This window comes from Larus michahellis, chromosome 5, assembly GCF_964199755.1.
Source record: "Larus michahellis chromosome 5, bLarMic1.1, whole genome shotgun sequence".
In the NCBI taxonomy this organism is placed as follows: Eukaryota; Metazoa; Chordata; class Aves; order Charadriiformes; family Laridae; genus Larus; species Larus michahellis.
In genome coordinates this window covers 27,581,890-27,726,068 of record NC_133900.1, presented here as the reverse complement: position 1 = coordinate 27,726,068, position 144,179 = coordinate 27,581,890, and the positions used below count along the sequence as shown (strand labels likewise).

Here is a 144,179-nt window from a genome sequence, read left to right as displayed (position 1 = left end):
ATAACGATTTTACATTATAGCTATTAACCTTGGCATATTTCAAACTAAATGCTGGTGCGTTGGGGAGGATTTTGTGTATGTTGCGTTGTGAAATAATGAATTATGTTTTTGCATATTTTATATACTGATTTTCTTTAGTAATCATGAGACTAAGGTTGGGGAAAAGAGGCCTGCACTAGTGTATTGGCTGCTTCAGTGGTTAGGGCATTTTGGAGCCACAGGTTCAGTTTCTTGCTGTGCATTGGCTTATTGCAGGTCTTTTAACCTCATGTATGCAATGGAGATAGAAGTGCTTCCACCCTCTTAGGTATGGATTTGTAGTCCTCAAAGAAGGTAACCCTCCTTTTCTGTGCCCAAATGTCCCTTTTCCCCAGATTTTCTAAGAAAAACTCCTTGATTCCCAGCTCACTTGGGTGTCCATCTGCAGTGATCTGATTCCTGGATCAAGATTATGAACCGTATATCATCTAAGTTTGGATCATAATGAGTTTTTAAGTGAAATTTTTTAGGATTTAATTAATTTGTCCCTAATAATAGACCAGAATTGATTACCTGGAGTAACACTGTTGAAAGCCTGGTCTGGTGGGGTTTGTCCAAGGGGCCCAGTTCTGAGGGGGACATCTGGTTCAGGCTGAGGACAAGGAGACTTGGAGGCTAAATGCCACTACTAGCTGTTGGGCACCAGTGCTAATGATGGTTTAAGCTGTTTGCATCTGCAGTTCTCCGCCCTATCACCCTCCTGGGGCTGTTAGGAGAGAGAGTATCCCATTGCCTCTCCTGCCAAAAAAACAATTAGACTTGTGTTCAAAGCACCCTGCAAACCCTTTTCCTTTCCAACCTGCATTTGCTGTGAGGAGGAGAATGTTCAAGGGTTTTCCAGTCTTTTCCACCTCACCCATCTTCCTATACTTGGTCCTTGAATGATGTTTAAATGCATAATATCCCAAAGTGCTGACCTATGAGGAAACCTGGCCCTCATTTACCCTGCAGTTGCCATGATGTGTAATGGAAAAAGGATGCTTATAAGGCCACTTTCTTTCAGAAGAATTTTGTTTCTGATCCAACTGGCAATAACTCTAACTCTGTGTAAACTATTTTATGGATCTGTATAGTCAACAGATCAATTTTATTATACTTGGCCACTGCAGAAAAACTGTAAACTCCTGCTGTTAGCTGGTGTCTGGGAAATATGTTTACAACTTTATTCCTTTCCTTTGGTGGCATCAATGTATTTTTTTTTTATTTAATAAAAATTGTGCTGTGCTCTCTCCCATGCTATTTTATCATGCTGTACTTTTTTACGTGTCCAGCTCCAGCACAATGTATTGTGCTAATGAGAAAGCATTCGCACTTCTAAGTAATGACAGGTCTCTTGATTTTCCTGGGCTGGTAAAAGTTCAATTCTCCTTTGTCTTTTGACTATTAGATTTTACTGATTTTAAAAGTATTGTATACAGAGTGCTTGCAAATACTAGTTTCCAGTGAAGCCCTCAGAGTGACTGAGAAAGCAAGATTTGCTTCCAAATGAGTTAACACCTTTTAAAATGATGTAGAAAGTATTAAAAGGTGTAGGGGAGTGAGTTGTTGGTATTTACAGCCATGGTGGCCGGTGTGCTGGAGTGGCTTTCTTCAGTGGCCTTGCTCCACCCCATGATGGAGTTAGGGCTGGTAGCTGCCCTGAGCGCATCCCTCCTGCTATTTAATTGGTTTAGCGACAATTTTGGTTTATGCAGGGAACTGGGCTGTGGCAATGAGCTACCCAGGGACCTGAGTGCTGCTTGGCTGAGGGCGAGGGCTTCTCTATGGGACATCAAACTGTTACCTTTTTGCAAGCTGGCACTGCTTCTCTGGAAGGATATATTTGAAGGGAATGTTGGATTGGTAACTTTAAAAGCCCCTTTAAAAATAATCAAGTTTGGGAACATATTTTCATGTGATCTAAGCTTCATCTAACTCAGTTTCCCATCTGTGACAAGCATCAGTGCCAGATGTTACTAAATAAGATATGAAACTCCCGCAGCAATTGATGTGGGATGGTTTGCCCTAAACAAAAGTCTCACCCCGGCCTTGCATAGTTACAGATCAATCCTGGAGCAGGTGTTTTACTATGAATACCTGGTGGACAGGGAAAGCTTATGATACCCACTCATTATTTACAGAATTATACTGAATAAAAATATACAGCTCCCTGACCCATCTTAGCTGTGCCATTTTTTGAGGTACACTAAACTGGCATTTTCCTTTTCAAAAGAACTGACCGCAGAGTCACAGGGTAGACAAAGTGGGAAAGGACCTATGAAGTGAGCTTCAGACATGGGCTGCATTTGAGAGCCTTCTAATTAACAACAGGGAAAACAAATTACAGATCTCTTTTACTTGAATGGGAATCAGTGAAAATCTGGTGAGCCTTGCATTTGCAAAGTCACTTTTTGGAGTGGATTCATACCTCGGCTATTGCTATGATATCGTGGTAACTCTATTATTTCATATTTTCATTTGGTTCCTATGCAATTTGCACATTCAGGGTCAAGCTTTTGCTAATGACAGCTCCTTGCATTTCAAGGTGGCCGAATCAGCAGGACGTATGGCACGTATCCACAGAGCTTTAAAAATATCTCTCTACATGACATATGCTGTTTGTCCCTGAACACCGGATAGGTTAATTGTTAAAGAAACATTAATAACATTAACTGATGGTATGGCTTCCCACTGCCTCTGCCCTGGCAATCTCACACTGGCAAATGGATTAATAATCCTATTGGAAATGAATGTCGTTGCTATGCAAGTAACAGAAAACTAGATAATTTAAGAATAGTTTGGATGATTACTAATTAGATACACCGACACAGGGGAATTTGAATTATTCATGACTGGCTGAAAACAGCGGGTAATTCATTTGTGCACTTCTCTGCAACTAATGTGAAAGTTGTTTATTTTACCCTCCACACACACCCAGATGATCTGCTAAAAATGATCCCTTGTTTCAGTGCTGATCATTTCACTGCGGAGGAACGTCAGGGCTACAAGGCTAGGATAAAAAGCCTTGAAAAGTTAGTTGGAGAAACATGTGGACAAGCCAAACTTTGAGACACGAGCTTTATTCTTTATTCATTGAGTTTCAATCGGCCAAGCCAACATCTGAACTTCTTAATAAATATCCAAATGAAGATGCTAGTGGCACCTGCATCCCCACATGCATGCTTTTTTGGGCGCTGGGGTGAATGGGGCTATCTGGGAAGACATGAGGGCACCCTTTGCAATCTCCCCTGCTCCCTCTGCTCTTCCAGAACTGATCCAGTACAACCCTGTCTCCCTGCAGCAGAGGCATCAAGCACACCCCAGAGCCCCCATCTCATCTGGGGGAACACCCTGAGGAGCTTCTCCCTCTGAGGATCCTGTGCATGTACAGATGCATGTGCTGTTCAAATCTCGCACCCCCAAATCACCATTTTTCATGAGAAAAGGCATCCTTAGCAGCTCTGCAAACAGGTACTGCTGGACACAATTTGCTAAGGTGAGCTGTATAATTCAAGTTGAGGACATGTAGGAGGTAGTGAAAGGTGTCCTCCAGCTGTGCTCTGTTTATCCTTAATGGCATGCAAACGATTTCAAAATAGAGTGCAAAAGCTTTCTGGACTTTCTGATAGCTCCTTCTGTCCTGGTACTGAGCTGAGAGCCCCAGCCAGCAAAGGTGCCTGAGCAAACCAATTTTAGGACTCCTCCTTTTTACCTTATCCCTTCCCTGAAATGAAATGGCTCCGATTAGTTTAAATACAAGGAGGAAAAAAAAAAAATACTCTGTAACTAGAGGATAAATAACCTCACACATGAAATTACCTGGCTCATTCAATACCAGGCTCTGCAGATCCTCTTGCCTTTATTAATTATGAGCTTTATTATCTTGATTTTTCATTAAAATACAATAAGTTGATCTAACTCATAAAATAGATAAAGTGAAGCACAATAGTTCATTTACCATTGATCCATATTTGTAACTCACAGAAGATGACAGCTACGGCTGTCATACACTAAGCCATACCCAATTCAGAAGCGCTACACAACTATGAATAGTTAAAGCAGAGAACAGCACCTCGTCTTTTCTCCCTGGCTCACCAGCGCACTTCTTGCTCTTATTTTTACCAGTTTCCAGCACAGCAGCACTAGCTTATGTCAGTGTCTTAGATGTGTCTAACCCTTTGCCAGGTGGGAGGCAGAGAAACCTAACTTGCCTGAGACCACAGACAGGGGCAGTTACTGAACTTGGTCTTGTGGTTTAGGAAAAGAAGGGTGAAAAAAGGGTGTGAAAGCTGCTGCAGAGGGGATTAGTATGCAATAGAAGACACACAAAGCGCACCATGTGTCAGTGAACACATTTTAAGCCTGAGATGCTTACATCTTTTTTTTTTTTTGGTGAAATACTGGATTCGGGCCTTCCTTCCATCTTAAACCATCCACCACTTGAATACAGGGGATCTGCGTTTCTCCACATGAGTGTACGGGTGTGTGCACGCCACATATATCCGTTACTGGATAGAAGTGAGAAAAATGCCAAGGGCTCAGGTGTGTTTGCACACTAATTCCCGTATATATGAATTTCTCAGAATTTTCCTCTTACAAAGTCAAAGATGCAGAGACGGTTCAATAGCGTGTAGCCCCCTCCCAGCTCCACCTGTGTTGAGCCACAGCTTAACCCTGGCAGCCACCTCCTCATCTGGGTCTTCCTCAGTATGATCAGCACTGACACTGTGGGACCACAGACAGCATGAAAACACAAGAAAAAAAATCACTATGTGGCTTTTGCTTAATGTGTGTTTCTATTACCTCCTCCTGGCAAGCAGGGGAAGCTTAATTGGCTATTTCATACTGCCGTCCCTTTCTCCTTGACCCCAGACCTCGGTTGCTGGCACCTTCAGCATCACTCCATAAATGACTGTAAAAACACCTGATGTGGCAAGTGGGTGCTTTATGAAGAGTGATATGGCATCAATCATAATTAACCCGCATGTCCCTGTCACAGGCTGGGGCAGGCCCCATCACATCTGGTTTCCTGTTTGAAAATACTTTGGTTTATGTAGGTTTAGCTGAAAACAACCAACAGACTGATCTCTAGGCAATGGGAGCTGGTAAAAGATGAATTATCTGTCAGTCAGAAAGATGCCCTGGCAGTGGAAACCATCAAGCGCATTCATAGGGTTTCATTAGTCCTTCTTTTTCCCTCCCTCCCCATGCTTGGCGTTGTTTGCTTTTCGGATCGGTTAGCAGCCCAGCATCTGCTCTCTGAGCCTTTTGGAAAACATTTCTGAGGATGCGAAGCACCTGAGTCCCACAACAGCATGATTTTACAGTCATTTGTAAAAGCAGGGCATTCCCTTTGCTTCTTGAATTAAATGCCACACCATAAGTGTTTCAGACCTGGCATCTTTGCATGCACAAATAAATATTAGCCAAATCAGTGCAAAGCCTGTTGTCACTCTGCATTAGCGTAAGAGGTGCTGTGGCCTGTAAAGCGCTGAAGACTTTTGATGCTTTTTATGTGATTTTTGGTCAGCTCCTCTTGGTATCAGAGAGCAGAGTCCGTAGTCTTTGCCTTGTACAAGCCACACCATTAAACACAACTCTTGTTAACTGTTTTTGTGATTGGCTGGTGGGAGAAGGGAAACATGGGCTTGCTGGTGTTGTATTTTCCTCCTTTTGGTCCCTTGAGCATTAAATCGGCCTCTCCACCTCCTAATCTTCAGCTACAGCCTGTTCTTTAATTCTTTCTTGAACTAGCCTTGTCCCTTACAGTATCCCAGCATTACTATGGTGATGCAAGGACTTGCCACAGCACTCACTGATGCTATAAGGGATACTAAAAGTGTATTACGGGACACTGTACTTCAGAATGTGCAAGGCAGCGTGTTATTATAGAAAACTTTTTTTTTTTCTTCCCTTGCTCTTCAGATGGATGAGGAGGCAAGCTGTGGTGGTCAGCAGAGTATGCTTTTGGGTATTAGATATTACACCATAAATGATTACAGTGAAATTCATAGAAATTGTGGAGTGAGGTGCTGCTCAGCAAGAGTTATGGATATTGGACTCTGCATTTGAAGCATTTAAAACATAACCCATCCTAGCATAGCTAAGGAAATGCAGTGCACTTGGGGACTTAAATCCTATTAAATCCAGGGCCCAAGCAACCTTTGCCAATACCACGTGCAACTCCAAATCACATAGGGCCCCAGACAGTTTTGCTTGCTTTTAGGTACGAAGTGGGAGCTGCAGCATTATTCTCTTCTCTGTATATTAACCTTCCTACACTTAACTATATGCAGATTTCTAAACGGGAATGATATTTTCTAATCATCTTGTATCTCCCTCTGAACTATCAAGACGATTGCATTCTCTTAATGTACCCTACTGGCTCAACTCAGTCGAAGTTGTTCCTTCGAATTGTTCGAAGACAATTCCTGCCCGCTTCAAATGTGTGCACTGCTCCCACTCCTTCCAAATAGCGCTTTGACTGCGTTGAGAGTTAAACTGGTAGCTCTCTTGGACTTGACATGGTAATAAGTCTAATAATGTCCTGCTAACAGAGCTAAATACCTCATTTGAGGAAAAATGAAGCAACATTTTTCCCTGAGCTGTAAAATATGTTGAGTGATTTCATTTCCTTCGTATGGAACATTAGGGCTTGGCATAATCCTCATTCACTCCAAAAGAGCATAAAAGTTGTCTCCTGTGTGATAGCTCCAGAAGCCTCGCTGCCAGATACCTGCTGCACACTCTGCGCTGCCTGGCCTGCTTCTAGCAATAGCATGTGTGATTTTCCTTCTTACTAAAGAGAAAAGAAGACAGGTCCGTTCTGGCATTCGGTTGCAGGCTGTAAAATTGAAATTAGCAGTCAAGACACAGCCGTCTCTACCTACAAAGGCCACCTGCACTAATGATTCTTTGCTTTCAGGCATGTCCCTCAGTCTGCCAAGGTCCAAATGCGAGACATGTTACCTGGCCAAGTCCTAACATGAAGGGTGAATGAAAGTTGAGTAGGGACACTGAGGTGCCAAAAGATCAATTTTTAAAAATCTAAATGGCTTTCCTTATGTCTCTGTCTGGGAGTCTTTACTTTCGATGTAGATATCTTTCAGTAGGGAAGTGTGGGGAAGAGAGACCTTCTTTGGGAAGATTCTCAGTTATTGTGGCTGAATTCCCATAAAATGAAAGTTTTGTTTTCATGAGATGAAGGGGAAGGATACAAGAAGAATTTCGCATGCCTCAAATATTTTTGTCACCTCTGCTGTTTAATTTGTCATCTTCTGAAAACAGAGCAGTTAGTTAGGAATCTTTTAGAATCCAGCTTTTTTGGGTTCACAGCATAGAATACCCTAAATGAAGTTTGGCTCTCATTTCTGCTCCATGCAACTCATTGGCTACATTGGGCAAACAACTGACCATGAATTTTCTACGTTGTTTATATAAATATACAGATATAAAATATAGAATATAATATTATCTATGTTAGATTATTGATAAATTATAGACCTATATTATTTCACCATTTTGTTAACAATTTGCAGTCTTTTGAGTCTCAAACCGAATCTTCTTTGTCTGTTGGATGTTTTGCAGTCTTAAATGGATAGCTATGTATGTTTTCTAGTCCGTAGATTGGTAGCTTTTCATCTAATTCCTGCAAAATCAGTTCCAGCTTCATGGGCTGGACTGCATTCTTTTATTTCCATTAAAGGCAACTACTGCAAATAAATACAAACAGAAACATTTTCAGCCCCAGACATCTGTATATACACATGCATCTGTCATGGTTCTCCTAATCTGCCTTTTTCAGTTCAGCCTTCATACTCCAAATACAACTAAATCTTTGAGTCAAACAACTTTTATTCCTACTGGATGTAATTTATTCGGTCATCATTTCCTATATGCCATGAGCTTCCTTTTCATATCACCTAGATGAAATCAAATGCATAGCTCTTCGCGTATCTCTGAGTCTTTTATATCGATTATACATGCATCACTTCAATTTGTTAGGTGTGAAGAGACCTAAAATAACAATGTTTTAAGCACTGCTTAGCTTTAGCACAGAGTACCTTTTACATGTCCATGAGCAGGTCAGCATTAAGACATTGTGCCAAAGGCAATAACAGATTGCATTTGTTGTTAACGTTGCTGCATGAAATGCTGTGCGTTGCATGTTTCCTTAACAAAGCTGTGGCTGAGTAGCAGGAAGGAAAACTTCCGATTTGTGTTGATTATAGCAATTCATAATAATAATAAATTGATTCTAATTATCATAGATGCAATCATTTCCCATCTGTAATGACAGAAGATGCTTAGAAACTTGGAAAAAAATACTAGAAACCAAGTGGAAGAGCTGTTTGATTTGGTTGTTCACGTCGTGCTGCCTGAAGCAAGGAGAGCTGGAAAGTGCCAGCTAGTGGCCAGGTACGCTAGGAGTATTTTGTGCTCACTCTTTACTCAAATGTCTATGGAAAAATACATCCCTTTAAAAAAAACGGTATTTGAAATTCATGGCTCCCTTACAAAGAAAAATTAATAACATTTTGCTGGTTTTTATTTGAATAGTTTCCATAATTGGGGAAGAAATCTACTACATTTTTCCTTATCTCTTAGCGTTATGTACAGCTCTGTGATGCCATTTTGATCACTTTACCATGATCAAACCATCAGCTGCAGCAAATATAAAAGCATAGAGATTTTATATTTTTTTTAAGAAAAAGGGTGTGCAAGTCAAACAGCTTTTATGTATTTTCAATTCTCCCAAAGCATAGGATAAATAAATATGGTGATTTTTTAACCTTTGCAACAGCAGTTACTAGTTATAAGGAATTTATATGTTGATACAGTTATTCCAAATGCTCTGAATGCATCATTTTCAACATGGATTAAATAAGAGAAATATGGAAATCTTAGAGTTTGTATGAGGCTTCTGTCTATAACAGCTCCCCAACTTCCTACTTCCCCTGATGATCCTGTTTAGAGAACAGGTCCTGTCCTGTCCCATCACAGACACTGTGTCTTCTCTTCCCCCGCTGCCTTCTTGCCTTGCATGCCTAGCACAGAGCTGAAAAAATAAGGATTAATTGCTGGGCCTATTAGCACTTCTCAGCATTGAGGCTATCCCTTGTGCAGCTTATGCAGATGGAGGAGCCAACACGGAACTTGCAGCAAAGGTGCCTGCTTTTCTCTGTGATGTGAGTTAAACTTTTGGGCTGGCCTGGGCTACCCAGGGCTGAGTGGCAAAAGATGCAGGAGGGACTGATCTGCTGTAAGGTATTGATACAGTTCCCTGTTCCACTTGTATTTGAGCCTCTCACCCTGCCAAAATGACAGGAACCTGTTTTACAGAGGTGGGAAAGCACTAACCACAAAACATCTTTGGGTCTCTTAATTCCTGATTCCCGTGACTGGGATGTAGGGATAGACGGATACAAGCTCTTTAGGAAGGACAGGCAGGGTAGGAGGGGAGGAGGTGTTGCCCTCTATATCAGTGACCAGCTAGAATCAATGGAGCTCCATATGGAGAAGGATGATGAGCTGGTTGAGGGTGTATGGGTTAAGATTAAAGGGAAGACGGGGAAGGTGATGTTACAGTAGGGGTCTGCTACAGGCCATCTGACCAGCAGAACCAAGCAGATGAGGCCCTCCATAGGCACATAGAAGTGGCTTTACATTCACAGGCCCTGGTCCTCATGGGGGATTTCAACCACCCTGACATCTGCTGGAGGGACAGCACAGCAAGGCACCAGCAATCCAGGATGTTCCTGGAATGCGTTGATGACAACTTCCTCCTCCAAATGGTAGAGGAACCAACAAGAAAAGGTGCTATGCTGGACCTTGTTCCAACGTGAGGCTCAGGGATAACCTTGGCTGCAGTGACCATGAAGCGATAGAATTTAAGATCCTCAGGGCAACTAGGAGGATATATTCCAAGCTTACGACCCTGGACTTTAGGCATGCAGACTTTGATTGCTTCAGGGATCTGCTGGCCAAAGTGCCATGGGACAAAGCTCTAGAGGGAAGGGGGGCCCAGGACAGCTGGTCAGTATTCAAGGATCACCTTCTCTGTGTCCAGGAGCAAAGTATACCAACAAAGAGGAAGGCAGCGAAAGAATGCTAGGAGACCTGCCTGGATGAACAAGGAGCTCCTGGACACACTGTCACACAAAAAGAAACTTTATAAGGAGTGGAAGAAAGGACAGCTGGAATGGGGTGCATATAAGGAAGCTGTCTGAGCAGCAAGAGACCTGGTGAGAAAAGCTAAAGCTCAGTTAGAGTTAAATCTAGCCAAGGAGATCAAGGGAAACAGCAAAAATTTCTATACGTACATTAATGGTAAGAAGCAGACTAGGGAAGGTGTGGGACCCCTCAGAAAGGAAACGGGGGAGCTGGCAACAAGTGATATGGAGAAGGACGAGGTTCTCAACGACTTCTTTTCCTCAGTCTTCACTGGCAAGGGCTCCAGCCATACTCCCAGAGTCACAGAAGATAATGGCAGGGGTTGGAAAGAACTGCCCATTGTAAGTGAAGATCAGGTTTGTGACCATTTGATGAACCTGAAAGTGCACAACTCCATGGGACCCGATAGGATACACGCACGGGTACTGAAGGAACTGGCAGATGAGGTTGCTAAACCGCTCTCTATTATATTCCAAAAGTCATGGCAGTCTGGTGAAGTCCCCACTGACTGGAAAAGGGGAAACATAATCCCCATTTTCAGAAAGATGAAGGAAGAACCAGGGAACTATAGGCCAGTCAGTCTCACCTCCATGCCTGGTAAGATTATGGAGCAGATCCTCCTGGATGCACTGCTGAGGCAGAAGAATAACGAAGAGGTGATTGGGTACAATCAACATGACTTCACCAAGGGCAAATCGTGCCTGACAAACCTGGTGGCCTTCTATGAGAAGGTCACAACATCAGTAGACAAGGGGAGAGCAACTGACATGATTTACCTGGACCTGAGCAAAGCCTTTGACACTGTCCCGCATGACATGCTGGTCTCCAAGCTGATACAATATGGAGTTTGATGGGTTTGATGGACTGACAATTCAGTGAATAAAGCACCCAAAAGAGTGGCTGTCAATGGGTCCATGTCCAAGTGGAAGCCAGTAACAAGTGGAGTCCCTCAAGGATCAGTACTTGGACTGGTCTTGTTTAACATCTTCATCAGCGACATGGACAGTGGCATAGAGTGCACCCTCAGCAAGTTTGCCAATGACACCAAGCTGTGTGGGGCGGCTGACATGCTGGAGGGAAGAGATGCCATCCAGAGGGACCTTGACAGGCTGGACAGGTGGGCCCATGCCAACCTCATGAAGTTCAACAAGACGAAGTGCGAGGTCCTCCATCTGGGTCAGGGCAATCCCAAGCACCGATATAGGCTGGGCAGCGACTGGCTTGAGAGCAGCACTGAAGAAAAGGATTTGGGGGTGCTGGTGGACGAGAGGCTCAACATGAGCCGTCAGTGTGCACTAGCAGCCCAGAAAGCCAATCGTATCCTGGGCTGCATCAGGAGAAGCGTGGCCAGCAGATCGAGGGAGGTGATTCTCCCACTCTACCCCACTCTCGTGAGACCCCACCTGGAGTACTGCATCCAATTCTGGAGCCCCTACTACAAGAGGGATATGGATGTGCTGGAACGTGTCCAGAGAAGGGCCACGAGGATGATCAGAGGGTTGGAGCACCTCTCCTATGAGGACAGGCTGAGAGAGTTGGGGTTGTTCAGTCTGGAGAAAGGAAGGCTCCGAGGAGACCTTATAGTGGCCTACCAGTATCTAAAGGGGGCCTACAAGAAAGCTGGTGAGAGACTTTTTAGGATGTCGGGTAATGGTAGGACGAGAGGGAATGGATTAAAACTAGAGATGGGTCAATTCAGATTGGGTGTTAGGAAGTTCTTCACCATGGTGAGACACTGGAACAGGTTGCCCAGAGAGGTGGTGGAAGCCCCATCCCGGGAAGTGTTCAAGGCCAGGCTGGATGGGGCTTTGAGCAGCCTGATCTGGTGGGAGGTGTCCCTGCCCATGGCAGGGGGTTGGAACTAGATGATCTTTAAGGTCCCTTCCAACCCTAACAATTCTATGATTCTGTGATTCTAAGTTACTTGGGAGTTAGTTCAGATGAAGGCAAAAGCTATTTTCCCCCAAAATGTGTGGCAAAACAGGAAACAATAAATTCCCTTAATTCCATTAAATGGGGCTATGACCTTGCAAGAATATCACTGCTTGCTCCTCAGTTGTAGTTCTGCAGATCTAAAGGGCTGGGATGTTACACAGTTTTGCAGAGAATGAGTTCTGCTCCAATTTACACTGGTTTCACATTGAGCAGAAAAATACTGAGTTTTTTCCCTCAAAAGGAGGAGATGAAAAAGCATGGAAAAACCCAACAACTGCCAAATCCAAATCTCTGGGGTTTTAAAAACATTTCTTCCTGTTTCTAAACTCTCAGGTGTCATTCATTTAACATTTTCAAATATTACTTTGCCATAATGAGAACTGGCAATTTAAAAGCAAACTGGCTCTCTGCTGAGAGTTAGTATTTTTAAATAATTGCATATCTCTGTGAGCAAAGAGTTTAGGGCTTGTCTCATGGCCTTGCACAATCCTTTTCCCCTTGTATCCTCTGCAAGGGCTGCAAAGCTCTGCTGGACTAAGTGTGTGGAGGACCTGCTGTGATGTTAGCAGCATTCATTAGAAACCGCAGTGCTGATATGCGTTACCATTTATGCTGCTTTATGGGCAGATCACTAAACTTCAGGCCCATTGATTTCGACTAGAAGGGTGCAGCGCACCACCTACATTCCCGTATTAAACCATTTTGGCTACATACCACTGCCGTAGGTTGCAACAGTGTCTTTTCCTGTCTTAGGGCTTTTGCTTCTGTTGACAGGCTGTAATTTAGGTTGGCATGCGATAATTCTGTTGCTGAGTCCTTTGGTGAAAAAAGTTATTTTTAAAAGTAGTAAGAATCTTTACAAAATAACAGAAAAAAAGGATTTATTACCATTTCATTGCTGTGTTCTCAAAACCTTGCCCCTTCTCATCCATTCTGTTAAAGTTGTTTGGACTTTGTCTTCTTGAACAAGTGATGAACTTGGAAGGCACTGGGTTTCCTTTATAATGATGTTCTCACCCTGTAGATCTCAAGTGCTCAGAAACTGACTGAAAAATCATATCTTTGGCATAGCAATCTTGGTTTGTTTTTCAGAATAATCGTTCTCTGCCTGTGGATCTTCTTTTACTTTATTTTATTTTTTCTTATTTTTTTGTACTTGGATTTGAATTTTGATGATATCTTTTTATCTTTTTTTTTCCCCAGAATCCTAAGAATTTTCTCTCTCTCTCTCTCTTTTTTTTTTTTTTTTTTCTTTTAAACAAAAGGTGAGATTCTGGTGTTTGGAGCTGGGCCATTGAAGAAACCCCTAACATTCACTTTTAGGAAAATCAAAGATTGACAGCTTTTCATAGCTTGTATTCCTATTTTACCTGCACCCTTCTTTAATGTAGTCCATGGATGATACAGTGCATTAAATTATTTATATTGCAGACTTCATTCCCCCCCACTTGTTAGTTCACTTTGAGGTAGAGCCCAGTGAAAGGTCTGGAGAGCCTTTCTGAAAAATCAATACCTCCATGATCCAGACTGTAATAATTAAACAAGGGCAATTAAATGATCAAGTGGCCAACTTAGTCTGTCTTGACAAAGTGCCCTTTTGTCTCGTAAAGGTGAGGTTGTTAATGCATGCAGTGATTAAAAGTCACAGCAAGGTGGCTCTTACTGCAAAGTGTCCTTTCCAGCTGCTGGGTGGTGTGGTAGCAGCAGACATCTCCGTGCAACATGTGGTCTTGCTTAATCTGGATTTGAGCCATTTGGCTCGTGTAGCTCTCACCTGCTGAGCTGCTGCAAATTTGTCTGATTTAAATTAAAATTATTTTTGATGTATCCACAGTTGCATATAACCACTTACCGTAAGCAGACTCTGGAGCGCGTAGGTCTGTGACCCTTCTCCATAGTCTCTTCTTGCTCCATGCAACATTGAGGGCACATCCTTCCCACCCACTGCCGTGGCATGGGACACATCTCTGTCAAAGCGGGACACATGGGCAGGCAGGTAGGTTTGGAGGGGATGCATTACCAGGAGGGACAGTAATGGTACAGGGAAGTGTGTTTGCAGGCTGTGGTGCAGGATCTGACCCTCGCTGAGGGCCTTGTCGCCAGCTTCAACTGCTCTCTCTAATTGGGATCACACTGATCAGTTGCTAAAATGATGCTCCCAATAGGCCAGAGTGAGTTTTCCTAAGAAAAGCCTGAATCACGTCTCTCAGCATGGTAGTCTGGCTGATGTGAAATAAAAGGTATGTTTGTCAGTTTTGTGTCACGCTTCCTCCCTCGCCTCCTGCTGGGAAGCAGGGCTGATATGATTAGAAGCAGCTCAGACATGCCTTTTGGATTGCCTGCAGCAATACTAGCAGGGACTTTGTTTTTAGGTTTCCATTTTTAAAACTGGGCTTGGTTCCTTCCAGTTCTCCATTTCCGTCGCTCTTCTGAAGATTGCTCAGCTTGCTGAATACATACAGCTATTAGAGAAATGCTTAAAATAACCCCAGATTTCTGGTTTAGGTCACAAACTGGGGAATGAAAATATTTAGTCAGAAGTACCTTGGGTGTTTAAGCAGCAGACAGGAGTGTTTGCAAATAATCCTAAAAAATAAACAGGGACCTCTCTGGAAAGTCAGAAATTAAGGTTTCTGTACCAACTGGGAGCCTGCAGAAGTCAATTAATGGTTGTGATTGCACTGACAGCCAGAAAGGGTGTAAGTCGGGGGGTAAAATTCACAATGATGTTTGCAAGTATGAGGCAGGGCTTTGTGTCAGTACACACCTTTCAAACGTGTGTGGGGGAAAAATGATTCAACGCTTTCCATACAGGTGATGTTGTGGCCTATGTGAAACATAGAAACTACTTAGAAAATACTAAGGCAGGCAAAAGCCTAATTATCTCAGTCTTGAAGCACCGCCTCAGGGCCTAGTGGAAGTGGTACTTGAGGCCTCTGCCTTTCTGATTTCCTGTTGGGAACATGTTTTCTATGAAATATTGTGCGCGTCTTCATTTGCTGAGTTTCTAAGATGAGAAATAAAGAGTTTTCCACTGAAAACAGACCTCTGTATGTGAGCTTGTGATTAGCTGAAAGTTCAATTTTTCTCAAGTAGTAGCTTGTAAGGAAATTTTCAATCACCTTTCTGCAGCCTAATGCGGGAAACCCAGGCTCTCAGCTCTAATATTTTTCTGACACTGAGTACTAGTGTTATTCATTATGGAAGCCTGGCGTGCGAAAAACATTCCAGATCCAACTTAATCCAAGCATGTGTGATCGCCAGTCCTGCCATGTGTACTGGATTGTGCCACAGGCACTTTGCTTGGTGGGAAACTGACCCTTTGCAGTACCATCTCCTTTTGCCACTGAGGCTGCATCCCATCTTACACTGCATTTCTTAAAAGTCATCTGGATTTATAAGGGCTTGTGTCTGTAGCTTGTGGACCTCCATTAGCTTTCTTTAGCAGGGTCCATGGCACAGAGGGAAATTTTGGTTTCCCTATTTCACTTCATAAGTTTTTATTCCTGCCAGTGAAGCCCCCGTCTAGACAGTGTGCCACTTCTCTTTGGCCTGCAATAAACTGCTGCCAGCTCACGGTGCAGTGGGCATCTACTTTAATGTTACTGGTATTATGATAAATGTAGTGTGATACTAAATTAGGTCTGCCAAGGATTGATATGACTTTTATCCCGTTTTTTAAACACATATAAAAGTGTCTCTGCTGTAGAGCTGCCTCCTTTGGCAGATTTATGGGTGCATTTGGGAATAACGGTGCCGTATGATGATTATAAAACTATATAAAGCATTCTTTATTGTTCATTACCATTGCTCTATATTAACTCACAATTATCTCCTGATGCATTGCAGTTGCAAAACTCAGGCCCCGCCATATGAGAGTCTGAAAAATCTGATCTTGTTTGGACACTAGATGGTTTGGGGAGGAATACACTCTCACTTGTTTTCATGCAGAGGCAATGGCCTGTATTCTTCCAGCAGCTTGCAGAGATTCCCACAAGCACTAGAAATGAGTGACGGGAGATTCTTCTATGGGCTGCAGGCAACCCATATGCAATCCATGTTGCAGATATGCTTATGTGCCCCTAGGCCAGTTAGCAGGGCAATGGGATTCCTCAGCAGAGCAGCCTGGTCAGCTCAAAACCCCCTCAGGGGGTTTGAACAGATGTAGCTGAAGAAAACGCCGGTCCTGCAAGGAAGCAGTAATGGTGACACTTTTAAACCCGACAGGCTTCAACAGCAAACACAATTGCCAAATCTTCAGCGTCTCTTATTGTGTTGCATACCAATAAAAAGGCACTTGAAAAAAATCTGTCAGAATTGCATTAGTGCAGCTGAGCTCTTTTGGATACCTGGCCTCACAGGTGAGAATTAAGCAGCCAAAAAATCCAGCCCTGAGCACCTCAAAACCTTCGGGTTTTGACATGAGGCAAATCCCAGAGATGTGCCTGAAAATAACTTTCATTGCGCTCAGAAGGCTTGGGATAATGCCATTAGCACCCCAGCTGCTCTTCCTCCTGTTGGTGAACACATATACATGGGAATTGCCCGCTCATTTTTTGAACATCAAACTTGCATCAATTAAATATCACAGTGTACTGGGATCACTCTTTTGCTGCTCGTGACTTTTGTTTGCGTATAAGACATCTGGCTCTGTGAATGCAGCATCAGTTTGATTTTTTTAGTTGCTTCTTTCTCTTTGAGTGAAAAAAAGGCCATCCTGAATGCCTCCCCCCGAAGCCAGGAGTGCACGTCTATGTCTCGTAGCCATGCGTGCAATGGCACTCTGATTGCATTTCGCGTGGCCAGCCGTTGATAACATTTTGTTGAATTGGTGCATAGATTAAATCCCTTCAGCCATGACAATTAAATAGGAAAAAATGTGTATGCCATTTACAGGGATAATATTTAATCAGAAATAGACAAGAACATGAGTCACCCGCTCAGAAACAAACCCAGTCTTTATATAAATTCAATTGAACTTGTTCCAGCTGTTCACAGCAACAAAAGTAGCATTTTTCATAGATGCAACAACTGCAAGTGAGCCCAGTTGAATTTGTCCAAAAGCAGAACCTTCAGGGCATTTTGAGGACCCCACATCCCCATTTATTGATGGGAGCTGGGGAAAATAACTAGTCAGCGGCAAAGGCTGGGTCACTGGCAAGGAAGCTGCTGAGCAATGTGGGGCTTGGGAATATGGCACACAAAGTTGCATCTCAGTATGACTTCAGTTCACAGGTGTGCATGAAGGACAGCAATATCTGCCATGCTCTGGTCCTGTGGTCCTGGATGCAGCCCCGCTGCCCACCCCATGGGGCTGAGACTTCTGTGAGAGACTGATGTTTTAGGTGGAGGCAAGGCTCATTGAAAGGAACTGTTTTTCTTATAGCACGTTCCCATTAGCAACAGCAGAGAGAGCACTGGGCACTTGTCTGCATTTTTGACAGTCAATTAGTATTAATCAAAACCAAGACGATAGAGATCAATTATTAAGAATAGTCAGAATTGAATAGCGGAGGGAGGTCTGCTGCGACAAGCATCAGTCTGGAGACATTCCAGTTGTTTTCAAGTTTACCATAACCTCTTTGGCAGAGAAAACAAGCTGGACGTTTCACACTGACAGGTTTAGATGCACAATGTGACACTCCAGCGTGGTTGGAGACAAAAGCAGGAGGAAGTTTCTCATTGAAACTTTGCTCCTGTCTTCAGGGTACCTAAGAATTGCAAGTGAGGATGCGTTAGGACCCCACTAGGAGCATCTGCCAGTCTGCAAGATTTCCCTCAAAATGAAGGCTCGTCAATTAATTCCTTTTAAAACCACTCAATCTGTTCTGCTGCTTCCAGACTTCAGTGATTAAAGTGCCTCGTGGTCCCAAGCACAAAAGTCTAAGTAGGATGCAATCTTTGTGGCAGTGACCTTAACAGTTTTCCTAAATTAGTATTACGTTAACTTGACAGGGTCTTTTGCCCTCATAAACCCATGTTAAGTGAGGTTAATTATCCCATCCTTTCATTCTTTACTAACCCATTTCCTCTCACCTGCCCAAACTGATTTTGGCTGACAGGCCTGTACATGCTATTACCTTTAACCATTTTAAGGCTTGGGTCCTGTATTTGTTTTATTCTGGCCGCATGAGACCTGGCTGTGTTCCAGGCAGTGTCGAAAAATCAATGCTGATTTTGCTGAATGCCCCTTGGCCACCCCTTTTTAAAATTCTTGGCTATGAAGTAAGTAGGCTACTGCTCTTAATATGTCCAGCTTGAGTAAATGAACTGGTTCATCCTAGCTGGGAAAGAAACATTAGTTTCACCTGCCTAGACATTTACCTCAATGAATGGCTCAAGGAAGTTCCAGTGCAGATCAGCTAATGACACCAAAATCAGCCACTCTGCTAAAAAGACAGGAAAATGAATTTACGTCCTCAAGGAGACCTTGTGCGTCTGTGTATGCCTCAGTAAAGAAGATATACACACATTTACTCAGAGGAAATGTTCAATCACCTTGTTATACAAGCAAGAGCATGAATGACAACGTACAAACAAGTGACGCGTGTGAGCGTATTGAATACAGCAGCACCGTTCCTGGCGTATTGGCAATGTACTATTATTTACCAATCCCTTTCAGTCTTTTACTTAGCAGAGACGCATTTTCAAAAAGTGCAAGAGGTAAAATCCAGGGCAATTTAATTTGGCGTTGAATCAAAGATCGGGGGGAGTGGGAGGAGAAAAAACCCTAAGCATTCTTCTAGGAGAAGAAACTAAAAATTCAACATCCAGCAAGTGGAGAGGGACATCAGCTGATTCTGTCTCTGAGGGTGTATCTGCACCCCAAGGTGGGAATGCAATTTGGGTAGATGTGCTCGAGGATCTCGCTGCACGCACAGTTCAGGAACTCACGGTCACAGAGCTAGAGCTGCAGCTGCAGAGGGCAGTGCTAAGTAACCTGTTAGATAATAGTATTTAAAACCATGGGATTTCTTAGCCTTGCTGCAAATGTTGTATTTTGAAAGAATAAAACCTGAACTTTTGATTTATTTCCGATACTTAGTGTGTGCATCAAAACAGTGGGCATCAAAATAGAAATGGTCCTTTTTTGGCTTTGGCTATTTACATGCCAGCTAGACTTGTCTCCTGACCTGGAAACCCAAAGAAAACGCATTTCTGTTGTCATCAATCATTCTTCTGCAAATGAACAGGCCCTCCTGAGTGCTAGGACAGCAGCAGGACAGGCAATATTCTCCAGGCTATAAGAATGGCTTGCCTTGCTTGGCAAGCTGGCACATTCAGTATGTGAGGGCGAAATAAAAGGCAGATCAGCAGCTGAATGATGCCCACAGTAAGCGATATAAAATAGGGAAGTACTTTGGTAGTGTTGGCTCTGGTAAGGATGGAGCTACAAAGTCCCCTTGTAACCTGCTGCACAGCAGCGAGCTGCCAGTGCTGTTCTTGCAGGGACGTGAGGCTCATTAAGTAGGGAGCTATGTCTCTCTCTCAATCTCAGCCTCAGTGGTTGCAGCAAGAGGTGGTTTTTTTAAGTGATGAGATCTGCTCAGTGTCACCTTGCCTCCTCTGCATCCTCACCATTGGAGTCTCCTTGGGCCACCGGGTGCTCACAGTGACAATAGGCTGAAGGGAGGTGACGCACAGGGGAAAGCAAATTGCACTAATTTTTTTTTGGCCAAGGCCGTTACCATGTGCCTTTTTTTAATGACTTTTCTTGATGACTGGCACACTTTGTTGTTATCCCAAAAGCCAATGGAGTCTTAGCTTAAAGCTGGGGCAAAAATATGGCAAATCAGATCCCTTCTACAGAAGAAGTAATGTTTCAAGCTCAGTCGTAGCCTAGCTATAGCTTTTCTCAAAATGGTATAGGTGTAGCTGTTGTAAAAGCACATCTCTGACATCAGGCCTTGACAGAGGGTGAACAATACAGTATTTTCTTCCCTAATACGAGTAGCAGATTTCAGATAGTGGAGCTGCTTTCTGGAGAAAAAAGGAAAAAAGAGACACAAAGCAAAGTAGCAGACAGAGCAACGTAGGTTCCCGACTGAGGGCAAACAGGTCGCGTTTAAGACGTCAAGGGAGACTCGGGAGATTTATGTTCAAGCTTCTCCACAAACAACTTTTTGCATGTCCGTGAGCGGGTCCTTTAACCTTCCTGTGTTGCAGTGACCTGTTTGTAAACCGCAGATATTTTTTGCTTAATATGGGCTTGCTGATGTCTGTGTATTTCTTTGATGTGACCTCAGCAGGCATTGCTTATATCCTCAGGCTGTGGAGTCCTCAGGAAGCATTAGATATGTATAATTGACTTATGTATATCCTATATGTTTGTACAGCATCTTGCACAGTGTGATCCCAATGCTACCATGTGGGCTCTTTATATGCTGCCACAACACACATCATGGTCAGTAAAATACAATGCTATCACCTTTCCTGTTACCCCCTACCTCAGATTTATTTTTGCTGGAAAGATGAAGTATGAATTGATTAGTAGCATGTCTCTGCATATGTATGCATGCACATGTAGCGTCATTGTGAGTACGTAGGAAGCTGTTAGCTTCCCAGGAAGCTAGGAAGTGGGAAGCTGTTAACAGGACAGCCATTATAAGACATGGAAATCTTTGTGCTGGGAAGTGCCCAAGCATTTCCTGATAGGCTGTCCTAAATTCTCAGAGAGAGGAGTGAAAACATGTACTTGCTTGAAAAGTTGATGCATGCCTATGCAATGAACTGCTAGAATATATTTTATCCCTATCTAGAAGATAAAAGCTTTGCTTTTGTTGTTGGAGAAGGCCTGGTAGAAAATCAGGTAGAAGCTTTTCTTTTTCCTCTTTTTCTGCCTCTGTGTGTGCGTGTGTGTGAGAGAGAGTTGCTATGGTGAACAAAGGGTAGGAAGGACTCTGATTTTTCCCCACAAAACTGTAATCTTATTCCTCCTGATACTGACTATTTTCTGAGATATATATATACACACATATGTGTATATATTTATATGAATTATATATATGCGTGTAGTCACTCATGCACACACACAAAGCTACTTTGGAAAAGGGATATGTGACTTGTCACTGTGTAAAGCGACAGTCTTCTAAAGCCACAGAGCTAATTTTTTGTGAATGGCTCAGCTGGTGACATTACTTGGCTGTGTTTCCAATTTAAGCAAAGCAATATTGGAAGGACTGGATGAATCAGAAAAAGACTTCCAGATTGTTAGCATTTTAATAGCAAAGTGAGGGTGATTTTCCCCCTCCACCACCAAGGTTCATGTGGAGGTGCAGCAGAAATGTGTATGAAGAACTGAAAGCTATTATATTAAACACAGCATCTTCAGCCACTGCAAACATAAAAATGAACAGGGATGGCTTTTCTATTTAATAACCTACATATTTTCGCTTACTGTTAAAACAGATACAGTGAGAACAGTATGATCTCACTGCAGGAGATTTTAGTAAGGACAGAGCAGGTTTCAGCCTTGTGTTAACTTTGCCATAGCCAAATTTCTTTTAGGGCTTAAGCCTGTTGACTGCAGCACATTCCAGCCTTTGCAGTAAGCTTGGGGAATTGTTTCACCCCAGCTTCACATCAGGGCTGGGGAAATGCTCTTCAAACTAAACTCATAAATGGAGCTTCTGAGAAGTTTTTGCAACTGCCTGTTGTCTTCCACTGGGGACTGACAGCAAGCTGAAAGAAGGGAAGCATTTCAGTGGCATTTCAAAATTTCATTTTGAAATAAAGGTGACTTCAGAATATTCTGACTCTAGTTTTTTAGGCTGGAGTGTTTCAGTGTACCGTTTCAAAATGACTTTTTGGTTCAATCTGTATCTTTCAAACAGTATAATTTGACTGCATAAAGTCATAACTGACACAACTCAGTTTTCATAGAATAAATTGTCACCAGATAAATAAGGTTAAAGTAAGAAATCCTTCACACATGTCTCTCCCATGCCTCGGTTATTCTCTTTACTCCTAGAATACATACCCAATTTCTTTTCTTGCCTGACATCTAGACTCCAGGAGACATATAAGAAAAGGTTGGAGTGCCTGGCCCCTTTTGACCAAAATATTCAAATATGGCTATATCTGGTTCAGAATACAGCAGATGCTTGCTAAAAAACTAACGTTCTCCAGCACTTTTAGACACAGGTAACACAACTCTGCGTAGAGAGCCTGGTTGGCAAATCTCTTTGTCCATATTATCTTAGTATATCTTGCTTGTGAAATACAACAGGGGGAAGCACTCTCAGTGGTAGTTAAATGTTACTGCTATGATCTTTGTTCTGTGGTTTTGTGGCTTTATTATTTTACAAAGGTCAGCATTAATTCAGCAATTTTCTTGCCTTTATTCCAGTAAAAACCTTACCATATCTGCTTGTTCTTACGGTTTATTATTCCTAGTCTGGTGTCTGCTGTTCAAAGCTTAATGGAAATCCTGTGAAATATGATATCCCACCTGTCTGTGTGAGTTTAGTACTTACAGCAGTTTTGAGTAATTTCTTTCCTGCTCCATCCATAATCACAGCTGTACCTAAATGCAATGTGTAGTCAAGCTAAAGCCAAAGGAGCTCTGCTGATACCCTGCTTCCTTTTACTTTTAAAGGACAACAGGAGTATGAGTCTCTCTTACTGTCACAAGCATTTCAAATTATATTTTCTCAAATTGTATTTTGTTAGCTGGGACTAACTCTGGGCTCAATCACAGCCTGAGCATCCTGGAGCAAATAAGTGATGCTGAGGTCTCCACCTGGTGAGGACACCACCCTTTTTTAAGGTCTGCAGTGGGATAAATGCCACTGAGGAGTGCAGCACACTGAAAACCGTGGTGTGAGAGTCCAACAAAAGTGCTCAAGTGATGAGGCGTCTCTCTCTTTCTCTCTTTGCCATGCCAGGTTCACCCTGCTTTGCCGCTCTGAGTCCTGAGGACTTTCAAAATTAGCTTTGACCTTTTAGGTGGCTTCCTTCCATCTAATGAGCATGGCAGCTTCTTTAACGAACATCAGAGCTGGGTGCCGACTCAGCTAATTTGATTGCATTTTATGCACTAATCAAAACCCTCATAGTAACTGACCTTGACTAGGATATAACGATGTTGAACACTGGTCTGCACTTCCCTTTCAATGCTGTGGTGGGATGCTGCAGTGAATAAGGTCCTCTGGGCCACAGTCCAATCTTCCCTCTGGCCCTGCCTATAACCTATGTTCCCTGGGAGTAGAATAATGCCCTCTGCCGCACAGTGGCTCTTTTTTTTACACCTACAGGGATCAGGCCCTGTTAATTTATTTCCCATACCTTCTTTCAGGTCATCATGTTGTGAAACTTAAAAAAAACCCTGTGGAAAACAAACTTCTGTAGGAAACTATGAGAGTACATTTATTCAAAGGGAGGGCTGCTTCCTCATTTGTGAAATTAAAAATGGAGAAAATTGCCTACAGGCTTCTAGCAAGGCAGCTAGATAACTTTCATAACATACCAACTCCAGAAAGTACTTTGGAAGATGATGACAGACAGTAATTAATTTAACAATTAGTAAGTTATCGATTCATGATATCATAAAAATTTTTGTTGCCATTGAACTAACCAATAACTTATCTTGACAGAAGTAATGTTTGGTTCAACGTTTCCATTAAGCATACAGCCTCTCCTCAATCTATCAATCTCCCAGGCTTGTCCCCCAACCCTCTCCCGCCTGACAAAAAGTGCACAAGTGCTGTCCTTCGGCCTTCCCACATCTGTCCCTCTGCTGTACAGGGCTTCGGTGGCTTTATTACAGTAGCAGTCAACATGGACAGAGGTGGAAAGCACAGCACCTTTTTACAAGACCTCGTCAAGGGCAGAGACCACCAGAGGTGTAAGGATGTGCTGTGGACAGCTATGTGTTATCCACATAAAGAAATCCATCACGAAAAATGTTATTGGGGTGAAGTCACATATCCAGGTCTGTATCCATCCATCCATCCATCAGTCTAGAAAATACTTTTCTAACCTCCCCTGCTGTTTATCCCCAGATAATCTTGCCTTAAATTAGGTGCCTTAATAGTTCAGATTAATTGCATCCTAAAAGCAGATGGTTTTGCTTCCTTCCTAAGTTTACCTTAGCCCATCTGTGGCTGTTGGCATTGTGGGTGTCTGAAGTTAGTTGCAATTCTGTCTGTGTCTGTCCATCTGTCTCATGCGTTTCCACTCGCAACAGTCAACACTGCATTTTGGGCTCCCAATGTTCCCGTAATCATCTATTTTGGAATTCCTACCCATGAGGGCAAGGACGAGGGTAAGTTTAGTGGCCTGCCTAAAACTGCATAGTGGCTGAAACCTGATCTGTACCCACCTTCCCATTCTGAATAAATAATTTAAGGCTGGGCTCAGAAAAGGCTGAGGGCTTGGTGGACTTGGAGAAAGCTTTGACCTTGGGGAAAGTTTTGATCTTGGGCAGCTGGGTTTGGAGTCCTGAAAGCTCCGTGTCAGAGCCGAGGACCCCAGCTTTATTCCCAGCTTTGCCTCTGAGCTGATGAATCACCTTGTGTAAATAATTTCTGTAACCTGTTTGTATTTCCCTCTCCTCAGTCTTCGTCTTTCTTGTCTCACTAGAACAGCTCCCTTTCACTCCAACACTATAGGGCCTTCAGTGTCTGTTGGAGCTGCTACTGAAATGTAAATATTAATTATGTAGAGATACATTAAAAATGCTATTAAAGCTGCAGATGGGGCAGTCTAAAGGACAAACAGTTCAGCTTTGGAATGACTCTGGGATGAAGAAAAAACTTTTGAATGCCTTTGAGAAAAGCGATTGTGTTAAAATGTCCATTTTCCTTTTAAACAAAACAGATGCTTTCTGGTTTAATTCCCTTTGCTTTTTGTTTCTATTTCTGGAGAAGGCAGATGACCCTGCCCCCAGAAAAAATCACCAAAAGGAATTGCTGTTTGTTACACTTCCTTACGTTGAAAATTTCTGATGCGTTTGCAACTTTAACACTCTTTCTAACGTAGTATATTGGGCAGGTTGTGTTGTTCAAAGCCAAGTGAACCCTGCTGGCTTTGCCCAATCCCCTCCAATGTGAAAACTGTAGAAGCAGTCCCAGCTCACAGATCCCACCTTCAGACAGCCCTGTCGTATGTCGTATGGTATATTCAAGCTATTGTAGCATGTCCTGCTGCGGCCATCCCACTGGCTCATCTGCCATTTCTGTCCATCCTAGCTTCTGTCAAACACTCCAGCCTAGCCAGATGCCCCTCTCCCTGCTGCCCCCATTTGTCCTTCCCTATGCCCTAGATTTCCCAGATGTTTGGGGCTTAACAGCTGTCTTGTCCAGCACATAATATTGTAGGGTCATGTTGCCTGGCTCCTTGTATACAGTCAAGGTCCCTATAATTTGTCTCTGGCCTTTGCTCTTAATTTTCTTCTCATCATACAGGGAGAAGTCCTTGCTCCTGTCTCCACCACAAAGGGGTCCTAGCAACTTTGATACTACAACTGCAAAGAAGAATAAGGGCAGCAGTAATTCCATATCGTGCAATGGCACAGCTGGCTTGATAGACTGAGGCTGGCTATTGATCTTCGAGCGCTCACTGCATAGTGCCACCCAGATCGTCAGCACTTCTGCAGTTAGGTGCTGATCAGGGTGAGCAAAGATTGGCAGAGTGAAACCCATGACTACTGTGCAGATAAGCCACAGGTTTTTTTTTTTTCTTTCAGTGCCGCAATCTCCTTTCCATCAGTATAATTCTCCATTACCTTTGAAGGTCTGCATGTTTTTCAGTCAGTTTTTTCTTTCCAGTTCCTGGTTGGCACTTTGCAGTTGAGCAATATTCCCAGGGGACAAATTTTAAGAGGGTTCGTGAGAGGAGAAATAGAGATGTCTGAAAACTGACAGGATCCTGGCACACATGAAATTAAAATATTTCCCTTTCAGTGATGGTGCTCTTGTCAATGCACGACTGACATCCAAGCATAACCTGGAAATTGAGACCTCATTAGGACTTCTCTGAATAGGTGTGTTGGGGTATATCTCTTTCAAGCGTAGGCACATGTTTATTGGTGTGGCTGTAGGTAGTTTCTTTTTGTCAATGACTGGTTCATCTGTGGGTCTCTCTGTACCTATACACCTGGACGACATGTACTGTTGTACTGTCATTGCTGCTTCACCAAGGAGCATTTTCTGTACTGTTTTACACTTTACTGCTTGAATTCCATCTCAAAATTAATTTATATTTTTTGTCCTGCACCTCTTCAAGAAAGAAGTGAGATTTCTGCACTATATTGAGAGCAAAAGACTCCAGCCTGTTTGTCATGGGATAATTTTTTAAAAGTGCCTCCTTTCACAACTTGTACTTGTTTATTTTTCTGACAATTCTTTATTCTTCTCTGGTTTAAATAAAAAATGATTCACAGGCTTGAGAGATCCTTAAAACATCTGGACTTAGGCTGGGATGGGGGAAAGGCAAGCTGCAGGACTGGGAAGAGAGAGTGGTCAGTGACACTTCTCAAGGTAATAAGAAAAAATAAGCCGGGTATCTTATGGACAGTCAAGGAGTAGAAAATTAACTAAGGTTCCTCCTATGAAAAGTGTCAGCACGCTGAGGGAGTCACACATGCCATGTAAGAGACAAGATTCTTACTGTAGCCCATACTTTGCAGGTGGTTTGTGCCTTTCTCTGCGCTTGTTGGCTCACCTCTACCTTGAGCTTCCTCCACCGTTGGCCATCTTGTCACACCGTTGGGCACAAAGCGGTTCCATCATGTGCCCTTCAGCAAAAAGCGTTTCCTGTTTTGGGGGATTTACCATCTTAAATTGGCAAAAGCTTAGAGGAGAAAGAGGTACAGGGATGCACTGTTGTGTCAGCCAGCAGGTCAGCAATGCAGCCGGGCACCCGGTTCAGGTCTCATCTCCCCTCCTGTGCTGTCTTCACAGGGCAACAGGGTCACAGATAAAACCAATTTGGAAAATTAAGCTGTTAAATATAAATGTGATTTGGCTTTAACGGCCATGGAAAGCTGGGGAACAGGTCAGGTCCGAGAGGGCTGTGTACAGCTATGTTTGGAAATAAATTGTTTCTCTGGAATGGAAATGATGGGAGATTGCAAATATTGGAAAAAAACATTAAACCTACCAAAAATATTACAGCAAAATCCTGTATAAGCACACACAAAGCCTGCTGGCTTGTCTTTTCATGCAGGCTGTGCTTTATGCAAATAAAACTAAAAAAAAAAGCAAATCACCTCAGAGAGAATGAGCAACTAATGCACATTGAATATAAAAATCCATATGAGTTCTTTTCTTTTTTGGAAGTTAGCAAAGGTCATTGAATCCTTTGAAGATTAATTCCCTTTTTAAAAATCCCAATTCTCCCAGATGCCATCAAATTGTTTCTTCCAATGACCACAGATATAATCTCAGAGCCAAATGCTGTATTGTGCATCTGTCAGAGCTGCAAATCACTGGCCTAGCACCGTGTTTCGGAAGCATGGATGCATCCTTGTGGCATGGTCTTGATAGTTCTCTGCACTCACTGCTTGTGTTTAATGGTGTTGGCTCCTTCCCTGTTGTCTTTGCTAAGAATGGCTTTGAGAGAATAGCACAGTTACTAGTGGCAACCCCCAAATCAACTTCTGAGCCAAATGTACCTTTTTCAAGTCTGGGTGGAAACTAGGGGATACTTTTTGTTCCCCCTCCAGATAAACCAGTGTAAATCCCACCCCTCTTCCCCCTGCACCTTTTTTGGACTAAGTCGTTCATTTGGCTGTAGTTTTCTTTGTATTGCAGAAGGAGTCCTTTTCTGTGTAAGGCAAAGCAACAGTCTCTAGATGCCAGGTAGCAATGCAAACTGCCCTCCAGTCACCTGTTTCCCTTCCCTGGCTAGGCAAACTGCCCCACACTATTTCGCGTAACTTGGATGAATGGTGATTGCGAAGAGAGAGTATATCTGAGGGTTAAAAAGCATAAACCTCCTAAATCAGGTGGGTTTCTTTTTCTGCTGACTTTTGTTCCCTTTGAGTGCGCTGATTTGCAAGCTTTTTTGCATAGCCCAGAGTGCTGATTGCATTTGAGATTCTTGTGTGATCACATTAGTCCAGGAGCCGGTGTTTTAAGAAAGACCACAAATACTGTGAGTCACGAGAGCTGGGGAATGGTGTTGTCTTAAATAGCTTCCCAGTGAAATTGATATAAATTTCCATATGAACAGAGATAACTGCTAAGAGCTTTGTGGGGTGTACAAGATACTGGATTATGTATCTTGTTTCATCCAGCATTGTCATTTACAGGATAAGTAAATTCTGGTCCTGGTCTGGTCTTGATAATGCTAAATTTCTACAGTTAGTCTTTCCCTCACTCAATGACAAGAAAGGATTCCTGTGGAGCAAAATCAAACGCCATAAGAATAGAAAGGTCTGTAAGTCAAAAACCCCCACCATCCACTCAAGAGGTTGAAGCTACTATCTCCATCCGCAGGTGTGCTCCAAGGGAATGCCACCTCTCTGTTAAATGCTGCATCTCTTATTTTATCCTGAACGTGTCCAGCTTCAGCTATCTCAGCCTCAATTTGGAGCACTTTACAAAGGCTTGGCCTATTTATAAGTCCCTCAAGTTCAGCCCACAAAGATGAAAAGACCTAAACATGCCAATCACTTTGAAATATTAGACCAATTTATATAGTCAGGAACTTAACAGTAAAACGAGGGACTGTTTGCTCACTTTGTTTCTCTTCTTGCCAAATTTTATTTCTACTTGGCTGTGACTTTTAAAAATAATTCCATCACCCCTGTAAATTTTATTCATTCTGTGTCCTTAACCGTGTTCTCTAGCTTTTTCTCACTCTTAGATAGCAGGCTGATGATGTGACCTGCATATTTGACATAACATCAATGAAGAAATAATGAATTGAGACCTTCTTTGGTGATAAAGCCCATTTTTTAGGATGGACAATTGGAATGTGTTGGCTCTGATTGCTACATCAGGCAATAGCAGGTGCTTTGTCATCTCTAACTTTTATTTTCAGTAACATTCTCTTCTGCCTTACGGGATCGTTTGTCTTCTGTTGGTAAATTCTCATCTGCACCCAAAATGAGTTTTCAGTGCTGTATCGATGGATGGATGTAGTCAGTCTCTGTCCATTTAGTCTTCATCTATGTCTGTTCCCATGTTTTTTTGTGTCACAAATTAAAGAAGGTGTCTGTTTACAAAAACGCCTCTATCGTCATTTTTATGCATGTTGATTTATCAATATTTTTTTGCTTCTAGAGTGATGGTGCATTTGCAGAAAGAGAAAGCTTTTTCATTGGAATAAGGAAGGTGTGCATAAGAAAGAAACCTCTGGATTGATAGAGAGTTGTGGGACCAAATTGATTGTGTTAGTCTGCTCAGCACATTTTAAGTACTTTAAGAAAGAAAATATTAGTGAGAACGTTGTGATGCAAAATCAGTTGGAATTCCCTGAAAGTCAGAAGTCAATATTTTAAAATTTAAAATTTAAAAATTTCTAAATTTAAATTTTAAAATTTAAAAATTAAAACGTAGTCGTATCATTGGGTCTTTTCAGGAAGGAAGAGCCCATAGGAATATTTAGCAGGGAACAGCCCTTGCGTGCTCAAATGACTATGCAAGGATGCAAGTGCCGGAGGATTACTGGCTCAGCTCCCAGGGTTGCACATGATTACACAGCTGTCCGTCGTGAAGACTGAGTGATCCCTGCATGATGGTGGGGTTGTTCCAGTCCTGCTGAGTTTTGCCCATGTAACCTCTTCCACTTCCAAGCTTTCACCTTAAAGGCACTGCATAGCCGGGCTGAAATGCAAGTGACAAAAGAAAATACATAATCTATATTTCCCCCGGTAAAGCACAGTAGTTTCACTTTTAGTCTAAAGCACATGCCACAAGAAAATGCCATTTCTGTGTCTCACAGGCAGATTTTCCTTTTACTCAGTTTTATCACTTTTGGAAAAGTTTGCTCTCTGTTAGCCTTTTAAATGTCGTGTTTTAACAGCATTACTGTAGACAGCACTACTAGTTGCAGAACTTTAGAGCCGTGAGTGTATATACCTCTTATCTCTGTGCTGCAAGTCCAGACCCTACATCCACAGGCTAATTTCAGCCACTGTCAGAACTAACTCCCCAAAACGTTTTCAATTGCTTTGATTTTACTGTGGGTAAGTATCCTCCATGAACTCTGCTCTCCTAACACCATTCATTTCCATGCAACTCCTGTTTGCGAGGGTCCAATCCAGGCTATGATTCCCATTCGCCTACCTTTTAAACATACGAAACTTTGGAGTTATTTTTTTCTAATTATTTGATAGTAAACCATAGAAAGAGTAATTTCTTCCCTCTGGTATCTGGTTACTAACTCTCTAGTAACTACGAAGTGCTGTGATATTAAGTGACTGTTCTTTAGGATGTTTAATTATCTCCCGAAAGGCCCCAAAGTGCTTCTAATGGATCCTCTGGCTCATGACACACATTACTATTAGCCCCCTTTGCTCCTGGTTCTTATTCCAGTAACACCAGAAAATGGCACAGGTCCTGCAAACAGAGGAATTTTTTGCAACATGATCTCAGCCGACTTCTGTTCCCAATTCAGAAGGTTTTTTGTAATTCACTGATTTGAGTGATTCTAAATAGATCTCTTTTGGGGCTTGCTTTGCAGCCCAATGAAACCGTGGGTACCTTCTGTTCTCTTGTGTCATGGGAAATTGGGTTATTGTTTCCCCTGTGGCTGTTTTAGGTAGCTTGACTATTTATCCCAGTCCCTACACACTGCTGTCTCCCTCTGCAGGGAGGGACCAAATCCCCACCAGTGACATGCGGCTGATAAAGACTTCTACTTGGAGTAGCCCAGCCTCTTGGACAGGCGTGTCCTTTGGTCTCATAGAGAAATACATTGAAAAGTCTGATTTAAATGGCAGCAGAACGGTGTCAGGGAAAGCCAGTAACGAAGACCAAGTACCTTTTCTGAATGACCTTGGCAAAGACAGTCAGTTGTCTTGAAGCTGTTTAATTTTTATTTCATTTTTACATCTGTATGGATTTTAATTGCTGTAGCTTGAAATACATCTATTCTGATTCCCAGTTACACAGTGCGTCTGGTGAAAAATGGGGATGATAACTTCCCAGGGAGCGGCCAGTGTTTCAGACCAACTGCTCTGTTAATGTCTTGGCTGCCAGATGTATTTCAGAGCTGCACTGCTGCTTTTTATAAGCCGTGGAATACAGTTTGTAAGAGCAATCATCTTCCCAAATTGGTCATTACCAAAGTTAATGACCTGTTTATTAGAACATCAACCTTGGCTTTGCCTCATGCTGTTAATTAACAAATCTGTCATTAACTGCTGGTAGCCATGAATTTGTGCATGTGTGTGTTTGGGGGGAAGAGGATAGGGATATTTCATTAGGTATGGCATATTTAAGGCGGTATCCCTGCATATTGGTAAGACCCCGTTCTTACATGGTTCTCACAGACTGCACCATCGTTTTCCATAAATTTGTCTAATTCCTTTTGGGATCTGCTTTGTTTTCTGTTTTAATCAGATTCTGTACCAGTTTCTGCAGGTGCTCCCTAGTTCTCATATACTGATATATCCTCAATGAATGGCAATTTTGCACTGACTTTATCCCCACCGTAGGTGTGATTTGTGATTGTTGTGCTTTGGGAAGTGCACTCAGAGGGATGAAGGGCTAACCTCAGAGCAAAGAAATAGTTTATGATCAAAACTTCTCCCTGCGATAAAATTGTCTGTTTTGCAAAAGGTACCCGTCACTAATTAGCTATTTGTTATTTTCAAGAAAACTGCAATTTATAATAGCAAGGTCTGGCATAACATCTGTCTCCTTAGAGAGGGTTTTGAAAACCATAATTCAGGTGAGAATTACAGGTTTTATCCACCTTTGTTGAGATAAATGTATTTTGCCACTCCTCTTAGCCTCTGGTGCTAATTACACTGTCATAAAATGCCCTGGATTAATGAGGTTTCAAAACACATGCACCGGGTTTGGGCCTTTCCTTGGTTCTGCCATGAGCTGTTCCTCCTCCCTGCAAATGAGTCCCGTTTGTATCACTGCGCAGGTGGAGATCCCAGCCAAGAGTGACTTACATACCAAGAGGCCCTTTGGGTAATGCCCAGCATGAACAGGTACGAGAACAAAACTGTTCAAAGGCATTTACTGTCCAAGGGTAACCCTCTGTGAGGTGACTGAGTTTGTCTCATGACCATTGGCCAACAGGGAGATCTCTGTAGCCCGCTTCCTATCCATGCATTTCTCTGCCTGTCTTGGTACCTGTCACACACGGCGCTGATCCAGTTCACCTCACTGACCCACCACGAAAATAGCTGTATTTTCCACTGTTCTTTTACTAAGCAGCACCGACTTGAGGAGAGTCTGGCAAACACCAGCCTGGGTGGAGACGATGGACCAAGTGTGGGTAGGCACACGGCAGAGGAAGGACAAATAGAGGTGAAGGGGACCAGGTGGTGGTGGTGAAGCACTGGGGTAGCTTGATCCAGCCTGTAGCAGAGCTCTCTATAGCAATGAACTCTCAGACAAAATAACGAACTCAGAAAAAGTAGCTCCTTGGACAGATACCTGATTTCACATCTGAGGGGAATCTGTTGAACAGGGCTACTTACGTATCTCAGAATTGGTTTTCTGTAACTGCTAAGGCAGTTTGGTATCCAAATCCCTCTCAATTCACATGAAAATTAAGTGCCCCTGTGTACAATTAAAAAACTCCACCTTAGAGCTGTGTTGGCTGAGGGTGCAGATAACCTTTTCAAGGTCACAGAGAAAGGCAGGCGTTAAACCCTTCCCAGTGTCGCTCTGAGCTGGGCATCCCACCACTTGGGCACAAATGAAGGGAGGTGACACTGAGGTTACCATACAGGTTGCTGCTATTTACAGACTGGCTGTTAGGATTGTCAGCGCCTGGAGCATAAAGTTTTCTACGGAGAATCACTGAGCAGTCCTTTTCCTTCATTAGGTGTTTTCACCTTGCGCACTGGATTAGCCAGGAGTTAAACTGTTTGCAAGTAGCAGCTCCCTCACACCAGCCCTCTCCTTAGGATCTGCAGACTCCCCTTTTCTTCTTTTTTCCTGGGTCTTTGCTGTTTTAAAATAATATGTCTATATTTCATCAGTGGGCAAAGAAGGGAGAAGAGGAATGAACTGTTGAGACCAGGGTGTTTCATCCTACATGGACAGATATAAAGCAAAATAAAATGTAAAGTTTAAGAGTCACTCAGATGAAACCTTGATCCCAGAGCTCACTCAGCTGGCAAAAGACAAGCCCTTTGCTCTCTATCAACTTGGATCCAGTCTTAGTTCACATCTAGAAAAGCAAAAGAAATGAGGTATTTCAGAACAGGTGCTTCAAAGCTATTTTTACCTTTGAAATGTACTAGTGAAAAAAAATCTTCTAAATAAAAAAAAAACCAAAATAAAAAATACCTTCTTCACCAAGTCATCAAGGAAGGAATGTAATGAAAGACTCAAATCTTGGAAGGCAAGTCCAGTTTTAGGGTAAAAAATTTTGGATTGCATTTTTTTGTGACTTTGGGTGGCATATGTCTTAGCAAGTGTGAACTCAGAGGTACTTTGTAGGCTCCAGGCTGCTCTATCACCTAATCAGAGCCGTGGTCCCCTTAGAGGTCTAGTGTGATACCTCTAATAATAGATTGTGTGATACGTTTAATAGCTAAATTAGAGAAGCCATCAAAACGTCCTGCAGTTTTGACTGGCCACTGGAACCTTTTGTATAAACAGGAGGAATATAAATGACAAATAAGCAAATGATTCTTCCATTTGTAGCAAAATCCTACCCTTCACATTCAGTGTTTGATGTGTTGATTATAATTAGGCTGCTTACTGAATGTGCTCAGAGCAAGAAGGGGGGCAGAATGGAGCTGGAAACATCATGTTTTCAGTAAATCATTTCTTTAAAACAGCAGTTTCCTTACCAGCTAAAGACCTTCTCATCTTAAGTGCATCTGGCATTGTCAACAAATCCTGTGTCTTTTCACTTGATTGATCATGGACTTTAAAGAACTGGTTATTTCCCTGATAAATGAGATATCATATGCATTTATCTATTACAGAACTGCTGTAGATAATTAATCACTGCCATCAGCTCATTACAGCTCTTAAAGGTACATGTGAATATTCTCTAAGTTAACAGAACAAAAACTCCAGGTGGAAGGTTAATAGTACTTTTAAAACCAAAGTGACATTGCAGAATAGGTCAGCCACTGCCTTTTTAAATTTGGTAGTTGCACCACAGTATTTCTCATGAGACCCCTTGGCCGATAATGACGGGCCAAAGTCACGCTCAGCGGGAAGCGGAGCAGTTCTGCTGAAATCTGGGGAACTATTCCCACTGGAGATGCAAAGCTCTGTGGGTACTGCCAGCTGAGAAAGTGCCTAGCTTTGTCAATGCAAAGCATAACCCAAGGCTAAAAGCAGATCCCCAGATGTGTCAAACACACACGGGATCCCAGGGGCAAACTGCCACTGGACCTCAGAAGTCAACAGCACAAGTGATCATTTTATGCCTTCCTTCACCACTCCTAGCAGTGGATAAGAGTGGACCTGTTCGACAATGGTGATAAACGTTCACTTTAGGAGAGGTGAATGTCACACTACTAGTTTGCTAGCCCAAGCCCATGTGTCTGCATTGTTTTCTTTCAAAGGGTCATCTTTAAAAGCGACAGCGTAAGATCAGCTCTGGCTTGCTGAGCTGTTGGGAAAGATTATCATGAAATTTTTTATTTCTGCCATCAGTGGCCACACCAGATAGGCTGAAATCTCTCACCTGCACATGTACAGCTCCCTGGGAACTCACAGACCTCACACCTCACTAACTGATATTGTTCATCTTGATATATTACCTCCTACGGAATCTATCTCTCTTTCAAAGCCTTTGGGGAAAAGGACAGAAAAACGGTGAGAGACTTGTTTTCTTTACCCATGCAGTTCACTCATTGGTTTGTACAAATACCTGCAGGGTGTCTTGAGTCAGGTTAGGCTCTGTTCACCCAGATAACAGTCTTGGAGGGACCAGAAGAAATGAGCAAACGTGTTTCTTAGGAGATTTTTTTTTGTAATCAACTTAGAGGCTTCACTTGCAGGGTCTGTTCAAGATATGGTAGTAATAAGTGCAATAGAAAGAGAAGCTACAACATAAAACATTAAAGAAAGCATTCAAAGAGAAAAACTTCCAAAAGGAAAGACTCTTGTTTTGCCTGCTTCTCTGCATTTCTGAGTAGGATTAGCATAGTATGTGTGGATAGCAAGGCTTTCTGGAGGGTAACAGTTTTGGAGGGGACATTTCATTTTTGCAGTGTATTGCCGAGTCGTATCAAAGATGAAAACCATCTGATTCTGAAACTTGTGTGTCCAAGTTTTTGACTGGGGATTGTCTCAGCAGACGGAATAAAAAGGTCCCAATCTGGGGGAAAAAAAGCAATGACACACCTCCCCTTCACCCCCCCGGTATGTTCAACATAGGCTGTTGAAATTTATGGGTTTAGGCAAAGTAAGTGTCTGCAGAGGGCAGAATGTTATGGAAACAACAAGATGGTGATACTGGGACAAACGTGACATTTGAGACAAGTTCTCCTTTAAATTACCGGAGGTTTTTTACATACTGTTTTCCCTGTCAACTGTAGAAATCCTTCTACTAGTGAAATATGGAAGAGCTCTGGCAGGGACTTCAGGTTGTAGCTGCTTCTCAGGAGAGCAATTCAGGCCTTTATCAAGTGAGGGATCTCAGCTCATCTTTAATTTGTCATTAATGAATAATCACATCTTCAAATAAGAGAAGTTTGTTTAAGTCTGCCCTGCAAGATGGTCTTAAAGCACCAAATGTCCTTTCTTTGACCTTGCTAAAAAATTCAGACACATATGTTTTCGTAGGGAGACCATTCATAGAGCAGAAGGGGCACCTGGAAATCATGAGAGAACAAATAACATTTTGGTTTCACTGCAGGTGAAGCCAGTGGAGCAATGTGCAGGGCTACAAGGAAGAAGAAACAACGCAGGCAGCTCTGCCGGCCGATGATGTACTGAAAGCCCCAAAGATTTGGATTTGTTTGAAGGCTGCTAAGGGATATGAACCCGTACAGTTAAAAGGAGCTGCCTTTCAAACACAAAGCAAAAACAAGCCAGCCCTGTGAAAAGAAGGAATAAAAGCAGCTTGATGTATTCTGACGGTGAAATTAGAAAGCAGACATATATAAAAGCCAATGAGCAAACTGTGCAATTCAAGAAATATGATGTACCCTGTATTCTTTTAATAGTTTATTACTTAGCAGATTACACAATATTTGACACTGATGCTTGAAAAGCCTCCTGCCGTTTAACAGTACTCCGCAATAAAATGCTATAATCTCTTAGTGCACCACACTGCCATATAACCCAGAATTTGTAGGGGAGTATTTCCCTTCCCTTCAGTGTGTCTGTCATTTTGCTTAAAGAAAGAGAAGAAGCTGCGACTTCTCTCCACCCTCTTTTCCCTGATTACATACCCCCAGCCCTGATTGCTGCTCCCTGAGAGCTTTCCTCCTGCCTGGGTTTTCCTCGCAGTTAGCCTTTCCCGGTGTTGCTCAGAAACTGCAGAGAGAATGTCAAGAATTCACAGAAAATTGCAGCAGAGGCAGTAAGGCAGCAGTAGGTGGAGGGAAAGTTACTATTTTCCACAGTCAGGGAAAGAGGCCAGGCCGCAGCAGAGGATGGAATGCCTTATAGGCAGCGGGAAAGGTTCTTGTGCATAAGATTAGGGGTCCAGCTGAAGGGTGCCGAGGGGAAGCAATGTTACTTCAAGCAACAGGCTGGAAAGATGGTCCCTTGGCAGCATTTGGATTTGGCATAAGGGATACCGAATAGCTCCAGCAAAAGATGAACTCGCTAGGCAGACAGGAGAAGCCAGATCTTAGAAATATTACCTAGTAAATGTCCAAGATCTGGATGTGGCTTAGGCTGGGGAGAAGGGCACATTAAAAAACAAGAGTGAAATGAAAATAAAGTTCAGTGTCCTTTGCTAAATACCTGGATGCAGAACCGATGGGAAACCTGGAGCAGCGCACTTGTTTTTCCACCATAGCAGTGCTGTAAGCAATCCCTGACAATGCATTTCTTTAATATTTCTCTTGTTCAATAGTTATAGCAGTAGCTGTTGGAATTAATTATGATTAATTTAATTATAGGTATAAACCAGGTCTTTTTCAAAGTGAATTATAGTTTCCTTCAATAGTATGTGGTGGTTAAGCGCTGGTAATTAAGGGTTTGAATGAGGGCTTGACAGTGCATTTTCCCATAATTGAAATTCCACTGCAAAGCCCATAGTGTTTGCAATCCAGCACACAGCCATAAGCTTTCTCTGGTTTTTTTTGGTGGCTATATATATATATATATATATATAAAAAAATATATGATAGGTTACCATGAAGGGCTGCCTTTTGTCAGCTCACTGCTGAATACCTGAGATGTCTAATAATTCATTTAATGTGTTTATCTGTGTAGTTCAGTCTTAAAAGGGCAGGTAGGGAGAGGATGGTGCTGTGGGTTTGAAACTCAAGGGCCAGTCCCATTCATGTGGGAAGGGGAGAGGATTTCATTTAGCCTGAAGTCTCTGGCTCTGACCCTCCAGGGGGAAGAGCCTCTTGAAGGCTGCAGGGAGGATTTTTGTTAGAAAAACCCAGTTCTTTCACAGAAGATATGCTTGTGGATTGTGCACTTCTGTGAGCTTGGGTGCCAATAACCTGGTCTCAGGCATATCTTCAGAGCAGGAGTGGAGAGCCCTGGGTGCTGCTGCTTTGGGGTGAGTGCTTCTGCCAGCCAGGCTACTCCGACACTTTGACCTGGCTGCACAGTGGCTTTAATGAAGTGTTAGCTATTTAATCCCACTGAAAAAAAAAAAAAAAAGCTGTATTCGCTTTCTAGCACTCCCTGTGGTTTCCATTTGGAGAAATACTAACTTGTTGGAATGACTTTAGAGTAAACAGAAATAACTTGTCCTGCACTGTGATAATTCAAAAACACAAACTCACCTCAGCACACAGTGATGGAGGACTGTTAAGGGTTGGTGGTCTCAGGCAGCGCCTGATTCTTGGGAGTACCCGTCCTTCTGGGACTGGCTGTAGGTACGCCCAGCCATCCAGATGGGTTTCTGTGACTTTTAAATCCAATGAGAAAGTGAGCAGATTAAGCAGCTGTTTAAGGAGAGGTTTAAGGAGCGTGAAGCTACGTACAATTTCCATGTGTCTCCTGTTGCAGGTTTAAGGGTAACCCTCCATGCTAGATTCAGGCTCTATTCACAGTAAAATTTGGCACAGGGTGCAACAAGGAGAAAAAGGCCATTTCTGGGGTTGCAACAGGAGCTGGGTGTTAGTGGGAGCTTCAAGCCCAGCAGGGAATGGCTGGGGGCTTTGGTCTCTCCTGCTTCCGCACAACAGCCGGATAAACACACCACAGCTCCATAATCTGCAAAACTAGGGGAGGTTTACACACCACACTGTATTGTCTACGTACCAGGCCAAGAAGCAATCTATCTGTTGTGTAGAAGTATACATCTATTCCCTGGTATGGGATAAAATGACACCACTGCAAATAAATGAACAAGGAGGAGGGCTGCAGTTCAGCTCAACACAAGAGTGATGTTGCTCGCAGCCCAGAAGGCCAACCGCATCCTGGGCTGCATCAAAAGAAGCGTAGCCAGCAGGTTGAGGGAGGTGATTCTGCCCCTCTACTCAGCTCTCTTGAGACCCCACCTGGAGTACTGCGTCCAGCTCTGTGGCCCCCAACATAAGAAGGACATGGACCGTTGGAGGAGGTCCAGAGGATGGCCACAGAAATGATCAGAGGGATGGAACACCTCTCCTGCGAGGACAGGCTGAGAGAGTCGGGATTGTTCAGCCTGGAGAAGAGAAGGCTCTGGGGGACCCTATTGTGGCCTTTCAGTACTTAAGGAGGGCCTACAGGAAAGATGGGGACAAACTTTTCAGCAGGGCCTGTTGTGATATGACGAGATAATGGCTTTAAACTAAAAGAGGGAAGATTTAGACTAGATATAAGGAAGAAATTTTTTACAATGAGGGTGGTGAAACACTGGAACAAGTTGCCCAGAGAGGTGGTAGAATGCCCCATCCCTGGAAACATTCAAGGTCAGTTTGGATGGGGCTCTGAGCAACCTGATCTAGTTGAAGTTATCCCTGCTCTTTGCAGGGCGGAGGTGGACTAGATGATCTTTAAAGGTCCTTTCCACCCCAAACTATTCTATGATTCTGTGTCACCTAGCTATGAACCCAAAGGTGTTGCATAATCATGGGGGAGGCAGAAAATGCCAGTCCCTTCTCATGTCTTCTCCAGGCTTTCCCCTCAGCCACAGAGGGAGGAAAAGTTTTCACATTGAATTTGCAGTCTTTTGTCAGGTTGTCACAACCTTAACATTATTTAAATGTAATTTTTTAGTCTATGAATTTGAATTATCCGTGGATTCGATTCATTACCAACACATGCCTAGTAGCCAGTTTCTAAATTATGTTGCTGCTGACTTGAATTATTATAAATAAGACTGTGCCAAATGTCAATTGATTATTCAGGAGTAATCAATAGAGAGAGAGAAAAGACAGCTTTGGTTGACTAACAGCAAATGATTTTTATTCTACAGTCCTGGAATTTAGAGTAAGGTGGTAAGTCAAGCTGCACTCCTGTCCCCCAACAACACATGCAAAAGAAAAGTGATGCTGGCCTCCTTACAAATAAGAACCAGAGAGCAAGTCTGCAGTTAGCTCTCCGCCAGTGGGGCCACAAGTGCAAATGTCCCTGCAACTGGTAAACCGCCAGATTTTGTCACTGACTTGTTCTTAGACTAGTTTTTTTTGTCCACACGTGGGAGCTCCTTCTGAATCCTCTCTCTGTGGTGTTGTGGTTGTGATGCCGGTGTGGCATGTTGGTGGTGGCTGGCTGCCAGGTGCCCGCCCAGCCGCTCACTCACTTCACTCCCCAACAGGATGAGGAGGGAACTGAGGCGAAAAAAAAGCTCACGAGTTGAGATAAAGACAGGGAGATTGCTTACCAGTTACAGTCACTGGCAAAACAGTCTTGGGAAAAAATTAAATTTATATGTTTTCCCAGAGGTGCCACCACATTGGCTGAAGGGCTCAGGAATAAAAGGCAAGAAGTATGTTGGCATAATTCAAAGGGAAGCTTTGCTGACAGACTTTGCTCTTCTTTGCAAAAGGCTTTCCCGTTGCCCACAGACAGGAGGACGTCCTCTTGAAACATGTCCTTTTTTCACCCTTCTCAGCATGAAAATCTGAATTCAAAGGGGAAAGCAAACATATATGTATTTTGTGTGATTGGAAGGAAGGCTGCGTTAGTTGTCATGCCTTTTTCTACTTGCATGCAGTTGCCAAGGAGGACACATACCCGTGTCCCAGGTGCCCCAGGTCACAGTCCTGTGTCTCGGTGTAGAGATGCATTTGCCAGTGCTTGAAACAAAGATGGAGGGTTTATACTCAAGGACTGAGGTCTCGGAGCAGGTTTCTTTCTGCTCCTGGAGGTACAGGCCCCTACGGGTGAAAGTATTTTGAACTGCAACATCAAAGCTGCATCCATCCATCAGGATCCTCAGAAATGTTGAGGCAATAACCAAAAACAGGGCAGATTAAGGAGCACAGTCCTATGACTTGCTCTCTAGTGGAAAGAGCTGTGCTGAGCTCAACAGGCCTCCTTGGCTGTGCAGCATTGATGAAAAGAACAGCAATCCTGTCCTAGCTCCTGTATCTGCCTACAGCTGAATTTCCAGGCTTATTTCTAATGAACAAATTAAAAAACAACAAGTAAAATTAATCCTTTATGTAACTGCATGAATTGTATTACAATCACAGAGGAAAAACCTGTCATTGCTGTGACAGATCTGCAGTCTTGCCAGCTCTCACACTCTCATGGTATTTGCTGCTTTTCTGAAAGCCTGCTGGAGCCCTGCAACTGCAGGGTTCCCTGTAATTGGAGAGGAATCCAGCACTCAAAATAAGCAAATAAATAAAATACATGTTTCTAGATACTGTAGCTGCAAAGAAAAGCTTTAAAAATATGAACATAAAAGGCAAATTTAAGAGAATCTTTGATGAACTCTTAAATAAAGAAGATATTCAGCCAGGGTAGCCTTTGAAAAAAAGCCTCCGTACTGGGAAAACACTAGAGGTTTTTTAGCTATTTAGCAGGGAAACATGAAAATCATGGTCTGAAGAACCACTGCCCGGCCTGAGATTTTTAACATGTCTCAAATCATGACATTGCCATGTAGTCACTGTCAAAAAAGTAAGCTTTGTGGGTTTTATCGTGGGGTCTGATTTGGAAGTTTTCGGCCTAAGTTTCGTTTGGGTTTCCAGGTGCAGTGATGTCAGTGGGGGCTGTAAAATCACAGCCACAGGTGTCAGAGATGCTGGTGCCGTCAGCTCCATAAGCTGCAGCTGTGCAATGCAGAGCTTGTTACACCTGGGGAAGATGGGAGCTGTGGGGCTGGGGCAGCAGCTGTGAGGAGCTGGATAGGACGAAAAGATATTCGATGAGTGCTTTGGCTGCAGAGGGATAATTTGGATATTCCTGGAGTTCCTTGAAGTGAAGCAGGTATGTGCTTCTTGGGCTTGCTGGCTGTATTAGAAAGGAATTTGACCTTCTTTATTACTGTATCTTAATTGGAAAGACTGTATCTTGCTGTGTTTGATATGAAATGGGGGAGCAGCAGCTGCCACGGCAGCCTGTCTTGCCTTTGCTTTGCCCTGCAGCAGGACTTTTGAGGGTGGTCCTGCAAATGAGTCTGGAGCTGGGTCTCAGTGCTGTGAGAGCTGCCCATGGCGTGGAGGATATAGGGAAATGCTTAGCTGGGGTGGGGGTGAGGAGGCTGCTGAGCTTTTGTGTTGTTTTTCCTTTCGTACTCACAGTCCCTGTGCAGTGGGAGTGTGGAGCTGTTCCCCTCCCTGTGCCCCGAGTGCCACCTTTATCCAGGGGGGCTAGGTTAGTAGACCCCTCCTCTTTTCTGGCAGCATCCATGTTCCTTAGGCTTTACCTCAAAGCACACGCACGCATAGCTCCAGCATCCAGAGCTAACCTGCAGCATGTGACATGGCATGGCTGGGCTGAAACCTCATCAGCAAAATGCTGTTTTCTTTGTGTCAGGCTGATCTGGGCTGTCCCCTGACCTTGGTCACCTTCGTATTTTCATGAGCTTTTGGTTTTTTTGGTGGGGTTTTGTTTGGTGGGTTTCTTTGCATAACAATCACATAATGAAGTTCCAATAACTTTGATTGTGGAGTGGGTCCTGTGTAAGTGCTAATGAGTGCATTAATAGTTAGCCTGGCACTAACCCATTATACATGCAGCCATCCCACAGAAGTGAGATGTTTGTATTGATGAAACCAGGCTGGATGGAGGGAGATTTGGTTTCTTTATATGCTGTTGTTTGTTAGGCATGTGGAGGATGGTAAACGTCCTTAGGAAAAGACTGACTGCTACAGTATGTCTTTGGGTGGCTGATATGCCGTGTCCTGAGTGGTTGTGGATTCGCTTTTGGATGTGCCATAGGCGCTTACCCCAATGCAGCTGTTGTCCTTGGCTCAGGGAGCCAATTAATGCTGAAAATGACTCTGCATTTCATATCTTGTTGTAAGCATTGGGAAAAGATGATGGCTTATGCAACTATACTTGTGGCTGCTCTCTGAACTCTCCGTAGTTTGAAACTCAGGGCTAAGGATGATGCTGCCTCCATGTTCCATGCAGCTTATAGCCAGCTCCTTGTACCTGACCACTCATGAAGAACGTGCCTGGCAAAAAAAAAAGCTAAGGGAGCACTTTTGACCAAGGTGAGCGTACATGTGCTTTATGCTTCCGTGCTTAAGCCCAGATTTGAAGTGGTGGAAAAAGCTCCCTTTAGCATTTAAATAAATATATAAGATGGGATGTTTAACACGGAAAACTCTTGCAGATGGTGATGGTGAGAATGGCAGACAAACTATTGCAGGGAGCTGCAGGTTCCCTCCCCGCTAACAGCACATGCAGGTATTGGTATTTCAGCTGCTAGAGTATATTGCCTTTAATTCTTTTTTCCTATCAAGTTTTAACTGAAAGGGAGAGAATAATGTTCCTGTATCCATGTGGTCAAACAATTAACCCCTTCTTATCTGGGTTACCTCTGCACGTAAAGTGCTTATGTGACAGGTGACAAGGATGTGCTTTCAGACTGACTGTCAACAAGTTTCTTGCGCTACCCGTCTAAATGCCACCAAAGTGACACAATGTTCCAGATGTGTCGTATGCATGCGTGCATGTGCTACAAAGGCTGCTAATATCGGAGCAGTTCAATCTGTGAAATATGTTGGCATAGGAATGCTCAGCATCTTTCTAAGAGACTCATTTCTATAGTGCTGTGTGTCGCTCCAGAAACTTTCTATGCACTAGATAGTTTTTTAAAAAAACAAGAATTAATTGCTTGGCTTGAAATGTAGTGGAATAACTCAAGAGAACTACACTTTTAAATGTGACATAAATCAATGGGAGCCCTAACTCGGGATTTTCTGCAAGCAAGAAACAATCAATGCACTTGGAAGAGCTGTTTTCAAAAAGTACCTTACTTAAAACTCTTACAGCAGCAGCCATGGCAAAACTAGTGTTTGGGGTTTTTTAAAATTTATTTTTTGTCTTGCTCTTTGTACCATGCTTTCACTGAAGATCTATGGTGTGGGTATTTCCAGAATGACTACCTAGTGATTATTCTGTTTCGATGCTCTGGATTGTGGAGGGTGTGTTTAAAGCAGCAAATGCTTACAAAATTAATTCTGGCTTTCAGGGGGAAAAACTGCAGGTCTTTGTCCTGTGCTTGCCAGTCCTGCTGTATAAAGGCTCGGTTTCATTTCACATGCTTTAGCTGGCTGGGAATATGGTATTGAAGCCTTTGTGGCCAGGGTGCAAGACCTTCCCTGCTAGTCCCAGGATGCCCCACCGCTAGCAATGCAAGTTTGCGTCTCTGCAGCACAGTCTAGCCGCAGCATGAGGTGGCTTGGGGCAAAGTTTCCCCTGACGGTTGTCTGAATGTTAACTGGCCTTTGTGCTGCCGCGTGGTGCTGCTCCCCAGGCTGTGCAGCCGACAGCGGCTGTTGCTGCTTGGGCAGGGTAGGTAGGATGACCTAAGCATGTTTGCCCCAAAGTGATGCAGGGGTGGGTGCCTCTCTTGCAGATGCTGTGGAAGGAAGTGTTGGGGAATCCAGTGATTTCATTCAGTGGCTCATGGAAGGAGGTATTTTGAGATGTATTGATCAATTTGACTTTTGAGGCATGAAAGGCATGAACATTTTCTTGCATCTTGATGGCTGCTTGGAGAAGTCTGCGTTGATCGAGGCCTCCAGTTCTGTGCCAGATCTTACAGGGAGGCTGCAAAATAGTGTTTTTTCTCTGCCTACTCTGCTTTCTGGTTACAAGGTGATACCTTTTATCCTGAGTTGTGCTTTTACCCTCAGAGGCATCTTGATGTTGTAGGGGAGCATTGTTTGTAAGCAAGACTGGTAAAACCGCAGTTTCTGTGCTTAAGAACAGATAGGCTAAATGCTTTCTCCAAGGAAGTGAAGCTTTCCAATTCCATGATGCTTTTTTCCCATTCCGTTGGTTTGTAGCGAATGCAGGGAGCACTGGCAATCCAAGCACTCATTCTCTGCTTTGAGCAGCATGGACAAATCCTATATGCATGAGATAAAATTAAATCCATGCCCTCCTGGCTGGACAGTAACAATGGCGAATTCAGCACATCATCCCTCCTGTGCACTCTGATGATGTTTACATGTAGTCATTACCCGTATTGAGGAGCTGGGCTGCTCGGCATTACTGCAATTTGTAAATGGCTTCATTTAGATGTCACCAATGAACTAATTTATGGAAGCTGTAATTAGTGGTGATGGGACTGCAGGTGGAAAGCAGTAAGTGGTGACATTACTTAGTGACTTCATGAGGGATTTTGAGTGTCCAGCAGCCGGCTGCTGTGCGCGAGGGAAGAATGAGAGCAAATGAGGGAAAACAAAACAAAAAACCTCCAACCCCAAACAATACCAAAACACACACACACACCAAAAAAAAAAGAGGAAATACATCTGGGAAGATGGATGGAAAATTAAAATCTTCTGAGCGATGGGTAACGCAATTTTATTTTCCAAGCAGAGAGGCATGATGTAGCTGTGCACATGCTGTCACAAATGTACTGAGTCAAATAACTTCCCAGTGGTGCCCGTGTTTGTTATTCCCTTGAGGATGCTGGTTGATCTGTAGGAAAATGTGCTCTGTGGGAAGGCGTGTGCCCTAAGGACACTTTGTCAGACTGATCTCAAATGTCCCAGTGGTTATGGCCTGTCCTGAACACCCCCAGTAAAGAAATGATGTGCGTGAAGCAAGGGACAGAGATTAGCCTGGCCTTAAAAGCAGGGCTTAAAATGATTGCTTGCTCCACAGGTTGTAGTTTCCATTCCCTCAGGTACCTGCCCCCTTGTACCTGTAGCTCTGTGTGCTGTGGCCAGTTTCATTGCTGCATGATGCTCCCTGGGAGAGTACAGAAAATGCTCAACTATGATTTAAAATGGGAAGGTGGGGAAAGTACACCACTGTGTTAGCTGATCCTCACCGGAGCACCGATTCAAAGGGATGTATTTACTCACACGTGGGTGCCGAGTTAGATCCCTGTGGAGACATCATATCATGGTTGTTGCACAGTTCCTGTTGCAAGCTGTTGGTCCTTGCTTGTGCTGCTGCACAGTGAGGGGAAAAAAACCAAAGAAAGGAACAAAATAGAGCATGAATTGCAACCATTGGCTGCCAGTGATGAGCTTTTTCAGCTACCTAAGGTTGTATAAACTGAGTTTCTGCCTTGTGAGTTGAGGTTCCTGTGACCTCCATAGAAATATATAAGAAATAGCTCTGTGTAGTGAGATAAGCCAACCTAAGAGCATGAGGTGGAAACTGCCCAAAGGCAGTGTTCTGGGCTGCTTGTGTGACGTGGCTCCTTGTGCCTGCTGCTGGAGTAATGTGGTGAGTACCAAGACTATGCACACAGGAGTGGTGGGAAGGGGCAGTCTATTAAAAGTAATTGTGCATTTGCTGTGACTTTATATTTTTATTTATTTAAAATTTTCTGTGATCTCTCATCCTAGTGGCCTCTAATGAACTCTTGCAATAGCCACAGTGGGGGCGGACATGACGGTTTGAACTAATGATCACTAATAACATGTTCTTTGCGCTAAGAGAAATAAAAGGAGCGCTTATAGGAGAGTAAGTGAAGTACCTTGAGGGGTTTGAGGCAGAGGTGTTTTTTTTTACATGAAGGCCATCCACCACAAACCATCCAATGCAAGCAGCTGTTGGCTGGTTTCATAAGCTGTTTTTTCTCTCTGAAAAGGGAAGGTATTGCAACAGAAGTCTGTGATGGAAAACTTGCAAGGGATGGACCTGATGGAGAGAGGGAACCGAGCACAACAAGTATTCTTTTATCTGTGAGGATGGAACTACCTTAGCTGCAAAGGTCTGCTTTCTGGACATATTTTCTCCTCTTTGGGTCCATGCTGTTTGGCGTTGCTGGTGACTTCTGCTGTGCCAGCTGGAGTCAATAGCTCACCTGTGCTTACCCCATTCCTCACCCCTACTAGCAGGGTGGTGCATCTGTGGATTGGCCTGTGTTACATCACTCTTCTAGCATAATGGGGCTGAAAAAGCAAAATGCACACCTAGAAGTATTTATTTTTTTTTTTTTTTTTTTTTGCAACTCCAAAGCTTGAGAAGTGCATCTGTAGCCTCCCAACTGCTGAGTTTGTGTGGAGGAAGGTGATTCCTAAGCTGGCCCTGCAGTCACAAGCTTGGTAACTTCCCCTTTTCTTGCTTGTTATATCAGCAATTTCTTTTTCATAATGCTCCACTCCGTGGACTGATGTGATTAAGACTGAAATTGCTTTTCTGTTCAATTAAGGAAATACCTTTTAAGTAAAAATGGTAGAAAGACCAGAATGAAATAATTGTATCAGTCTTTTCAGGTTAATTAGGGGAAATTTCTGAGCTACCCTCAATGTTTAAAATCATGTGAATATGGGAAATACTTTTTCAGCATCTCTTTTGTCATAATTGCAAAATGAAAATAATTAACTATTTTTTAAATTAAATATTGAAATGCAACTCTCTGATTCTTTAAATTGAATTTCATACTTAGTTTTCCTACACAAATATGAAATGTTATGTCTTTGATCAGTTAAAAATTAAATCAGCATCTGTCTAAAATGGTGCTTTGCCACACAAGTCAAACAAGAAAACACATTTTGCTTCAGATTTTCCTGTGCAAAAGTCTTTTTACTTGTACTTTGCAGAAATAATTAAATAACTTTAAGAGAACGTCAACCAGTTCTTCTATTAGTAGCTGTGATTCAAGGCTAGGTGTGGGACTCTTAACGCTGTAAAGTGACCCAAAACCTGATTTAAATTGTGACAATCATCTGTAATAAGGAGTGGATATGATTTAATCATGTGTTGACTAATAACAAATCAGTATTTGTGCTGCCTAGGCTGTCTGAGAGCTGCAAATTCTTAAATATGAAGCTATGCATGGAGTAGCCACAAAATGGAGCAAAACCTGATGTGTTTAGCAAAGGAGCAATGCTGATCTCTCACGAAAACCCGTCCTTGGAGAAAAGCGAGCAGCAGTGGCAGTTTGCAAGCTGGCATTGCCATGTCTGCGTCCTGTCAGAGAGCGAGAGAGAGCCCAGCACAGGCATAATAGCTTTAGTATTCCCCTTGGGTTGTTATAAACAAAATCAATATGTACTAATGACTGCAGCAATAAATTTCATCATGCTTCATATGGTAACGTTCTGCACTTACCCAGTTGTTGCTTTGACAGAGAGCAATAGAGTTTACCCTTTTAAAGTTGTAAATTACTATGAAAATGCTGAGCCTCATGGTAAAATACATTCATGGATGATTTTAAGCTTAGGAAATATTGGTAATACTTTCACTAAGCATACTATTAAAACAAATAAATAGTATTTATTGCTTGGCTTCCCAGCTGCAGCTGGGTGAAGAAACATGGCATGTATGTTTATCATGCTACTTGTGGTTTCATAGTGTTTATCTAAAATTGATTCTCAAAGAAGCCCTCTGAGAAGCATATTTTTTCGCATATCTGTCCAAAAAAGTCTTCCTTCAGCACAGATTTCCAGCAAGTAAAAATCTTGATTTTATTTTTTTTTTTCAGTGCTGTTCAGTTTAGGAGACCCTTCTCTATTTTGTATGCTGGCAGATAAACATTTGGAAGTTGGATTAAATGTTTCAGCCCCAAATGAAACATTTGAGACTTTTTGCTCATATTATATTCCAAACTTCAACACTTTCTTCTGAATAGAAAAGGAATGCTGAAATTACTGGAGTCTACCACAAAGTAGAAATACAGATTTTTATTTTTTTTTCCCCCTACACGTCTGCTACCACATCTTTTTCTCTCTTATACTTTGGAGCCCATAAGGTGACAGAAAATCCAGGTGCTTTGAATTATACACTTATTATTAAAGTCCATCCACCTGAGATAACCCCCAAGAGTCAGTTTTGGATAGCCCTTAATTGTTTTGCAGTCACCTTTACAAACTTCAATGAGCTCTGCACCTTGTTGGCTCTTGAAAGGGATTCTTATGCCACAGGTGTATGCAATGGGTCCAGAAAGGATCTAGATAAAGCACAGGAGAAAAGAAAGATAGCTGCTGCTTTTCTGTATTTAAGTTAAATTTTTCAGATGTATAACCGGCTGTAATCTGGTTGCCTCTGTATAGACGTAGCACTGTTTGAGATGCCTGGTGCTATCTGAGCTGTCCTCATGGAGGGGCAGATCCATCTGAGTGACCCCCTGCAACAGGCTCAGCTCCAGGCCCGGCATCAGTTTTAGAAGTTTTCCTAAAACTCAGCCATTACGCTCCTAAGACAACTCAGAGAGAGTTGTCTACTTGTGAATAATCCGGGGCTTCTGTGCCCGAGGGTGAATGAGATCCACTCCCCAAGTCTGTTTCTCCACAATAATAACTTCTCATTGATCTGGAAATAAAGCAAGCTGCCAGAAGCCACAGTCCGAGTGTGTATTATAGCTGAGAATAAATCAAACCTGCCATAGCATTGGCAAAGATCAAACCTGCCCTGCTGACTTGAAATCTGTGCAGTATGGCAGCACAGCATTTGGTCAAAGAAGGCAAAACCAAGTGCGGATTAATTCTTTGGCAGCTGCATCTTTGTGTATGGAAGGGGGGAAGTCCTGACTTCTTGTGGTGCTTCACAGCCAGCTGTGTGCTAGAGTTTGGCTCTGCAAAGCCAGATTTGCGCTAGCCAAATGCAGCAGGTTTGCTCTTTAGGGGAATCCTTTCTGCATTTCCTCACTGCACATGATAAAAACAGGTATCAGTCTGTTACCTTACACTGCATGGCCACTGTCCCATACTGTGAGGACCTCTGTGGTGCTCAGCAGTGAACCTTTTGGATTTGAGTCCATCTACCCTGGAGAAGAGCAGTCATGAGGCTGCAGTAGAACAGAGTTAGCAGCATCGCGTTTAAAGGGATACTTAGTGTGAACACTGCAAACAGCCGAAGGCTGACATCTGAGTTGCAATATATTGCTCTGAGTTTTTTCAACTTAAGTTCACTGGTATATACAAACATGTAGACACAAAAACATAAATCCATTTTTTTTTGAATGAAATAATCCCTAATTTAGGGGTTGTACTATGCTCCAGTATCCAGGAAGAGCAGTTCATAGATACCACCCATTCTGCCCTTTTCCTCATCCTTGTTTCTTTTGGGTGCTCTACACATGGTACTGCTTGAGAGGTGCTGCTGCCCCTGGTTTATTTCTGGGTACTAGTTAGTGGCATTTCTGGGAAGGCTGTGGGATTTTTCCCCTAATAAGTGCATTGCTGCATTAGTCAGGAGGTGCTGTGGTGGATCTGCATTCTCCAGGATGATCTCAATATTTTCCAAAGAAAACAAGTTCATGCGCCCATTTACACAAAAGCTTTTCTTTCCTTTCTGGGTTGTCTCAACCTAAAGTGAACAATGTTTGCAATTGAAAGAGCTACACCTCCAAAGGGGGAAAAAAAACCATCTTGAAAGTACTGCTATTGTGAAGGGAAACATTACGGTGGCCCTGCACCATACATTTGTCTTAAGGGCAGATCTCTCCAATGCTGCAACTCCTGAACTTGGGAACCTAAGGGCAGAAGGGGTGCATGCATGCAACTGGACAAACATTAGATTTGCACAAATCCAGGCTCTGCTCTGAGCCTTAACCCCTGTCTGGGGCTGCTCTGCAGTGAGATGCTTTGTCCCCGGGACCGGGGGGGGACCAGCGCAAAGAGGGTGGTGCCTACCTTTGCCGTAGCTTGCCCTGCCATCCCTTCCTAGGGACGTGAGCACGGCCTAAAATGAGCCTCAGGGAGGCAAATGGGCAGCATGAGTGCAGCTGCCTTCTGCTTAGGGCAGAGCCTGCTTCCTCCCAAAATACGTTCCCTGCATCCGTCACCGGACTGATGAGCCCCTATCGGCAAATGAGCCTAAATGTGCTATTAACAGTTGGATGGGTCTTTTCTTTGAGCTAGAGATGGAGGTCTGTTGATTCTTTTTTGGGGATGGTAGCATTCTCAGTGCTGTGATTTATACCACATAGTATGTGCTGACTTCTCAGCGCTGCCCTTGAGAGGGCTTTGCTGTTCCACGTGCAAATGGATCACACATAGCAGGATGGTGACTTATTACAGCTCTATAGACAAGCTGTCCATTTTCCATATGAGCTGAGGCTCAGACATGCATAGAGAGTCAAATATTGTTCAGTGTGGTGGCAGAGAAGCATCCCTCGTCAGATTGCAATGGCAGTCTGGGTCAGACATGCAGCCACATTCCTCAGGGTGCTTGGGCAGGTCATGAAGCTCCTCCACTTCTGCTGGTCTGTAGCTGAGGGATTTTCTGAGCCACAGGTAGCATCTCTGTCTTTCGATACCTGAGAAGGAATTTTCTTCTGTTAATTTTTCAAATTCCAAGAAAGGTTTTGGCATCTGTAGTATCCTGTGGCTTAGCTCCACAGCTCGACCATACATCTTGTGAAGAAGTACCTCTTTTGGTCTGCTCTTGAACTTAATCGGTTTTTACTTCATTTGATGGCCTTGAGTTTTTGCATCCAAAAATGCTGAGCAGTCACTCCCTATACCCTTCTCCATGCTGCTCACGATTTTATAGACATCTACCATATTGTATTTTCCAGGCTGAAGCCCTATTCTTTTCAAGTCCCTCTCTACATAGAAGCCGTTTCACTCTTTTACTCATTTTTGCTATCCTCCTTTATACCTTGTCTAGACCTACTGTAATTTTTTGGCATGTGAGTCAAGTTCTACTTGCAGTATTCAAGGCGCCATGGATTTGTATGGTAACACCAGGATGTTTCCTGTTTCATTGTCTGGCACTGTCAAACTAGGAGGGCTGTGGGATTAAATAAAATGCTGCTGCTGGGTGTTAGTGGGTTGACCCCATCCCCAGGCTGTAACTTTCAGTGTTCCCTGCTCCAAGGTAGGTTTTCTTGTATCAGAGTTCAGCCGTTCTGGAGCACCCAACCATGGAGAAGACCTGCCCAGGAGCCCAGCAGTTTTCTTGGCATCATGTTTTGGAATCAGCAAAAGCATTTCTCTACTTTTTAAGTGTAAAATTAGGATGAGCAGCAGTTTCCTACTACACCAGTGGATTGAGCAGAGAAAAGAGCTGCTGTGTGAGAGCCTAAAACAGAAACGTGATCTGTCCTGCAACTTTCTGTCTGTCCCTGCTGTAAGGGTCTGAGTGGTGTTCTCCCAAGAGGCAGCGAGCAGCTTGTGACTGAGCACTTGTGCTCTGCCACCCACACTTGCCACCCTGCAGCTGCATCAACACAAAGGCAAATTGCCATCTTCCACCCTGCTGCTTCAGCTAAAAATGTCTTTTGCTGGTCCTGCGTCAGCCCTGCTATACTTCATGCTGAAGAGCTGCATTGAGAAGGGACGGGATCAGACAGCACATTACGTTTGTAGTTTGTCAACTGTCTCAAGGCTGTCTGCAAAAATTAGTGTAATATCATAACTTGTCTGTATATGTGTATAGCATTACATCCCACAAAACAATAAAATGCATTTACGTTAGGATATGAGCCTTCTAGCAATGCCTATCTTAATTTTCCATGGTTTATTAAGAAAATCATAACAATGCACACCATTTTTGCAGGATGTATTCAGAGATTTGTCTCCCTAGTAATGTATTAAATTAGAATGGTGACATTAGAGACCTAGATTAATGTATTAGCATTTCTGCTGTAGTTTAGAGTCCGGATTATATCACAAAAGGAATTAATTTTGTGGTCTCTTCATATATCCATTTACAGGGCTGTCCTTCACCAGCTTATTGTCAGTCACAGTCACCTGGGTAGATTAATGTTTATGTCATTTCTTCTTGTTATGCTCTTTGCTATAAACAATGGGACACTTGGAATTTGAATGCTTAGCAGAGCCTGTGAAAATAACTTGTTCTACTACTTTAATCCTTGCTTTTGGGAGTTACTTGGCCAATCACATTTCTTCCACGTCTATTGCAATAATCCCAATAGTGACATCATAGGACATTGCAAAGGCTGCATCTTCCCACTATGACTATCATTCACTAAATACATGTGGGAAAACAAAAACCTTATTTTTTGCACAAAGGTTGGAGTAATTGGCCTCTCATATTTGAATACTTACATTAACCGTGATCTCAATAAATAAATTGAACTTTTAAAGTGTGTCCTCTGATGATGTAGAATGATGTCGAGAGGAACTTTGCCTGTGTGCCTTTTGCACTATCTGTAAGACAGGCTGCAATGTAAGCACTTCGATGTTACCTCTTGTCTGTTTTGTTGCTAGAAAGCCAGGAGACGCTTCCCACAGCATTGGTCCTGATACAGTTTTGCAGTTCTGATGTAGGGAGTAATGTATTGACAAGGCGCTTTGGAGCGTGCTGCATATTTCTGGGTTTACATTTCAGTTTTCACACCATAAGCTAGGAATGCAAGTGAAATTCGGTCCTTCGATGAGAAACAGTGAGGGAAATACATACATGCTGTCCCTTTCCAGTCTCTCCTCCAAAAATTAGTCTGAGATCAGGGAAACTTCTACAGCTGCTGCTTGGTTACTACATGGGTAAAAAATTTTGTTTATTCTTGTTGCAAGACAAACTCAAGTTGCTCATTTCGATCACTCAAGTGCTGGTCCTCAGAAAATTGGCTTTTCTTTAGTTGAACTTTTTCAGTGCCCTTCTGCTTTCCTCTGTGGTCTTCCTGGGCTGAAGTCTGGTGGGCTGAACTGAGAGTCCAAAAAATTTCCTGGGCTTTTCTGCATATGTATTTGCCACCTTTCCTGTTATTTTCTGGATGCCTTAGCTGTCCTGAATATAAAGATGTTGAGGCAATGACTGTCCTTTGTGATGTTTGCCCGGCGCTGATAGCAATGATGCCCAGCTGCTATCCACAGAGCCCCCCATAGCAATAATAATACGAATTTAAATTAGATTGCTTCTTTCTCTGTTTTGGTGTTGTTTTTTTTTTCTTCACACAATAAAATGCCTCCAGTGTGAAAGGATCTGATGGAAGGAGTAGAGGAATGATTTGACTTTAAAGCTCTGTGGCATTTTTTGGATTCTGTAATTTCAATGCAATTTTTAATGTTTAAATTACAAGAGAAATGACTGAGTATCTTAGACATCACTAGGACTTTTCTTTCCTCCATCTATTTTCCAACCAAGTCAAATAAATTGTATGGAAAAATTCAGAATCCCTTCTTTGAAATGGAAATATCTATTAAGAAAATGTTCTTAATCGTCTAGTATATTCTGTCCTAAGTCACTTAATATTCCAGCGGTGCTTCACCCACAAAAACTTCTGCTTTGCAGTGGAATTCTAGAGGAATGTGAAAAACTAGTAAGTAATTAGCAAATACTATTGCGTGTGCTGGAAAGATTAGTATGTGCCTTAGATTTAAAGACAGTTGGAGCTCCTCTCTTTTTAAGACGGAAAATGATGTTTTAAAAATGTTAATCCCCAGTTGACATTCTTCAGATGCAAATGTACACGTACGGATTGTTCATGTGTGTTAATGCTGTCTGGATGCCAGGTGCCCACCAAAGTTGCTCTGTCACTCCCCTCGTCAGCTGGACAGGGGAGAGAAAATATAACGAAAGGCTCGTGGGTTGAGATAAGGACAGGGAGACATCATTCAGCAATTAATGTCACAGGCAAAACAGGCTCGACTCAGGGAAATTAATTTAATGTATTACCAATCAAATCAGAGTAGGGTAATGAGAAATAAAAACTAAATCTTAAAGCACCTTCCCTCCCACCCCTCCCTTCTTCCTGGGCTCAACTTCACTCCCCATTTCTCTCCCTCCTCCTCACAAGTGGCACAGGGGGAAGGGGAATGGGGGTTGCGGTCAGTTCGTCACAGATTGTCTCTGATGCTCCTTCCTCCTCAGGGGGAGGACTTTTCACACTCTTCCCCTGCTCCAGTGGGGGGTCCTTCCCACAGGAGGCAGTTCTCCATGAACTTCTCCAACGTGAGTCCTTCCCACAGGCTGCAGTTCTTCATGAACTGCTCCATCGTGGGTCCTTTCCATGGGGTGCAGTCCTTCAGGAACAGACTGCTACAGCTTGGGTACCCACGGGATCACAAGTCCTGACAGCAAATCTGCGCCAGCATGGGCCTCTCTCTCCATAGGTTCACAGGTCCTCCCAGGAGCCCAATCCACAGGGGGTCACAGCCTCCTTCGGGCATCCACCTGCTCTGGCGTGTGGTCCTCCATGGGCTGCAGGTGGATATCTGCTCCACTGTTAACCTCCATGGGCTGCAGGGGGATAGCCTGCTTCACCATGGTCTTTACTATGGGCTGCAGGGTAATCTCTGCTCTGGTGCATGGAGCACCTCCTCCCCTCCTTTTTCACTGATATAGAACATGGGAGAAGCTTCTTCAGCTTCTCACAGGAGCCACCCCTGTAGTTCCCTCCCACTCCCGCCCGCCTGCAAATCTGACCACACAAACCCAATACGATGTAATTTCAGTATCTGTCATTTCTAAACCAGCCGTTTTTAAAGAAGTCAACATAAATTCTCCCAACAACTCTCAATTTCCTGCAATTTTTCAGTCTTGCAGAGATGCCCGTCTCATTTCCATAGTAATGCAATTTAGAGATTGCAAGATAACAATGCAAAGAGCAAGTTGTGTGTTCGCTCACGCTAGCTCTTGTGTCCAGGTTTTGATGAAGCCAGTCACTGCACCACTGCCTGCCTCTGCTACAACGAATACACGAACTTCTTGCTGGTGAGGCTGTTGAGTGTGTTCAGGTACTGTGCCTGAGGAGCCTCCAGCACCTCAATGTTCTTCTTGTAGTGAGGGGCCCAGAACTGGACACAGTACTTGAGGTGGGGCCTCACCAGTGCCACGTACAGGGGGATGATCACTGCCCTAGTCCTGCTCCTCACACTGTGCCTGATACAGGCCAGGATGCTGTTGGCCGCCTTAGTCACCTGGGCACACTGCTGGCTCATATTCAGTTGGCGGTTGACCAACACCCCCAGGTCCTTTTCTGCCAAGCAGCTCTCCAGCCACTCTTCCTCAAGCCTGTAGTGCTGTTGAGAAGTGCCAGGTTTCTGGATGTGGGTGGGTACCAGCAGCACTTGAAGAGGTGGAGAAAAGGAAACGCACCCTTCAGAGTGCTTCCCCCAGGTACTAGATCTTGCTGAGGAAGGGTACGCATCGTTGCTTTGGCAGTAACTTTGGCAATGCTATGCGGTGGTCTTTATGATAGTGTTCGTCATTGCAGGAGACTTCAAAATGAGAGCAGATATTTAGAGTTTACCCGTGGTCCTGTGATTTTCAGCCTTTGCTCTCTGCCTAAAGCTGATTCGTTGGAAAAGTTAGAGATTAAAATTATTCAACCGTTTCTAGAAATATGGCTAAGGAAAACAGGAAATCTATTTTTCTCCCCCTTCTTGGTGAACCCAATATATCATGGGAATTTTCATTTTTTTTTAAATAATCAGAGGAAACCTCTAACTGTCATTTACCTACTTGTAATTTCATCTCTCTTTGGCGAGATGAGATGGCCTTAAGGTGAGAGTAAATGTTTCTTACAGTCATCACCAAGTTTCTTTTCACAGTATGCAGTGCCAGTCTCTGTGTAACAGGGTTTTGGGCTCAGGCCTGCAGTTCTGAATTAAGATGCTGAAAATGAGCAACTGGCAATGTGAAAGGGCCCTTTTGTGTTAAATATCCTCTGTACAGTAAGGAACAGTGGACAGCAGTGTGTGCCCAAAGCATGGCAGCTTGGTGTAAGCCATGTTCTTCTCCTCCACAGCATTGTGGGACCATATCACACCTGGTCACCATCATTTGACATCACTCACAGTCATCTCCAAGCTCTGTGATGTTTTTCTGAACACACAGGGATTATTCAGGTGCTTTCTCCAGCCTCAGTAAGCTATGAAGCTGCAGTTGGCAATACATGCAAAGCCACATGCTCCATCACCCAGAGCAAGCCTAGTACCTTGCCAACTGCAAGAGCTATTAGGCTTCTTCATAGGTTAATTCATGGCGTTGCAGGATCGTTTCTTCTGATGTTTGTCTGTAATCACACAACTTGCAAAGGAGGTGACTACTGTTGACCTGCAAACTTGAATGTGCTGGAGGTGATCAGGCTGCATCCTGCCATCTCATGACACCACTGAGTGACAGCCTGGGATAGCGCAAGCATCCTGCCTAGCCTGCACCCTTTTGTGTAGTCAGACGAGATGACAGACGTGAGCCAAGAAACACATGTTGATGATCCTCTTTTTTCTTTTTTTTTTTTTTTTTTCCCATTCTGTGCATTTTCGCTTTGCCTTGAAAAAAACATGGCTCTGTTCCCATATGCCTCAAAGTGTTCAAACATGATCGAGACATTCTTTTGGAAGACTTGTCAACCTTACATCTCCATAAATTACTTCTGATTTCATCGCTTATCTCTTTTGGCTAAATTTATCAGAATTTTTCAAGGGTACATGCTTGGCTAGAGTCGGTTTGCAATTTAAATGGTACTTACTTTAATTTAAATATTAGCAGACTCATGTGGGTTTATTTAGTGTGTATGAAAAGATGATCAAGCCAACACGTCAAGGAGTTCATCACAGTCAGTGCTCCCCGCTGAGGGTTTATCTGATCTGCATTGGTTCAAGTTTGTGTTTTACTTCTTTTGTGTCAGAGAAATTTGTTATCAAAAACATTGATTTGTCTTTGTATTTATTTTTCCTTATGTTCCAGGAGAATTCTGGTTCAATGTAAATGGGAAATTTAGTTTAGCTCAAGAGAACCAGGGAAAATTATGGGTTGATTTATCGCTGCATTGGATAGTGCTGGTAAAACGAGCCTGAGTTTTCAGTGTTAAGTCATGACTTTTTGATGCCTGACACCAAAGAGAGGCCTGATCCTTTCTATAGGTGCCCCTAAGTTTGGGCCTCCTGAGTTGGCATTCATATTTGAGAATGCTATAATTCCTAATTCCTGTATGAATTCTGAATTTGCTTTTGAAATTGGGCATCAACCAGAAGTGACAATTTGTTACTTTGAGCAGATGCCGCTTGCAGACCAAGGACCCCAGTAGTGCTGGTGAAGGTAGCTCAGAAAGAGGATCAAGAATGACAGGATCATAACAGGCTAAACTGTAACCTAGTTTAGGGAGAAATCTTTGGGATTTTGTCTATCCAGAAGTAGACTGAGCTTCCTATAAAGTTTATATCTTTATTTACATCTCTTCAGGCAAAAAATGCTGACCTACAATGCCACATAGTCTAAGGGATAGAGCATGAAGTCTTGCTCGTGAGGCAGGGCAAGGAAGCAAAGTAAATTGATTGACTCTGTTGGCTCTGTGTGTGATCTTCTGAATGGGAAGTTGTTGTCTATTTGAACCCTTGGATGGTGTAAGAGCATAAAAACCTCAGACTCAGAGTTTATTTAGGATGGGTTTCTGATACAGGCATAAACAACCTACAGATCACACAAGTCAAATACATGCTCCTGAAGAGACTTAGAATGAGCCCAAATAGTGTCAGGGCTGTCATGTGTCATGTGCACAAGGTGTGTGATTAAAACTAAAGACAAGGCTGGTAAAACTTAAATCTAAAGTGGTATATGTATAGCAGCAAGTGGATGACTCTGTGAAATTATCCTGGTTGGCAGCTGCAAGATAGATGGAGAGTTTACCATGCTTAAGGAACCTATGAGCATAATGTTTATTTTTTGAGGTTTCAGCAGTGCCTGATGCTCGTCAGCAGGAAAACCTCATTGTTAGAATGAGGAAACTATTGCAGGCTACTGATTCTGACCTTTCAAGTTGTCATGAATAAAAGCCAGGTTAATGAAATGCGTTGCTCCACTAGTGAATCGGGGGAAAAAAACTTGTCTGCTCCTTGGAAAAACAGTAAATGCCACAGAGATTTATGCAGAGCCCTCTTGTGACTCCAGAGTCACGTGAGCCCTCTATACTTAAGACACTGAATATCTGTAGGGAAAAGAAGTCACCACTTGGCTCTAGTGAAGCCCACAGCCCCTGATGTCTCAGGGCGACAGATAACAATAGTCATAATGATTGTGACTTCCTTGCTAAGGGACATGGTCCGTTTGGTGTTCTTGCCCTTATCGCCTGCTGGCTTCAAAGCCACAATCCTGAAGTGCAATCAGGAAAACTGCATTTGACACCGCATGTTGAAGAACGGCATAAATCCTCCAGGTTGAAGCACTAATGTGTGTTAGGCTGGCCACTAGTCATCCAGCTGCTGAGGAGCACCCAGAACAGTTGGCCATTAATGAAGACACCTTGGAGCTGGCACTGAACCGATAAGATGCTTGGGTCCCTGTTTGTGTTTCTTAGGATCATGAAAGCATTTGTACTTTTAACATCCCAAATTCTTATAAGCAGCAATTTTTAAGCTCAAAATATTCACGTAAAGTGTGTATAAAATTGATTAGGCACTTCAAAGTTAGTGCTCAACAAATCATTTTTAAGAATGATTGTGTTTTGTTGGATTACTTGCTCTGTGGTAGTGCTGAGGTGTTGGCTCAGCATCCAAGCAAACAGCTGGATGTTGCTCTAAAAGGCAACAGGAGTTGCCTTCCCGTGTCCATAAGGGAGCAGCGTGTGCTTTGCAACCTGTGTGCATCAATGGCATTGTGCAAATTGTGTGCAAATTATGCTCAATGAGCCATTTATGACCAATGTGCAAGCTTAGGTCTTTGTTGCTGTTGCAAGCATCTCTATCCAAGCGGCTGCAGCCTTCTGCTGGTCTGGGGACTTAGCAGAGCTTTTTTCACCACTATACCTCTTTGCTCTTCCTATTGCTTGTAGGAATAAAATTCCCTTGGAGGAATTAATACTCCCAGCAGACTGTAACGCTGGGGTGCAACACCAGCTATCTCCAAGGCGACATGGTGGGCTCCTGCTTTTAGTGCATAGCAAGGTGTGCTAATACTTTAGGATTGCGTGGTTAGTGGCTGAGACCTGGAATTGAAGAGATCTGCTTTGTCAGGCTTTAGCTCCGAAGAGGTTCTCTCCAGCCCGGAAACTAAAACTGGCTTTGTAGTTACTAAATGTGCCACTATATGAGGTGAAAGGAAGAATTCAGGGGGGAATTTCAGGCTTCTTTCCCTGTGTGACTCCTCATTGCCCTCCTAAACATGGAGAAAAGAAATGCTATGGCAACACCCCTTTTAAATGTGAATCTGGTTGTTTTCTTTCTAACCTCACTTTCCCTGGAAAAAAGCTGGTCTAAAATAGGCATCTAGTGTTGTTAAAGATGCCCTGGGGCATTGCTTCTGGCCTCCAGCTGCTGACCAGAAAAGCAAAGTTCTCCCATAGCTTGTCTGTTGCCTCTGTTGGCCCCACATGTCTCGGCTCCACTACAGCATCTTGAATGGCACTGGGTGCCCAGGCAGCGGCACTGAATCTAACCCTGTGTCTCTCTCCAGCCCCAGCTTCTCGGAAGAATCATGGCAATGAATATAAGCCTGTAGATAAAATTTCAGAGTGGATGACTCCTTCTCGGGGCCATTAGCAAGACTGAAAAATCAGACTTTATAATACAAAGCAATCTTCCACCTGAACTATGGGACAGCTACTCTAGCTCCACAATATGTTATTTAAAGCCTGTTTTATAATAGAATTTGGTATTGCAGTATGTATAATTTATAATATATTAAAACCCATTTCATAATATATTTTAATCTCTGATGATGAATAGCTGGGACAGTTTTGCAGGTTCTGTAATATCACTATGGCAACATCCTTTAAAAAAAAAAAAAAAAGTAGGCCAATCGAGAGATACCAAGAACTGGTCAAGGAAAGAATAATGACACTTGTCAATTTGCATTCTTACCTATAGTTTATTTTCTTCTTGGAAATGGCATCTATTCTGATATTTTTGCAAGTATTTTCAAGAAATGGCTTGTGACATTACTGGAACGTTGCATCTCCTTTAGCCTTTGAGGTCTCAACTTTGAAAAGATTTGTTTTCTGTTGCAGTGCTAAATGACTTAGCCCATCTACAAAGATGATTAGAACTCAGCAGCTATTGGTGGACTGGAAATATAGCTTCCATCAGATTTCCAATATTTCTCCAAAATCAAAATAGTGCTTTATGAGCACTTTATGCTTTATGCTTAATTTAGAAAAATGGGACTTGTCTGTCATACTAAATGGTTGACTGTTTTTAAAAATCAGGCTGCTTGTTTTGAAGCCTACATTTTGACTAAGCCTCTAAATGGCAATTATTCTTTTCCTGAGCAGTAGTCAGCAAAGCATATTCGTCATTCATTACCAAAGAAAGAAAGAAGAAATCTCATACTTTGCCCTCCTTTCTGAGTGGTGGTGGTGCATCTCTAAAATGTCAGTGCAATATCTCAAAGAACTGGGATCAAAAAGCCTGAAGGTCTGTGGATCACCATTTGCTTAGCAGGTGATATTCAGCTCGTCCATGGAAGACTAATTTTTGGCATATTCTCAAACTTGGACAGTCTCTTCCGGAAGAGCAAAATTTTGAAGGCCCCAGGTCTGAGGACCAAACACCAACAGTGCACCAGTTAGGCTTTTGAAATATATTTCTGTTGCTGGGTGTTATTCCTAGTCTTGTACTTTCAAGTACTGGAAAAATATATTTTGAGGATAAATGTTTATGGCTGTAATGGTTTGTTTTCTGATTTATATTGTCTAGCCACTTGAGGGGTTGTTCTGTCAAATATGTAAGAGCTCGAGGCATGAGTTCCTGGTCAACATGGAAGAAGACAGTGCTAGAAATTGAGCTACGTAGGAGCTCACTTGCCCTCTGTGCTTCCTGCTTGGTTTTATTCAAGACTTCAGGCCTCTGCTATTCTGATCAATTCCACAGATAATTATTCTCTCTCTTTTTGCACAGCTTCTTTTTTGTGATCCTCAGCACAACTGATTTCCTTTAGCCTCCAAATTCTTCCTTTCTGGCTAGGCCTACCCCTTGCCATCACTGGTTTTAACACTCCCTGCCCTTCTCTGCCTTTTACAGAGCAGACTTTCTGTTTGACTGCTCCTGCTCCTTTGTGAGCTAAAGCTTCTCCAGTGCCTTTCGGCACCCAGACATGTTTTGGCTGGTGGCAGGTCATGCAAACCAAGAGAAGGTATTTGCTAGCCCTAGTCATGGCAGCTGATATGAGACTGAAGGTAAGAATATACCTAAAATGTCTGGGAACATCCGGGCATTTATTTTTTCCCATTTGTCCCAAAGCAGAACACAGATGTTGACCTTTACCTTACTAATCCATCTGCTTACTCAGGCTTTTGCTTGAGGGGTGATGGCAAATGAATTTCTACCTATAGGGCAAGTTGCAGGATGTATCCATTACGGTGCCATTGACATTTGCCAGCTGATTCTTGCATTTTCAAAGTAATTTTGTTCATGTGCCCAGGGAAATTAACGGTGAACTGTTACCAGCATTTAAAAAGCATTTCTAGAATAAAATTTCTTTTAATTCTTCCTATTTGAGTCATTGCTTGCATAAAGCTACTGATTACAGAAGAGCAGGAATCCTCCTGAGAAATAGGAGTAGTGAACTTGATAAGTTCCTATTTTGACTTTTTTTATGTTCTTCAGTTATAGAAAGCTTTGTGCCATGGGAAACTCATCCATGACATGGGATCACAGGCTACTAATAATGTTAGGATTTCATTTTTTCCAGTTACATTGCTCTTGCAACATAGCTTTTAAATGTGCAGCCCAAATCCTGAAACTAGATACGTAAACAGCAAGGAGACAGACTTAGTCATTTTCCAGTGAAGGAAAAAACTTCCGTAGCAATGGGAGTGGTGACATAAATATCCCACTTTGCATTGGGTCTGGTACTCGGACTGCAGCTATAGGCCATAAGAAAAGACAACTTTATTATGAAAGTGTATGAAAATGGACACATCAGGTCTCTTAGCAAGCAAGCTGATGCAGGCAAGCGTCTCTCCATTTTGGATGGCAGAGTGCTGCGGCTGGTGGGGTTTCTTGAACAGGTTTCCTCACACATACCTACATTTGAGAATTAAAACCGGCTGTCAGCAGCATCAAATAAACCTATTTTCTTGTTCTATATGGAAGACAAGTACTTTCTTATCCCAGGACCACTGGGCCTGTTCATAACTGAAACCTTTAAAGTTTATGAACTGTGAAATTAGGTGACTAATAGACAGGTGAATCATTAGGCAGAATGCCACAAAGACTGTATTCAGAGACCTCCTTGTTTCCGTTTCTTGCATCTCCCTGTAGACAAACACATTTATTTCAGCACAGGGTAAGAAAAATAGCATCAAAACCTCTGCATGACACTGAGATCCCACCTAATTGCAGGGGGATGGGATTTTTTTTGTGTGTGTGTGTTTGTGTGTGAGAAAACCTTTGCAGCCTGTTTCTATCTGCTGGAGATCTTCTTTGCTATTCAAGACTGTGTCCTGTGCAAAAGGGTCAAAACAAGCAGAGACCAAGGATGACATCATTTTATTCTGATAATAAAATCCTCCCAGCTGTTTTGAAAAGCTTCAGCATTCCCTTTGAGGAAGACAAGTCTGACACAGTCCCAGGAACAAAACAAAACTCAAACCAGCCCAATCAATAGCACTTAATTTGCTTACTGGAATGAAGACTCCACAAGTGATTTTGGAGTGAAGGCTCGGGGGACTTCACATTGCAGTTTTGCACGTGTCCTTGCTTTTAGATTTTACATAGGATGTGAACCAGGAGCACTGAAGTAGTCCTCATCTTTATCAGAACTCCCCTCCAACTTACAGTTTCACCAGTTAGTTATTGTCACATGTGGAACAGGAACTATGGCCAAGCTGTATATCTTAATTAAAAGGAACATCTGCTTAATATAACGCATAGTATAAATGGTATTTCCTTTGTATACCAGGCTGAATGAAATAACATATTGTCTATTGACCCAAATTCCTGCGTGCCTATTGAATAACCATCAAAGAGCAGACTTCTTGACATCGTGCACGTCCCCTTGGGGCAACGTAAAAAATAAATATTGTAGGCTTACATAGAAGCAGGTGAGTCCAAAAGAGCAGAATGGGATCTGCACGTTCCCAGAGTACAACCTCTAAGTGGTAACAGATGAATCCAGACACTGATTATAAAGCCCAAAGCTGGTTCATAAACTACCCAGGCTGCAATCTGTAGGGTCTGAGCACAAAACTGTCTGTGATAGGCTTGTTTTCCTGTCTTTATAGCAAGAATAACTTCAGTTCTTTGTATACTTAGGGAGGATGGATGAACAGATACTGATGTTGTCAAGTTGTCTAAATGCCTAATAGAAGTGAAATCAAAATAACACACTTGAATGGTGAAACCGTAAATGGATTAGGTAAATTTTTCTAGCTTCATGCAGCCAGAGCATTCTCGTCAGACCTGTCATATTCTCTCTTAATCTTGTTTGCATAACAAATATTTTAGTACTTGTTTTTTCTTTACGAAGCCTGAATTTCACGTGGGACTTTGCAGGAGGAAAAGCTGGATCCACAGTCAATAACCCAGGGGATTCTTAGCTGTTAACTTGCCTGTTCCTTGCTGGAGGTTACTGCTGGAGATGTTGTATCCTTTGGTGGACATCAGGGGCAAGAGTTCTCTTGGATGCTTTCTGTTGTACTTTGGGACTTTGATGCATGGCTTGTATGCTGAGAAAAGGGTGCTCTGCAGTGCTCTGGCATTTTGATACCTGACTCCTGTTGGTTAGTAATGGAAATGGGGGGGATCTCACTGTGCTGATTCCTAATCCAACTTCATCATATCCCTTCTCTGTCTTTTCCCTGTGCTTTGTCTGCCAAAATGGAGAAGTGCTAGGGCTAGGCATGGCTAGCAGCAGGACCTCGAGCAAGCCATACTGGCAGCGTGAAAACTTTTGGAGTGAACAAGAGAGGTCAGGACTATAGAGGCATTTATTTACAAGCCTCTCTGTCTAGAAGGTTCATATAATTATTTTCTGTGCTTATCCCGCTTTACTCAACACGCAGTTGAGAAGAGTAGCTGAGCCATTTTAGATGATTTGTTGCTTCAGACATAGGAGTGCAGGGTGCTACCTCAATAGGCTGTGCTGTGTTTGCCCTTCTGATGCTGGAAACAATCATCTTTGCTCTCAAAACAAAACATTTCCAACTTCCTGGCTGTGGGGTTCCACTTTAATCCTATGTGCTAATGTGCTGGTTTACTGTATTAACGCAGATTAGCTGAAAATAACTTGGCACATCAGGATTTTCTGCTCTTCTTACGCATTATAATCTCTTTGCTTTGGATGATGTTTATTACATACTGAGATAATAGGTTTAGTGCTTTTATGACCTCTGTAACGTGTTCTTTTTGTGCTTCCACTCAGAACTACTCTTGCTTAGCTAACCTTTCAGCCAGTAATCAGTACGGCACAATTACCCTGGGCACACTGGCAGCCATTTCAAGGACTCTCTTGGGTTGAGTCCCACTGCAAATCTGCTGCAAACAAAACAGGCATTTGAGCTTATTAATTTTGACTTATTAATTTCTTTTATTGCAGCTGCAACCAACTCAAGAGCCTTCTCCAGCCCTTACCACTGGGCTACTTCCCAGCTGCTTTGTTTTGCATGCAGCGTATGACATTTGGGCGAGCCTTACTAGGTGAGGCTGATAGAGACCCTTCTTGGCTGCCAAAGCATTTAAACCCACCTTAGAGGGCTGTTGAAGGGATTCTACCAGCATGGGCCATGTGGGGAGGATGGCCTGTATTTATGTTGATTGCTAACAGACTAGTTCTACTGCATCCATACGTGTTGCTGCTGAGTTTTGCGTAGTTCAGTAATCTCTCTAATCTTCTGGCCAGACGTCCAATGGATTGGGAGGCTGGAGATGTTAAACTTCAGAGGTCCACACAGAGTCGACTTGTTTAAATGCTACATGTTCACAGATTCCTGGGACATTTCTTCTGGTCACCATCTGTAGCCTTTCCAGCTCTTTGCGCCCTTTAATGCTGCTGTTTCCTTCCGTCTTTGTTTTTCCTCCCTTGACTCCCTCCTTTCTGTATCTTCCCAAGGACGTTTCTCACAGCCTGCCTTACTCCTCCTCTTCTGTATAGGGGATCTGAAATTATGCTGTCACAGCCAACACCACCATTAATTTTTGGCAGAACTTTACCTGCCCTATGTTTTGGGTGGCAGATGCTCAACAGGAGCCTTGCTAGGCAGCTGGGCCCTGCATTGTGCCTGGTTGTGGTTTAGGCCCCATTTCCCTAAAGACCCGCCACTCATGCTAGCCTAGCTAAGAGCAATTCCCTCATGTCTTTGCAAAAGTGGTTTCAGAGGGGAAAACTTGACATGAGTCTTTGATACAAAGCAGGAGCGAAGAGGGAGGGAGTCAGTCTTACTAAGGGCAATTAATTCTGCTGCTGACAGTGCGCCCGTGTGCTCCTTGTTCTAACTTTCTCTCCTCTGAAGACGACTTTTGCAAACGGATGGAGATTGTCAAAGCCTGTAGCTTCAGATACTGTGCCACCTGTAACATCGCAGTGAGAGGAGTCTCCACCATCTGTCATCGCTGGGAAAATGGCAACATTACCATCGCCTCCGCCTTCACAGGATTAAAACATGACATCAGAGGCAGTCTACATCTTCTCTCTGGTTTTTGTGCAGGGATTTTTTTCCCCCCTTTTTGCTTCTGTTTGGGAGATAATGAGAGCAACTGTCTTCCACGTGCCTTTTATCAGAGAACAGTGCTCTTCAGCAGACTCATTAAAATAATGGATGGCCTCAGATGGTTAATTATGTCTGAAACTTTCTGCTGTCCAGCAGCAGGAAAGCTTTCTGACATGGGACGTGGATAGAGGTATAGTCTTACAATGACAGTCCTTCTACCATATCTTTTAAGACATCAGACAGAAAAATGGTGTGCTGATACCGCCAAACCCAGATGAGCGATCTGCTTCGTTTAGGTGGGTGGTATAATCAGTTTGGCCATTGGAAGTGGATGTATTTCAGACTGGGAGGACAACAGCAATTCATTGGGTGCACGGGAGTTGCAGTGGAGTTTGCGAGTCACGTTGTAAATGTGGTTGAAGGAAGAAAAAAGAAATCTCTCATGGAGGCCATCATGATTGAGGGGAAAAGAACTTGGGCTCACCAAGCCCTTCAAGCTATGCTGTCAAAGAAATGCATGTTCTGGTTCATCCATCACTTCTGATGACAGGTTGCATATGGTGAACTGCTTGAAATGTGCTTCCTTTGTCCAAATTCTCATTCCTTAAAAGCTGGCTTTGAAAAGTGTATTAGTAATAGAAGAAGCTTCTTCCGCTATTGAAAAAAATGTATAAAGCACAAGTCTATGAAATACATGTGTTTCGCTTAATGGCCTTCAGCTTTCCTCATGCAGTCTGGGTCAGAATTCAAGATAAATTTGGTGGTCCTGACAGAGTCTGGCCATTCGGGAGCTCAGCTCTTATTTAGGCACAGACCAAGTATTAGGGGCTGCTGCACTTTCGGTCCTTTGGACCTCCCTGGCGGTAGCAGTACTGCTGACCAATTGCAAAAACTCAGCTATTTTGTTACCTTACTAAATGAGTACTCATGCAGTCGTGAAGTATACAGTGGCTGGCACCCAGATACGTTACGTGATATCCAGTTTAATTAAAACCAGAACTTGTTTTCAAATAGGCATTAATAATAGAGAACCACAGCCAGATGACACAGTAGGATGTGTATGAACCAGGTTCTTTGGGAAATCCTATGCAGGGTCTTGAAGGTGGTTTTAAGGCCTTTCAGTTTACTTGACCATTTCAAGTAGCATTGGAGATGAGGTCCTCTGAACCTGTTTAGGGTGGGTGAACCTGTGACATATAAGTCCACTTTGCTATGGGAATTGACAGGAAAAAGCCTGTAGCTCACAGATCTTGGAAGTCAGTCCATTTTTTCTGTGTGTGTGCAGGTGCCTTATACATACCTTAGTAGAGTTGAGCATCAGTCCCAACCTGGAATCTGTATGTGCTGCTCTAATTCAAATAACAACAGGTGCCTGTTTATAGTTTGTATTATAAGTAACTGAAATTACTCACATGGGTAACATTAGAGATCAAAGCTGTAAGGAATTGTGTGTATGACCAGGGACCTAGTGTTTGATGGGTGCTTATGAACTGTAAGGAACATCTGCTCTTGGTGGGTAGCAATTTCTTTTCTATATTGAATATTGAAGTGGGTTATCATACCGTGGAATGGGTTTCCTTCTTCCTTTCATCTCTGTGGCATTTTTTCCTTCCTGTTCCGATTTCATACGGCTTGAACAGTCATGATGAAAGAGTGGTAGGCAAATGTGTACAGAAACAATTTAGCTTTGTATAGTGTCAGATGCTGTTATAAGAAATAAAGTTTTGCAGGTTTCTACTTAAAATCATAACTAAAGAACACTAACGTGCCAAGTCTGGGCAGCTGCATAAGGTCCTCTGTCAGAAATGTCAATCTCCTGTCCTCCCAGATGCACATGGCCCGCTTGATGTGATGATGTAGTCAGCGTGAAAAATTCATATCTTTCAGAAACGAGCCTTTGACGTTTGTTTATTCTTAAGAAGAATAAGTTCCTGGGCCTTATGGCTGCAAGGAGTGCCTTTCAGATGTGGACCAAGAGTAAAGGATGTCTTTCAAAACAAGCCCTGTCCTGTGCTCTTTGGAGGGCCCAAAGCTGATGATTATACTTTAAACTGTATTTTAAAAATCAGCAAGATTTGTATGTCTGTCTCATTGCAGCATTAGTGCTAATTCTGTATTTGTTGGTTAACGAGCTTAGGAAGGCTGTGTTTGTTGGGGGTGGGGCTGTTGTTGGGGCTTGCAGCCATGCACATGTAGCAGAGAGAGTTTATTGTGTCCTGTTCTTCTCTTTAATTTCTATATAGCTTCTTTGATTGAGCTGGTGTTATTCTTAGTGCACCATCGTGGGGTGGTGAGGGGATCTGAGTCCATCGTCAGCCATGCATTTGGTAGCTGAAGGCAGCAATCCCCCATGAGGCTTCTTGGCTTCAGGCTGCATAAAACCTACTCTCCAGGTCCTCAGTGGCCTTGGCGGCCCTGTGACAGGCTTGCACTCTCACCCCTGTGCAATAGCCCTGGAGAAGTCAGGTCCTCTCCTCCTCCCTCCCCTGGGACTCCATGCAGAAGAGACACCGCCTCTGGAGGTGCCAGGGCTAGGGAGGGGGACAGTGCAGGACTGGGAAGAAGGACTCAAGCAACACTTGAAACTCCACAGTTCTTTTATTGATGGCTGGGAGACATGTGCAGGCCTGCTGTGCTAATACTCCCTTGTGTGCCCTGACACCTTTGTTGAAGGTCGGTCAAGCTTCATAGATTCAAACTCATCTTCTGGAGGGCCCCCCTCCATCGGCTTCCTGTCATCTTTCACATGACAACTGCCACATCATTTAGCCCATTCTTCAGGCTTTGTGGCAGACCACCTGATGTTTGAGCACACCTGATGCACCATCCCTGCCTATGTTTCCCTGCACCAGGCCTCGTCCAGGTCTTCTTGGCACTCCAGGGGCAAGAGTCTTGGTGAGCTGCAGGCCAGCCCACAAAAAATTTGCGAGAGAGTGAAGCAGAAAACATTGCTTTGGATCAGTAGATGACATGCTCCTGTGTTTTGTGCAACTAATTATTTGTCTAGTAAATAAGAATTGAGTATAGGCAGAGCCTGCTGCTGTTGCCCTGATGTTCCCCCTGACAGCAAGACAGTAAGGGATCTAGGTAGCTGCTGGAAGGATTTGGTGGGAAATACCCAACTCTTTTTCCAGAAGAGAGGGTGCATGGGGGGCTGAGTAAAGCAAGGGGAATGAAGCACTTAGCTTGACAACTGCATTTAGTTCCCATCCTGCACAGTCCCAAGTGCAAAGATAAGAAACCACTGTTTTTCAAGACATTGCTGACAGCTCTTGCCAGGAAGGGCTGGATTGACTTTTTAGTGGCACCTTAGCATTTTTGATCAATAACTTCACAAACTGGGAGGGAGTTAGTACTCTGCCATCTTGTTCTTTTTTTTTTTTTTTTTTCAAGTGCTTTATTTTAATCAATTTTTTTTGGTCTTATTAAAAAAAAAAAGGTAGTATAAATGCTCGAGGATTAAAATAACTTTCTCAGCCCAACAATTTGGATTTATGTCACTTCAAAAGGAGTTTCCTTTGAGGAACATGAACACTGGATTAAAGCTTTATTCCAGACTGGTAATTAAAAGGCTAAATCCCATATAGAGCATTACAACTCTAATGTGACTGGAGGAGGATTGCTCATTAGAGCACATAGGGATTTCTGTTATGGCTTTGGGGACTGATAGCCACCCATCTCATCATGAATCCTATTACGGCAGACACCAAACTGCACAGCATCATGTTACGGCTCTCCATTGGTGTGATTTTGAGCAGCCGCCACCTTGCGCAGAGGAACTGTGGATTCACATTTTTCCCCTGCCAGACAAATGCTCATAGGGCTGCACCTGCGTAAGCCCAAAAGACATCCCCATCTGCCACAGAGCCATTATTCCTGCTTGTAGATCAGGTTCACCACATGCATTTAGTGGAGGAAAACCACACCGCAGTTCATGACAGCCCCTGGAGTGGGGTTGAATTACCCGGCTCCTCATTTCCAAGCACAGGCCACCAAGGAAAGCTAACTACTAACAGGCTCTTGCTGGTGGCTAGTGCCTAGGAAGCAAGGAAAAGCCGCTCCTCTCCCATTTGCTTGCTTAAATATCTTAGGAGTTGGGTATGATTTATGATGCTAGGTCTCCTGCAGTTTGCAGAAATGTGGTACCAGAGCCTCATCCATCTCTAATTTGTAATATTCACATTAAAGGAATAGAAGCCTTAAGTATGTATTGTGCTTGTCCAAATATCGATAACAGTCTACCAGTCACCGCTCCTATGTTGCACAAGGTCCCGTTTTAGGACACAAATGCAACTTGGCCCTGAGAGTTGGGACCAGCTGGTATGTTTACTGCATCTTCACCTAAAGTGTCAAGGCACTTTCATATGAAAGTAAATAATAATAATAATAAATTGGCAAACCAGAAAAAACTGACAACAAAAACATTGCAAGCCCTGGGTAAATGCCTTCTGCCACCACATCACCATCCCTTTGAGAACAACAAGACATTTTAACCTATTCTCTTCTCAGTGGACTCAGGCCCCAACCCTTCCTACCTTGTCCTGTTGCAATAATTACAGCTGTTCCCTGACTGCCTCCGTGTGCTAATTGTCAGTAAAGGCTGGCTGACATCCCCCGCAAGGGCAACAGAGGCAGGCTTTGTCTAAACTGGATTTTTATTTACTAGACATGGAAATAACACAAAAACCAGGAGCATGTCATCAACTGATCCAAAGCAATTTTTTTAAAATCAAGATGTGTGTTTTGACCTGTGATGTTGGTGCCATGCATCGCTGTAGTATGTGAGTGCGGTTGTTCTTAGATGGATTTTTCTGGTTTAAGTTTGGTTTTGTCAGCTCCAGTGCTGAGAATTTTATGGTTTTGATCTGTGTGTAGGCATTGGATTTTCAAGGCAGCTTGACTTCAATGATTATAGTTGACCAAATTTTCAAAGGATGTAAATAATCTTTTTTACAGCAAGTACAGTTAACCTTGCTGGAAAAGATGATTTGGATAAAATAAAAATGATAATTTGAGAAACTTTCACCAGTTTCCCTATTTTCCAAATTACTTAGAGCAATTAGGTACCCAGACAATTTCTGTAAGAGCTTTAGTCCCTCTCAAGCCAGGGTTTATCTACACGAAAGCTGCTCTGCGTCAATTTGAACTGATTCAGATTAGACTCTGCCTTGCGAAAGAAGACAGGACTCCAGTCAGATGAGGCTGGGACAGGCTGGCTGTTGGGATGGCACTCTGAAATATATCTGAAATATCTGAAATATATCTGTGCATGTTTTGAGTAGCATGGGAATGTAGCTATTTGGGGCTATTGCTGCCCTTTGCTTTTTGTGTTTTTAACGTGGCTAGTTGGTGAGCTTGTAAAAAAAAAAAAAAAAAAAAAAAGCCAAATCTGAGCACTCTCAAGCTCTCTTCTCAAATATAGGAACGTATTGTATTAAAAAAAGGCCCAAACCCCTCTCTGTTTCTGTGTTATTTATTGCTCCTTGTACCCTCAATTCCCCGAGATACCGAACATATCTCATACACAAAACGATAGCCTTCTGTGAGCTTACGGAAATGGAAAAATATTGCGTAGCAAGCGAGGACGTTGCTGTGGCAGGTGAAAAGAAAGCTTACGGAATGTCATTTTGGGCCACTGCTGCGTTAATGTACTGAGTTTTTGCTAATTTGAGATTTTTATGGAGTAAATTGCTGAAATTTCAAAGTCGTAATATTATAAAGAGTTTGAAATATTTGGAGCCATCAGAACTGCTTCTGTCCTGAACAATTACAGTAGAAAGCTTTAGTTCTTGTGTCTGGCATCTGTTGTACAACATGGACAACAAAGCGGACATCGTAGATGCTAGGTCTGCATTTTAGTACTCATGTTGCAGGGCAGAGGAGCTGCCTTTGGACTTATTCCATATTGCCCCCACTCAAGCCGTGTATGTGGGTAGGAGCCCTGCATCCTGCTTGGCTCTTGAACATGGAAAGTTACTTTTCAGTGCTGGTCAACTTGGGTCTAAAAAGGTCCTTGGGAACTTGCCATATGAAATGACTGTAGGAAAAGGTCATGTCAGACTGACTGAGAGACACTCTCTCTTCTTCTCTTCTTTCTCCTGTGTTTATCAGGTCATTTGAAGCCATCTATCTACTTAGTTGTCACCACATTGACTCTTTGCTATTAAGGACCATTAATATTGTAAGAGCCATACACGACTTGTGTAGCCCGGCTAATTATAAAAGACAAAACAGGTACCTCACAAAAGTCATGCACTTTCGGGGGAATAAGCCCAGAAGGCCTCTATTGATCCTGCAATTTAAAGTCAGTCAGTGGAAGCTGCAATAGCAAAGAGCTCTTGTGACTATTGTGGGAACAATCTGCTGAATCACCCCCAAAAAGGGCTTTTAAGTCAAAAGCGAAAATTCTGCACAACCAGATGTCCTGGGTTGAGCAACACAGGACTAATTTCTCTTCTAATGCTAGGGAAAACTCAACTTTTGGAAGACTCTAGTGTCTGAATTCGTGAAAAAACTTACTTTATAGCCTACTAGACTATGTGGGATTCAAGGTCTCTCAGTGTTTCAAGCCTTGCCAGGTACAGGGGTGAGGAGGAGTGAGGCCTGGGCATTTGACCCAGGCTGGCCAACAGGATTATTTCATACCATGAACGTCACATTCAATATAAATCAGAAAGTTTGCTGCATAGTTTGTCTCTCTCCCTTGATGGCAGCGGTCCAGAAAACTCCTTGCCCTGGTGCCGAACTCCCGAGCCCTTCCCTTCCTCCTCAAGCTGTAGCGCTCGCAGTGTCCAACATTTGCTGTCCACTGCTGGGAGTGCACAGCTTCCTGCTGATAGAATTGGCTGAGTATAATTATTGTATATCTTATATTAGTATCAGGATTAATACTGGTTCTTTAGTATTATTGTTAATTATTTATTCTTATCCTGTTAAATCTATCTATATTTCAACCCTCGTGTTTCCTCGTTTTCTCCAATTCCCCTTTCTGGGTGGAGAGGGGTCATTGAGTGATACAATAATTGTCTGAACGACAATAAATTGTTATGGGTTTTCTCAAACTGTAACACCAGATTTCACTGATTTCTCCAAAACCTCTTTGTACCTTTCTGGAAATATAGATGGTACTGAAAATGAGGTCTGATTGCAGTTTTATACTCCTATTTCTGCTCCCTAAGAATTAAGAAAGACTGGAACCTGTTGATTCTAGTGGGACTCACTGTGCATCAGCTACTGCGTGTTCCTACTGGATAGGTAACCTGAGCCCTAAGGGCTGTTTTGATGCTTTCAGAGATGAAGAAACTCTACGCTGTCCCAAAGGTGGGTGGCAGAAGTCACCACCGTCCATCTGGCTTCCAAGAAGCCAGCTCTGCCCTTCAGGCGGGAAGGCAAGGACTGCGGGAAGTGTTGACTGTTTGGTCTGTAATTAAAAGAAAGGTACTTACAAGAACCTATTCATATCCTTTATGATCTCCCCCAGGATCATTTAACTGACTAATTTGGACAGCCCAGACAACAAATGAGGACTCGGTCTCCTCTCTTTCTACAACTCTGTAAACATAATCCTTGATTGATTGGCCTCTAATACATCAGACCTAAATGAAAAATTAATTAGATTGGCTACAACCCTGAAGTGAGCACTTTACCACTTTGTTGTTTTGTCCATTTGATCCTTTCTTCTTTGATTTATGGGCAAAGGAGAAAGGGAAAAGAAAAAAGAGGAGGAAAAAGAGGTTTGTACTGGATGTCACTTGAAGTCAGATGGACTTACTGAAAGCTGAGCTCTGCTCAGCCAAGAAGCGAAATGAACAGCAGTGGCGTCCCCTTAGAGTGCGCCGTAGAAGTGGGAAGGTCCAGAGGGAGCAGCTTCTGCCTCTGAAAACTATTGCCTAAGCAAAACCCCCACTTTGGTTTTGACAATCTAGATTTCCCCTGGTGGTGTCCGTGGCTCTGCACTCTCCTGATTTGCACACCCCTTCCCTTTAAGTATTTTTTTCTCCCTGAAATTGTAGGGCCAGTACTGTGGATCTGCCTTTGAAAGGCCGATAAAAATATGTTTTGTTGGAGGTGGCAAGGATCACCATTGCTGATTTTCACAAGAAGTGCCAGAGGCTGTGAGAGCTGACCAATATCATTTCGGTCTGCCTTGGAAAAATCTTCTGACTTTGTTGAATACTGCATCATCTAAACGCTAGCTAAACCCGTGACAGCCACCATGCTTAATAATCTCAAAGGCTGAAGTGTACTTCACGGTGAAAAATAAACCAACTGCTTTCTAGGTTTGTAAAGTATTGTAGCATTCAGAGCAGAGTTAGACAACTTGCTAAACAAATTAAAAAAAACACAAACCAAACCAAAAACACAGTAAAGAGCGGAAACAAAAAATCTGGGCTTGACACATCCAAAGGTGGAGGGCAAGTGAACAGCATATTGTTAATCACAGCCAAATTTTGCCGAAGCCCGAGGCCCAGAAAGGCAGTTGAAAAGTAGCAGTATATTAAAAACAAACCAGTCTTATGGCCAGGAGGAAATAATGCGACTCTAAATTGAGGCGCAGTTGAAATGAGAAACTTCTTCTTTTATCTAAAGAGTTATTAAAAGTGAGGGTAGAAATTAAATTGAATTCCAGAGAGACGTTATATGGGCAGATATATATAAATGGTTGCCTTAGTATGGCTTTATCCCAAAACAGAAAACATTCGAGCCAGGTTTGAAAAATATATATATTTTTTTTGTAAATAATGTAAGAAATCCAGAAGAAAATTTCAATTTGAAATAAATTACTTTGATACAAACAATGGCTGCCTATTTCAGGAAAGCTTTTAAATGCAAAATTAAAGTTTTGCGTGCATATGATGTTTCAAGGCTCTGCTGCTTCCAGAGAACTCTTCATCAGCTGCCCAGACAGAGGAGACCAATAAACAACACACCCCAGCTGGAGTCTTGATTTCCTGCTTAAAAAACACTTTCTTTACAAGTCATCCCTCCCGCTTTCTTCCTTTTTCTCGTTCCTTGCTTGATTTTACAAGGATTCAGCCCCAAAGCACTATCCTGAAAACTAGTCTGTGTCATTTTGAGGTAAAAACTATATTGTGTGTGTGTATGTGCATGGTTCCCGTGCAACTTTTTTGAATGGACCTTAAAAAAGGTTTCGTTATTCTGAGTTCACCTGACCGGGGGGGAACCAACAAAATTCAGATTTTTTCCATTTCCAGGTCAAAACCTCCAGAGGTAAGCCAAGCAGAGTAGGGGCTTCTGCCAGGATTTCCACAATCCTTACACTGATTAATTAGGAGGCTGGTGCCAGCTCAGGGGGCTCTACCTCACATCTTGTAATGAAAGGTTTCAAAAGGACTCTTCTTTTTTTCCTGCCACCAAAGCAAATTTCACTACTGTGGCGTTTTTTCACTAAATAAAAGCACAGGTTTTTCTCCAGCTGGAGTGCAGTGCAAGCCAGCCTCACTCACAAGACAAGCTGGAAAATGCCCAAATTTCAAGCAGTGGTAACATGTATGGGGCAGGTCTGCACCCACAGGAAGGGGGGCTACCTTAACGTGCACAGTTTGAGTGCGTGCATATCCAGTAGTTTCCTTCAGATATTTTCTTCTGATTTCCCCAATTTGAATGCTGGATTTGAATGGGAAGAGTTCATGGTGTGGTTTGGAGGGTAAAGCCTGAGATTTCCAGTCCTAAAAGGAACTTTCCTGATTTCAGTGCAAGCACGCAGTGCTGTGTTTCACGTGTAATGTATAGCCTTACTTATATTTCAACCAGTTTGGTTATCTTTGAAAAAAACAATTTCTGATCCTGTTACCCTGGGGAGATTGTTCCTTTCACTTCTGGTGGAAATAACGTGGCACAGTCAGGCTCCTGGTCCAATTTTAGTACATCTTCTCACCTGAGAATTTTCTTCCCTATAATGCCGTGGTGAATCCTGATGGGACTATTTACAGGTTTTCTGTGGGCTTCCCCACCTTATTATCCTAATGGTGATCTTTGAGATTGATAAATGAGACTGGAGTGGGAAAAGAAGGTTGTTTTGCCCAAAGCCATTTTGATGTTTGACAAAGATGATGCCTTACCTAAAATGGTACAGTATTAATGTACTCCAGCTGGTGACAAGACCAAAAGGAGAATAGGTATGGGCATTACTGCGTATTTTCTCATTACAGATTTCAGATTCATATCCCCTTGACCTTTCTCAAAAATTCCGCTCTTCCCAGGGAAACAGTATCTGAACACCTCTGTGAAATAAATGATAGCAGCCCCTTCTCTGGATGGGAAAGGCCTGCCTGTTGTAAGGATAGCAAACCCATAATGCAGCTGGATGGGGGAGGAAAAATCTGTGCAGGGCATTGAGAACTAGAGATTTGGTGGCTGTGTGCCTGCCCTTACAACCACTGTTGTGTCAGTTGCGATTTTCCAAGGAGCTAACGAGTCGTGTGTCTATGACATCTGGCTACTGAATGCTATTAAGTTATACAGAAAAGCTCTTCATCCTCTCTCTGGTTGCAGTAACACTTCCGAAATTTGGCTGTATCGCGAGCAGGCAGAGGCAATAGCATTTCTCTTTCTGCTTAAGGGAGTGTACATAAACCATTACTTTTTCTTCCCTTTGCATTTCTAGTCAGCTTTCCTACTAAGATCCTGATTGGTTGCTGGCCCAACTGTTTAGATTTCATTTTATGTTTAATTCAGTAATTTTGGTGATTTTTTTTCCTAAGAAAATGGGATGGGAGATACTCTTAGAAGCAGCGCAGAGTGCCAACTACCAGTGGCCATGATTCCTGCTCCCCAGTTGCAGATTATTACCACTGAATTGTTGGCTGAGACAGGGCGAGGTACTACTAAAAAACTCACTGAATGAATAGTTTAACACTTTGATTTTTCAGTGAAAACCACTAACATTTTAATCTTCCATTTATGCTTGTTTTCTTTAAGCTTTCATTTTCTGCAGATTGTGTTGGGGAAAAAATATTTTTCATCATCTCTTTTTCTGCTTTTGACTGCTTGGCCCTATCTCTGGAGCAAGGACAGGTAGGAAGAAGAAATGGTGACAGAACTTTTAAATAAATACATTTAAGAATCTACCTCCAGGACTTCTTTTTTAAGTTTTTGGATATTATCAAATGAACCCATTAGCTTATGAAAAGGATTAAAATGAAAAATCTTTGAAGTTAGAAAATTGTCTTGGTGAGTTAGCTTTGTGAGAATGGAATGGCTTTGGTTTGTTGTTTTTTTCTTTTTACAAACAGGAAAATGACATGTTGAAACTTTAACGTGATCAGATCAGCATCTGAGAACTCAGGGTGAAATATTATCCCTCTTAAAGTCAATGCCAAAGTCCCTACTGATTTCAATAGAGTTATGATAAATCCTTGTGGAAAATGACACATTGCATTAAAGTATTATCAACTTTTCCCCCTTTTTATTTACGTACTATATCTCATGAGCCATATGCCCTGTGCTTCGTCTCTTTGCAAAAAATACAGCTTTCCGTGAGAAAACCAGATCTGGTGACCCTTTCTGCATTACGTAGCTGTAAGCTTTTGCGTTGTTGCATTGAGAGCAATAGGCTGAATCAAGCACTTTGAATGAAGTACATGCATAACTTTTGGGGTGACTGGGATCCCATAAGCAGTTCTATGAACCCTCTGTCTTGCAAGTACTTCTGTGTTTTTTAGCATAACTATAAACAGTACGAGGTGTGGGAACAATTTCTTCCCTGCCATCTCAGAAATATGTTGGCATCGGGAGTGTGTGTTCAAGTAATAATAGTGAAAGGTCTGGTTATTCAACTGGTGTTTCTGTTAATGTTATTAAACCCATTTCTGAGCTGGCAGTTTATTGCTTGCTGGATGGAGCAAATGAAGTTGCTGCTTCAGCCTTAGGAAGACAGAATAGTCCATAGATTTGGGTTAGGGGCACAACTAAAGACAGGGTCACATTAGTAGTGACAACCTTCAACAGCAACATCATTCTTTCCTATTAGCTCCAACACAGGCAAATATGACTGCCTGCCTGCCTGCCTCTCAGGGCAGTACTGTACCTGAAGGATGAGGGGAAAAGATTAGTAGACTGCCATTTCAGACCCCTTTGGGCTTTCAGAAGTGTTCAGCATCGAGCAGCTGCTGTGACCGAGCACCAGGATCTGTAAGGACCCAGTATCAATCTACGAGAGCTTCAAATGGGGACTGTGGTCATTTAGGAACCTCTCTGACTCCTGTGTTGAGCTGGTTTAGAAATCTGTGCCTTTAACTGCAAAACTTTTTGACTTCACGTTGATCTGATTATTTCAAGCCTGTAAATAGCTTTTATGATGCAGCTCGGTTACATTACTTATTCCAGGTTTCCATTTTGCTTCTATCTTAGTTTATTTTATTACAGGGAATGATACAGCCCAGAGGATTTTTCTTCATATCACAGCTGCCAATATTTTCCTCATAAAATGTAGCCTATATGTGATGGAAATGGGCTCAGCCTACAAGGGAAATATTCTGAAGGCGATATCAGCATTACGAATCTCTCATTGGTCTGGAATTGGGTAGGACCCAATCCTGCAAACATCCTCATGGATAGTTTACCTCGAGTTACAAAATTCCTCTCGATGTCAATGAAGCTGCTTTAATGTAACATGCCTAAGAGTTTGTAGGATGGGATTTTAGGCTTTTAATTCGGCATAGCACTTGAGCGTGTGTTTATGATTAGGAATAAGATTGTGTTTGAGGTGAAGCACATGCTTTTCATTGCCAAACCAGGATGCTTTTTTAGTCTCTTTCTTGTGTCAGAGGCCTTGTCCCTGATTCAGGCCAGGTAGCTGGGCTCTTCTGCCTGCCTGGAGCCTGCCTAAATTTAATGAGGCTGCTGGTAAGCATGGGGCTTTAAGCTCAAATCGTAAAAATCAGAACTGCAACTCGTAATTTGCAATTAACAACTGATGGCAGTTATGACAACGGAGCAAATAATAAGTGCATTAACTTATTAATAGCTCATTTAGTGAGTTTCGGGTCACTTTGTGTGATGGTGCTAAGGGCTGGCTTTGGCAAGTTGTATTTCTGGTTCATGCGCTGCTTAAAATGGATTATGGTTTTCTATCCTGACGTCCTTGCTCTGTTAGCCGAGTGGGGCAGTTCGGGGCTTTATTATTGAGGATAATTTCTTGAAAGCTCGAGGAAAGGAAGAGTTGAATTATCAGCCTACCTGCCAGTCATATGCCCTGTGCTTCTTAGGGACTAGTCATGCATATGCAACCTTAACTCTCTTTGCCTTTACTTGAAAATAAGAAGTTGGGAGTTCCAGTTTTGTAAAATGAAGTAATTGTGCCTTCTAAAGAAGCCAGTAATGAGAGGAGGGAAAGTAATCACTGAGGGTCTGCAAAGGCTTAATCTACAAAATGTTCTACTTCATTTTGATATCTTACCTGTTTTTAAAACGCTTAAATAATATCCCAAGTCATTTTCAGACAGGATTTTTTAAGTTGTAAAGAAGTCAATTGCCTTGACCTACCATTCCTGTTGTTCATTGCCTGCAATTCTTACAGGAATCTCACCTGGATAATTTTTGAAATTGTTGCTGAGATGCCAAGAAATGAATATGTTGCTGAATGAATATGTCGCTGATCGCTTGCCCTGTTCTGATAACTTCTGTTCCTGGTTCAGAGGAACTATCTCACATTACATTTGAAAAGGTTTGATTTTTATTTCTAGGCAGGAAATGGTTTTAGGCTGTAAATCTGTTGTCTAGATTTTGCAGTGGCAGGGGTGTAGAAATGGGGAGTGCTTCCTTTGAGGGATAGCTAGCAGATGGCTTCTCTCCGACAAGCTGCTGTGTGGCCCGTATGCTGGAAAATAATGCCATTGGTAATACCAGCTTTGTCCTGTCACCCATTTTGACTATTATATGCTGTAGGCTGCCATGAGATAGCACTCAGTGTCTCCCCATTATTGATCCTGGTTTTTTGAGCTTGAATTAAAGCGGTGTAGCCATTTTGCTGGGTTTGGTCCTGGATCCTTGTGCCATGTGACAGCCTGTGATGATCTGATACATCTGATGGAAGTGCTGGGCTTGCCCCATGCCCTGCTTTGCTGAGTGTGCCGGCACAGCAGCAGAGCTGGGGCTGCTTTTCTGTGGGTCTCTGCCGAAACCTGCTGTCTGCCAGGCTCAGCCCACAGATATGAGAGGACAAGGGTGGGAGCACACGGCACCTTGCGTGGCCACAAGCCTGCTCAGATTAAGGCAGGAGTGGTGCCAGCAGGTCGGAGCGCCCAAAATATGGGCGAGGGGAAAGCAGCCAGTGTGAGCTGGGTGCCAGCTTACTGACTTGCCTAGAAGGACTAACAGATCAAAATAAATGCAAATCCTGAGTGTAATCACTGACCCGATATGTTATGCTTACTTAGTGGATAGGAAGAAGAGAATATAGCACTAACAACAACTGTGATACAGTCATTGAGTACTTCAGCTTGAGAGATTTTTCCAGTGGTAATTAACATATTTAACTTATTTCTAAAGATTTACAAACATTAAATGCCACTAAGCATTCCATGCCATGAATGTCAAAGAAGCTGATATAACTTTGGAAGCATATATTTCATCCATCATAACACTCTTGTCACTTAAATGGCACTCAATCCACTTAAAATTACAGTGATTATAGAAGAACATCAAGTTTCATCAGCAGTGATTATGCTGTGATTATCACACACGCACTTCTCAGGGCTTCTTTTGCTCTTATGCAACTGCCAGTTTGCAAATACATGTTGGGGAAGAGTTTGGGGCTCAGTAGATAAACCTAGCGTTTCCATCCCATCAGAGTCAGTCTTTTCAGCATGTTAATTTGTACTTTGGGCAGAGAAATTTAACTCTTAAGAGTGATTTGGAGCAGGAAGGAAGTTAAAGTCTCAGTGAAGACCTTCTTCTCCATCTGCAGAGGAACACACTGGTTAAACTGTAAAGAGGTTTTGGTCACCCACTTCAGCACCTTTTCCTGACTTTCCCTCAGCAGTCCACTGAGACCCGTTAGAAGTAATGAACCACCTTTTCCAGGCAAGTGGATGGAGATCTACATAATATTCTCTTGGTAGAAAAGTGGAAGGGAATCTGTTCATTCTCTTGTTTACGTCCTTGCTTATATACCTGACTTGACTGAAAATTTAAGGCTGTGTATTTCCCCAGGAAGAGAATAGCAGAGACATGAAAATGGAAAGTCCAATCCAGACCCAAGTTGCCATCAATGGAAAAATTCCCGCCGGTGCCACAGATCTTTAGATGGCAAGAGAAAGTGTAGGAACTGGGGGGGAAAGGGGTGGCAGAAACAGTCCAAATTGGTCTAAATGTGTTTCCTGTGAAATCAGTAACAAAAACAAATCACAGAAGAAAATACGCTTTTTTTTTTTTTTTAATATGTTACTGTGGCCTCGGGAAGCAATTTCCAAAAGGACTCATCTCCCTGCAATTCCTCCTGAGAAGAGCAGCGGAGCTCTTTTGAAAGAATGAATTTCATACAGCATCCATGTTGGACATATGACTCCCTTCCCTTCATATCTGTTCTTTGTGTTTGCCTTCCATACTCTAGCAAGCACTTTGAGTAGCAGGAATTCTCTCTGAAAGAGTGGGAGGCAAGCAAATATAACAACATGTTTGCAAAAAGCAAAATGTTCACTTCTAAATCCTAATGCTGAACACAGAGCCCAAGAGCTCGGGTGTGCAATATTCTGGCTGCAAGGACATTTGCTTACTAAGCCCTCGCTATTTTTTCCCATTATTTTTGAGAAGCGCGGTTCAGTCCTGTGATTTGCAGCAGCAAAGTGGGTTTTCAGAGCAGGCTTTTCCACTCTGTCCAGCCTTGTGGGGGACAGGAGTCCATGTCAGCTGTCAAATACGAGAAGTTATAAGGTGGCAATCCATGTGCCATGAGCTCTGACTGATCTGCCTTGCTTTGATTATTTTTTCCATCTGATATCTCCAGCTGCTTGCAAACAATCTGTGCACCCAAACTGAACTAACAATACCTTGCACTTGCATGATAAAGTTAAGAAAAGCAGCCTAAATTTTCTAGAAAAGGTATTTTCTGGGAAAATATTTGCTTGAACTGACATTTGATATTTTGGAGGAAGAGAAAAAATAGGTGCATATTATTTAGTTTTCCAATTCTGTCTATCTCGAAAATATCCACTGGTTGTATTCAGTGCTGTTTATGTTTACATGAAGATGTAGATATTAATAGCTGTGGTTCACATATGTTCACATCTAGGCTGTATCCTTGCAATTAATACATTTCCTTTCCTTAATGGAAAGAAGAAAAACTCTGCTCAAAGTGCCAGATTTTCCAATACAAGCTTTGATTGCTGCAGATGTAAGCGCTGAGGCGGGTAGTAAATCCTTCTTAGTATTGATCCCTGGTTTAACTGGTAGGTGACTGAGCAGATTTAACCTTGCAAAATAGCATACTTAGAAATGACGTGTTGCAAAATCCTAACCTATGCCATGGAGAAAAGCAGATTTCTTCTAGCCATCCCCAGGACTTAGCACCAGTAGGTACCTCTGCCCTGTACATAGCAATGTAGTACACATATGAGCCTTCAAGGGACCGTGCTGGGTCATAGTGTTTCAGATTAAGCCAGGACATGGGGACTGTGCTGTAGCTTAACATCCACATCTACTGCTACACTCTTAGATGAATCTTATTTAAATGCATATCAGTGTGTACGCAGAAGGCAAAGGAGAAATGGAGGGACTGGACTTTTCTGTCTCTTCAGACATCCCGTTCTTGTTATCTTTCATGTCCTTGCATTTTAGAGTTAGTCATCCTCTTCTCTTTTCTCTTTGTTATTACTGAAAGTAATAGGCATTCCTAGTTGTCTTTTGTTTTGCTGTTTACCTTTTTACACGCCTTTTCAATACTTGGAAAATGGACAGCATAGTAAGTGGGATCCATTTAATTTTGTGCCTTCATAGTTTTTAATGGTGGAAACTTCAGAGCGTTACAAGTTACTGATAATTAATTTTCCTCCTCTAACTCCTGCCAAGAACAGCTTGAAACACAGTGTGGGAGAAAGTTAGTCTGTGCTTCCCCTTCTCCTCTTGGCCTTCCTCAATTCTGTGCGGATGCAAATGTGTAAATGGGAAACAACCCCACATTTCTATTGTTGAGGGTGTGTTTTTAAAGACAGAAAATCTCCCAAATTTATTTAGAAGTATTTCTTTATTAATCAACAGAAAATCAGACCATCCTGTCAAAAATAACATTTTCTTGGATGGGAATGGCTTTATTTATTTATTTTAAAACTCCATTTTTCATGAGGATGATTTGTTGAGTTGGAACATTTTTACCAGCTCCTCTGAAGACTTGGTCATGAGGAAACTGTCAAAATGTATGGGGGGAAATTTCATAAATAACAAGAAATGAAGCAACTCCTCTGCGATGAAGCAGGAAATGAGTGCTGGCATCCAAAGCTTCTGCTGTGCCTTACACATCCTAGGAGGATTATTACTGCTTTTTATTCCTGTAAGTTGGAAAGCAACCCAAACCTCTCCCAAGAGACGAAGTTCAAAACACTAGATTTAAGTTTTGTTGTTAGCTGTCTAACTTGTTATTGGTTTATTTTAAATTCTGTTTATGCGGACAGCATTAGAGGAGTTACTGTGTTCTGTAATGAGAAGAAGCAATTTTTGCTGGGAAAGCCTTACAAACTACTGGAAAACTGATGATTAGAACTTCAGAACTTCTCCACCTAGTTGCTCTTCGTTTTTGGAGAAATGAGGGAACTCCAATCATATTCTACATCTTTGGATGACCTTACAACTTTTTCAATTTGCATACCCCGAGAGAACACCTTCTGTAGCCTGAAAGTCTTGTTGGCGATTCTGTCTGATGGTCAAAGGATGCTGGCAACAGAAATAGGATCTTTTGTTAAACCAGGCAATATAGTTGAAAAATAGTACTGTGTTTCTGGGTTAGATATATGCTAAAAGCATTTGCTGAATGTTCACTTAGATGTGTACCGGTTAAAGTATCTTTGAAAGAAAATATTATACTATAGGCTAGTGCCTATAGCATAGCAGGAACATTGGTAATGGGATAGACAGGTGGTAAGAGTTTTATCTCCTGGAGGAAAACAAGGGGTCCTTTATAGCTTGTGAAACACAACAAGGTTAGAGAGGGCAGAGATTATATTGTTTCATAAGACTAATACTTGTATTGAGTTTTCCAGTTCTTAGTACAGATATCAGTCTTGTTCTAATGTTTGCTGTTGGATGGCATTTTGCAGGGCTCCCAGGTGACTCAGGACTGAGGGATCAGCAAGCAAGTGATGCTTTTGTGAGAGCTTTCCTCTGTTACAAGTGTGTTCCTCAGCTTTGAGTGGTCGTGTAAGCGAGTTCTAGTGCAGGTTGCCTCAGCCTTAATTGCATCAATATAGTAACTTTTGTAGAAGCGTGAGAGAGTGTCTTCACACTGATACTTTTTTTTTCTCAGCTTAAATATCCAAGTTTAATCATAGGAGAAAAGCCTTCTCAGTCGTCAAGAGCGTGAGTTTAAAACAGGCAATAATTTCTGTGTTTAAAATGTTTGAAGAAAATCATGTCACAATTTCATTGTATTTCAGAAATCTGAAGCACTGCTGCTGGTTCCACAACTTAAGGAAAACAAGGTGCTGCAATGGAGACAAGATTTAATTCTTGCTTTCCCAATCTGCATCCATTACATCCCCATTTATTCCTGCTACCTCTCCTGCTAGAAACCATCACACTTCCAGGCTAGATTTATTTACGATGGAGACAGATCTAGTCATGCTTATAACACTGGCTTAAACAGACATCTTTGGATTTTTCTGAGATGAGAAGAAGCTGTGTGCCCTCTCAGCTTTTGTTTTGCAACACAAACCACAGCAAGTTATTTTAGTTTCTTCTCCTAAACAGGGCTGGCCTCTAGCTTTATTCAAGTAGCCCTAGTCCATACATTTTTCTGTTTTGACCACAGGAGACTGCGGTGGCACTTGAGCTCCCTCCTGCTTTCCAGGCTGTGCCTGTCCCATGGAAGTCCTGTCCATCATTCACTGTCAGCTCCGCAGGTTTGACTTTCTCACAGCACCTTCAGAAAGGTGGTTTGAAACCATTTTATGATCAGCCTGTCCTCCTGAGTCTTTTCCTGCCATCATTTCAAGCAGCGAACTCACAGCAGGTTTTTTTGTGAGTGATCCCAAATTACCGCCCAGGACCCTGCTCAGCTCCATCCCTCGGGCCTCCCCCAGCTAATTTTGGCTGCAAAATGTACCGACTTTGCCATGGGATGGCAGTTAATTCCAACATCGTATCATCAGCAAATCACATCGCTACGCTCCAGAAGTCATGCAGAGGCTATTAATTTAAATAATACAGAAAATTATTCCCCAAACCAATTTTTACCTTCCAGACTGGTTCTTCCCTCCCCAGTGCAATCTGTTGCATCTGAGTTGGTTTCATAGCTGCTTTCAATCCCTCTGCTAATCCCCATTTTCGCCATTTTGAGTATTTCCCCTGTGACATTATAACCAATGCTTTATTTAAGTTTGAATAGTCTCCATTCTTGCATGTCCTTTATCTAGAAAATGAGTTATCTTTTTAGAGAAAGCTACCAACTAAGTCTCATATGATCTGTCTTTGGTAAGCTCATGCTATATTTTCTTCTTTTTCTGTTTGTCTGACTTACACTGTTATTTCCTTCAAAAGTTGTGCCTTTGCTGTCAAATTAATGTTTTGTAATTGCCTCCAACTCACACTTCTTCCTCCCTTCCATGCTCAGCAGATTGATATTTTTCACTCTTATGACACTACAGTGAGTTGCCAGATTTAATAAAAATCCTTTCTATTAGCCTAGTGATCCCATGAGATTTGTTTAAAAAAATAAAAAGGCACTGAAGGTAGAGGGCAAGCTTGTAGCAGCAAAAGAGGTCAATAAAGTGGATTTACACTTCTTAGGCTTAGAAACAAATCCCTCTCCCTTGCATCTACCACTTGAGGATATCTTTCTTGCTTTTTAGCATATGGAAGTCCTCAGGTGAGGACCAGTGGATTCAGGCTCTTTTCCTTTTTGGGGCTGGAAGGACATAAATTCACTGAGAATAGATATAAGGCGCCCACTTTTGGGGGAGAGAAAACAGTATCTCCCCTGGCAAATACCAAGGTGTCTTTGCACTGTGGTAGGCCCTGTTCCACGTCTGGGCAAGGCTACACTCACGGCCAGCAGCCAGCCTGTCCGCGAGCCACCTCTGTGTTGCAGCTGGCCAAAATGTCGTGTTTCACGCTGGGGCAAATACCTCCTTGCAGTTGGGTTGGCAAGGTTCAAAGGGATGCAGACTTATAAACTGCAGATATTTCCTGCCCCTAAGGTGTACTTTGTGCTGGAAATTATGCTTTTATGAACAATTCTGGTGTCTTTTCCTTTGTGTTTGCTAATGCTCTTGGGAGGAGCCGAGGGACATTGCGTTGGGTTTTTTTTACAATTGTATATAATCATGTTCTGCCGTTGTCTAGAGAGGGCAGGATGCCATTGTGCTCGGTGTTGTGCAAACATGCTGAGGTGATTCCTGCTCTGAGGGATTTCTAGTCTAAGGAGAGGTAGTGGGAGAAAGGATTTATGGATAGTGCTAAGAGATGGGGAGCAGAAAGTATCTTGCCAAAAGTGGCCCTGCAACCCTGCATATGGGGCACAAGTGAAAACGGAGCCCAGTAATGATAACTTCCAGTTCGGTGCTTTGATTTATCTGTAGTGGAGCTTGTACTTTAGTTCTGTATCCCTTTATCCCTTTTCTTTTTCAGATTTGTGATTTAAAATCTCCATAAATTAACATATGTCAGTAAAAATTAATGTGACTTAATTTTCTTCCCTGCTTTCGCAAATTGAGTTTGGCCCCTCTGAGCATCTTTAAATGATCACATAGTGCCTCTCTGACTTGCTCTGTGAGAAGCCAAAGTCCAGTGGTGCTAAGTCACATCCAAAACTGATAATAGGCTCCTAATGTGGGGAAGGGTTTTGAAAATCCATCGCACAGAAAATTAGTGCTTAGGAAGCAGCAAAATTCAAGTGTGTCTTTGTTAATGGCTTGCCTATTCCAGTATAGGCGTGAAAGAGAAGAAAGTGTCAGAAGGTGAATTTGAGATATAATGGAAGAGATTCCCAAATGGGGTATTATTTTGAGGGGACTCTAGTGCCTGATTTCCTCCTAGATTTTAGGAAATTCCAGTATCAGTATGTTGTGCAAGCACAGAAAAATTGCAGTAGACTTGGTTATATTTGCTGCCAATAGGAAATGTTTGCTTAAGGTGTTGTGTGGCTGAGAGCACAGGGTATAGATGAAAGAGGACTGTGAAAAATGATGCTGCACAGAAGTGTCAGCCTGAGTGATGGACAGAGTCGCTTATCTACTCAATATGATTTTTTAAATTTTTTTTTTTCTCTGCAGGATTACCAGAATGTGATTTGGATTTCATGGCCGACATTTGCAGAGCAGGTGAGTACCACTGAACTTCCAAATCGATGTTTGGGCATTTAAATATATGGCATCCTGCACCACCCTGAAGGCTTTGACACCACTGTCCACTTGTTAAAGCCTGCAAGTCAGGCTACCGCAGACTGGAAAAAAAAGAGGTGCTTCTCCACGCTTTTTTGTTGTTTTGTTTTTCTTTTTTTTTTTTTTTCCGGACTACACATAGCACTCTCTGACAGCTCTGTGGTGATCACTGGAAAACCACATTGCATCTCCCCCATCAACTGATCAGCCAGCTGAGACAACCCTAGAATCTGCATTATTTCAGCAACAAATAATTTCAAGATTTATTTTTTTATTTTCTTCACCCTGCTCTCAAAAAGAATAGAACATTTTTGCCTTGGCAAGTGTGGATTGTGTGCTAATTTATGTAAAGGCATGTTTTTGCCAGGCTTGGTTGGAAGAGAAAAAATGTAACATCAAACATTTTTTATCATTTTCAAGACTTGAGTAGTTAGCTTTTGCTAACCATTCTTAGATAAGAGCTGTTTGGGAAACTATTCTGAATGGTGGTATTTTTCCACTGCAAAGTAGTCATTTGTCAAAACAACTTTTTTGCTGAAATGTATTGGTTTGATATAATGTTCACTGCAAAGGTACCTCCAGGTGTCACGTGAAATGAAAGCTTGTGGCCTCCATTACACCCCAGAGCAGTCACCAGCCGTGTGTTTGGGGTACGCAGGGTTCAGACTGCCTGGCTGCTTGTGCTAAAAAACAGTCTTCCCTAGATTTAATCTGCCTCTCCTTCTCCTCTCTACACTGCCACTTTTTGTTTTTCTCTGTTTTGTCCCTTCCCCAAACCACGTCTCCCACAGCCTATAGCTCAGGGTGGCCTCAGACACTGGCCCAGACTTCTCCCAAAAAATCCTTCTTCCAAATTCTCCAACAGCGTGTTATCTATTAAGTGAAAACAAGACTCTGAGACTCCTTCACTCCTAGTGGACGCCATCCCTCCTAGTGGAGAAAGAAGGTAGCTAGTATCCAGTCATTTTTACTGAAAAGTCCTATTCTTTGCAAAAGTCAGTAGGGGTCTTCGTGAATCCCCTTGGGTGAGGGGCTCGGTGAGTGCTAGGAATTTAAACCAGTAAGAGAAAGGTAAAAGGTTACATGAGACGGGTGTATCTACTTTATATACACTTCACTAGAGGAGAAGCTACATGATACTAGAAGTTTTTTCAATTGCCAGGAACCTTATAACAAGAGCCAGGAGCTGGAAGCTGAAACTAGAAGAGTTTGTCCTGTCCTGGTATGCTGTTTTATTTTTATTTTTTTTTAAACAGTGGCATATTAATCATCAGAACAGTTTCCCAGAAGATGTGGACTTCATAATCTTTATGGACTTATGATCTTTATGGTAGAAATGGTAGAATTTTCAATTCTTGGTGAAGCAAGGCGTGGAGCCAGCAGAACTGCAACCTTGTATTTCTGAAGGACAGACTAGCCTGTTTAGGAGCATGGTCGAGAGTGTCCCCTGGGAGGCAGTTTTGATGAGCAAAGGTGCCCAGGAAGGCTGGTCATACTTCAAGCAGGTGCTCTTAGAAGCACAGGAGAATGCCATCCCCATGTCTCGAAAAACGAGCCGACGGGGAAGAAGACCAGCCTGGCTAAATAGAGAGCTTTGGCTGGACCTCGGGGAAAAAAAGGAAAGCTTACATTCTCTGGAAAAGCGGGTTGGCAACTTGTGAGGATTATCAAGATATAACGAAGCTATGTAGGGGGAAAATTAGAAGGGCCAAAGCTCAATCAGAACTCAGCTTGGCCACTGCAGTTAAAGACAATAAGAAGAGATTCTTTCAGTATATCAATAGAAAAAGGAAGACTAGGGAAAATGTAGGTCCGCTGATGAAGGAGACGGGTGCCCTAGTGGTGGAAGACACAGGGAAGGCAAAGTTACTGAATGCCTTCTTTTCTTTGGTCTTCACTGCTAAAGCTGTCCCTCATGAATCCCATACCCTGGAGGCAAGGGGGAAGGTCTGGAGAGAGGAAGACTTTCCCTCAGTTGAGGAGGACCGGGTCAGAGACCACTTGGCCAAGCTGAACATTCATAAGTCCATGGGCCCTGATGGGATGCACCCGCGAGTGCTGAGAAAGCTGGCAGATGTTATTGCTAGACCACTATCCATCGTCTTTGAAAGGTCATGGGGAACAGGAGAGGTGCCTGAGGACTGAAGGAAGGCTGACATCACTCCAATCTTTAAAAAAGGCAAGAAGGAGGACCCAGGGAACTACAGACCAGTTAGTCTCACCTCTGTCCCTGGGAAGGTAATGGAGCGACTCGTTCTGGATGTCATCTCCAAACACGTTGAGGAACAGGAAGTTATTGTAAGTGGTCAACGTGGATTTACCAAGGGTAAATCATGCTTGACCAATCTGATAGCTTTCTATGATGTTATAACTGGTTGGGTGGATGAGGGGAGAGCCATAGATGTCATCTACCTTGACTTTAGCAAGGCTTTTGACACTGTCTCCCATAACATCCTCATAAGGAAGCTGAGGAAGTATGTGCTAGATGAGGTGACAGTGAGGTGGATTGAGAGCTGACTGTGTGACAGAACTCAGAGGGTTGTGATCAGCGGCATAGAGTCTAGTTGGAGGCCTGTAACCAGTGGTGTCCCCCAGGGGTCAATACTCGGTCCAATTTTGTTCAGTATATTCATTAATGACCTGGATGAGGGGACAGAGTGTATCCTCAGCAAGTTCGCTGATGATACCAAACTGGGAGGGGTGGCTGACACTCCAGAGGGCCGTGCTGCCATCCAGCGTGACCTGGACAGGCTGGAGAGCTGGGCAGAGCAGAACCTAATGAGGTTCAACAAAAGCAAGTGCAAGGTCCTGCACCTGGGGAGGAAGGATGCTAAGCACCAGTATAGGTTAGGGGTGGACATGCTGGGAAGTAGTTCTGAGGAGAAGGATCTGGTGGTCCTGATAGACAGTAAATTATCCATGAGCCAACAATGTGCCCTCGTTGCCAAAAAGGCCAATGGAATCCTGGGCTGCATAGGGAAGAGTGTGGCCAGCAGGTCAAGGGAGGTCATTCTCCCCCTCTACTCTGCACTGGTGAGGCCACAACTGGAATACTGTGTCCAGCTCTGGGCTCCCCAGTTCAAGAGGGACAGGGAACTGCTGGAGCGAGTCCAGTGAAGGGCAACAAAGATGACTGAGGGACTGGGGCATCTCCCTTACGAGGAAAGGCTGAGGCAGCTGGGACTCTTTAGCCTGGAGAAGAGAAGGCTGAGGGGAGACCTTATTATGGCATACAAGTATCTAAAGGGGGGGTTGAAGGAGGATGGTGACAGACTCTTTTCAATGGTTCCCAGTGACAGGACAAGGGGCAATGGGCACAAGTTGGAACATAGGAAGTTCTGTTCAAATAAACAGAAAAACTTCTTTACGGTGAGGGTGACAGAGCACTGGAACAGGCTGCCCAGGGAGGTTGTGGGGTCCCCTTCTCTGGAGACTTTCTAGACTTGCCTGGATGCAGTCCTGAGTGATGTGCTCTAGGCAATCCTGCTTTAGCAGGGGAGTTGGACTAGATGATCTCTGGAGATCCCTTCCAACCCTGAAGATTCTGTGATTCAAATCTTCAAATCATGACACTCAGTCACTTTGAAAATAATTGGTCTAGATCTGTACAAGTTTTAGGGCAAGGTGGAAGAACAGCTATGTGACGTCTTCTGCCCATGACAGAGATGAAATGAGGAGTTTGTTCTTAAGTGCCGCTTTAGCCCTAAACTTTGAGTTCCTCAATCTCCTGCTAGTGTTTAAGTACTACTGATGAAGTTTTATTGATGCCTTTTATATTTGATCAAGTGTATATGTATTGTGTGCTGTGCTGAATAGTCTAAGCTGACCTTTCTTAAAGTCTCTTTGTATCCATAAAAACTGCAAAATGCAGACCTGTGTGTAAATGTATCTTGCATGGTCAGTTTGCCTTAATTTGTTTGTTTGATTTTTTTTTTGTTTGCTTTTGTTGTGTTGGATGTGGTTTAAATGCCCGGTGTTAGGTGTGTAATTGAAACATTTTGTTCTCATCTTTAGACAGTTGTATGCTTTAACACAGCCAGTCTCTGCTGCTCCCTGTATCTCCTGTATCGCACAGACGTAGTGCTGCTTTCTTTGTGTAGTGCTGTGCAATACCCCCTTGCTTTGACTGTGGGGAGGGAGCACCCGGGGACTCTCCCTCAAGACAAGGGAAAAAGGTCCCCCGGTCCTTGGGAAACAAGGCCATGGAGTTTCACCATAGCACAGGTGCCCAGATAGAAAATGCTGAGCTGGATGTGAGCAGGCAGGACAGGAGCCCTTGCCACCCAACCAGAGGGTGCACAAGTGGGCTTCCCTTGCTGGTTGTGGAGCTGTGACTTGGCACAGTGATGCCACCAATGCAGTTTCTTCACCCTCCTTGCTGCATGAGGCGTGATCCTTTTGGGAATGTAGAAGTCTGATCCCAAGCTCCCTTAAAGGGTGTCTTTATTACCTTTAATGTCCTGGTGATCAATTTCTGACAAAATGTCTTTCCCATGTGTCTACTGCTCCCTGTGAAACCGCCTGCCCCTGTTATCCACCTGAATTGGACAAGGGGGCTTTTTCAGCTTTTCAGTCCCTGCCTGGTCTCCCGCCCTGCGCACCCATCTTGAATACTTAGTGTTTCTCATCAAGGATTTGCTTGGCTCATGATGAGTTAGCATTTGTGTTTCCATGCAGCACCTAATCTCCCCTTGCTTCCCCAGCTACTTGCAGCACACGAACGATCACGCTAGGTCTGCATTCATCCAGATGGCAGGTAAGCCTTAAAGATGAAGCTAAGTGATAATAAACTGTGTAATTACTGGAGATGTCTGCATAGAGGGGATGACGGCTTGCAAAGGGAGGAGTTGCATTTATCCTCCTTATATGTGAGCTTTGCGTTAGCAGCAGCAGAAAAGGACTTACAGATCCATTTTGTTTGGGTCCTCTTTGTACCTCACAGGAAGCAATCCCTGCCACAATTAAGGAGAAAAAGTAAGTTTAAAACATTAAACTAAAAATTGCATCTGTGAGCTGCTTCTTAAAGGAAAGTAAATTTGTGTGTCATGTATTTTTGTTGTTTTCCTGTCAAAAATGCAAGGTGAAGTTAGAATAGTGATGCAGTCAGCTTCATAGAGGACTTGGAAGTTCCCCCCTCTGCCTCCATGGTTTGAAAAAGACTTCTACACTTTTATTTCTGTCTGTGTTTAATGAGCAAACTAGCACCCGGGAGATGCAAAAACACCCTGGCGTTTTGCCCATAACTTAGTGTCATGGCAGCAAGTAACATGATGTGAGCCCTGGCTTTCCCCCGAGTTTGGACTTTATGCCTCATTCATTTGCGACGTGCCTCCTTCTCGCTCGGGGCAACGTAGTCACCCAGGACAATGAGCTCTTTGGCCTATTCATGTTTTGTGGATTATAAATCTCAGAAGAAGGAGAGACAGCTAGACTCAACCCCAGTGGTGTTACAAAAGCTGATGGTGAATATCCCACTCTCGTAGGATAATAAGCACCCTTGCTTCCTGGCACTTGTTCACCCTCCCTCTCCATCTCCCACTTCCTCTCCTGGCCTTGACCTGAAGCCAACAAGTGAACATCCCTGACTGCTCTTTAAGTTGCCTTATGAGTGTCAGCTCCTAGGACAGCTGGACTTGCAGGGAACTAACTTTTTTGGGGTGTTTCAGACACATGGCTGAGTCATGAGCCAGGTTGCTTTCCCACCTAGTGGCCATGCAAGCAAAGGGGGACAGGAGCCGGCTGAGCACGAGCCCAGACCTAGCAGCAGGTGTAATGGGTGAGGAGACATGTTGATGTGCAGTTTGCTTTTGGTGCTTTGGAGACCCTTACGGTCATAGGAAATTGCAGCTACAAGGCTTGGTTTCAATAGTGAAGGACAGAGAGAGTTAGAGCAGTAAGAGAAAATGAATTCATCTATCTAAAATAGGAGGATCGGTGATGACCATGAAGTAATTTCTGCACAGCATGTTTTCACTAATCTGAAATTCTGAGTTTCCTGAAAGGTAGCATCTTTGGAAAAAGGAGTTTTAACTAATTACTTCATGATAATTAAAGGCACCAACCATGAGTTCCCTTCTGCAGAGAGGAAATACTAGCTCTTGTTTGTTTGTATCCAGAATTAATTTGTGAGGCCTGAGTTTTTAAATGGAGTTATCCAAAACTAACTTAAGCACTCTACTGTAAGGACTACTGCTAAATTCAGTGACAGCAAGCTGATAATCTGTGCCTTTGAATGCTAAATCAAATCACTGGGACAGGAGAAATTGGGGATTAGGCACGTGATATCAGTAAACTGACTTTAAAGAGTTTGTCCTGTCTGTGTGATGTATAGTTTGTTGTTTACTTTAATCAAGCGCTTTATAAGAATTTATTATATGGTGGCGCAGCATGACTTGATACCGCAGTTCAGATTAAGTGTTCAGCTGAGCTATGTTAAATATGTAGGATATGGTACAAACAACATTTTTATTAATAACTTCTGATGGAAGGATAAGTTCAGGCAATGCAGTTAAGACTTAAAGGGGGAAGAAAAGCAATAAGAGTATTATTTACATCAGCTATTGCAGTGGGAAGCCAGGATAGTGAAGAACTGGCTGGAGAGAGGTTCAGCGGTACACTGGAAGGAGCTTTTCTCTGTTGGGCTGAGCTAATGTTCTTTTGGTTTCATGTGTATGTATGTTGGAAGTCTTTATTAGTTAAATAGGAACAGAAGTTAAATTTTATAATTTTCCTGTAGCTTACGCTAGTTATTTTGGTATTGGTTTTGATGCTATTGACAGTGTGCTGCTTTGAGTGGGTTAATTTATTTACATTTTATTTTTGTCTAAAAATACCCCACATTCTGAAGATGAGCCAGCTTGTAGCGTTGCAAGGAACCCAGATTGCAAACTTCTCATTTATCCAGTTTCTGTGCTTCGTGTTTTTGCCAGGTATCCACACGAGTCTCAGTCAGTACTAGTCTGCACTCAGCTCTGCTGGAGCCAAGCTTCACTTCAGCCTCTCTGCTTAGTATCTGCTTTCTTGAATTTTGTCCAGAATTTCTTTCAGAAGACACTAAGTGTTGGGATAAGAGATCAGTTGGGGGCCACTGAATAGCCAGAAACATTAACTGGTTCATGAGATCCCTTTCGTTAAAAATAGAGGAATGAGGGGTACCTGGAGAAAGGTTCTTATATACTCATCCTGTTCGTAGTGTTTTCTGGGCATTTCCTCATGGTCAGATGGACCCTTGGTCTATTTTATGTTCCTACACTAATATTTAAGCTCGAGCATCACAAGGTACAAGTCTGTGTAGCGCTGTGCAATAGATTTATCTGGCCTCCACCGATCATAGCTGTCCATTGCAGAATAGTAATGTTGAGCTGAGTAAACTTGACCTGAGGAGGTTGCTGGATGCTGCTAGTGGTGCCACCATGAAATGACCTGTCTCCCCTGCCAGAGTATTGCTGAGCTCAGCCCTGACCCACGCACCAGCATCAAGAGGGGCTTACGCAGTGCTGATGCTGCATGGGAAGGAGACGGGCAGCCCCTGACTGTTGGAGACGTCATTCTCAGGGACTTCAGGGTAGCTCTGTGTGGTAGGTTGGAGCGGGGCAGGATTCAAGAGAGCAGCCATCAGCTCAGACACTGGTGACTGGGAGTGCTGGTTTAATGAGCATTTATTGGTTTCTGCTCAAAACATTTTGGTCTGACATTTTATTTTCTGCATACAGAGAAAAACAGGGATATTTGAATATTCAGATGGCTTGATTTGCTGTATAAGACAGTTGGCAAGTGTACATGCGAAACACCATTTGGATTTGATTTTCTTTTTGATTTTAAAATGTCTGTTAAGTCACCACTATTGTACGAAAAAGAGGACAGTTTTTACTAACTATAAACCCTTCCTGCATTGTCTGTGCTCAGAGAGAGAGAAACAGTTACTATTTTCTCCAGAAAATCTGGATTTAGAGTATGCATTTGTCACTTTTGTGCTGCTAGATGTTACTAGACTATTGCATTCTTTCCAATTATCCGAGCAGCCCTCAGGTCTTTTAAAATAAATAAGATCTCAGAGTTTGCTGACTCCATCAGAAAGTTTGGCCATTTTTAGTTTTAACTACCAAATATGCACCTTAATCTTAACTAGCATTTAAGTCGCCATTGTATTGGAGTCAATAGTACCATTACAATAATCTTTCCAATAAGAAAATACCTTAATTTTTCTCGTTCCTGTTTTAGTCTATATGGGTAGCCACACAAGGATGAGAAAACATCCTCTCTTGAGAAACATTTTGAATGTGCAGTGGAGCTAAAGAGTTGGACTTTTATGGGAGCTCAGACCCCAATATCCACACTTCATCTCATTAAACACCTTGATGTAGTAAGAAACACTGTCCCATTTGATATGAGACAAATGTTTAGATGGCTGAAATCAGAAGAAATGGTCCACAATGTCACTATATCTAGATTATGGTATTGCATTCTTAGAAGAATACTCTACTAGAATATTTGTACATCGCATGTCTGGTTTGCACACAGATACCCAAGTAACATCTGCACAGGCTTGCAACGCGCTAATCCTGAAATCCTCCCAGTTAGAGCTATTTTCTTTCTTTGTTCTGAAATGTACTTGTTTTTTCTGTCTGTCTTTTCATGTTATGTGAGCTTTAACGTGTTGTGAGGAGGTTTTAAATTAGGACTAGCCAATCCTTGTTTTATCAGGAAATATGGGAGAAATTAAATCAGAATGCCCGTCATGAACAGGTCCTGGACAGAAATGGCCTTGGCACATCTGCGTTAGTAGCATTGCTGTGGTGCTCTATGCTGGCTCCAAAATCAGCTGCACTTTCTCATGGTTATTCAATACAAATTCTTTCCTGTGCCCTTATAGTATCATGATTACTTTCCTCACTATAAATCTTAGAGGGACTTGGGGATTTTGAAAGAGAGTAATATTTTCACAAGGTACCTAATTTCTTCTGATTATGTGAGCCCAGTGTCGTACCATAAATTATCCTTCACGATCTATCAATGGCAAACATTGATTCCAACTGCGAGGGCATGTGCTGCTTATACAAATGTCTGACACTGGATGCAAGCCACCTTTTTACCATGTTAATTGAAGATGGATAGTGAGGACTTGAGATCAACAAATGGGCCTGTTTGTCATGTTGTTAAAACTCAATCTGTCTGACACTGGAAATGTTTTTCAGCTCCTTAAAATGAAAGGGAAACTGTCAGTTTGAAAATCACATGTCTAACAGAGCTGTCATCTTTCCCTTTTCACAATCCTCCTCAAATAAGAGCTCAAACACTGTAGCTGAAAAAAAAGGCTAGAAAATGCAATCTCGCCTTTTATGGAGATGTAGAAAACATTGTCCAGGTCGGAACTGCGGTGGGACAGATCCAAAAGTGCTGACCCAGCCCTGCTCCAGAGTGTCCTTATGCAGGGGTAGGTAGGTCCTGATGTCATTGTGGCTCTGCCGTTGGGAAGGGCACTTTGGGGAGTCTTGGGACAAGAGAGACAAGTGTGGACAGAGCTGCTTTCCCCAGCTGTGAGCATTATCCCTCCGGAAAAAATGCCTCAACTTCCATTAGTGCTGATGGCACAGCATCATTTCACATGGGTCTTCTGTTAGTGATGGTCTCAGGCACCACCGCTTCTCAACCTGAAAATTGTATTGTGTTAAATGGTTTATGAATGTCTATGAACTATGAATGGCTTCTTTCCTCCACAGGGCAGGTGCTGCATTCACTGCTGAATTAAGACTTGGCGTCCAGGTTGTTGGGCTCTTGTTTGTCTGCTACAACAAATAGTCCATTTATTTGTGTGGCTGTGAATGTTAATAAGTCATCCCTGGGTTGCTTCTCCTTGCAATGCTACAGAGAAAACTTGAGATTTCCATTTATAAAGGCTTCTGAATGAACTAGAAAATGTCTAGAATGAGTAGCCCAAGCGGATGCAAGCTAATTGTTCACGAGTAGCTGCTGGTGAGCTAGGAAAAGTCAGCAATTATTTGGAAAATAACTTGTAAAACACTGACTTTTGCTCCCCCCTGTCCCCGTCTCCATGGGTGCCCAAGCTGAAAAATCCCCTGTGTTATAAATGCTGAGGAATAGATTTGTGCACAGTGTCTGTCTTCTCTTGACTTCTTTTGTTTGGCCATGGCTGCCCTTGAGAGGATATATGAGCCCTTCACAGGCATGACTGTATACGCTCTGTGTTTCCTGATGTATGGTTTGTTTTTATCTAGATATGCAAAAACAGAATTATTTCTCTTAAGCTTATTTATCCCTCTCAAGCAGAGTGTTTCTTTAAATCAAGTGAACACATTTAGGAATATCTTAAACTGTGATATTTTAATGTATGTGTTCATTAATTTTAACGCTGTGCAGTAAAAGATGTTTCCAATTCACACCAGCGCTACCCACTTGCTGCGTTATGCTGAGACATGAAGTGGAGGAAGAGATGCCAAGGGATGTGTATGAGCCTGTCTAAGTTGCTGTAGGTCTGGTGACTTTGAGAAGGTACACTGATTTATACCAGTCATGGGTCTGCCCTCACTTCCCATTTACGATAATAGGATTTGTGCATCCAGCTTCCCCATTGTACCATGAGGAAAACTGGTCGTACGAAGATTAACACTAGTACGATCATAATATCCGCTGGTTGTTACAATAGATCTGTTTATCAATACGCTCTAGACACATTCAATATTGTTGCGTTTCATAACAAATTACTGTAAGTTGCCGTTCTGTTTTATTCCCTTATTGCATTTTCACAGCGCATTGTAGGAATGATAAAGTTCCATGAGCCATAACTCCTAATGGCATAGATGATCAATTTGACTTCTAATTTGGAAGAAAAAGCACATACACAGTGTACACTTTGCCCTAGTGCAGAATAATAGTCCTGCTCGTCTTTGTGGCAACATTGGGACATTAGTGGTTATGATTAGCAGTAATGGCTTTTCACAATAATTTATTTCTAGGTATGTAAATGATTCTGATTCATTGGTCTCAGAGCCAATGCCAACAATATCATATAAGCATGTAAGAATGCACATCTTTCAATACATCTATAATTCAGAGCATACCTGACATCTTTTTAAGGCCTAGGAAGTAAGTTGTGCACAAAGGGGTGAACTTGCCCATGGTCTGGTCTGCCGGTGCCAGGTGAACCACGTCAGTCTAAGCAATGGCTACCTGCAAGTCTCCTGCAGAAAAATTTAATTAATTAATGTTCAAAGTAGAGCTTTACTTTTAGTGAGGCTGCTTGCACTGCTCACAGCATCGTCACGGTTCTGGTTTGCTAGGAGGGATCTTTTTCTTTTCAATCTTTCTTAAAATTTTCATTAAGAAGCTGCTTGAAGGCCGACAGGCCACTAGTGTGCTGGAATCTCTCTGGAGCAAAGGTAGGAGGGTTTGAATGGTTTCCTTTTTGCTGACAAACCAAGGCAGATGGTACGCTGAAGCCTTCCAGTGACTCCTCGAGAGCACTTCAAAGTAAATCTACCATTTGCAATCTATTGTCTATTTAAATCTATTTAATTTACAATTAACAAGATACCTCTTATTCTCTCAACTTAATTAAAGAGCTACTGACTCTTAGAAGGATTGAAACGCAATAAAGAAGATAACCTAGTTAGGGTATAATTAAGGGAATTTACGTAAGTAATAAACATGGTATTGCTGCGTTCTAAAAAAAATACCCTGAACTTGTGTTCATTTTTTAAAAAAAACTTATATTAAAATAAGTATTCAGATATTTTATTAGCATAAAGCAAGATAGCTATGGTGAATTAATTATATGTAATTTCCTTTAAGTAACCATTGAAAGCATGACATACCAAATAGCCTTTGTGTGATCTGCCAGCAAGCCAGGTTTTAACCTCTGCATCTTGGATTAACCGCTTCTGGGATGATGCTGATTTCAGCTAAATCCTACAGGTACCTACATTATGTCCTACAGAGAGACAAGTTGAAAGGTGATTAGAAGTATGAAATAAAAATTACTTCCTTGTTTAAACACTCACTTGACCTTGGTTTAAAAACAAAGTGTTCATTTTAGAGGATTCTGGCTGGAGGAGGAAATAAGAGAAAAAACATCCTTGCTGCATGGGCTTATAATAAAATAGAAAATATTAAGTAATAGGATTTTGATGCCAGTCCTAGCAGGTGTACCTGCCATATGTTTTAAGATGCGATCTATGGTTCACTTTGAAATTTGTTTTTTTGAGGAGAGGAAGAAGAGTCCACGCATTGACAAGGGAATACTTGGTGCAGAGGTGAGCCTGCAAGGTGCTCGCTTGTGCCGCAGGAGAGTGTATGGCTCCTTATGGGCTTTTGGTCATGGCATGTGCTGCACAAATCCCTAAAGCACCACAGTTGGGTTTCTTTTAGCTCAGCTTCTTTTCCTGACAGTGGGTTTCCAGCTAGCTGCTTGGTCAGTAGTGTATGAAAGTATGCTCCTGAAGCTGCTTCACCACCACAAATGGTAGTTCACTTCTCAGTCGCATGTGTGCTTTGCTGGATGCAGAGTACGCACCGTTTATTGTGCATAGGGACTACTGAGAGAAAGATATTTCAGAGTGAAGTAACAAGCGTTGCTGAAGGGCAAACTTTCAGGGTACATCGTTGGTGTGAAGGACTGTTTCATGTTGTCTGAGTGGAAAATGTGTTCATCTTGTGTGTACCCAAAAGAGATACCTTGGAGATGTTTTCCTTCCTGAAAGAAATGAGGTCACTATTAATAGAAGTATTCAAACACTGTTTATGTACAACATGAATATCTAACTGTATTTCAGGTCTGTCTAGTGACCCTTTAGCAAACCAAATTTTTTCTGGGGCATGTGGGATTTGATATTGCCCAACTTGCGAGACTCTGACTGAATCTGTCAGGGCTTTCTCTTCAATTTTCCACCTCCAACAAGAGACTTGTCGTTTCACATATTCTTTTTCAAAGGGATGAATTTCTACCTGTCTAGCTTAAGGTGAAGAGTTTGAAACAGCAGCAGTTGCATCCAAAACGCACTCTTTTGGTTCCCACGCCATTAGATTGGGGATGAAGGTAGCACAGCTACGCATTTAAACGATGTGACCGCAGCAGCTAGGGCCATTAGCGCTCGTGACAGAATGGCAGACGCTTTCTGATTAAAAACAAAAAAAACCTCCCCCACAAATTACATTAAGACCTTCTTTGCATTTTTAAAGGCAATATGTGCTTTTTCACCTGCCACGACTGTCAGCTGGCGTGCGCTGTCTCTAACCAAGCTGACATCTGCAAATTCATGATCTGTGCTGCTGCTTCCACACAGAGCATCGCAGCCTGCAAGCCCTTTTCCCTCCTCCAAAAAGCTCTTGCCTTGCTTGCTGGCCGTGCTGCATGCAGGTTCAGCCTTGGGGGAACTGAAGACTTTCCCAGGAAGGTTCTTACTCTGCATCTGCTATTAGGGACTTCAGAGATGCCTGGTTTTAATTTTGGAGTTATTTCGTTTTTTAAGGAAGCTGTTACAGCTACTTACTTTTGAACTGAGTGTGTAATGTTTCTATATCTGCTCTAAACTGCAGTCAGATGGTAATTCATCTGTTTCTGTGCATCGCCACCTAAAAAACCTGAAAAACAAATGCTTCACTGCTGTATTCAAACTAATAATCCTGGCTGGCCGTCCCATTTTAATTGGAAGTGCCTTTGAATCAAAATGGATATGTAGAGACCATCAGGACCAAACTGCCGAGGCTTCTGTCAGCGTGGTGACATTGTTTCCTTAGATCTGGGACTTGGAATATATTTACATGCCTCGTAGCGATATAACGAAAGATGACAGATTAATTAACTATTGGAGTTGGGCCAAGCAGAGGACACGGTGGCCTAGCAGGTGCCCTGTTCCCCGTGCAATAGATCATGTTTGTTCATGCACTCACAAACTCATTAGGCTCAACCTGAGTTATTTGGTACGAAGTGTTATTTGGATAACTGCTGTTGCATTGTTTGGGTGAGCTTGTGTGCAGAAGACATTTGCGGGGTTTGCACTGGGGTCTGGCAGGCCAGGGGGCTCCAAAAGTTATTCAGTTGAAGGGGGTTAATCCAACCGGGAGCATAACAGTAACAAAACCCAAGGAGAGGTGTCCTTGGCTTGCATTTCTCTGCACTTATGTTGGTACAGGGGTGCCTCTGGCAAAGAGACACAGGACAAATGGTTTTTTTCAGTGGGATAAAAGGATAGGAGGTGCTGCTCAGACCCTCTTTCCCTTCTCTGCCATGCTCTTGGAGGATTTCAATATTTCTTACTTGAGCTCAGATGCTTGGTCTGCTTTTGTACCTGCTCCAACTCTATTGTGGAGACTGCCCACTGCAATGGAGAGTGTCACTGGTAGGAAATGTTTATGGAGAGGAAACTAATAATTTATTTAAAAAAAAAAAAGAAAGAACATTGTTCCTCCAGTCAGATGTTTATTTAGTGGCTGCGTATCAATTATCTGTTTGAACAGGTTTCATTACAGAAAGTGCAAAACCCCTGAGCGCGTTTTAAAATATGTTAATCCTTACTTCGTCAGGAAATGGAAAAGGCTCATTTACAGTTTAATTTCTAATCCATGTGGGTTGCCATGTTGTATGCTGGGACATAAAGAGAAAAGCCGAAGTGGAGAAGACAGCTCGCTCATAATAAACAGGTGCTGCTGCTTTGCTTTTTCTGCTTACCCACTCTGATCATATGTCAAAGCACGAGCTGCAAAATGTTGAGTGCAAACTCCACCAAAACCGTTTATTCTGTGCTTTTCCTTTTGAGGGATAACACGCGGGCAAGAGCTTGTAAATCAACACTGATGAGGAGGGAACGAACAGGTTCTTTTCTGATGTGGTTAGCACCCGCACAAAGAGCTGTTACAGCCCTTTTCTTTGGCTGGCAATGTTAATGGAACAGGATCAGCAGGCAGCCCCACAAAACACCCAAAACCAGCAAAAACACATTCCTCACACAAGTCCCTTCCACTGCTGCAAATGCACTGGGACAATGAAAGTTCTTCCTTTCTCTTTTTTCTTGATTTTTCCTTTTTTTTTCTCTAAAAAAGTTGAGTTGCACAAATGAGCTTCCTCTCCAACTTTTCCCCTTTAGTTGTTTGTAACATTAATGGAACCAACTAATCCTTCTGATTAAATATTTATTTGGCAAGGCTATCAATTCTGCTGTCAGGCCTCCCATATCGGTGTTTAATCAGTTGCCTGATGCTGTCGTTTTCTGTATGAAACAAATACTACCCTCTACAGTTTCAGACCCAGGCTGTGGGCTCCTCCACTTTGAGATTGCTGGAAAGATGGTGGAGTTGACAAACTTGCAAGTGCAAATCTTTCTTGAAATATCTGGCTCTGCAGGTATTTGAAAATCGGGAAGGGAAGATGTGTCAGAAGCCTGGGAGGGAAAATCCATCTGTGGCAGGAGCCGCAGTGGCAGCCCTGGGCCCAAGGGGTGCCCAAAAAGGAACATCCTTCTTGCAGGACTGTTGCCAACGCAGCCCTAGTGGGGTGGTGACATATGTTTGAAGTGATGGGACAGAGTATATTTGATATAGAGCGGCGGAGTTTAATTATGGACAAGAATCAAATTGATATTCATAGGGTGATAAATAAATAATGTGTATGCACTCACAGGGAAGGACAAGAACATTTTTCTGAAGCGAAAGAAATAAAATCAGCAAAACAGAAATTAAAAATGGATCTATTTAGCAGAGCTGCTGGTTACATGACGGATGCATCAGTTCGTGGGCTCAATCCTTTTGTTTTTCAAGGAGTTGTTCATGCATTGGCTAAAAGGCTATAAAATGGGCCAGGGTCACATTTCTCATCCTCTGATCTCTGCTCTGAGATTTCCAGCTAACACTTTCTCTTCTCAGGGGGTGAATTGAGCCTTGGGAGGCTCAGCAGCAGCCAAGAGCTAAAAGGACAAGAGGGAAATCCAGGGAGTTGATTTGACAATGATGGAGAGGGAAAGGAAAGTGGGGCAGTATTTTCCCTGGCTGGCTGAGCCGGGGGTACAAGCCAGCACACACCTATTCTGCAGGAAGCTCTTTAGTATGGGTTAGCTTTTAGTTAGACCTTCTCAAAAAAAGCTGGGCAGTTCACATAGGAGGACCAATGCATCAGTACAATAGCTGCTTTTTTGTTTTCCTAATTTCAGCAAAGGTCTCCTAAATAGTTGGTGCTTCTAACAAAGCTCCTCTCTAAAACGTGCATTTTTCTTCAAGATAAGTCTCAACTTTCACACGTAACCTGATGTTTCTTGTACGTGCAGCTACGGACATTAGCTTGAAAATGGGAAAGAAATTATCTGAAATGAGAAAATGAATGAGAAAACCAGCATGTTATACTTTCAACGAAATGCTTAAAGTTTTACGCTTGGATTTGGGGGCTTGCCTCATAACGGTTTTAATATGTGGTACTATCAACATTGTATTAAAAAGCTGAGAGACCTGGCAAAGGCTGGCCAAAAAGGGCAGCTTGGATGCATCAGGGAACTGGGTGACTTTTATTTGTCCACTGAGCACCTTTGCGTGTCTCAAAATGGCTTATTCTCAGCTATACCTGAGATGGTGCTTTGCTACGGTCCAAGCAGCATGTATTTCTAGAGATAAGACAGGAGGGAGACCCCCAGAAAATGTGTGTGTGTGTATATATATATATATAATTTTTTAAAAAATTATATACATATATCAAGGGGGCCTTAGGTCATGCTTGGTGCAACCATAGCCCAATGGGGCAAGGCAGCTCCTCGGTTCTCCTCTGCTTCCCTTCACCCCTGTGCTCAGCAGTGGCTGCCCCAGCATCTGGGGGAGGCCTGAAAAATGCTGCCTTGGCAGAAGTGAGTTTGACGAGCATGTAAAAAATTAATTTTTAATTAATTTTCTTCTTGTTTAAAGGAAACACGGAGAATGTAGCGTGGAAGAACAAGATCTGAAACAAATTGCTAACAGTAGTAATAATAATTTTCCCTTAGATATATGCTTTTTTTAACCTTGACTGCTGTATCTACACAAATGTCCTTTAGCAAGAATTAAAAGAACAGGCAAAAGTGTGATAGAGGCTTCACTTTATTTTCAAGGATCTAGGAGGTTTTTCAAAGTTTTCCAGGAGGTGTCAGCAGTACTTTAAAACTTTAATTTCTGTGATGGAGATTTCTGCTGAAGTTATTCTTCTAAAATAAATGAAAGGAAGAATCCCATGCTAAGGAAATAGCAAATGTCATTATCCAGTGCCACCTCTGAGGAGATGGGTCCTCGCTGCTGGCTTGGACTGGGTTTGCAAGCCTTTGAACACTACATATTTTGGCAGGGTTTCTTACCACTGGACTCTTGGCTAGTGGGCTGTGTTGGTGTTATTTCCCTTTCTGTGTTGTTGGTAAGTGTCAGCCCTGTGGCTGGCTCTGGAGATTTTCTTGTACATCCTGGGACTTGGCAACTTCCAAATCCTGCAGAACCCCAGCTTTCATGGCCATAAAGCAAATTTTTGCCTAGGGCCTCTGAGAAAAGCCTTGAAAATATGACCCAGTGCAACTAAATCAAAAGGCAATTAAAATAATTTGAAATACTTTTTTTTTATTTTTATTAAAAAACTTATGGTGATGTGTTTTCAGGATTGGAAGGTACTGCTTTATGGCCGAGGGGCGAAACAGTTCTATTTATACTTCACTTTCATCGTCCGTATTTGGCTTTCATAGGAGCTGTTGGGATAATCTGGTCCAGGTCCTCGGCTGGTGTAAGCTGGCAGACTTCAGCAGGCTTCATAGAGGCTGAGCCAAGTTATACTGCCGTAGAAGCCAGGAAAATAATCATAACGCCATAGAGAGTGCTTTCCACCTGAGAATCAGAAAGCAGACGGGGGAGCCCATGGAAACATCACGGCATGTGTCTGCAAGGGAGAGCATTACTGGAGGTGGCAATTAATTCAGTATCATGCATCATTTTGCGATAATAAATAATAAAAAAAAAAAGGTGGGAGGATGTGCAGCCCTAGTATGGCACAACTGGGAACAAAAAATGCTGTCCTTTAAATCCTGCTGTTGGTAAATGCAGCAACATTAGTGAAAAATATGGGTGGCAATATAAGTGATGCTGCCAGTCTCAGTGTTTTCAGTCTGCTTTTACATGGCTAATGAGTAAAGAAAAAGAGTGATCAGTGGAATAAAAGCTTGAAAACATTTCATTCCAGAGCTCGCTATGAGAAGGCCTTAAAAGCAAGCATAGGCATTGCAAGGAGATAGGGCTTTTTCAAAATCCAGCGGAGTCCAATAAAATCAGGCAGATTGACAGGCACAAAGAATTAGAGTCAATGTACATTTGAAAATTAGTACCATTGGGTTGAGAGTGGGCGAATTCACTCTCTAAGGTCTGCTTTGGGGCTATCTGATCCAACTCTTGTATGTGATCACAGATACCATCTTAAAGTATCATCATACTGTTGCATGATTTTTCACATTGCAATAATTAAATGCTCGGACGCTCAGTAAGTGCTAGGGAGAGCCTGGGCTGATGCACAGTGAGTACTGAGCTATGAAAGCCGCACTGCTGTAACATATGTTTTCTTAACCTCTTGTACTTGGTTCTCGCAGGATATTTTATTAAATGATCTTTTAAAATAGATCGGTAGGGTAAATATAATCAAGAAGTCTGCTTGTGAGTTAGATCAACTTTAAAAAAAGCACTGCACTGTTCAAACCATTAATGGCTGGCCGGGTTAGAGAAAAAAAAGAAGATAAAACTGTTGTGTAGAGTTCTGTGAGATGGAAGGACCACTGCAGAGACTTTGCCTGAGTCTTACCTATTCTAGCAGTTTATTCACCTATGGTTTAGAAGTCTGATCTTGCTCTTTTTTCCCCATTTTAATTTTAACCACTGTAGCACAGACGTTAATGGGATTATATCTACTGAGACAGGAAGCTTCTCTGAGGGGGGACTTGATCTTGTTGCTTACCTGTGTAGCAGAAAATCATAGATTTGTTTAGGTTTGAAAAGACATTTAAGATCATGTAGTCCAACTCTTAACCTAGCATGGCCAAGTCCACCATATCCCTAAGCACCACATCCATGCATTTTTTAAATACCTCCAGGGATGGTGACTCAACCACTTCCCTGGGCAGCCTGTTCTAATGCTTGATAATCCTTCTGGTGAAGAAATTTTTCCTAATATCTGATCTGAACCTCCCCTGGTGCAACTTGAGACTGTTTCCTCTTGTCCTATCGCCTGTCACTTGGGAGAAGAGACTGATCCCCACTTCTCTACACCCTCCTTTCAGGTAGTTGTTGAGAGTGATAAGGTCTCCCCTCAGCCTTCTTTTTTCCAGCATAAACAACCTCAGTTCCCTCAGCCGTTCCTCACAAGACTTGTGCTCTAGACCCATCACCAGCTTTGTTGCCCTTCTCTGGTCACCCTCCAGCACCTCAATGTCTTTCTTGTAGTGAGGGGCCCAAAACTGGACACAGTACTCGAGGTGCAGCCTCACCAGTGCTGAGTACAGGGGGACAATCACTTCCCTAGTCCTTCTAGCCACACTATTCCTGATATGAGCCAGGATGCTGTTGACCCTCTTGGCCACCTGGGCACACTGCTGGCTCATATTCAGCTGACAGTTGACCAACACCCCCAGGTCCTTTCCCGCCAGGCAGCTCTCCAGCCACTCTTCCTCAAGCCTGTAGCGCTGCATGGGGTTGTTGCGACCCAAGTGCAGGATCCAGCACTTGGCCTTGTTGAACCTCACACCATTGGCCTCGGCCCATTGATCTAGCCTGTCCAGATCCCTCTGTAGAGCCTTGCTACCCTCAAGCAGATCAACACTCCTGCCCAACTTGGTGTCGTCTGCAAACTTACTGAGGGTGCGCTCGATCCCCTTGTCCAGCTTGTTGATAAAGACACTAAAGAGAAAGGGCCTCAATACTGAGCCCTGGGGACCACCACCACTTGTGACTAGCTGCCAACTGAATTTAACTCCATTCACCACCACTCTTTGGGCCCAGCCATCCAGCCAGTTTTTTTACCCGGTGAAGACTATGCCCATCCAAACCATAAGCAGCCAGTTTCTCCAGGAGAATGCTGTGGGGAATGGTGTCAAAGGCTTTACTAAAGTCTAGGTAGACAATATCCACAGCCTTTCCCTCATGCACTAGGTCGGTCACCTTGTCGTAGAAGGAGATCAGGTTAGTCAAGCAGCCTTTCATAAGCCCATGCTGACTGGGCCTGATCAACTGGTTGCCCATCAGGCACCATCATTTGCCACACCATGTTGTACTACTACACTGAGAAACCTAGTGTTGGAGAGCAAGCTGGGTGCTTAATAATGGTCACTGGTGTGTGGATCTAGAATGGAACTGGAGAAACAGGCAACAGGTTTGGAAAAACAAGTTGCATCAGCCCAGAACTACTGGAGTCTGGTCAAGTCCATCTCTCTCTCACATGGGTTTTGTTGCATCTAATAAGGGGTGAACGCTTTTGACAGCTTTCCCTCAGTAGAGACACTGACTGATATGGTGTCTCTTTTCTCTCAACACCAGCTTGCAGGAAACTTGTAGGAAGCACATAACAGAAAGGACAAACTGGTTGAAACTGGGCAGTGGGCTGCCAAAGCTTTGTTTCCCTAAAAAGTCAAATTCATTAGATGTCAACCTCAGCTGAGAAGGTGTCTAGAAGGAGCAAGAGGAGAAGACAGTGAAGAAGGATAAAAGCCAATGTTAAGTTGTGCATTAATGGGCTCATAAGGGCAAACAGAGTAACTATGTGAGAGTCGGGGTGTAAGGTGTGGGGGACAGGTTGCAGGAGGGAGCTGGTCCCGGGTCTTTACGGGGGCTGATGCCCATCCCTCATCCCTGGCCGAGCTTTAATCCTGCTTGGCAACTGCATTTTGCCTCTTGGCCAGGGGATTAGAGAAGAGGGGATCTTTTATTTTTCTTCTTTTTTCCATTCTTTTATTTTTTTCCTTTGCTGGTTTTCCTTTCTGGAACATCTCTGCCCTGCCTGCCTCGGCCCCGCTTGGCTTCAACGCGCCTGCGTGCAGCGATGCCCTGAGCCATGCCTAACGCGTCCCCAGGAAACCTGCGCCCCTGTCCACTGGGACCAAATTTCAAGGCATATCCCTATTAGCTTATTTTGATGTTTTTATCTTTCCATGATCGGGAACCATTCTCTGCAGCCAAAACAGACACTTTCCCGACGGTGTTGAGTGAATTTTTAGCTATCCTCTGAGGAGAGGACTTCAATAAAAGATGAGGCCGCTCGCCACGCTGACTGGCTCAAGTGCTGTAACGTCTCCGGCGGCTCCTGCCTTTCGCTGTAAGTTTACACTTGTATGAACACTGGCTCGGCTGCCCCGTGTTGCTGTAAGTGAAGGTTTGCACGCAAACATGGCCTCCACAAAAGCCACCTCAGGCGAAAGCACTTCCTGCACCAGCAAAATGCAGCGTTACATGGGGTCTCTCGTGGGTAACTCTGCCAGTGGTTTGGCAGTGGCTCATGTTTTAGTCATGAGGGACAGGGATCCCTTCCCTCCCACCTCCCCCCGGCCAGGGAGCGTGGTGGGTTGGCTCAAAGGTACTGGGAGCAGATTGCCTGCAATTTCTGGCCAGGGGCACATCGCCACAACTAAGTTTTGCTTGGCTGTGGGAGTATTTATTGAAGGTTTGATACACGCAAGCCTTGTTCTCTGCAGAAACATCATGGAGGCCCTGTCCCCCACCTTTAACCACCTGAGTTCACACCTTCACTTGCTCCGGCTATGAAGAAATAAAATGCAAATAAAACTGCCAGTTTTCTTCTGGAGCCTGGGAGGTGCAGAAGGTCTGTGGGTCATTCAACCCCCTCTTCTCCTTATGAAGCTGAAATGACTGAAAATCCATAGGAAATACTGAAACGGTGGGGGGAATAATAAATCAGGTTAGTTTTTGCACCTGCTGAAACCTCCTGGGTTTCTTTTATTCATGAGGCTAATGCTTCCATCTCAATGCCCTTAATTACGGGTTGCGAAACTCCTTGTTGCTTTGGGGCCATCCCTACTCTGCCGTAGCCTGCAGATTAAGTGCTGGAAGTGTCCCTGGAGTGCTGCAGCTCCTGCCAGCGTATTTCCCCAAAGCGTGTAATATCCAGGTGAAATGATGGGGAACCTACATGCCATGAAAATGCTTCTTCTGGCTTCTCCGAAGTTGTGTGTTTTATAGAAAGTGATTGCAGACGTGAGGAGGACAGGCGAGAAGGCTCCACAGCAGGTAGGGTCAGGGCAGAGATGTGGGTGAAAAGGGATAGTGGAGAGAAAAAAACCCACTGTCATGGCAAAGTCCCATGAAGTTGGTGGAACTACACTCTAAGGTATTTCAGGACTGATGCACCCAAAATGGGGAGTAATTATATCTGTGTGCCTCTTAGTAGTTTTTACACTTTCTACACCTGCTTCCTCGGAATTTCAAAAACAGGCGGAGATGGTCCCACAAGCCCAGGTGGGGGAAACTTGGCTGGCTAATCATTTCCAAGGGCTGTCCCGCTTGTTTCCCTGGGCTGTGCAGCTGTCTGCAGGCAAAAGCCTGGGGGAGGCACATCTAGGAGACACGTTTGAAGCTGATGCTGAAGCAGGTCACCAAAGGAGAAATGCTGGAAATTTTCAGGAGCTGAGACCCGGGGAAGTTTTAGGAGGCTGCAGAGCAAGGGAGCCACAGGAGGGGAGACGGACACTCGCAGCAAAGAGGCTGCGACTATTTAGCTAAAGGGGAGGTGATTAGTTTTGTAATATATTTGCAGGAGGACTGACTTTTACAGCATCTTCTCAGACAAATATTTAATTTTTCTTTAGCGGCTTATCCTTCTGTGGCTCTCTGCACTGCAGCAAAGCACGTGGGAAAACGCTGCTGCTGAAAATGTGAGTCGATAGAGGGGAAACTTTTCAAAAGCAGGTGGCTCCTTGGGGTCCCAGGACGCACTGAGTTTCAGGCAAGTTTATTCAGTCACTTGGGAGCTTTTGAAAAATTATTGAAAGTCTCTCCCCTCTCATTATTGCCGACTCCCCAGCAGGTAGCTCAGGTTTCTGTAATCCTTAAATCAAATATGACAGCTTTCTTTCCTGTATTGGTTTTCATTTTTTGCACTCACTTCAGGGTGGATATTTCTCTTCCTCCTTATTACCAGGGGACTGATGATAACCATTTAAAAAGAAACAGCAAATATTATCTGTTTCTATATTTACGTGTGCCAGCTAATGCCGATCACTGTGGCTTTAGGTAATTCTGTAGATTAAACAGGTAGTGCTTTGAAGGGGAAAGCCAGAGCCGTGCTAAATGCAGTAGTGTTATTTATGAGTGTGTTTGGTTTCTATTTTCCAAAATCTCCTCCATAAAGTCAACACTTGGCATTAAAAGCCATCTTAAGATATCAGACTGAAGCGTGTAAGGAAAAAACCAATAACTTCTAGCAGCACATTTTCATTAACGTGGAACTAAAAAAGTCTACTGCAAAATAGTGGAATGTTTCCTTGAAGCCTTTTTTTCACCTTTTCATACACATTTTCTTAAGCGGTTTAATCAGGCAAAAGCTTCCTTTGTCATTTGACTGTTTTTTTTGATTTCTACCGTGGTTGCTGACATTTTGGGAAATTGCTCATTTCAAGTGTTGCAAAGAAAGTGCTGTCAGTTATTTATCAGGTTTTATGTCATGATTTGGGAAAACTGACCTTGATTTACTTGTGCCATTAGAGACTTCATCAAAGGAATGAACGAGCATTTTTCTGTAGCACCATTAAGTAAAAGCAGCAAAGCCTCTTAGTCGCTTTTTCCAGTTAGCGTACTTGAAAAAGTAGGCAAAAATATTAATTGCATTGTGGATTATATTGGTAGATCCAGAGTGATTTTAAATGGCTTGCTCTAGTTCGTTAATATTTGCTCATTGACACCACTATTTAAAAAGAGCTCCATTGCACTACTGCTTTCCCACACAGCACTGTCCAAAGTGCACAACCAGCAACAGGAATGGAGAGATGCTCAGAGCCTGGTGCTGTGAGATGGGTTGTGGCAGGGTAACAAAACGAAAACGCAATTATTTCATTTTCAAACCTTTGTTTAAATAAGGTATCCCAATGGGAAGCTCCACGGGACGCGGTGAGAATCACCATTTGGGGTCTGGGAGGGCGAGCGTTGCCGACAAATATTTCTTTGCCTTGTTAATCCCTTTGGGAATTCTCATGTACTTAAAATGAGGTGCCTGCTTGAGTACCTTCCCCAGTCAGAGCCACAGCCGAGGAATAATAATGATGTTGATAGCAAATGCAGGAGGAAATAAGTCGAAGATCAGAAGTGTTCGGCACCCTGTGGCTACCCGTATTACCGGGAGTAGCCGGTACATAATTTTTAAGACTTCCTCCTGCTCCCACATCCTCCATCCACATGAAAGCTTTGGGCAGAATCCTCCTTTCCTTTCCCCTAAATAATGAATCCAGCATATGGGGCAATTTTTAAAGGCAGGAAAAAAAAAATATAAATGCATCTAGCATCCACTTCTCTATCGCGCTCAGTGATTAGGAACTGGAGAGGCTCAAGAGGTGCTCACAAAGGGCTGATTACAAAGTCAGGGAAAATGAGAGATTCTCCAGACAGGGCTTCTCATCTGCCGCTGCTTTTGCTGCCGTGCTTTTCCTGCAACTCCGGACTGTGCCTGGAATAGCTTTGCACATTTTTTTTCTGAAGAACTCACTGAACTGGCTGCTTATTTAGGGAAGCTCCTTTGAGAGGTTAGAGGTATTTTTTAAGAATTGGTCTCTAAGTGTTTAACACCAGCAAATATTTTAGAAACTTCACTTTGACAGTTGTAAGTAAACATAACTCTGGTGTCACTGCACAGAAAGAATCTGGATGTTTCACCAGTAGAATAAAAGGAGTGGGTTTCTTCCAGACATTAATAACGAGTATCCTCTGGAAGCAAAACCTCCTTGCATTTTGTATTTTAAAAAGAGTTTACAAAAAGCTTTTACATCTTATATTGTGTGGGGACTGAGGTAGAATGTATGCTGACTGTATTTTGTGGGCATGTTAAATATAGCTTTTGATGAGACTCTCGGCTGTAGAGGTTAAGCGAAGCAGAACAATAACAGCAAAAACTTCAAACTCTCCTACTTTCAACTTTCCTCTAAGTTCTTAGTTGAGAATGAAAAATCAGCAGTAAGGGCAGACGAATGGACTGGTTTTTGCGATAGCAAAAGATAACGTGGGATGTTCTCGTTCGGGCAAAAAGAGGTTAAAAAGTACCAGATTGTGGTGTAATTACCAAATTACGACATCTAATTTGTAGGTTTAACTTGCTAATTATGTGTGATACATGGGTGGCGAAGGGTGAATACCAAGCACTAGAAGCCTTCCTTTTGTCTTTGGAAATTTGTTTTGACTGGGGGGGGAGGAAGAGAAAAAAATCTGGCTTCACCACATGCGACTGCGCCTTATTCTCTTGTGCCAGGCGATATAAAAAACGACTATGCAGAGAAGTGGGTGATGTGTTCGTTTTAATAGAAATAGAGGGTGTGATAGGCATTTTGTGGGGTTTAGCTGCCTCTAATGTACGTACATACACTTTTGGAAAAAAAATATTCTTAGAGTGAAGACTAGCACCCTGAAGTTTTTATTGTCGGAGTGCGTTTCCAAGGGCTGTCAGGAGTGCCGGGGCTGATATTTAAGATGAGTTCATGTCTAAGTGTCAGCCCAGTCTGCACAGACAGTCACTCTGCATTTTTTTTTTCCTCCCCTTTGTAAGTAACCGTCAGTATTTTCTAGTCAATATTAAGCATTTGACAATTTACCTTGTCAAAAATAGATGCTTTTAAATTAATTCTGAAGTAGGGACTGTACCGTTCTCCCTTGCACTTGACAGGCAGGGTTAATATTCTCGTAGCCGAAGATCGGGGACTGGGGCGAAATGCAAATGGCCACAGAGGAGACGGCTTGAGAAAACGACTGCGTGCGTGAGCTTGACAGTAGCAGAAGTGAGAAGGAACAAAATGACCTACATTTTGCTAGAGAAAACCTGGTCATTAATGAAAGAGAAGAGCACACGGTAATTTGTACCTTCATGTGTGCACATTTGTGATGCCCGTGCTCGCAGCAAAACCACAATCTGTTTTGAAATCATTCTGAGGTATCAAATGGCTTTCTAGAAAAGCTGCTTCAACCATACAGCAGGTGCATTTGAGCTGAATCTTCTAGGATTGCAGCACTGGACTTGAAAAACTCAGCCAATACTGGCAAAAAAATGAAGCACTAGTTTTTCTGCTCATGCACATGTGAACATTTTAGTTTTCAAAGGAGATGGTTCTCTGCAGCTCCTAGCTGGGTTTTAGTTAAAAACGAACAACCCAAAACAAAAAACCCAAACCAACCCAAACCTTACAACTATTTTCATTTGAATTTCAATTTTAAGAACTTGCAGGCATTTGGAGGAGGGGGGAGAACGTGGGTTGTTGCAGCACATGCTGATTAATCGTTAGCAATAACACAATGCACTCCAACTAAACCCTCTTCAAATCAATACCAATCCTGATGCAAGACAGATTTAAAGAGCTGCACATTTCACCTGAGAACCATACTTTACCTTAGAGATAAGGAAAACTGTTACATGAAGCTTAGTTGCATTAATAAGAATAATAATTACATAGCGAATTAAATACATCCTGCCCCACAAAAGGCACATTGCAGCAGCAAAACCTTCATTAATAAGAGATGCTGAAATGTGCTGCATGGAAGAATGAAAACTGAACGGGGATTATAAAGTCACTATTTCGTTTGTAGGTTGGCCTGATTCTGCTGTTATTTTTCCTCCCATAAATTCAGACTCTTAAAGGAAAACGATTATGACAGTATTTATTGTTCCTGCAAACAAGAGTTACAGGCCATATTATTGTACCTTGGAAATTAAACCAGCTCATAGTTTAGAGCACATGTGGGAGGACCAATACGGTAATTAAGGTACATTTCAGTCATTCACAGCAATCTTTATTTCAGGGAACTGTATCCAGCCTCAAAAGCCTAAGAAATAAATATGTATAGTTTTTGAGAATAGGTGGCAAATGTGCATTCTGAAACAGAGAAAAGGCTCAAATTAAAATGTCATAACCAGACAGGCAAATGCAGGATTTCCAGCATGCTCTTGTAATTACAGATGCGCTCTTGTGATAGCAGATCTACTTTCTCATTTTTGCTTATTTTCTCTTTGGTCTGGTGTTTAGAGTCTAGCAATACCTCAGGTGAGTTATATCCCTACTGTCAGAAGGGGCTGACTTCACCTTGAAGGGGGTGTCCTTTCACAACAGGGGGGTATTGAACAAATATTTAAGGAAAAGGGGTAACGGAGAGCCCTGGAAGTTATGCTGCAGCCAAATAATCTGCTGCGATCTATGGGAGCAAGGGAGGCATCCTATGCGATTCCTGCCTTTCCCGTCTTATTTATAGGCTGCAGGTTTCAGTGGTGGGAATTGCCCTGGCTAAACTCTTCCATTCGCTCACTTATATGCAATATTTTCACAGTAGGGACTGAGGGTAGTAAATGTAATTAATAACATTATTAACATTAATAACATAATACTACTCGTAGTAGTGCTAGTACTACTACACTACTACTAATACAGCTGTAGAGACAGGTTGCAGCCCTGCAGCCAGCTGGCTGTCAGGGTGAGAGGCCATTGTGGAGCTGCTGCCCTCAGACGCTTCAGCGTTCAGGCCGTTTGTTGGTCAGACATTGAGAAGCAGGAGTTTGCCAGGATTATTTTTCTTTCCTCTCCACACACACGTGCCCGAAGCCTCTCAGCCCACTCTGCCAAGCGCATAACCCTGGATATAGCGTTTCAGTAGGGACTTCATACAGAGCTTGAACTGTTGGAAATGCTGCCCAGGGCTTCTGTTTTCCCTAGGATTTCTCTGAAACCTGTCACATAGGTCCAGGAACAGAATTAGAGAGACTTTCCAGTGTTTGAGTTGCATGTGTAGATACCCTCAGCGCTCCATTTTCTCTGGCTAATATTGATTTCCCTATGCAAGCTGTGTTTGCATAAGGAGGGTACACCTTTCAGGGACACCCCTTGTGTCCTACACAGAGAAAGGAGAATGATGTCCTGGAGGCTGTTGCTGAATTGAGGGAGAAAGCTGCGCTTCCAACATATGTCATAATTTATCAGGTTTTTTCCCCGGTTTTACCTTGCATGGCTCAGCATGAGTGGAACGTGTTTGATTTGATCCTAATTATTTTTTTTTTTAATATTTTAAATCTCAGATGTTGAGACAATTTACATTAATTAAACTTCAGTTGGCTTTAAAATTGTCATGTATCAATTTCAGCAGCGTTTATAGAGAACAAGATAGATGATTTAAATTACACGCCATATGGGGCAATGCTAGGGACATTTGCTATTGTGTTAATTGCTTAAAGCTATGTTTTCTATCCCCCTTCTGAGTGAAAGACATTTGCTCTCCTGCTTACTGAATTAGGTGAAGAGTTTTCCTGCTCAAATGGAGTATGTACGGTTTTCTCCCCCTCCTGCCTGCTTTTGCTCTACTGCAACGATCGGCTTTTCAGAGGGGCTCTGCTGCCGTTAGCAGCAGTCACCATTGCCTTTGGTGCAAGGCAGAGGCAAAGGTGTCTGAGGGGTCCCTGGCTGACACACCAGGATCCCACCAAATCCTCTTTGGGGATTAAACTTGGGGAAGACAAGAGCCTGCTCTCTATGAAAATAAGCAGCTTTCTTCATTGCCAAGGTGGAGAGAGGCATATTTTGTTGGGTCCCAAAATGAGTCTGAATTTTCCAACCCCAACCCTGAGAGCTCTCACTGTCATCACAGTTGTGTCCTGAGTGTGTTGGTACAACAGGGACCAGCCCCACGAGTGATCCCCAGCCTGCTTCTGCTGCAGGTGAATTAACATTTGCAAGTTACACATACTGATTTGCAGGTCTGTGTCGAGTGTTGGCAAAGTGGTGCTGGGTGTGCTGCTGGGGAAGGGGCTTGAGTGGAAACCAGCGGGCTCCTATGAATGAATGTGTACAAATAGGGTATATGGGTGCCACAGCTGGCCTGGGAGGAAAGGGCTTTTCTAGAGTGAGCTGCAAAGCTGAGTAATGTCACCTTTTTCCTAAAGTTTGTGAGTGAGGTTTTTGAGGGAAATCAGATTTAAATGCCTTAACAGCTCAAAGAACATAGACTAGTGAGTAGCATCCTCTTGAGAAATTTGGGATTAGGGATCCCTGGTGAAACGTCCCACTTTTCCCTGTCTCTAAAACAGTCCACATCCTTTTCTAAGCAAGAGACAGAGAAGGGGTCAGATGGTTAGAGGGCAAATATTCAGTGTGCTCAGCAAAGCTTTCCTCCTTGGAGACCTCTCCAGGTGAGCACTCAAAACCAGAAGTGGCTGAAACTAGAGGTCTTAGTCCCAATCTGAATCCATGCCAGACAGAAACCTTTGAAAAAAACCCCTCCAAATATCAGCACAAATCAATTTGCCTTGCAAGACCAGAAAGCACTTGAAGGTTTCCCCACAGCTGGCTTCAAAGAAGTGGGGAAATAAAACCCAGAAAGATGTTAGGGAGGTGTTACGTACCGCCACGTCTAACAGTTTGCAGTACACTTCTGCTTCTGTCTGGTGCTTCCTGCTTGGCAATATTGTAATGGGATTCTCCCATATTAATATTTTAAATGAATAAATAAATATCTGATGAGATACTGCGGAGCTCTGCAATCTTTTCCTAAATTCTGTGGAAGGGAAAAAAGAGAATTAAAGATGAGATTAAAACAGCCTAGGTGATGTATTTCTCTGGCATGTGGTACAGTCTCTAGGTATTTATGCTGTGCCGTCTATGTTACAAGTTACATCTATATTAAAAATCATGCGTGTGTCTATATAGATATGTGTATCTCGATAAAGGCCATGCAAGCTGTCTGTCATCAAGGAGGGTCCTGTTTTCTGCTAGAACTGTTGTAATAATAATAACGATAGGCTATGGTAGCATACTGTTTTTAAAGTGTCCATCTTTCATATGAGTATGTTTTCATTTCATTTGGGTCTGAATCTGCTTTAGGAAATAAGCCAGCTGTATGGGGATCAGAAGTCTTTTTTTCCTTACATTTGGGGGAAATGTAATGTGTTTTTTCTCTCTGGTTCTGCATTGCAGAGTCCAGTTCTGGCACAAAAGGATTCTGAGCCCTTATTCATAGTTAGCGAGAAGCACTGGGTGAGAAAAGATGATGGAAAGAAACCGCCCGATCTCCATTAATAGAAGTAGAATCCCCAAGAGCCTGTCAGAAATGCTGCTGTGCTCCAGGACAAATATTAATATTATTCCCAGCATTATAACTACATAATTCTGCTGTGAACAGAGATTGCACCTGCTACACTGAGTTTATTAATAGAACGAATTCCCTGGTTTCCGCAAGACCGCACAGGAACTTCAGGAGTACCCTCCATTGGCACGACTCCTCCCAAATCAAGAATAAAACTTGCATGGACCTTGCAGGGCCATGCGCTCAGATGGCCCCTTCCCCTCGCATCTGGGCAGGCTGGAGATGGAGGGTTTGGGGCTAAATTCTGCTCTGTCCCAGCTGTGAGCATCTCTGGAGGTCCACGGTCCTGTTCCCAGTTCACCTCAGTGTTAGCGTGTAGAGGGTTAGGCCTTTTGGAGACAGCCTCTGCATCTTGAGCGTTCCGCCAAATGAAGTCAGGTGTGAACTAAAAAAACATTGTTTCATCTGGGAATGAAATGCACATTTTTTCAGTTTTCTCTGCAGAAGAAAATATATCCATCTCTCCTTGTTTTAGAGCACCCCGTGAGTTTGTAGAGGGCTGGGGGAGAAGGATGGGTAACTCCCCTAAAGTTGTATATTTACAGGTATTTCTGTCATGTCAACCGTGACCACAACATGACTGAGAATTCTTTAAGTAAATTCCTTATTTACGTGTGTTATTTGTTACCCGTATCTAGCATGGAGCGTTGTTCAATATTTCTAAACGGCAAGCATTTTTCTTGATGGGAAATGTACAATTGACAAACCGCTGTTGCGAAAAGCAGCATTATTTTCACCAGGAAAACTCTTAATAGGAATAAACTATGACATCTACGCATCTTTCAAAGTGTTTCCCTCTGAAACTTTAATAACTTCCTGCTACATATCCTAAGTCATTCCTCAGCGTGAACTCTGCAGCTTCCTACCAGGCAGCTGCGTTTTGCAGGCAGGTGGAAAAGTCTCGCCGCATTTTGGCCAAGTTCTGCCTTTGACCTTCAGCTGTGTGCAAAGGGAAAGCTCCCAGCTAAGTGCTGGAGCCCCGCGGCCCCCAGAGCCGGCATCTCCCCCACAGCTGGAGCGAGGAGCCGTGGGAGGAGATAATTGCTGTGTAGTTTCCAAAATATTTTTCTGCTATCTGCTTCCATGTTTGTGTGCCGCATTTCTGGCTACCTGTATTCATCAACTTCACGCTTGGAATAGGCTATTGGCTGCACGCTAATAACCCCCTGTTCTTTAATGTTCTCTTTCTAGTTAATTAATCTATTTATGATAATAGTATGTCTCATTTTGTGCTTTCACTCTAGAGGGTGTGTTTGTATTATCCTGCTGTATAGCGTTGACTGGCCCTATTATCATTTATCATTAAAGGCAGTGGCAACACTCTGGCCTGGCCTGTCAATAATTTTTCAATTAATTGCTTAGCGGTTGCTTTTTCTTTGCTTTTGGTCTTTGCCAGTGAATATGAGGTCTTTAAGCTTTCCGTCTAACTTTTTCTTTTTTTTAAACTTGTCAGTTGTGCTTTTTTCACGCTGAGGGATCTGAAACCTGTAGTGTTGGGCTATGGGAAAAGCATCCAGGAGGGCCGGCGAGCAGGCAGTGCTGGCCACGTGAAGGCTGTGAGCCAGTCCTGGTTTGGGGTACGCTCCCAGGTTTACCCCTCATGGGAACCGGAGCCTGTGAGGGGTAATGCAGCTGGGGGGGATGGGGGTGGGGGGGACACGTTTTGAAAGCACCGAATCTATGTCCAGCAGGCAGCACACTCGGGCCTGGGGGCTGGGATAAGGCACGAAGGCTCAGGGGATGGCTGTAGCCTTGGATATTATCATGCAGTGTCTGAGAACAGGGCTGCTGAACGCAAGTTCTGTCCCATGAAACAGGACGGCAGCAACAAGCTGCAGCAATAGGTTTGTGTGTCCGAAGCTTTGCTTTAGCTTAACCACGGGTCCCCATGGCATGGGGAAGCTGTTTGCACGTTGGGTTCCCATTACTGTTGGAGCCACAGAGGTCATTTCCAGGGTCCGCACCCGTCTTGGATTATTGTGGCATGTTAAATGAGGGCATACACTTGGTAACAGCAGCATATTGCTCCCAACGTCCCTTCTGCCACCGTGGCACACATGCTACAAAGGACAACAGCTATCACCCCACACATCTGTGCCTTGGCTGGTTGGGCTGCTAAATTAATGCTTGTGTTTCTCTATGTTTCAGCCCTCTGGAGCCGTGTGCTTTCTTAAAAAAGATGACAGGACATGGATTTAGAAAGCAGAATAGCCACAAACCACTAAGGATGTATTCGAAGGGGCGCTTGTGAAACAACCGGAGCTGATGATTAGTAGAAGTGTTTGGATTTTCTTTGTTTACAAGTGCTTCGTTATAGGCTTGACCTGCTTACCTTAAATTTGGTTTTGCTTCCAGCCACATGGCTACTTGTTTCCTTCCACATTCTCCCAAGTGTTCTATTTTTAAGCAGATGCTCCTCTGGACTGCGTTCATGCCAAGTTTTGTCTTATGTTCTTTATCAGTACAACATTATGAAATATTTAATAAGAAGTTATCACTGTGGCCAATATAAAAGATTAAATAGGTCTGTCGGCCTCAGTTCCTGAAGAGGAAACCTGGTATGCAGAAAAAGTCAGAAGAAACGGCATCAAATATACGGATGTAGAGTCGGATCAAAACGTGGGAAGCTCTGCTTCATGCTCGGCAGCTTCTCCCTTTGTCACGCCAAAGGCAGGGGAGGAGGAACAGAGCTGTATTTGAATCTAAATTTACTGTATGTAAAACTAAACCAGCCTTCCCCTGCAGAACAGGGGTCAGAATAGCAAGCCTTTGTGCACAGGAGCCCCGCAAACGGATTGTCACTTAGTTGGCACTTCTGTGCATTTATCCTGGCTCCTGCTTACCCTCAGCTTTTATTTCTGCCTGGGAAATCATCTGGCTTTTACCCCACACTCCCTTGGGACCCTGAACAAGTGATTTAAGTCTCTCTTTTTTTCTGTTTTTTTTTTTTTTTAATGCAAGGAGTTGCTAAAACACCCTCCTCCGAAGGGTGCTGTCAGAAGCAGCGCGTGTGCGTACGGCAGCTTCCCGGTATGTCTGGTGGAGGCCCCTCGGGGGATTGATTGGCAGGAGATGGCTCGGGCAGCTTCGCGCAGGCAAAATGATGGTATGTCTAGACAGGAGAAATGCTGAAGCAACATTCCTGGCAACAGTGGTGACGCCAGATAGCGGAGCGTGCACAACCCCGCCAGGTATCAAAGCCCCTTCCTGCGAGTCGCTCCCTCTGGTGCAGACATCTGCCTTTCCCAGCGGTTTGCTTCTGCCAGGAAGGAGCTTCTGCACTGGCTGCCCCACTGGCGAAAGCTCTTTATTCCCACCGTGGGTAATGCCGAAGTGCTTGGCAACAGTGCTCATTTCCAGCACGTGAAATAGGCAGATTAGGAAGGGGATGGCTGTTAAGATTAACTACAAAACAGTATCAGTACCATGTGGCAATAATAATGATGTTATAATTCTTGTAGAATAGGGTACGTGATGGGCAGAGGTGGCCTTAGAGAGGACTGATAATCCCTGCAGTGTCATAAGGCACATGTATTTTTTTATCTCATTTTGCTATCCATATGATTCATAGAAAAACCATAAAAAACATTTAATTTCTCACACACTTCACTGTATGGCTTTTACCGTCAGGACTCTTTGATCATCCACTTAACTCTTATGTACTTGTTAGCATCTTTGATGTTTTCCTTTGTGTACTAACAAATAAAAGCTGAAGTTTACTGATGGCATCATTATGTTTTAAAAAGCATTAAACAAGTAAACACCATAAAGCTATGATGATTTAAAATTGCTGTCGTGCAAGTTGCTCTTGTTTATGCATTAAACTAGTATAACATGCATTTATTTTATTTAGGTCAACCGTGTCATTGTTGAAGTGCGTCCATGTCAGATTGCTGAGGGATGTCCCAGTATATAGAGTGCCCGGTATATAAAATGTATACAGAGCATATGTCGTGGTATAACCCCAGCTGACAGCTGAGACCACGCAGCTGCTTGTGCAGTTCTCCCCCTTCTCCCCCAGAAGGGCAGGGGGAAGAGGGAGAAAAGAAGGGGAAAGGGAAAGAAAAAAACCTCATGGGTTGAGGTAAAGACAGATTAATAGAACAATAACAGAAAAGGGAAATAATAATAACAGCAGCAGCAACGATAATAATACAAGTCACTCTCACCACCTAGTGAACTGGTACCTTCCCAAGCAGTGATTGCGGATTCCCCTGACCCGGGCCAACCCCCATTTATATACTGATCATGACGGCTATGGCACATTCCATTGTTCTGTCTATGCTCCTTCTAAACTTCTATGGGAAGCTGAAAAGAGTCCTTGAAAAGTACAAACGTCACTTAGCAATGACTAAAAAAATATGCATTATTGACAGTCCATTCACAGCAATCACTAGAAAGAAAATTAACTTTCCCTGCTGAAAACAGGACAGTATATAAAGGGTATATATCTAGTATGTAGAGAGCCTAACTATTCAATGTTAGACATGCAGGTTTAAGTCCTATCTTCTGTAAGCCAAGCCAGTCGGTATTTAGAAAAAAGCAGCCATGCCTTTGGGCATGAATGCCTGCCTTTTTGTGGTCTGCAGCAGGAGCAGCAGATTCCAAAGCTAAATGTAAGGTGAGTGGGAGCACCCCATTGGTGAGCTCTGCAAGCAATTAAACATCTCTGCAGTAACAGGTTGCTGGTACCAACAGTGCAGAGGGGATGTTAGCAAAGGAAAGCCATGACAAAGTCATTGTCTCCCAAGGAGACAGGTAGCTTGTGGTCTGAAAATGCAGTAAACAAGCAGCATTCTGCATTTGACAGTGGCTAAAAGCAGATTGCTAAAGGCAGAGGCAGCACAGAAACACAACACCGCTACTTCCCTTCCCTCTACTGTTAGGTAGGCAGGCACACAGCTTTCACCTGATTTTGAGAGGAAGGATATCCCTTCCCAGCAATTCAAGGCTTGAGTGGTTGGCCCTGTAGTTGTTAGAAATATGAGCAGAGGAGAAGCTGTGCTGCGTTCATCCCAGCTACCAAGGATAGATGAGAAGCAAAATTGTTTGTAAATGGGGAGAATGAAAGTTGCTGCCTATTCTTTCTGGTTTTACCTCCTTCTGTTGGTGTCTTTACTGACGTCTTTCTTTCTATCACCCCGTCTGCCTGTAAGATGGAGCAGGAGAAAATGAAAGCTGTGCCCTGCCTAGTCAGATGCTTAAAAAGTAAAGGATGGGGAGGAAGCATTGCTGATGACATGGCTTTCTGTAATGAGCAACTGAGGCTAGAGTAACAGAGTAGAAGTCATGGCCAAATGCTTGTGTGTGGTGGTGCTGGTGAAGCACTGGGTGCAGGGAACATTAAATGGCACAGGAGGGTCATGCTGACACACGACCCCAGGCTAAGACAGCTACTCAGTGCCTGGCCGGGCTGTTTCACTCTCGTGGGGAAGCAGGGTGTAGCACAGGTCCAGAACCTGCAGGGATGTTGTTTGCTGTGGGTCTGGTTTGGGCAATAGCATGCCATGGTCGCACGCTGCCTGGTTTTGGAGGCCATCCTGCCGCCTTGACTGCCCAGCCCTCAGAAGTAATTGCCCCCTGCCTGCCTGTGACAGTAATTTTTTTCCCTCAAGAGTCTATGGGAAGAGAAGTGAGGAATGGAGACTGGATTATCTGTTTCAAAAAAAATCATTTATATTTTGTATAACAGTTTTAATATTTTTTGTAAAAAACAAACCTCCTTCTCCCTCCCTTTTTGAAATCACAACCATATTCTGCCACTTCTAGAGGAAGTTTGCATTTTAAAAAATTCAGTGCTTTGAAATTAACTCTGTATTCAAATAACCTCTTCCTCACTCAGGAGCTCTTGAATTTTTGAAAACTAAAGAGAACTCAAGAGTGTTGGCAGGCGTGTTTCTCCAAAATGGTCCCATGGTGCAGATTTGGAATCCTTTATGAGCTGTTTTGATAATCCCTCTACTGAGCTTCTTTATAACGCTGGGTTCCAAAATACTTCCCTGACTCTGGCCCAAGTCACTTCAAAAACAGAATTTAGGCACTTAAATCATTAGGAGAAAAAAATCCTATCGTAATGCGTAAGCCATTTTGAGAGTACGACTCCATGCGTTTGGCAGCAAGTCCATAGAACCCACATTTCAGACAACAAAGCAGGTTTTGCTAACAAGAAAATCCCCTCAGCTTCACGAGTTAAACTGCCGTGACACCCTACCAGTCATACACTTTTTGCAGCAACCCGTTATCAAAGCTCAACATCTCGTTCAAGTCTCACACACCAGAGAACAGTTGCCTATGTAAACCAGAAGCCGCACAGACGTCCCTTCAGAAAGAGCAAAGCGTGACAGATTTCTTCTGTGTCACATCTCATACAGCGAAATCAAGAACGAGTTTTAAAGTGGTGCACAAAACCAGAAGCAAAAATAATTGGCGTAGACAACTTAGATGACCTACCTAATTACACAGTAAACAGGTAATGCCTTTGTATGTACTCAAGGGAAAGGACTTAAGTACAGATCTTGGCTTGGATTCTTCAAGAGGAGAGCGTGGCCGGTTGGTTTTTGCAGGAGAAAGGTAAACCACGCAGCCAGGCAACTGCAAACGTGTCACCTCATAATTCTGCGCGTGCCCTGCACTAAGGTTCCACCTAGTAATAGTTTAGACGTTTATTTTGCCTAAACCTGGATGCCTGCTGTCACAGGGCTGGCAGATGGGACATCAGGCCTGCAGGAGACAAACGTTTTTCTGGAGAGGTGGCCCACTGCTTGGCCGGGAACAGAACAGGGGAGACATTTCCACCCTCTGTCCGCAGTCTGCCTACGGGGCTAGTTGGAACGTCTCACCACATCACAGACTACAGCACTTATAGAAAGCGTTGTGATAACATCCTTTACCCGTGCATCCCCATCTTTACTTTTCCTTATGTGGCACATGATGGATGCATCCCATTGGGATTCCTTTTCCAGTAGTTCAGGATCTTCTTTTACTTTCACATAGTTACTTAGGGGGAATTAAAAAAAAATAATGAAAACTTCAATGATTTGGCATTTCTCTGTTATCTGTAGTATGTGCTTGGTCGGGGGGTGTGTGTGTGTGCGGTTTCCCTCTTCTTTTTTCAGACTTGGTGGTGAGTGGGTGACATGTATAAATATAATATATAACGTACAATTACTGACGGAGGTGTGATTTGGTTATTGAGCACTAATATTTACAGTGGATTCTTTTCCGCACAGCACAGGCTGTCGCCATTACCGAGTCCCTGAGACAGTTCGCTCCACAGACGCGGGCACGGAACAGCCTCATTTTCAGTCCTTAAAATACCAAGTTCATCACTCAAGAAACAAGGTATACGAGAGCGTAAAGTTGGACTTACCCAGAGTTTTATGAAACCAGGGGAGGAAGTTGAACCACATTGACCCTATTCCCAAAGCCATGTGTGAGGCAATGCTGAGGTCTCCGAGATGCAGTGCCCACAAAGTAAGAGTAGGAGCCACTCATTTCCTCTTGGTTACAATGACCTCACACCCGTGACTCGCCTGTGCAGAACTGAAAGCCCTGCAAAACTTGATCCATTGGTTTGCCCCCCTTGACCAGTATTTGCTGTGACCGATACACACTTACACAGAGTGTTTCAAAGTCTCGTCTGTTCACCGTTTATATTATTCACTTTTAATGCTTTTTCTGTGTCGTGGATTTTACTGATAGAAACCACCAGTAGTACTTTATTTAAGGCAGATTTGTAGCATTCACATCACCTCATCTTCTGTGTTTTGCTTGTTCCTGGTGCACAGTATCAGATTTTCAATAGTCATAGAATGATAGAATAGTTTGGCTGGGAAGAGACCTTTAAAGGTCATCTAGTCTGGCCTCCCCCGCAATGAGCAGGGACATCTTCAACTAGATCAGGTTGCTCAGAGCCCCGTCCAACTTGACCTTGAATGTTTCCAGGCATGGGGCATCTACCACCTCTCTTGGCATCTTGACCCCCAGTTCCTTCTCGTCAGGGCTGCTCTGAATTCCTTCATCCCCCAGCCTGTATTGATACCAGGGGTTGCCCTGACCCAGGAGCAGGACCCTGCAGTTGGCCTTGTTGAACCTCATGAGGTTCACATGGGCCTGCTTCTCAAGGGAAGGCATCCTTTCCCTCTAGCATGTCAACTGCACCACTTAGCTTGGGGTGTTCTCTGCAAACTTGCTGAAGGTCCTCTCAATCCCACTGTCCATGTCACTGATGAAGATATTAAACAGTACTGGTACCAATATGGACCCCTGAGGGACACCACTTGTCCCCAGTCGCCATCTGGACATTGAGCTGTTGGCCACTACTCTCTGGATGCAACCATCCAATCAATTACTTTTCCACCGAACAGCCCATCCATTAAATCCATATCTCTCCAATCTAGAGAGAAGGATGTTGTGGAGGACTGTGTCAAAGGCCTTATAGATGTACAGATAGACGACATCCATAGCTCTTCCATTGTCCATTCCATCATAGAAGGCCACTAGGTTGGTCAGGCAAGACTTGCCCTCAGTGAAGCCATGCTGGCTGTTTGAATCACCTCCCTGTCCTCCGTGTGCCGTAGCATAGCTTCTAAGAGGATCTGTTCCGTGATCTTCCCAGACACAGAGGTGAGGCTGACAGGGTGGTAGTTCCCAGGGTCCTCCTTTCTACCTTTTTTAGAAATGCGTGCAATGTTTCCCTTTTTCCAGTCACTGGGGGCTTCACCTGATTGCCATGACTTTTCAAACATCATGGAGAGTGGCTTGGCAACCACATCAGCCAATTCCATCAGGACTCTGGGATGCATCTCATCAAGTCCCATCATAAACTTACTTATTTCTGTTCAAGTTCCTCAGGTGGTCACGAACCTGACCTTCTCCTACAGTGGGATGGACCTTGCTCCCCCAGTCCCTGCCTTGCAGTCCATCCACTCAAGAGGTGTGGGAAGAGAGATTGCCTGTGAAGACCCAGGCAAAGAAGTTGTTGAGTACCTCAGCCTTCTCCTAGTCTGTTGTAACCAGTTTGCCAGCCTTGCTTATCATTGGGGGTACACTTCCTTTGACCTTCCTTTTCTGTCTGACATGTCTGTAGAAGCCCTTCTTATTATTCTTTGCATCCCTTGCCAAGTTCTGCTCCAGTTGTGCCTTGGCCTTCCTGACCCCATCCATACACAGGAGCACTGGAGCAACACTTGGGGCCTGACTTTCCATCGACGAAGCCCTCTTCACGCTTGATGAAGGCTGCCTCACTGCCTCCCACCCAATGCTGAGCCCACAGGATCTCTGAGGTAGGCCCTGGCTGTGCAGGTGGCTTCATTCCACCCTTGTGGGCAGGAAAAACCGTGACCTGGTGCTGCCTCACCAGACTCTACCCCACCATGATCTCCTTGTTGGGGAGGTGACTGCGGGCTGAGCCAAAGGGGCTGGTGCTCGTCACTGGGCTGTGTTGTGGCCGCTGGCAGGAGCGAGAGCTGAGAGCCGGAGGGACCCACAGCTGTGCCCGAGCAGTGCCTGGGGCCGGACTCCCTGGGGAGGAACCCACAGCTGCTCCCGCTCCCCTGCGGCCACCCCCTGCCCCATGCCGAGGGGAGCGGCCTGTGCTGGGCCACTGCCAGGCACTGCCGGGTCCTGCCTGGATCCTGACACCTTCGTGGGGTGGGAGCACGGCTCCTGCTCGCTGCGGCACTGGGGGGACTCTTGACATGGCTGTAAATCAGTCGCTGCCATCACTTGATTATAAGTATCATGGTTTACTATCGAGTACGTGTTGAATAATCAATTTACAATCATTTAAATAATAATGAATTATTAGTTTACAAATATTGTCTGATTATTAAACACTTAATAATTAGTTAATAAATACAGAAAGTATTGTATAAGTGTGATGTAAAACTGAAGCTGCTATTTGGCTGTTTTCCCACTGAAAAGTGCCTGTCTCCCCAGGGATGGAGGAGCCGGTTCAGTCCTGCGTTCATCTGCAGCAAGCGAGGGCGACCGGGCCAGTGGTGCTGCCCCCACAAATTGCCAAGCAGGAGCCACACGTGTGCTGGGACACATCATTTGTGCCCTTGAAAGAAGACGGGGAGAGACCTGCCCGGGGTTTACTGAATCCCTGAGGAAGAAGCCGGGCTGCCTGCGCAGAGGACGATGCCGTTGCCCGCCCTGCTCCTGGCTGGGGACAGCCCTGCCCATCCTTCAGCTAATTACAGCTTCTGCTCATTATGGCAGTGTGGGCTTTGACAAGGTCATAAATCAATCACTGTCTTAAGAATATGAATGCAGGACTTGGGCTCCGTTTTCAACCCCAGAAAATGCCCGACCCGCTCCGTGCTGCTGAGCCCCACAGCCGGCCCCAGCAGCCGGGGCTCCAGCCCCACAAACCCCGGCCAAGACCCCGGGGCTGAGCCCCGATGCCCCCTACCCCCCGGTGGTGTCGGGGACAGGCCCGGGAGCCCCAGGAGGCTCAGGGCAGGATGTGGGGCACCGGGCTCCATCCCTCCAGGCTTTATTCCCCAGCGCCCCAAGCTCCTCTGCCGAGTCACCGGCAATGCAGCCACTCCGGCACTGGCACTTGCCCACCTGCCTCTGCAACAGTCCCGGCCTGTGACCCTTCCCTGGGGACGCGCCCCCGGCAATGCTCTGGCAATATTGCTCAGTTTCTGCTAAATCTGCAGGGTTGAGCTGCTCCTGCCCTCCGCTTCCCACAGCGTGCGGGGAGTCTGACACTCGGGCCTGGGCTTCCCCAGGAGGGCATGCAGCAGCAGGGGAACCTGCTGTTTGACAACAGGGTGCCATGGCGTGTACTTGGTACAGGGACAGCCCGCTGCAAGCTGCTGAGCGGGGCTTGAAAGAGTCTTTTTTTTCCCCCACATGCTGTTCGTACCGGTCGCACACATGACCCTGGCTGGGGTGATGTGTGCACATCACAAATGGGATGCCGGCAGCTTTTGTCTGTAAACCAGTCACAGAGGGAAGCAGAATGCTGATGGAAAATGACAGCGGTCAACAGTTTGAACCGGTGGGCAAATCCAATAGGCTTTTTATGGGGGCAGCTAAAAGATTACTAGAATCGACCACAGCACTGCACTTCATCAAAGCTCACTATCTGCCTGCCGCGTTCTGCAGAGGCCCTTGAGCTCTTTCAATAAAAGGTCCCACTCTCTTCACGCTAATGGTAATAGAGTCCTCTTGGACTAAAACGCAGAAGGGAAAACTGGAAGGTCTTTTGGAGTCAGTCCCAACTTTTCTCTTCTTTTTTTTTTTTGCCCCCCTTGTGATGAGTGCCTGGTTCAGCAGGGGCTGGATGGGCCAAATACTGCTGCTACTACAGTCTCAAAGGCGATGCTGTATGCAACTTACTAAAGCTTTTCATCTACTGGTTGTTGAACCAGCAGCTGAAGGACCATGAATAACCTCAGTAACTTGAAAGACAGTGAGTTGCAGTTAGAGAAACATTTTTTTCATTATTTCCAGCACTTTTTCCCTTGTTTCCTGGGACTGCCACTTTTAGCCTGTGGCAAAAAGGACCAGTTTGTGGTTTGGTTTACGGTGTTCTCAAGTCAGGGACCATTCGCACAGGAAGCAGCGTGAGCTATTGTTCGCAAAGAACATGTAGAACACGTACAGACACACAGGTTCAGAAATTGCTTTCTGCATGCCCATCAGGATGTTGGGCCACTTGGATCTGCTGGAACACGGGGCTTTTCAGCCACACATCCCTGCTCCTACGTATCTGTTTGCACTGGTCTTCTAACAGGCCCACTTTTCCTAGCCATTTTTCCTGAAATAAAGTTGGGGTTTTTTTTCACCTGCCTGCCTTTAGCACACACAGCATTTAGTATTTGTATGGGCTATGTAGGCTGTAGTTACGCCATGAAGTCCCACTCTAGACCCAGACTGAGCATCCACTAATCCTCTTACCAAAGTTAATATCCCCTGTGCTTCCATGATAAGCAAGAGTGAATAGAAATTCTCAGTCTGCTCTATATCTTAAAGTTCAGGAGAGAAATTAACATACATGTATAATAAGCTATATTTAAATAATAACAACATTGTTTCTAACTAGAAAAATATTCATGTTATTTTCCTTCTGTAATGGTATTTCCATTTACCTCTGCTTTTCAAACTTTCCACGGAGTCAGACGTTCTTTGATGCTAATTCACAAATGCCCAGTGAATTCCCATCACTGCTAATTCCTCAGCCTCTCATTCTTTACAAAATGTTTTAATGCCTTCAACTAGCCCATTAGCACTGGAAACATGGGTCTCCTTGGCCCCTGGCTGTATTAAAAGGAAGCCAAAGTGAGGGCCTATTTATAGGATAACCTTGCCCACCATCTAATCCTTTTTCATTTGGGTTTATTTAGTGTTGCTTTTGTTTTACCTCTTAAAATCGGGGCATTCTGGCACCAGGCATTCAGAGCGCAGTGGCCTGACACCTGTAATGCCACCCCCTGCCCCTCAGACAGCTGAGTCTTTCTGCCCCGGTGCCCATCACTGCTGCTGCCCCACGCACCCGTAGGTAGGAGCAGCACCTCTCCATCGTGGGAGTGAAAGCTGCCCGTCTGCCCAGCTGAGTTCGCCTCCGACACACATGCAGCAGCCTTCCTTTCCATTTCTTCCTGAACTTTCTGATTGATTTAGGCTTGTATGAGGGATTTTTAATTGTTAAGAGTTCACGTTATGTAGAGCTTGTAAGCAGCTCTTGTGTTACAAGTAGGAATAAAACGATGCAGTGTTAATGGTTTTCATTTGAACAAATGAAAAATCAGCTTTGATGCCAATTTAGATGCCACCAGTTGAAAATGAATGGTTTCAAATTAACTTTAAGTCAGACCTGGTGTGTAAAAATCAGCCTTCCCTTCCAGATGCAAAGCAAACAAAATCCAGCCAGACTATCACCGTATGTACTAAGTACAAAGTTATTATTTTGTAAAACATCATTACGTTCAGTCAAGACAGCAATTCCTAAGTGCTTACAGGTTGCACTTGTGGACCCTCTCAAATATCTAGTCTGGTGCTGATTAGTCAACACTGATTACTTTTACTTTTAAGGAAAAAAAATCCCCTCTCTCCTACCTACTGAGAGTTTGCATAAGGCCATGCACCAAATTATGGGGTTTTCAGTTGATCACGCAGTCTGAAGGTTGCCAGCTTGCTGAAGCAGCAGCAATGCTCAGCTTTGATGTATTTGGATGGAATGCGGAAAGGTTTGGGCTTGAAATTCTTCCTAAGTTTCAATGGGTTTGTGTACTGAATTCTCTGTGGGTCATTTCTAACAGCTTAGGAGGTAACAGCTTCTTGGAAGGGAATACACGTGCTTCGTGTATGCATTTCAGTTAGGGAATCAGCAATTGCTGCGATGGGAGTGTTTAAACATCTGATAAATCAGGCGGGTTTCAAACTTCAAAACAGCACTTTTCTAGATTGACATTCATTAGCAAATGCACATTGCCAATGGTTAGCACTTAATCACTATCAATCATTAACGCTACTTATTCAAACAATTAGTCTTTAACAATCTTATTCTAAACTAGCTGCGAGTGTGAGTGAGGCTGATGCTGCGTAGCTAACCCGGTGGCTACAGAACTTGGTGCTTTCAGTGGCTGAGGTCACCGTGATCAGGCTCAAGAACTCTTCCAGAAGGGAAGCTGGAACAAAAGCGCATGACGTTTTTCTTCCTGTTTTAACTCATTTCCCCTTCATGTTTTTTATGCTCTTCAGCTCTCCCCATAAAGAGAAGGGATGGGAATATCATCTCCCAGCATTGTTCATCTTATTTTTAGGATTCAAGTCTCCCTTTGCCCCCTTTGCAGTTCCATGCAATTTAGACATTTCTGCTCAGCTGCTTTACAAAGTCTTACTGTGTTGCTGGCTATGGGCAGTGTTACTGTGGTACGAAACACACACCGCGCAGGTCAGACTGTTTTAGTGTGTTTATCTTTGCGCTGAAGGCAAACAACTATTCATTATGCTTTGCTTTGCATTCTTGGACTTTATGCGTCAAACAGGCCCTGTCTATGGTACAAGCTCTTTTGGTGGAATTCGGATGACCAAGTTTTAGTTATTTAAAATGTCAAAGTGCATGCTGGAATAGATGTCTCTTCTCCCTTAATAACGAAGGTGGGGGAGGTCGACACCTCCGGAAGGGCAATTTAGCCCATTCATGTAAGATGGATGGTTTAGGGTGAGATGTGTCTTGCGCTGAAGTCCTTTGGTAATCTGGAGACCCTGCTGATGGTGGTGGGTTTCATACGTGAATCCAGCTCAGCAAGACTGGGATTCTGCACCGCCGTTTCCAGAGCTCATGCTGCCTGAAGGCTGAAATGGAGCTGTCACTGAAGGAGGTCCCCAGGTTAGGTGACTGCATGTCATCTCTCCTGAAGTATGACACAATTTAAAATCAAAGCTGATACTTTTGAAGGGCCCAGGTTTTTGCCAACTCTGTGTCATGCTGCAAACAGCCAGCATTTTCACCTTTGTCAAACTAGATTTAATGTATCTGGGAAAATAGGCAATCTGATAATGTATTGCTACTATTGACTTAAAGGAGCGGGAGGCGTGCTCTCCTCACATAGATCTCCCGGGGAACTCAATATTTGACTACAAAAGCTGTAAGTTCTTTTATCCAGGCACACTTGATTTTAAAGGTGATACGCAGAGCACCAGCCTTACTGTACAGCGCGACTTCAGTGAGTTTTACGTGGCTGCTGTTCCATACTTTGCTTGGCCAAATGAGACTTCTTGCTGCCTGAAGTAAGGCATCAGCAGCTGGGGACTAAATCACCCGAACACCAAATTTCTGTTCCCTCCATGGAAATGTCCCCTCTGCAGCATCACAAAGGTGCACGCATTCCTGCTAGGGCCGGAGAGCACAGCAGCGCTCAGACTCAGAGGCTTCCTTGGTGTTACAGCCACTTTGATACCAAGTGGATGGCAATGTCTCATGCCTTCTCTGTAGCTCAGACTTCACTCAAAAGATTCAGAAAATAAATAACATCCCAACATGAAATTTAATGACAAAAAGTATTAATGTAAAACTGAAGTGATCTGAGCCTGCAAGCATTCTCTGGGTATTTTTTTTTTAATGGAATACAATGCTGTTGCTCCCAGTCATGAAGCAGTAACATGCGGCAAGGGCTCTGTCAGTATGGAAGCCTTTGTAAGTGTTTCCCTGAGAGCTGTTATCTGAGGAAAAACTCTGACCAGCATGAATAAATAATGCGCTGATAAGTTTATCCAGCGATACCTGCTCTGCAGTAGAACAACCTTAGGTGATCAGCTGGAAACCAGTGGCCCCTCAAGAGCGTGTTGATGCCCAGAGTAGAGTCGTAATTGTTTCTTCTGCTCTGCTGCTTTAAGTACACAATGCTAAAAGCAACAATAATAAATGAGAATGAAACGTGGCACAGTCAGCACAAAAATGTCAGACAGGTGTACGTGTCCCTCTTTCTGATGCTAAAACCATCTGTATTGTGGTGCTGCTTCAGTGAAAAGCAAGAGTGGAGAGGGGAGGCCAGCTACGAGGGAGAGAGCGGTACTGGCGCTAATGGCAGCCATTGCAAAGCTGTGAACTGTAACGTCACCTCTGGGTACCAAAGCTGAATGTTTTTCCTAAAAACAGCTAGTGAGCTTTTCAGACAGCCTTTTGTAGCACCTGGGCGTTTTTAGGCAAAGTTCTGACAAGCCTTGTTCTAAGATCTCTACCAGCTAAGGGGAAATACAGGGAGAAAAAGGTGGTGTGGAGTTTTCAGGAACTCCTATTAGCATGTGCGTTAGCAGTGACAGCCTGGTGCTCTGGATGGAGCCGCTCTGGCAGCCGAGGGCTAGTACTAGTTTTGCCACGGACTGCGCTGGTGACAGTGGGTGAGCACAGCGAGGGTGGATCCCCTCTCTGTGTTCTTCTTGCTTCTTGAGCCTTTTATCCGTCATGTCATTTCAGAACTATTCAGCGCTGACTCCCGGGAGCCAGCAGCCACTTGCTGCGTGTTTGCATCTAGCATAATGAGAGGCTGTAGTTGCTTGGACCTTAAGGCTCATAGCAAAGCTATTAATAAAACCCAAGTTCATCAGACTGCTTTGGACATCAGCTTTGTCACTATCATTTCTGAACTAGCAGTCAGGGGATCCCATTGGCTGAGTCTTCCAAATTACTTGCTAATGCAATGCAGTAGTTGAGCACATTTCCAATTAAATGCAGCTACTTTATAAAACAATGTTTAAGTTGCTGGCCTAAATTACTCCTTAATTAGGTCATTTTTTCCTAATTGATTAAAAATAGGATTTCAAATTAAAACAGAGAGATTGAGTAACATCACACAAATGATATTATTCAAACCTGAAAGAAAAAAAAAGTCATCGAAAAGGAAAGAACCATTATATTGAATTGCAGATCAGCTGTAGATATGACATTTGGGACTGTTCTCTAGAAAATCTATTATTTTCCATCTTTGAAATTAGGGCAAGGATGCAATCAAATAAAAAAGTTTAAAGCCCAGAAGAAAAAAAGCCATTACAAGGCAGCTGATCAAATAAAAAATTATTATTACTTATAGTTTGTAGTATGGTAGTACCTAGAGACCCAGATTAAGACTGCAGGCACTGTACAGAGACAAATGAGCCCTGCCCCGGAGAACTTGCAATTGAAGTCAACAAGCCAGATGATGGGACAAAAATTAGAGAGGAAGAGTTTAGCTTCCGAAACCTGCTAGAAAAGTTGAAGGTAGCTCAAGAAATAGTGCCAAAAGTCCATTGGCCTCTTCTGGCTCTGAAAGGACACAGCTTCATGCTGTGGTGGCTACCAAAGAGAGCTCCAGCACGGAAATTTGGTGATGGAAACTCTCTAAAATACTCACTTGAAACTACACTCTGTACTCTAAAATAAAACACTATAGCCTGATCTGCAGTAACCTTAGTTCCCATCAATGTCATAACAACTGGAGCAATAAAGCAAGCTCAAATTTCTGATGAGGCTATTTCAAGACAATTTGCAGGGTGGGTGGGTGCGGTTTTTCTGGTGAAAGAAAACAAACTTAGGCAGGCTGACTGGGATAGGTAAAACCTAACACAGCTACACTGATTTCTGTAACACTAGGCAATTTAGATATATCAGTGTTAAAGGGTATTGACTTTGGTGAAGATCTGTCAGATAGCTGATTCTCTGGCTTCACTACTGCCGCCCTGATTTATTTGAGATGAGAAACTAGTCCCTGATTTAAGTTCAGTTCTATCAGTTTAGAGAGTGTTTCACGGCGTCATTTCCTGAGCAGAGCAGAAATGCAGACTGCGTGCTTCTGTTTTTCTTCTCTTCCAAACAGCGCTCTCCTGGCTCTGTCTTCAGTTAGTATCCAGCACAGGCTGATTGTTTTCATGTCTGGATTAACACTGTGTCAAACTGTGTGTCAAAAATGGGTGTCCTGTTCCCTTAAACTTGCTATCTTCTGTTAGATCTGACTTCTTAACCTCCTTTTTCAAACTAAATGGTGTATGGCACCACTCTGGACAGCTTTCTGCCATCATTTTTAGCTGGTCATGCTATGACTGTGAATGCAGATAGTAATGCTCCAAGGGCTGTGGTATTAAGCATGTACTGCAGAAGCACTTCTCCTCATCTTGGGTAAAACATACCTGAGTATCTCACCTGCCAAGACAAGAGCTGCAGTGGATCAGACCAGAGCTCCCTCTCACATAAGTAGCCAACACCCAGGCAAAGAAGACAGTTAAGGGTAGTGCAAGTGTACAGCAATATTTTTGCAGCTTCTAGTGATCCACATCTTGAAGGTTTCCTGAGCTAGCAGTGGCATCTTTCGTTCATAGCCCTTGATCTATCGTCCTGTATGAGTTTGTACAATTACACTTTGCACCCATGTGAATTGTTGGTGTAGTGGAACATGCTGGTTTTTTGAACATCCTGTGGTAAGTAGTTCTTTGGTTTAATTACGCAGTACGCGTAGAATCATAGAATCATCTAAGTTGGAAGGGACCTTTAAGACCATGGAGTCCAACCATTAACCTAACACTGCTCAAACCACCACTAAACCATGTCGCTAAGCAGCGTGTCTCCCTGCCTTTTAAATACATCCTGCCTTTCAAATACATCCTGGGTAGTGATCACTTCCCTGGACAGCCTGTTCCAATGCTTGATAACCTTTTCAGTGAAGAAATTTTTCCTAATATCCAATCTAAACCTCCCCTGGCACAACTTCAGGCCATTTCCTCTTGTCCTATCACCTGTTTCTTGGGAGAAGAGACCAACCCCCACCTTTCTACAACCTCCTTTCAGGTAGTTGTAGAGAGTGATAAGGTCTCCCCTCAGCCTCCTCCTCTCCAGATGAGAAGTACTGGTCTGTTCATTTCAAATCTGCATGCTGAACATTAAATGTGATAGCCTCAGGTTCTTTTATTTTGAGAGACACCAAATAGTAACCATTTTATTCGCCTACTGTGCCAGCTGAGACCTTTTTCCTCATAACCCCCTCAGTCATCTCTTTACTACAGTACAAACGCCTAGTCTATCATCTGATCTGGACATGAAGCTGCCCAGTTCCTTTGACTTTTCTCATAATCCATCTTCAAACTCTTTCCAGTTATTTGTGGATCATTGCAGAGACCAGGACCACAACCGCACCTGGTGTTTAGGGTTCAGGCGCATATTAGAGTTATGCAACGGTACAGCGATGTCTCCCCTTCTGTTCTGTTTTCCTTTCCTCTGATTTATTGACTTCTTAGACCAACATTCATGTGTCTCTCCCTTAATGATTTAGAGCATACCCCTGAGCATGTACGGTCACTACTGTTTTTTCTATATGCTTTACTTTGCATTTATTGACCCTGACCTTAATCTGTGATTTTATCTGGTGGTTTCTCACAGGCTTTTCTGCAACTATTTACAGTTAATCTTTTGTTTAAAAACCTTGAATAATTTAAGAACATAAGCAGACCCTGTTACCTTGTTGTGCACAACCTCTTACCAATAAGCTGAAGCAGTTCACCCCAGATCAGCTCTGGAGGAACTCTCGCACTAACCTGCCTCTATTCATTCCCACTTCTTTTCTTACTTTAATCAGAGTTCTACGAGAGGAACTTTTGTTTATTACAACCAAACACGGATCAGAAAGAGGGAGTACAACGTCCTTGAGGCTCTTTAAGTTGTTCCATAGTCCTTAAACAACAATGTTAACATCTTAATGAAATCTTTGATTATTGTAGGTCTTTCTTTCAGTTTAGATATTACCGTGAATTTAACTCTGGGCACACAGTCAGTGCAGCTTGAACGGATGCGCAGAAAGCTGGCAATTTCCCATGCAGAAATTTGCTGAGAATATGGAGAATGTGGGTATCTGGGAAGGAGAAAATCACACCTCTCAGGCTGAAGTTTTGAAGAGGAACTCCCACGTGCTGAGCATTTTCTGCAAACTCTGTTACGTATTCACAGTGCTATCTTCCGTGTGTTTGCTGTAGAGCTGTTACGAAAGCTGTTTTATAGCAGGCTGATACCCTCTTCAGAGTCATTAGCGTATAGTAGGGATCACGCTCCTGTACCAGCAATGGCTTCTCGGTTTTTCCTGTTGCTGCCCAGGCTGTTCTTTCATTGACACCTTTTATTTGCAACCCTCCATCCTATCATAAATACGTATCGTTGTTTTCTCTAGCACATGTAGGCTTTCTGTTTTGGTAGGCGAATGTCATGCACAACAGCATCGACCATTTCTCCAGCGAGATCGTTTCTGCTGTCTTGCCCCACCTGGCTAATCCCACAACAGACTGAAAAATCTGAGCACATTTGTTGGAATGGATCTTGTCTGCCTTTTTCCAGAGATAAAATTAATTCCACAGAACATTTTGAATGGCCAAAAATCCTGCAGTTTAGAAAAGCATTTGAATAAGACTGTCTGTCAGGATTTAATTTTTCAAGCCACTCCAAAAATAATTGATTTATATTTATATAATTCTTTTCATCACAAAGGACTTCATGTGCTTTCCAGAAAGATATTTCCATTCAAGCCACTGCTGAAATGCAACCTGTGCTTAACAGCAATATTAGTTTACAGTATGAGGCAGGGGAAAAAAGATAAACTTCCAAAAAATACAGTCATTTTCATTCAAAATTATCCCTTTTAGGAATAAAAAACCCCATAAAAGTCTGCATGATTTTGGTGCATGAAATTGGGTCAATTATGTGATATTTAGGAGAAATATTAACATCTCTCATCCTGAGAGCTATAGGTACTTTTCAAATGTTTCCTGTGGCATCTTTAATTCATCCTCACATCCTGAGATTTCTGTCACCTGAAATGTACTGTATTTGTTGTAGTTATTCAGGAAGTTTTACAGTGACTTTAAAGGAATCTTGTTATTTTATAGCATCAGAAGCCTGGGCTGTGGGTAAACGTGAGCTTGGTAGTACAGATTAGGCTTTGTTAAATTCTGCAGTGCAAAATATGGGACCTGTGTGAACCACTGATGTACCTTTAAAAAAAACAGCTGAGTTTCAGTAATAGGTGAAATATTCCTATCTGTATGGGGGGGTTTTGGTGTGGGTTGGGAATACGATTATTAGTAATTGTTAGAATTTCTCATTGTTCTCATTATTTATAGCTATTTATGTACACTTATGCTTAAAGTAAGCTCAGCACACGCACAGCTGTTGCTGCCAGTGGGAGATATTGTCATGAGATCATTTATGACAGTGACTCTGAGGGTGCTGACTTACACGATGTCCTCATTTCTGCTTTAATAACCGGATGGGACAGCAAGTTAGGGCAGAATCTGGCCTACTGAATCGGACACGTTTGCTTTTATTTAGCTCTGGCTATCCCTCCAAATCTTTACCTACCCGCTTGGTAATTGGATTTAAATGATCTTTAATTACATTGTCTGGGGCTTTGTTAACATCAGCCCCTAAGGATTTGTACTGCATTTTTGGGTGCCCACTTAAGATTCCATGAGGTGAGCAAGGCTGAAGGGCAAACTCCAGAAAGCTGCATCACTGCAGTCTCAGAGTCATTAATTTTGTGCAATGATAACTTTGTACTCAGAGAGCAATATTCATTATAAGCAGGAGGGGAAGCATGCGAGTCCTTAATTAACAGTAGGATATCATCAGCATAAAGTAATAGTTTAATGTTCTACAGAATCAGTGTTATAGCCTTTTAGACTGTTGGTTTTTCCATTTTAGACAGTGCCAACATAAGACTGTAATTGTCTGACTGCCATTACCCGACTGCCATTACTCTCCAGGCACTACCCACAGCACCCCATTGCCTATGAGCGACCCACTGCTTCCGTTTGACGACCCAGAGAAATGCCCCGGTCTCCAAGAGACCTCCGTTTCCACTGTGCACATGAACAGCAACTTTTTCCCCAAATCCAACCCAACCTGCTGCCTGGCCTCTGCATCGGCACACAGTGGGGGCAGATTTCCACACCAATGGCCAGGTTTGCAAAATGGACATGTGTGTTGTTTTCTTTTATTTGTGGGACATGCTGCATCGCAGAAGCGTTAGCAGAAAGTCATCGAGAGGGCCTGGGCTTGCACCCAGCCCCAACCTCACCCCCAGGGACCTGAGCACGCAGCAGATGGAGAAGAACCACCTTCTCTCCACTGCCTGGGCAAGAAGCGTCTGTTGCCTTGCCGGCACCACCCTGAAAATAGCTAGAAGAGTTACTTTCAGGGACTGATCATAAAGTCAGCTCCAGCACCAACATACCTGTAAGAAGAGCAAGACTTAGAGCCTAAGTGAGCCTTCAGGTCTCTAGGACATTGCCTTTAAGAGCAGCAGTGGGCAGGGGGGGCAGGCCCTGCCCTGACTGGCTCCCTGGGGGGGCACTGGGCAGGCCCAGCTGATGACAGCAGCCCAGACCTGCTCTCTCTGTAGGCTGTGAATGCTGTGTTTTGCCCCCACGCAATTCACTCAGTCTAGAGAGTAAGCAGGTCTGGGCTGCTCTGACGGGGGACATTGGGCAGGCCTGCCCCTGACACCCACTGCTGCTCTTAAAGGCAATGTCTTAGAGACTTTAAGGGCCTTTAAGAAGCTGCCCTCCCCTGACAGTGCTGGATACCTGCTCTGTCATAATCTGCCCGTGCTGTTTCATTGCGTACCTTTACTCATCCTCTCTTGCATCCTTTTGCTTTTGTGTTTGTTTTCCACTGAGGCATCTAGAAATCTTCACGTGGCTGACGCAGCACGAAGAGGGGTTGTTCCAGTGGCACATGTCTGTGAAGAGAGACAAGAGTTAATAAACTTTTACTACTTAAAATAAATAGTTTAATTAATACCTTACACGAGAGGGACAGTCTGAATCTGTATCACTTCTCAGGGGAGACTGACCGCTCTGTTCCTGTACAGCCAATTACTCCGTGGACGCAGGCTGTATAACCACTACCTCCCCAGCCTCACACAGGAGGGATAGGACTCCCAGGCTTATTTTCAGTGAGGCTTAGGAAAGACAGAAAAGTGTTTCAAGGTTAAAATATTTGTTGTGCGTGCCGGGGAGCAAGGAAAGAAGTTAATTCCCAGAAGGCTAATTCTATGTGAAGGGAAGCGCTAATTTTGGAAATGCCAAACCTCTGCTCTGTGGGTGTAACTAATACTTACAGGTTCTTCAGGTGAGCTCCACGCTGTGCTTCGGCAGAGAACTGACATCGAATATGTATTTTCCCCTTCACTTTTGTAAAGGTAGTGCCTTCAAATGCAGATCTTTATTTTTGCTCATGCAGAAGTTCCTGTGAACAAAAGTTATCAGTATTAAACTGCACATGTTTTCTTTGGAGTAGATGGCGTGGATGTGTCTCAGACAAGGCTACATGTGCCTCTTCTGCTTCTGTGCGTGACTCTTAATGGTAAACTGAGTCAGTTTTTTTCCAGATTGAGAGGTCTCTTAAGAAATCCGCTCCTATGTATTTGGCCAACATGTAGCATTTAGTAGTTCTCTTAAGCACACTTAAGACATAACTTACTCTGTAAATGTATTCTCTTTGATAACAAAGGCCAGACCCTAATGGAAGTAGAGTAGGCAGGCTCTCCATGTCATTTAGTAGACTAGGCCATAAACAGTCGCTTAAAATAGAGCTTTTGTTCCTCTTTAAAATCAAGTTAGTCTATTATCGATCCACTGTAGTTCATACACACATTTGTGAATGATTTGCTTCAACTATGTTTTTTCCTAAGACTACTCTGTCTTAAGTAAATCCTGTTTGATTTTTTTCCTGAAATAAACCACTAAAGCATATTAGAATAATGCAGTATTGCTTTCTGTCCTTCATGAGCTGTACCCGTAGAGAAGACGTATTATTATAAGTTGCTCCAGGACAATCTTGAACAGAAAAAGTAAGCCTACAGAGGGTGGGAGTGAGGACAGGCAGCCTGGGAGGAATACAGAGAAACTGTCTGAGCAGCCAGGGATCAGGTTAGGAAAGCTAAAGCCCTGACAGAATTAAATCTGGCCAGTGGCATCAAGGGCAACAAGAAAAGCTTCTGTAAGTATGTCGGTGACAAAAGGAAGACTAGGGAAAATGTGGGCCCTGTCTGGAAGGAAACGGGAGACCTGGTTACCTGGGATATGGAGAAGGTTGAGGTGACTAACCTGGTCTGGTGGGAGGTGTCCCTGCCCATGGCAGGGTGTTGGAACTAGATGGTCTTCAAGGTCCGGTCCAACTCTAACCATTCTATGATTCTGTGATTCTATGGTTCTATAATTAGTATTAGAATGCATATTTATACTTAGCTCTGCCCAAACAGTTTCCTCACACACTTATTGTGTAATGAGAAGAGGACAGAAAAACTAACCATCTGAGCTACAATTAAAATCCTATGGAGTATTTATCTCAGCTCTTACAAAGGACTGAACAACTTCAAATATACTGACACTTAAAAAGACAAATGCTGAGGTCAACTGCAGTGACTTACACTTAATATCCCTGACTGAGAACAGGTTTACCTTTGGGGATGGCTCCTTTGAAAATTTAGCTACCTGAGTATAGAACCAAATATAAGCAAAAAGCAGAACCCCATCATTCACCTGTGTCAGGTGTCCTGGAGATCTATGAGGATCACTGGGTGTAGTCCCAGTGACAACCATTCTACATCCAGCGGACAACGGTAATTCATTTTCTGTTTAGTGATGTGCTCCAGTCAATGGCTTTCTCCTGCAAGAAAAAGGTAAGAGCTAATTTATGCAGAAAAGGCATAAGCCAAAAACTGACTGAAATGGGTAAATAACTCGTAATTTTCTCCAGCAGAGTCTGGCTAGGTCTGGGATGAACTCATGTCTCACACAGAGTTCACACTGCAGGGCAGCTGGCTTTGTCCAAGACCTCAGTGGACTTCTCCTGCCAGCTTGGCTTGCCCCTTTTTTTTTTTTTAGAAAAAAAAAAGCAGACTAGAATTTTTATGACACATTTATGACACTGCAGTATTGTTTCTTACTTCTTAATTTCTTCCACCAACTTGTTCTAAATTCCATTCTCGTTGTTTTGGTTTTTGGGGGTTTTTTTTGGTTTTTTTTGTTTTTTGTTTTTTTTTTTTTTAAATGTTTCATCTGCTTAACCTAACATAGCTGTTCAGCATTTTGCCCAAGTTAAATTAATTTAGTTAAACCTGTAGAGTTTATGACAATCAATTGACTTGGCATTTAAACTGTGCCTACTGAAGTTGTGTGCTGACACTGAAAACAGTGCCAATATCCCTGAATCGTGGCTTGATATTATTATTTTTTTAAAATTTCTATTTAAACCTACCTTACATCAGTCCAAATTGCAGACCAGCTTCTTCACCAAAAAGGCTGTGTTTTTTCCATGTGCTGGACACTTAATGAATACACCAGTTTTTTAGAGTTCAAATGTTGGCAGAGATGGGAGCTGGATTTACATCTGCAAAAGAGAACCAGTTTTCGGAAAGACTGAAGCCGTCTTGTGTGATTCTTGCCGTTTGTAAGCACCTAAACACTCACCACTTACTTGAACAATGGCAATATCCAAATGCAAATTGAATGAATTGCACTACCTCTCTTTCTGAAAAGAATGTATCATTGTTCTCTATATGAAATGGAGTTTTCTGTTTGTCTATTCATGAAACATCAATTTATACCAGTAGAATACATTCTGACATTCAAATATTTACATACACGGCTGTACAGGTCTTTCCGATACCTGTATTGTTTGAACAAATGTGTCCCCTTGCTGACATGATGATTTGTGGGCTCCAGTGCGGGCCAGAAGATCCAGGTTAGAAATGCTGCTGAAGAAAAGCAGTAGACGCAGCAGAAGCTGCAGCGTTGGGCAACTCCAGTCCCAAGCTGGCGATCTGACAACTCTTATAAACATAGTCCATACCGTCCCCAAAACATGGGCTTTACAGCATGCATCCTCCCTGTGTGCCAGGCCAGCGCTCGGCCCTCACTGCCAAAGCATGATGAACACCTGCCGTGGGCACCAACGGAAAGAGTTATTCTGCAAAGGACTACATCCATGGCTCACAGCTATCTTGCTCCTGTAAAACATCAGCACAACATTTTCATGTTTAAAAGACACTAGCGAGTGAATGAACCCAAAGCTATTCTCAGGAAAAGCAGGAAATGTTCTCTTCCCCAATACAGAAGTTCACCTGAATCAAGGGGGAAATAGTTTCTTTTTGAAAGGTCTCAACTTTTTAATGAAGCAACAGTATCTCAGGCATTTCATGAATATTCTTACAGCCATGATTACTATGTACTGCTGGATGCTGGTGGGGCACTAGACTAAGAGTCTGGAGAAGTGGGCTCTTACCTGGGTTCCTCTGACAAGGTCCAGGGACACATCCAGGATTTTCCAGAGCAGCTGATTGTGATTAGCCGGCTTGCAAAATAGTCCGTGATCCTGGGTTCTGAAAGGAATAGAGAACAGCTCTATTGTGTAAGCTCATCTGTGTAAGGTGAGACACCAAACTGCAAGTACTCCAAAACACCAGT

At 43.3% G+C, this 144,179-nt stretch overlaps 1 long non-coding RNA gene across 1 annotated transcript; it reads left to right on the top strand.

The window, feature by feature from the left end:
* The first annotated feature begins 41,626 nt into the window (after positions 1-41,626).
* LOC141743735 (uncharacterized) lies at positions 41,627-92,668 on the top strand. Its single transcript, XR_012587184.1, has 3 exons — positions 41,627-41,732; positions 87,822-87,869; positions 92,633-92,668. It is a non-coding gene; the product is annotated as an uncharacterized LOC141743735 (long non-coding RNA).
* Positions 92,669-144,179: the final 51,511 nt, after the last annotated feature.